Source organism: Lissotriton helveticus, chromosome 5_1 (genome assembly GCF_964261635.1).
Source record: "Lissotriton helveticus chromosome 5_1, aLisHel1.1, whole genome shotgun sequence".
NCBI classification, from domain to species: Eukaryota; Metazoa; Chordata; class Amphibia; order Caudata; family Salamandridae; genus Lissotriton; species Lissotriton helveticus.
The window spans coordinates 1,586,391,654-1,586,535,832 of record NC_136065.1 but is presented as its reverse complement, the minus strand read 5'-3'; the positions used below and the strand labels follow the sequence as shown (position 1 = coordinate 1,586,535,832).

The 144,179-nt window shown below is 45.1% G+C and overlaps 1 protein-coding gene across 1 annotated transcript; it reads right to left on the bottom strand.

The window, feature by feature from the left end:
• Positions 1-30,022: 30,022 nt before the first annotated feature.
• SYPL2 (synaptophysin like 2) lies at positions 30,023-121,455 on the bottom strand. Its single transcript, XM_078644758.1, has 6 exons — positions 121,211-121,455; positions 120,389-120,460; positions 67,310-67,434; positions 57,549-57,747; positions 47,864-48,055; positions 30,023-32,677 (listed from the first exon to the last, which is right to left on the bottom strand). Exons 1-6 carry the CDS (start codon positions 121,277-121,279, stop codon positions 32,546-32,548), a joined length of 789 nt encoding a protein of 262 aa, XP_078500884.1. The 5' UTR covers positions 121,280-121,455; the 3' UTR covers positions 30,023-32,545.
• Positions 121,456-144,179: the final 22,724 nt, after the last annotated feature.

Genomic DNA, 144,179 nt, shown 5'->3' with positions numbered 1-144,179 from the left:
GCTGGATTAGTATTGGATAACACACTCATTGTTATGGTTCCGCATGCAGTGGATACTTTGTTAAATAGAACCAGAACACAGCATCTTACGAGTGCTCGTTTGTCTGGATACGAGCTGACACTTTTGGCGAGCCATGTGCACATCAAAAGATGTAACACGTTAAATCCAGCTACACTGTTGCCATTACCAGATGAGAAAGATGTTCAGGAGAAACATGATTGTTTTCTTTGAACGGAAGAAGAAACGAAGGGTAGAATTGATTTGAAGGACACTCCGCTCAAGGACCCGGATGGGATCCTATGGGTAGACGGTTCCTGTTTGAAGCTTCAAATGGGGAGACTACTTCTGCCTATGCTGTTACCACCTTATGTACAATTGTTGAGGCGGCACGTATTCGATATAATTCAGCCCAAGCAGCTGAGTTAATAGCCTTGACTAGAGCGTGTGTGTTGTCAAAAGGAAAGAGAGTGAATGTGTACACCGACAGCCAGTATGCTTTTGGCGTTGCACATAGTTTTGGTAGGTTATGGAGGGAGAGAGAATTCTTTACCTCTCACGGGACAAAGATCCAGCATGGTCAGTTAGTGACTGATCTTCTCGAGTCACTTACCTTACCTGCACAGATAGCAATCATAAAGTGCAGCGCACATAAGAAAGTCACAGATGATGTGGGTCATGGAAATGCGTTTGCAGACGAAATAGCAAAAACTACAGCCAGAAATACAGCTAGTCGAATGTACGTGGCAGGTCCTGCAAATTGGGTTAGGGAAATTGGAATGTGTGAAGATACGATTGAGAGTGTGAAAACGATTCAGGGAGAAGTGACTGAGAAGGAATTAAGAACGTGGAAAGAAAGTACAGGAATGTTAGACTCGACGGGTTGTTGGGCGGAATTGTCGGAACATCAGCGATGGTTATTACCGGACGCTTACGTATTGCCGGTTGTAACTATGGCTCATGGTCCAGCCCACATTAGTGCAAAAGGCATTTGTAAGCTCTTGGCTCCTGTGTGGCAGAATGAAGGAATTTCAAAATGTGCAGAGAACGTGGTTAAGCATTGTATTGTTTGTCTAATGCATAACCCAGGAAAAGGTACCCCAACTCTGGCAGGTCATTTTTCTCCCCCGTCATATCCTTTTGAAGTGCTGCAGATCGATTACATTCATATGGATCGATGCAACAACCTTAAGTATGTTCTGGTGGTGGTATGTGCCTTTTCCCGTTGGATAGAGGCCTACCCCTTGAAAGATAACACTGCTTTGTCAACTGCTAAAGTTTTACTTAAAGAGTTCTTCCCCAGATTTGGTTTGCCGCGAATTGTCTGGAGTGACAATGGGAGTGAATTCGTGGGTCAAATTACGCAGAAAGTATGTTCTGGTCTTGGGATCAGACAAAAATTCCATGCAGCAAACCATCCACAGTCAGCAGATTTGGTTGAGTGTTATAATGATACGCTCAAACTTAAACTAGTTAAGATTCAAGCCAGTACGGGTCTTGCCTGGCCAGATGCCTTGCCCCTAGCTCTTTTGTCAACCAGAACTACTGTACATTCTCGTATGGGACTTAGCCCATATGAAGTGGTATTTGGACGCCAGGCTAATGTTTGGGGTGTCCCTCGCCCCAAGAGATATTCTGATATACCATATCCTTTGTTAATTGACTATTTGCCTGATTTGACTACTAAATTAAGTGTTATTCGTCAACAGGTACAAAGTGCTTTGCCAGAGGCCTCCACGGACCCAAGTCACACCATTTTGCCTGGTGACTGGGTCTGCATCAAAAATGTTCAACGGACAAAGAATCTGGAGCCTCGTTGGTCTACGCATACGCAAGTTTTGCTCGTCACCCGCACGGCTGTGAAAGTGGTTGGCAAACGAAACTGGGTGCATGGCGTGCACTGTAAAAAAGTGCCATTGCCATTACCCTTTGACCAGTGGATTCGCAGTGGTGTAAAAGAATCGGATACTGCAGCGGTTCCTTGTTTTGTGCCCTTCAGTGATGCCCACATTTATGGAACTCAGTCTGAGAAAGCAGATGACGATATTCCTCAAGCCGCTGTGCCTGCGCATCTTCGAATAGACACTACAAATCCAAAAGCTCTATTTCAAGACCAGACCGTGCCGAGCAAAACACGCTATAACTTGAGGTCGAGAGTTGACCAGAAGAACTGAACACTTTGAACATTTTTTTCCTTCTTTCTCATACCATTTAAAGACACTTTTTGGTTGCTTTGTCCTTTTGTTGTCCTTTTTGTTTTTGTGTGGTATTAGTATTAGAAGTGCCATCCCTCTCCGTCGCAGGGTCATGGTAGGAGGCTCAGACTGTAACCTGATTTCCTGTTCTTTTAGTAAGCGGCTAGCGCCTCAGGATATACAGAAGTATATAGCTGAGTGATCAAAGAAGATTGCCGTGAGCGACATTTTTTTTAGATAAAGATGGATGGTACAATAAATGTAGGTAGGGATAGTAGGAAGCAAGAAATGAGATTGAAATATTGTAAATTATTGCGTAGTCGATTTGGCGTGACTTTGTGTATTCTCATGTTTTTGTGTATTTTATTAGCATGCATTGGTTGGATTGTCCATGTTCTACATCTGAGAAGTGTTGCTAATTCCACAACTTCTTTGCCCTCTCGTCTTTCTTTCTTTTCGCATAAAATGCATACTCTACCCCCTCATGAACAGATAAGGAGAGCTGAATATATGAATAATACGTTTATCCAGTTATTGCACCAACACCAGTTGGCCATTATTATGACTGACTGTTGGGTGTGCGGTCTTATGCCACACAATGCACAAAAGGGGATCCCGTATCTGGTTCTCTCTTTTTCATATGAAGGTTCAGCTTGGGCCTACTTGACTATGTTTTCGGCCGCATACCACAACAGACTTAGAAATCCTGTAAAGACTTCTGGGACTGGATTGGATTTCAGTCGCAGCTCTTTGATCAAAGGTATAGTAGTGATGGCTAAGATTGTAGAAAGGGGAAAAATTCCATTGGAAGAGAAGAAAGCTTATGAAGGATGGAATGTTACCCACTATGTTTCTAGTCTTGGTGACAAAAATAAAAGGGGTGAGTCTTCTCCAGTATGGACTGTACCCCATCAAGGTAATTTTTGTCTCCAAGTCAACAGTAAGAAAACTGACAATAAACAGGGTTGTTTACACACCTACATTTTCTCGTCCCCTGATTTCCCCCCATTGGTTCCGTCACAGGGAACTTATTTTGTTTGTAAAGATAGAGCTTACACCTGGTTCCCTTCCAACTTTTCTGGAACCTGTTATATAGCTTTCCTTCTTCCCTCTACATATTCGGCTCCATCAGACCACCACAGAACTAGATATAGCTGAGGTATATTTGAAGCCAAGGACACGGCAGAACAAGAGGGAGGAGATTTCCTTAAAGGATTCCTTCGCTTTTGGGGCCCGATGGCCAACAGCAGAAATATCAGACAATTGGTTTGTGTGGTTGAGACCACTATTAATGTTACTGCAGGTGCGATAGGTAACATTACAGCCGAGCTACAGGCTGATCGTCTTATGACGTTGCAAAATCGAATTGCGTTAGATGTGTTCCTAGCAGACCGAGTAGGTGTCTATAGATTGATCGGATCTAGCTGTTGCATTTATATTCCAGACGATGCTCCGGCAGTATATCAAGCCATTTCCAAATTGCATACCATCTCCTAGTCGATCCATCAGGACGAAGGGGATTGGTCTTTTATGGGATGGTTTTGGAGGATATTGTCAACCTGGGGATGGAAGATCCTAACATTCCTAGGAGCAATTTTGGCCATCATATTCTCTTGTTGTTTGTGCGTTCAATGTGGTTCCGCAGTGTGTGGCCTGTTGGCTACTTTATGCGTTCAACGTTCTGAAAATCCGAGGACAGAGAATATTAGGATGATGGTGCAACAGCAGCTCGAGGACTTTATGAACATCGATGCTGAGTCCGACTCAGATTAACATGAGTTGGTTTGTCTTTGCCTGAGTAATGGCAAAAGGAGGGTCTGAGGTTCTGTAAATTACGAATTCGTTTGTGCTCAGCCTCCATTTTGTATGTTATCGCCATTTTGTGTTGCCCTCACTCAGGCAGCGCGGCGAACGCGATGTTTTTGTCGATTCTGCATTCACGTGTCAGGTGGCTTCTTTGCTTATGTTTACTAACGAGTGTCAGGGCCTGGCCGAGTACACTAATTCCTGTCTGAGCTGATTAATCCCTGTCCGGACTATTTGTTGGCTCACACCATTCTTTCCTCCAGGTTATCTTATCTGCTGTCCTTCGCTATATGTCTCATGTATTCTCCTGTTTCACGATTGTCCTTCTACAACATGCAGCTGTGTTTTCTCTACTTGTAAATCGAATTGTGTGGATTCACTCGTAATTTACTTAAGGGGGTCGAATAACAAACAGAGCGAGAAACGAGTTGCTTTTAGACTTAAAGTATTGTCTATAAACGTTTGCCTATGTCGCATGCTCTTGTGTAATTGTATTTTGCATTGTATTGTATCGTATATAAAGTTAAGTGGCAGTCTATTTTGAACCTCGTTATACTGACGACTTCTAAGACCACTGTACTAGCTGCAGCTAATAAATACCATCTTCTACGCCAGACGAAGAGTCCGTGTCTCTGTATTTGACAAGGCAGGTGAATCCCGGGGATTTCAGGCGTACCCTGCGCCACCGGGCCTTAAGGCTACAGTTCTCCAGGAGGGCGAAATTGCAGCTGGAGGAAGGGCGCCCGACTGGCAGCCCACCACAGGTGAGTATGGCAGGGCCGCACATAGCGGGCGTGAGGTATCAGGAAAGGACGGCAAGTGCTGCAAGCGGACTCACCAGCGCAGGTGGGTGCAGGGTTCTTCAGCAGCAATGCGACTGGGCCACTCAGTATTCTTGTCTTCAGCTGCTCGAGAGGACCGGCAGGAGCCACACGGGCAGGGGCACCCCGGCCCTCTGTCAGGCTCTCCAGCCACACGGCACGAACGAGCTCCCCAGGCCACAGCAAAGTACCGGCTCCGCTCGTGCAGCCTCCGCCGACCGCCCTCTGTGTTGGATCGTCAGGGCAGGCAGGCGCAAGGGCAGAGCGCCGTTCGCGGGTGTCTCCTCAGGCGATGCGTGCCAGTGTCTCCCAGGGGAAACATCCTTTACATCGCAACTTTTACAACGCAAACCATTACAACGCATTGCGCTGGCGGGTGCTCTAGGATAGGGAATAGATTTAATTTACTATCCAACACCTTCCCTACTATCCACGGGGACTGGAGTTGGAATAGTAAATTAAACTATTCACTATCCAGCACCCCAAAGCGGTATGTGTTGTAATGGCATGCGTTGTAAAAACTGCGTTGTATAGGCATGCGTGGTAAAAGAATGCGTTGTAATGTCATACATCCGTCTCCCAGGCCCCTGGGGGAGAACGGCCGTGCATTCGGCTGCATAGGCTGGTGCGGGACTGCCAGGCATCTGACCCACAGGCAGGTTGCTCACTTCCTCCAGGCTGAAAGAGGCTCCGGGGCAAGCTGCTGTTAGCTGCGGCGCAGTGATGAGGGAGGAGGTGGCGGGCAGCGCCGCGCCGGCAGTTCAGGAGGCCACAATCCCCACGACCGCCATTTTAAACCAGCTGGGCCAGGGAGCGAAAGAGTCGACCTGCACGGCCTGTGGTGGGATTTGCGGTGATATTCTCCCAGAAGCAGGTGGTAGACAGTGTGCACTACTCCCTCATTGGTTTTGCGGGCGTGCAGGGCAAGAAATGAGGAGGATGTCTGATGGATTGTATCCCGAGCTGCAGAAGCCTCACGTAATGCGGCCATCTTGCTTGGCGCCCTTTAGCGCCCCCCAGGTACTTAAAGTTAAGTCAAATAAGTCAATCATTCAAACACTAATCCATAGCCACAAATACATAGGAAGCACTTGCACTTTGGCACTGATCAGCAAAGTGCCCAACGCATAAACCATCTAGACCAGCAAAAACGGAATCCAGCACACAGCAAAAATTACAGGAGTCATGGGCAAAAATACAAGGGAAACCATGCCAAGGATGCCAGATCTAACAGTGCATATTTACTATCACTCTATCCACCTACAAGATACTTTGTTTATAATGCACGTTTGAAACTTTGATGAAATATGCATTAGACCATCCATAGGTCACATTTACACAGCATACAAAACAAACATTCCATAGCTATTGTTATTAGGAAATGTCAATTTGAACGTAAGGTGTGAAATGACATTTGTTGTAGCCAGGTTATAGAGTCCTTTACGCACTATGTTTTAAGGTGACAAGACATTAGACAGACTATTCCAGAAAAGTGATGCAGTGAGGCTCCACTATTTGACAGATAATCACAATCTCTGTATATCGAGATAATGAAAGATAAATGATCTTCTCGCATATTTTCCCCTCTCACCCCTCCTTACTTCAAGCCCTCAGCAATTCATTGTGCAATAATCTTGTATTGAGACCTAAACCTTTTCCCCACAAAGCACAAGTTTGAACTAATGACTAAACTATCCAGAAACCATGAGGATTGTGGCTATTGACTTGCAGGAAGTAGTCATCATCAGTCAGGGACAACAGGAATTGAAGGTGAATGTGTGATCTAGCTATGACAAGACCATGGCCACTGGAATTATACACTTGTGCAGCCACTGCGATTTTTGCATAATTGTAGATTTGCCACAATTATGACATAATCCATTGTCTGTGGCATAATCTGCAGCTTTTAACAAAACATTTTTTGCTTCTAGCTCAAATGGTTCAAAAGTTAGTAAATTGCTGCGATGTGTTGCCATGCAGTGAAAGGTCCTTTGCAAAGGTTGAATGGGCACCTTTTTGTAGCTTATTGCTATATTTGGGTATTAAACTGGTACTAATGAGGTGCAACTAATGCCTAGACAGTGTTAACAAGTTTAAAAATGACAGAGTAATGAAGTAATACTATCAAAAAAATGTGCTGCATAATTTGTCTTTTTCTTGCTGCATAACTAACTCAACCCTGCCGCATAATTTGATCCTTCCCTGCTGCATAATTCCAGTGGCCCTGAACAAGACTTGCCCTGGTCAAAACGCATCGGAACCATTACTAAACCTAAGGGATGGATAGATTATAGTTGTCTTGCACATTGACCCCACCTTTTCCTTCATTAGATTTTTGTGCACTGATGTTTGTAGGAAGGTTTAACATATGTGTTGTATCTTTCCACCTGCCCATTGCCCTGAGGTTCATACAAAGCCGTGGTAACATGCTGAACATTACAAAATCTGAGAAAGTCAGTCATTTCATGAGACTTTATTTGCTCACCATTATCGGAAATGATAGCCTGGGTAGCCTTCCTGGGCAGAGACTTCTTTGAGGAATAAAATGCCACTCTCAGAGGTGGTGTGAGGAAACAGTTTTACCTCGGACCAGCTATGTCCAGACCCACTTATTGCCAAGGGAAATCTGACCATTAAACGGGAATAAGAGAAGCAGGATCACATTTAAGCATTTACTCACTGCTGACACACTCAGAACATTCTTTCACGACCCTGTCAACATACCTGTCCAAACCAGGCCACCAGAAAACAGACCTGATCCACCTTTTCACAGAAGACATACCCAAATGGCTCTCATGACCCACAAATAAAATGTAACTACGAAGAGACGAGGGTGGGATGCACTTTCCTTGTCTGAAAATTAGATCACCTTCAATAACCAGTTCATCGGAGATTTTCCAAAAAGGAAAAAGTTTGACTGAAACTTCATTTTTAGAGGGCCATCCTATCCTGGTGTAATTAACAACTTCACACAAAAGGTCATCCTCACTCATGGCTTTTTTCCACATCTCTTCAGAAATTAAACTAAATTTCCCGGATATGATCTTAGTAATGTCAGCAACAAATTCTTCATCTTCACGCATATCACTGGTATTCCAGGGAAGTCTGGATAAACAATCTGCAGTGACATTGATTTTACCTGGAACGTATTCAACTGCAAAACTGTACTCTTGCAAACGGGACATCAGCCTGGCTATGTGGGCAGTAGCATTAAGACCCCCTCCAGGAGATAGAATGGAAACGAAGGGTTTATGGTCTGTCCTTTAAACAAACAGTGCACCCCTAATGTAATTGCGAAAAAGTTCCACTGCCCAGAAACAGGTCAACAATTCTCTCTCAGTTAGAGCGTAATGCCTCTCAGTGAGGTTAAGTATGCGGGAGGCAAACGCAATGTTCCACTCTTCTTTCCCCGCATATTGGGACAAAACGCACATCAGAGCATACAGGCTAGCGTCAACAGTGAGTACACATGTTATGTTCATAGAATATGGTGTCAGTGTGGTAGCAGTTATCATTTCTGCTTTTATGCTGTCAAAAGCTTCCTGTTGCCTTTCTCCCCATACAAATTCTGCATTCTTTCTTGTTAGTTCTCTTAAGGGTTCTATTTTGGATGCAAAGTTCATGATCAATTTGCTGTAGTATTTGCAGGGACCTGAAAAGGAAAGAAGTTTATCCTTACAGTCGGGAGCAGGTGCTTTCAAAATAGCTTCAACAAGAGATTTTTTTTAACTAATCCCTCTTTGGACAGCTTTTGTCCTAGATATTCAACAGATTATTGGTATAGCTTACACTTTTTCTTCTTAAGAGTCAGCCCATACTCTTTGAGCATACTGCATACATTCCTGTTATGTTGTGAAATACAAGTATGTTCCTTTAACCATGTTCATTCCACATTCTACTTAGAGTGTTCCTATGAGTTGTATTCTAATGTCTTCAGTTACTCCTGACTGCTAACCTGTCTGGCTGTGTACCTGCTCTGCTATTGCATTAAATCCACTTTCTACTTAATTGATGTGTCCTTCATCAATTCAACAACTGGCGACGAGGATGGGATGATTTTTTGAAACCTGTGTACCGCTTTCATTTGAAATTCGGACTTTCTTTGTGGTCGAGACGACGAATAGAGCAGAGACGACGTTACAATATTTATACAACGCACTGAAGACACTAATCGCTTTTGCGCAACAAGCCTGGTGAGCGACGCTTAATTCTTACTAAGACTTTACTTTTATTCTTACTTTGGATATTTTCTATGCGCCTTGTCATCTGCGCTCGAGCGCTCACCGTTGCTCTTCAAAACGCGCATCGAATGCGCGTGTCATCCAGCTTAGAGATTCTCTCTACGACTCGCGTTGCTTGCCTGTAACGTCATACGTTCGCTAAGAACGTGACGCATCACACGGTGCGTGGCAGCCATCTTGGATTGGGCAGGCCTACTCGTTACAAAAAAAAACAAAAAAAAACGGAAGACGTTTTTTTTATTTAATTGCCAATTTCGACACCCACAAGTCGGATTTTCATCGCGGTCACAGGTAATCTTTGTTTAACGCTTCAAGCTGCTGCTTATCTTAGTTTTGACATTTTCAAGAATTTCAAGAATTTCCAACCTATTGGTGGTGAAGTTGGGACAGTGTAAAGAAGGAACGTGTGTTTTCATTCACTGAACAATTCCACCATAAACAACCATATACCTTACAAATAATTTACTTCGACTATCATCAATTATTTTATTAACTCATTTTTTTATTTCACTTCAACATGAGTCAACAAACATTTTCTTTGAGTAACCCTCAGGAATTCTGGTGCAAAGGCTCTGAACCAACATTAAAATGGCTGGAGTGGAAAGACTATTTTCTCAATTACATTGACACTGTGGATTCCGATGGTAAAATGTCTGCTGATCAAAAGAAACGTATTCTTTTACACTCATTGGGTCCAAAAGGACTGAAATGTTATAATCAAATGAACAAGCCCATTGTAGGGGGAGGGGATAGTAATGTTTTCACAGTAGCTTTATCGAATTTAGACAAATATTTCTCCCCGAAGGTATGTATGGGCATTACGCGTTACAAATTTTACCAAAGAAAACAATCTAAAAATGAATCTGTAGATGACTATGTTGGTGAGTTGAGAAAAATGGGTGATGATTGCGCCTTTGGTGGCTTACTGGAAGACTTAATTCGCGACCAGGTTGTAATGCACGCTAATAATCCTGCAATTCAAGAACGTCTTTGGATGAATGGTGATGCTTGTTTAGAAGACATCCTAGCTTTAGTTCGTAAAGCTGAGTCATCTAGTAGATGTGCGAGTGCTCTAAAATCTGAAACTGTCAGCAAAGATGTTGTGGCTAAAATAGATACAAATTCAAAAAGAAGCGGTAATTTTAAACAAAAAAGTGAAACATGGGCAAAGCCTAAGTACAGTAATGAACCTCCCAAATGTTATAGGTGTGGTAGTTTAGAACATTTGGCGTTTGCCAAGTCTTGTCCTGCAAAAAAGAGTAAATGCGGTGCTTGTGGACTCTATGGTCACTACACCAAAGCATGTAGAAGAAGGACAAAGACTGTCAAGTGTATTCAGGAGGACCCTGCTTCTGATGAAAACACTTCTAGTGATGAGGACCAAGCTTCAGACTGTGCAGTAGTCTTGAAAAAGAAATTACTCCTCAACATTAGAGATGGCTGTTTGCTTGTGGATAACAAACCTGAATGTTGGATACATATTGGAGGGGTGCGCATTAAGGTCTATGCTGATTCTGGTTCGCCTTATACGATCATAAACGAAGATATATGGCGTAACACATTTGTCGACAAAGTTGGTTCAAAATTGTCTCCTCCTGACATTGACCCTGAAGGTTATGATGGTGGCAAGATTGATATTGTTGGTTTTCGTTGGCTGAAATTTGAGTTCAAGAACCGTAGATCATATGGCAAGTTGTATGTATCAAAAAAAGGTCCATCTGTTTTAGGGTGGAAAGACCAAGGGGATTTACACATTATTCTTGACCCCAACTCTGTGGAAAAAGTTTTAGTTATGGATGAGGGCACCAAAACTGGTGAGGATCTGTTAAAAAGATTTCCTGCAGTCTTTTCAAAGAAAATTGGCAAGTTGAAAGACTTTGATCACAAAATAATTTTGAAGGATTCTGCCATACCTAAGATCCATAAAGTTAGAAATGTGCCAATCGCCTTGAGAAAAGACGTAGCTACGGAACTTGAGAGATTGGTCTCATCTAACATAATTGAACCAATTGAAGCGTCTGCTTGGGTTTCCCCTTTGGTGGTCGTTAAACGATCCAATGGTAAAATAAGATTATGTGTGGACCTTCGCCACTTAAACGATAATATTGTGGTTGACCAATTCCCTCTGCCAAAGATCAATGAGATGTTAGCCTTGCTTGATGGGGCTAAATGTTTCACTACAATCGACTTATCATCTGCGTACCATCAGATCCCTCTGTTTAGAGACAGCAGAAAATACACTGCTTTCATAACCCCACAGGGTTGTTATCAATTTAAAAGGATGCCCTTTGGTTTGGCTTCGGCCGCAGCTGTTTTCCAGCGTTTAATGCACAGGTTGTTTTCCACAGTTAAGAACACAAAGTTTTTTCAAGATGACATTCTCATTTTTGGAAAGGAAAAAAACAGATCATGACAACACTTTAAATGAAGTTTTAAGCATCCTTAATGACAAAGGTTTAACTGTTGAATACACCAAATGCATTTTTGCCAGCGATCATGTTACTTACCTAGGGCATGTTATAGATTGTGATGGGATTAAACCAAAACCCAACTTAGTTGATGCTATCAGAGGTGCTCCTTCCCCCAAGGGAAAAGATGATGTCAGATCCTTTATTGGCTTAGCCGAATTTTGTTCAAAATACATTCCAAACTTTGCGACCAGAACATATAATATAAGACAGCTGTTAAAGAACAAGACAAAGTTTGCCTGGTCAGTTGAATGTGAACGAGATTTTGAAGACATCAAAAGTTGTATAGCCAATATTGCTTCTTTAAAAAGTTTTAATCCTGATGCCCAATCTATTATCACCACAGATGCCAGCATTAAAGGTTTGGGTTCGGTTTTATCCCAAGTAGGTGTGAATGGTAACGAACAAATAGTTGCTTATGCTTCCAGGTCACTCTCGCCTACAGAAGAAAAATACTCCACTATCGAAAAAGAAACCTTAGCATGTGTATGGGCTGTTAATCACTTTAGAGCTTTTGTTTGGGGCACTAAGTTTATTTTGCGCTGTGATCACAAGCCATTACTCAGAGTCCTGACTACTGAAGGTACCGTTAACACTTCAGCGAGAGTTGCCAGACTTGCTATTAAATTGCAAGATTATTGTTATAATGTGGAATTTGTACCTGGCAAAGAAAATTGTATAGCCGATTTTCTTTCTAGAATGCCTAAGCAACTCGACGAATGTGAGGATGAATTGTGGAATTCCTTTCAGATAGCTTATGTACAGGACATGGAAGGTGCAGGCATTTTAAAGCAACAGTGGCTTGATGAGTATATGAAAGATGAAGAGTTATCCTTAGTTAAATCCCATCTAGCTGGATCCTGGCCGAGGAAAGTTGATAGTAAGCATCCTTTGAAGCCCTTTTGGGAAGTTAGATCAGATTTAAGTGTTCAAGATGGCAGCATCTGGTTTGGTGAGAGAGTCATACCTCCGAAGACTTTACGGTCGTCCATCATGGCCTTATGCCATGAGGGGCATTTTGGCATAGTTCGTTCTAAACGCACTGTTAAAACCTCTTTTTGGTGGCCAAGAATGGACGCAGAAATCGACAAGTTTGTAAGGAACTGTAAGTTGTGTCAAACAGCTGACAAATCACTTGTTGTCTGTAAGCCTCCTATGGGCAACATGACTGCCCCTAGTTCTCCTTGGGAACATGTAGCCATTGATATCATGGGTCCAGTGAGCAGTGAGCAAAAATACATCTTGGTCTTAATGGACTTATTTTCTAGGTGGCCTTTTGTAAAAGTAGTGAGCAAAGCTGATACTGCGACTGTTTTAAAATTCTTAGATACATCCTTCACGTTGGAAGGTATTCCCTCAGTTTTACTTAGTGACAATGGTGTCCAATTTACCTCTAATAAGGCAAAAGAGTATTTTGACACCTTAGGTATCAAGCACGAGACCACTGCTCTATACAATCCAAACAGTAATGGAATAGTTGAGCGCTTTAACCGTGTCATTAAAAGTACAATTCAAATGTCTAGTAAGAGTAAGGAGTGGGAAGTTCAAGTTTCAAAGATGGTTTGGTCTTACAGAACCTCAATTTGTGAAGCTACAGGTTTTCCTCCTTTTGTACTTATGCGTGGCAGGAATCCACGTACCAAGTTTACTCCAGGATGGTTGTTTAAGTCTAAAGTGGTCAATTGGTCTGAAGATGTTGTTAAAGAAAGGAACCAAGCTTCGCACCTTAAAAGCAAAATGTTGTATGACACAAAGCATAAGGTGAAAGATGTTAGCTTAGTTGTTGGTCAATGGGTAAGGGTCAAGAAACCTGGCAAGCCTTCCAAAGAGGAAAGTAGTTTTTATGAACCTTTGCAAATTGTTGAAGTTTTAAACAATTCTGTTCGTCTTTCTGATGGACGGGTTTGGAACCTCAAAAGGATTGCCAGATGTCCTCCTCCTCAGGTTGTTCCTTCTGGTCAAATTTCTTCTCAAGGGTCTTCTGATTTGTTTGACCTAGAGGACTTGTTTTGTCCCAAGTCTTCTGATGCTTTCCAGACGTCTCACACCCCCTGTTGTCCTGTTTCAGACATTTCTGGCCAGATTTCGTCTGATTTGAGTACTTCTTCTGCTTCCACTTCTGCATGTGATGGTGAAGTACTAGGCGTGAGAAAAAGCCTCCAGTGTGGTTAGCAGATTACATTTCTGAAAATTTTCCTTTATAATTTTTTTTCTTTCTCTGTTATTTGTTAAGATGGGGGGTGGTGTTGGGCACAAGTTATTACCTTATTATATTTATTATTCAAAGGGGGATGTGTTATGTTGTGAAATACAAGTATGTTCCTTTAACCATGTTCATTCCACATTCTACTTAGAGTGTTCCTATGAGTTGTATTCTAATGTCTTCAGTTACTCCTGACTGCTAACCTGTCTGGCTGTGTACCTGCTCTGCTATTGCATTAAATCCACTTTCTACTTAATTGATGTGTCCTTCATCAATTCAACAATTCCTGAGATGTTCTGTGTATATTTTCTTATCTGGAGAGAAAATAAGAATGTCATCCTGAAAACACTTCACGAAAGACTGCATGTCCCTAAAAAGATGGCACAAGGACCTCTGGAACACATCCTTTTGAATTGATCCAGACCTTGGGGGGTGATAAACACTATCACATGGCATGACTCCTTGGCCAGTACAATTTGATGGTATTCAGACCTAAGGGCAAGAGTGGAGAAAATCGTGGACCCTCCCAGCATGCTTGCTACCTTGTTGATATTAGTCAATGGGTGACAATCAACCAGGATATTGGCATTTAGAGCTCCAAGGTCAATGCATAATTTAATTGATGTGTCGGGTTTGCGTGCCAATACAATCAGAGAAACCCATTCCGAAGATTCCACCTCTTCCATAACGCCCCCATCTAACAGCTCCTTCAAGGCTTTCCCCAATTTTTCTCTGACATTAATGGGAACATTACTAAGTTTTTGCTTAACAGGTAATGCTCCTTGTTTGTGCTTGATTAAATGAGTAAAACCTTTAAGTTTGCCTAAAGCTTCAGAAAAGACTTCAGGAAATCCTTTCTCTATATTAACATCAACACTGTCCTCTACCACCATGACTGGTTCTTGGCTATGGGGATTGAGAATGATCCCTAGTCTCCATTGGTCTCTCCAACCCAAGACATTAACACCCTTCTTGCCAACATACAATTTAATAAAAGCAGATCTTCCCTTAAACTTGACGTCAGAGGCAACTTAACCCATAAGATCAATAGTAGAGCCATCAAAACCTTGAGCAATGATATCAGAAGGGTATAGAGGTCCAGTAGATATGGTATCACCAAATTTATCATTGAAATAATTTTCGTGACAATAGATCAGGGTGATCCCAAATCTGCCATAAGTTCTAGATTGTCGTTCAACAACACACTTAGGAGAACTAAAAGTCTCTCCTTCGATAGTAAAAACGTTTACTAATGAAACAATGATACCCCTTTCACCCAAGGGGTCATCATTTAAGGGCTGGGTACATCTTACACAGGAGATATCACTATTTGTATTGGGAAAACCTCTAACTTTATCAATGGTTCTCATCCTGTCATCTCGACAGGCCCTGGCAAAGTGTCCAAGTCTACCACACTTGATACATTCATTTCATATAGCTGGACAAAACTTGAAAGAAGCAACATGGTTGGTACTACCACACCTATAATATATTACACTCCTGTCACCACTTTTTCCTATCTGAGGAATCTTGGTAGAGTTGTTCAAAGCACAAACTTCATCACTACTTTTGTTACTTTTGTCATACTCAATGGTCTTCATCCATTTTTCGGATTGTTCAAATGCTTTGGGAGTTGCTATGGTGTTGAGTAAGTTTGGATTTCATAAAACCCGCAATTGCTCTTTTGTCTTTTTATTTTTAACATTCACAATGATCTGATATCTAATCATCTCATCTGGTATGGTGCCAAAATTACAAGAAATCACCAGGGTTCTAAGGGCTGTTAGAACATCTTCAAAAGATTCAGAATCTCTGTGATCTGGTATAAAATGTATACCTATTTAGCGCTATGCTAGTGGTGGGCTTAAATCTTGTTTCCATGCGTAAGAGAGCTTCATCAAAAGTAGTGAGCTCCCCTTCGACCACAGGAAGGGTTCTGAATACAGCTTGACCCTCAGATCCTAAACAATGAAGGATATTCTTTTTCCTTTAATTTCCCATTCTATCCTCATCAAAGTCAAAAGTTCCTCCTTCCACCTGGAACAAGGAATAGGAGGATCACCTTTGGATTGTAGGAACTTGGCAGGAGCTTCAAACTGCATGATAGAATATAAACACTAGCAATAAAGTTATGGAGGATAACAGTATAATAAAAGTAGCAGAGTACAGTTACAGACAACGGCGGACACTGTGACCGCACTACTCTGCTGTGTTCCCTTTGTGTTCGGTTCAATAATGAGTCCGGCTGGGTGTGCACAAGCTACTCCAGCACTTGCCATTGTTGGGTGCCAGCTGCGAAGCAGAAACAGGATGAGCCCAAGAGACGAAGTGGTGCACCACCCGTTAAGTGAAGATAGTTTTTTCAATAAAGCATAAAGTCTTGATTAGGTTGTCTCAATAGACCCTCTATTTTCATCAGAATCCAAATACAGAGAATTGCCAGCCAACGCGTTTCATTTATAAACTTCTTCAGGGCTGTAAATTTCAATATGAAAATACATAAATATATGTGTAAAACATAAAAAAGAAGAAGAAAAACACATTCATTTTGGCATGACACTGGACTAGGATGACTACGAAGTGGATATTGAGAAGGGGGGAGCAGTGGGTGGTGATACAGTAGAAAACAGGGATGCCAGACGGCATGGTCGGAGGGTGAGGGGAGAGGTGGGGGGAAGGAGGGTGAAAAGATGAGGTAAGTGTGTTAGGTTCAGGCAGGAACCCCAAAAATGGCATAGTACATTTGATAGGAAATAACAAACAACAATCAGAATAAAAAAGGGAAAATAACTGGGCGTTATGTAATTACCAAGTGAAATGGTGACAAATAACATTTGTGTGAAATACATTTATGTGAGGTGCTAGTCATTGCTCACTATACCTCCATGGCTTCTGTCTATACATTAGATACATTCAGGACATGTACTACCCCTGTTGTGGTTGCATGGATTTGGTACCACAATGAGTGCTGCCCCAACTGTGGTATATTGAATATGGCACCACGTGGATGTAGTTTTAAGAGAAACAAGGGACCCTAATGGGTAAATAAGGACCCTGGGTGCAAACTTTGTATTTGTAACAGTGGTCCTTAAAAAATTAACATGAGAAAATGATAAATATAGGCCAAGATTAGTGCTATATTCTAAGGTGTCCAGCCGGACACTCGATTTTAATAAATCAAATGAATGTATTCAACAAAATGACAAGCAACCAACAATAGAGTGGGACGCAGTCCTGCATCCAGTACACAATAACAAAAAACACACATACAAATGTAAGATACAGAATGTCAGGCAAAAGAGAAAGGATGAAATTGAATGTGGGTTGCTAGCACACCTGGGTTTGAATGATCTTCAAACTAATCAAAATATAATAAAAAAGTGAAGAGTGGGTGGTCTATCTATCGCGTGCTTCTCAGTATCATAGGACTGCCTATCCCTAGAGTATCAATATGACTTGTAGTGGGTACCAAATAGACACTGTTGGGACCTGACTGAGAGCACAGCATGTGTTGATGTATTCAAACTAATGATTGTTTGTTGGTGTTTCACACGGAATAAACTACTATTTCTAAATTAAACATTTAGAAATAGTAGTTTATTAGAACTAAGCACTAATCTTGGCCTATATTTATCATTTTCTCATGTTAATTTTTTTAAGGACCACTGTTACAAATACAAACCACGTGGATGTAGAGCACAAAAAACAGAGACCTAATATCCTAGTGGTCTGATTACATCAACAACTGGTTCCACGGGGATACCTGTTTGGGAAAAATTCACTTTGGATATGTGACGTTTAGGGTATGAGGCCAGAAACCCGTACTTCCCCCTATCATGACACAGTGGTAATTAGGAGAAAAGGGGAGCAGGGGCTGTGGGGTGGACTAAAATGACGTTTTGAGCAAAGAGTAGAAACGGAAGGGGATCTGTACATACCGAAAAATGATGTGGTCTACTTGGATAGAGTATAGCATATACAGTGTGGCTGCGTGGGCCTGCTTGATAAGGGCCGGCATATGACGAATCTGATATGGAGAAAGCATGGGTCCACCACATCGCAAATGAACAGGATAAAGGAGCACAGCAAGCGGGTTAGTGGGAGGAGAGGAGGGAGAAGCGTGCAAAGTGCGTTAGAAACCCCCACGCTTCCATGTTCCCCCCATTGGCCAAGTAGCAACAGGTTTTAGGGATATAAAAAAAGTACAGAAGGAGTCTGCCCAGGCTGTGGCCTGTCGGGTGACCGCCTGTGCTAAAGAATGTGTACGGGCACATGGTGGTGGGAAACCCCAGCGGTGAAGTTATGTATTTATTTATTTATTTATGACATTTATAGAGCGCGAACAAATGCCGAGGGCGTCTTGGCGCTAAAAATTCGAGTAATGACTCTCCTGATATTGGGTCCCGGCATAGTTATTGGTTAAAGAACCAGGTCTTTAGACTCTTCCTGAAGGACAGAAGAGTATGACTCATCCTGATTGACAGAGGAAGAGAGTTCCATAGTCTGGTTGCGGCAACTGTAAACCGTCTGTCTCCCCAAGAAACTGTTCTGGTACGAGGAACATTTAGATGGTGCAGAGTGACTGATCGCAGTTGTCTTGGCGGACGGTACGGGGTTATCTGGTTCCTAAGAAATTGCGGGCCTAAATTATGCAATGATGTAAAAACAAGGCACAGTGCCTTAAATTTTATTCGGTTTTTAATTGTCAACCAATGAAGATTCCGAATAGCTTGGGCAAATGGTTTGAATTTAGGAATTTTAATTAGCAGTCTTGCCGCCGCATTCTGTACTGATTGCATTTTATTAACAACTCTGGTTTGTGCGTTGGCAAACACTCCATTGCAATAATCAAGTGAGAGATAGTACAAGTGTACTTACCAGGATTTTACCTGCGGTGTCGGGTAGAAACGGAATGATTTTTTTTATGAGTTTCAACTTATAAAAAGCTGTAGCCGCAATTTGGTTGGCATGAGCAGAAAAATTAAGATTTTCGTCAAATACCACTCCTAAATTCCTGACCTTTGGGACAGGGGTTGGCAAAGTTCCAAAAGCTGAAGGCCACCAAACAGGAGACCAGCAGGGAGAGAGTTTCCCAAAAATTACAACCTCAGTCTTTTGAGAGTTTAGTTTAAGGGAACTGGCGGACATCCAATCCCCAATCGCCAGCATACCCTCCTGAAAACGTTCCGCCACATCTTCTCCGTCATTATTAATGGCTAGAATTAACTGGGTGTCATCTGCGTAGGAAGTAAGGCCCATCCCATATTGCTTGATGACTTTAGCTAGGTCCGAAACATAGATATTAAAAAGTGTCGGACTTAGGGATGAGCCTTGAGGCACCCCACAAGGTAGAGAAAGCTCACTTGATTTGAAAGGGCACAAGGTAACTGTCTGGGTCCTTTCCGATTGAAAAGAAGTGAGAAGGTTCTTTGCTCCCTGTTGAATTCCCATCTTTCCGACACGGTCGATCAGGATGGAATGATCGACCGTGTCGAAAGCGGCAGATAGGTCCAGCAGTACAAGCACTGCCGTTCCTCCCTGATCTTTGATGGTTCTGATGTCATCAGCGGCTTTGATTGAAGCCGTTTCTGTGCCGTGATATTTGCGGAACCCAAACTCTGTATTATCCAGCAGGGCATGTTCTTCAATATACTCCGACAGCTGGTAATTCATAGCTTTCTCTACCACCTTAGCCAAAAATTGAAGACTGGCTATAAGGCAATAATTTTTTTAATCATCTTTCGCCAGCCAAATGTGTTTTTTTAGGAGAGGTTTTAGAAGCGTATTTTTCAGAGTGTTGGGTAAGATTGCTGATTTAAAAATTACGTTACATATTTGGGTGACAACAGGAGTTAATAGATCCAAGATCGGTGGAAAATGTTTTGAAGGACATGGATCTAAAGCAGATCCTGATTTTATGGTGTTGATAATGTCCAAAATTTGTTGCTCTGTCATTTCTTTAAAATGAGTTAGGGAGCATTTAGTGGATGTCGTACAGGTTGGAAAGGAAACATCTCTGTGCCAGGAGGAGAAGGCCAAGTAGATATCATTGACCTTTGTGTAGAAAAAGTTGGCCAGTGCATCGCAGAAAGATTGCGAGGGAGGAGGAGCCAGATCTGGAGTTTTCCCTATTAATTCCTTCACTACTTCGTAAAGCTGTTTGCTAGAATTCTTGGCCTTTTCTATTTGATCACTAAAGAACTGCTTTTTGGCAGTAATAATCATTTTTTTATAGTTAGCAAGCGTTTCCTTATAACGGACTTTACTTTCTTGGTCATAATTTTTTCGCCAGAGTCTCTCGACATTCCTACAGGTCTGTTTTTGTTTCCTGAGGTCTTCCGAGAACCACGGCGCAGAGGGGGCTGTCCTATTCCTAGATATAGTTTAATGGGGTACCAGAGCATTAACCGCCTCACCCAACCACTCTGCATATTGATTCATGGCTATGTTTGGGTCTGATGAAATCACCGGGCAAGTGCTGTTAAGTAATGCTCTGAAATCTACAGTGTTGAGGTCCTTCCATGCTTTAAAAGGTGTGCAACAAGCATTAAGTGGTCTGTCTAATGGAGCATCATTAATAAGGTGGAGCAAAAAATGGCATAATGATCAGACCAGGGAAGCGGGAGGACGTCTTGTACAGATATCCCATTATAGTTGGAAAAAATGCCCTCCAGAGTATGACCGGCCTCATGAGTAGGAGAAGCAACTAACTGGGAAAGTCCTAGTGTTTCCATATATGACAATAGTGCAAAAGTTTCATTATTGTCATGTTTATCTAGGTGAAAATTGAAAAAAAATCACCTAAAACTGTGTAGGAACCCTCAATTGCCAATGATTCAAGCATTGTATTCAGGTCTGTGAGAAAGTCGGTGCGTGTTCCAGGTGGTCTGAACAAAAGCACTCCTTTGAAATTATGCGAAGGCGTAAGTAAAATGGTGAAAAGAATTGATTCACAGGTTGGTGACAGGATGGGAGACATAGTCACTATAAAGTTGTTACGGACTATTATTGCCAGACCACCACCTTTCTTTCTCTCTCTATCCTGCCGATAGACTTTATATCCTGTAGGAATTGCAACCACTAAGTCAGGATCTGAGGCACTATCCAACCAAGTCTCTGTGACAAACAGTATGTCTAGGTTCCTATCCTTAATAAGGTCTGCTATTTCCTGTCGGTGTCTTACTAGTGATCGCGCATTAATGAGAGTCATTGAGATAGTAATGTTTCTTTTGGCACTCTTTTTATTGAGCAGAACGTTGTTAGTGATAAAAGGAAGGGTAGATTTGCAGTGAGGGCAAATTATATTAGGCAATGAAGGGATAGAGTCTGGATCGTGCAACGAACAGTGGCCATTTGAGGGGGGTCTTAGTTGTAGTAACTCTACCTTAGAGAGGGAGTAACCGACCTGTAATCCTCCAGGGGTCATGGCCCTAGGCCCGGTCCCGGCGCGGACGGGCGCAGACGGGCGCAGACGGGCTTGCCTTTGGCGCGCCACCGGTGCGCCCGCTGCGCCCGCCCGCTGCGCGGACGGGATGGCATTGTTCTTATATCCGGTCGTGAGGAGGGTGGGAGGCGTCCAACAGCTGGACAGCAACCCTTTCCTCCGCTAAAGATGGCGGCTGTTACCCTATCTCCGGGGGCGTCCACACCTAGTCGTGTGCGCCGAGGATCGGGTTCGAGCGTGACAGGGCAGGTCACCGAGTGCAGGTATTAAATTAAAAACATCAATTCACGGCGCAAATGAGGAAATAAACTGTTTTTAAAAACACAATATGAGCAGGCTAATCCCCCGGCTTCCGCCTCAGGGGAAAACATGAATTAAATCAGCACGCTGCGCTTTCCGGCTGTTTTTGTATCCTGGGAGGGCGGGAGGCATCCAACAGCTGGACCGCAACCCTTTCCTCCGCTAAAGATGGCAGCTGTTACCCTATCTCCGGAGGCGTCCACACCTAGTCGTGTGCGCCGAGGATCGGGTTCGAGCGTGACAGGGCAGGTCACCGAGTGCAGGTATTAAATTAAAAGCATCAATTCACGACGCAAATGAGGAAATAAACAGTTTTTAAAAACACAATATGAGCAGGCTAATCCCCCGGCTTCTGCCTCAGGGGGAAAACATGAATTAAATCAGCGCGCTGCGCTTTCCGGCTGTTTTTGTATCCTGGGAGGGCGGGAGGCGTCCAACCGCTGGACCGCAACCCTTTCCTCCGCTAAAGATGGCGGCTGTTACCCTATCTCCGGGGGCGTCCACACCTAGTCGTGTGCGCCAAGGATCGGGTTCGAGCGTGACAGGGCAGGTCACCGAGTGCAGGTATTAAATTAAAAGCATCAATTCACGGCGCAAATGAGGAAATAAACAGTTTTTAAAAACACAATATGAGCAGGCTAATCCCACGGCTTCCGCCTCAGGGGAAAAACATGAATTAAATCAGCGCGCTGCGCTTTCCGGCTGTTTTTGTATCCTGGGAGGGCGGGAGGCGTCCAACAGCTGGACCGCAACCCTTTCCTCCGCTAAAGATGGCGGCTGTTACCCTATCTCCGGGGGCGTCCACACCTAGTCGTGTGCGCCGAGGATCGGGTTCGAGCGTGACAGGGCAGGTCACCGAGTGCAGGTATTAAATTAAAAGCATCAATTCACGGCGCAAATGAGGAAATAAACAGTTTTTAAAAACACAATATGAGCAGGCTAATCCCCCGGCTTCCGCCTCAGGGGAAAACATGAATTAAATCAGCGTGCTGCGCTTTGCTGGCTGTTTTTGTATCCTGAGAGGGCGGGAGGCGTCCAACAGCTGGACCGCAACCCTTTCCTTCGCTAAAGATGGCGGCTGTTACCCTATCTCAGGGGCGTCCACACCTAGTCGTGTGCGCCGAGGATCGGGTTCGAGCGTGACAGGGCAGGTCACCGAGTGCAGGTATTAAATTAAAAGCATCAATTCACGGCGCAAATGAGGAAATAAACAGTTTTTAAAAACACAATATGAGCAGGCTAATCCCCCGGCTTCTGCCTCAGGGGAAAAACATGAATTAAATCATTTTAAGTTAAGTTAGATCAAGGTGTGCAGTTAAAAAACTCACAGACTGGTGTGTTTAGTAGGATACAATAATGTGCGCATCGGAGGAGTGAGTTGATGACGTAATCAGACCGCTAGGACATTAGATCTCTGTTCTTTGTGCTCTACATCCACGTGGTGCCATATTCAATATACCACAGTTGGGGCCGCACTCATTGTGGCACCAAATCCATTCTACCACAACAGGCGTAGTACATGTGCTGAATGTATCTAATGTATGAACAGAAGCTATGGAGGTAGAGTAAGCTATGACTAGAACCTCACATAAATGTATTTCACACAAATGTCACATGTCATCATATAACTTGGTAATTATATAACCTCCAGTTACTTTTCCTTTTTTTATACTGATTGTTGTTTGTTATTTCCTATCAAATGTACTATGCCTTTTTTGTGTTCCTGCCTGAACCCAACACACCTCATCTTTTCGCCCTACTCCCCCCCCCCACTTCTCCCCTCACCCTCTGACCATGCCGTCTGGCATACCAGTTTTCTACTGTATCACCACCCACTGCCCCCTCTTTCTCAATATCCACTTCTGTGTCACCCTAGTCCAGTGTCATGCCAAAATGAATGTGTTTTTCTTCTTTTTTATGTTTTACACATATATTTATGTATTTCATTTGAAATTTATAGTCCTGAAGAAGTTCATTGTATATGAACGAAACGCGTTGGCTGGCAATTCTCTGTATTTGGATTCTGATGAAAATAAAGGGTCTTATTGAGACAACCTAATCAAGACTTTATACCTTATTGAAAAAACTATCTTCACTTAACGGGTGGTGAACTACTCCATATCTTGGGCTCAGTATAATAAAAGTACTAGATGATCATGTATAAAAGCGTCAATAACTGTTAAGTGAAAATGTGGTAGCTGTGCACATCAGCATGATGTGCAGGGATAGTCAATAACTCAAACTTGCACATGGTAGTATAAAAATATTCATCAGTACCTGTTTTTTTTAAAGCCGTGCGCATTGGCGCGATGAAAAGATATCACAACAAGTACTATCGCATGTGTGGATTTTCTTATTGCCGTATGATAAACATTTTTTTCTCAATGCACAGTCGTGCGCTTCGACGTTGACGGAAACTTCTTGAATGTATTTTGCGCAGTCGTGACCATCGACGATGAGTAAGGGAATCCAAAATGGCAACTGGCAGCACGATGACGTAAACACGCCACACTAGGTGATGATGTCGTTGTGCGATGAGGAAGTGCGTTGAAGATGGCAGGAGCGTCTTACCGGTGCATCTCTCCTTGGCAACTGGAGGTGGATCAAGCGCATTGTGTCCTTCCTAGGCAACGAATAGCCAGAGAATCCTCGAGGGCACTTTCCAGTTTCCTTGACAACCAGGTAATCAGCAACCCGATGGGTATGGCGCTCTGCTCGCGTGGGTAGTGATGTAGGTGTAGCAATGGTGGTCCACTTGAAAGATGCAGAAGGGTAAGGGAAACTCCAAAGATGTTAAAAATAAGCTTCTTGGCAATAGAAATGTCTGTAAAGATGTAGAAACAACAGTAATGGATAATAAAACGATCCTATCCACATAGAGTGGGAAAAAAGAAATTCCAAGGTCTTGCTCCAGAATTCAAATTCAGTTTACAATCCCAAAAATTAGTTGTACCACTCCTGTGCCCTTAGAAGTAGCAAGTACACTGTAACTCGTCGCCAGTGTCGAATTTCCTTGAAAAGAAGAGGCATAAAATCCAATAGAAGGATGGTGATGTTTATTGAGTAAGGCACAGTACTGCTCAATCAAAGTGCAGGAGCAGAATTAAGTGGGATTCCAATTCTGAGTGGAATCACAACTAACTGCATGGCAGGTGCCAGGGTTAAAAGTATTCAGGGAACATAAAGGGAAAGAAACAATAAAGGAACAAGCTATACAGGCAGTGTAATATGGATACGCGCCTCTCTATAGGTTCTCAGGCATGAACCATTAACCCAATGTTGACATGATATGTAAATATATATCAAATTGTAGAAATGAGGTTTCATTTTTAACCATTAACATTTCTTATATAATTATTGGTTCCAGTTCACATTTACACAGCTATGTTCTCAAACCAGTGTGTAATACTAGAATATTACTAGAATACTTTCACGTTCCTATTCCATGTTTCTCCTTGAGCGGGTCTTGTGTTCCAAAGCAGTTACATTCTGTATCGTGCTTGGAAGAGTCCGCTCTTGCCTATCTCCTGTCTTGATTAAAAGGACTTCAGCTTTACCTCTACGTTTGGACTCAGTCATTTACTACATTTTGGTGACGCTTCAAGTATCGATCCCAGCGTGCCCACTCTTCTCTGCATTTATTCGTTTTGAGGATTTTCTGCTTAAGCTACCTGAACGTAACGGAGCAGTACCTGTTTCATACAGAGTGCAGCATCGAAGTCTTGGCGAGAGCTGTCAGCAGTGTGAGCCATCGGAAAGGTATTCTTCTGCGTGACTGGGTGAGTTTTCAAAGATTTTCACCTAATTGGACTGATGGTGACGTTTCACTGACCTGTCATATTACGTCACCTAGTTAAACCATTGCAGCACGTCATGCTTAGCCATGGTATCCAGGCAAGCTTCCAGCACGCAGGGCCCAGTCATCTTTACCTTCGTCATCCATGTCATTAGGCTGCGTGTCAATGCAATCATGCCGGCGGACATCTTAAGTTCACTTCTTCTAGTGCATCCATTGCAACCAGTGCGTCTTCCCGACGCTGATCGGAGATGCACGGAGCAGAGTTTTCTCCAGCATGTGTCCGTGTTGCATGAGGGCATTTGCTTTTCAAGGTACTGTTTGAATTCTCTATTGTGCAACGTATCCTCAGCTATATACGCGCTAAGTACATCCACAGTGATGTACACGCTAGGAGTATATCTTCATGTGTCTTCATTTACATAGTGACTCACATGCTAGCAATATGGTGTTGTGTTCTAGTCTAGGTTTTTAAAAAAAAATGATTTTGTAAGTCATTTCCATGCTTTATTTAGCCTGCTAGTCTTGCTGTTTTCTGGGAAATTTACGTCTGTCATCACTGTATTGAACCATGAATCCATCCCAGGTTTCTGTGTTATTGCCTCCAACATTCCTAGCACAGCCAGGCCAGCCTAGCATTTCTTGGGAGGATGGGATCCTCTAGTTTGGAAATTATTTAGACGCTCTAGATGGTCAGGAATTTTCAGCCAAAAGAAAGAAAGCTCTTCTCTTAAGCACTTTAGGTAAGGAAGGTCAACGTGTTTTTCGCTTTCTTCCACAAGCTCTCCAAGCTAACGGTCAACCCATGCCGGATGAATACAAAGAGGCTGTTTGGAGAATAGAGGTGAGGTATGCTAAAGAAGAAAACTCTACACACAACACCAAAAATTAGGCGAGTCCATCGATGAATTTGTCTCAAGACTAAGAGAAATGTCAACAAAGCGTAACTTTGAAGTGATGACAGATTAACTGATATGGGATCAGCTCATCGTACAGTGCAATAATAAAAAAATTCAGGAGCGTCTTTGGGCAGCAAAAGACCCCAACCTCAAGATTGCTATTGATTTAGCCAAAGTAGTTGAGCAATCCGAGAGTTACGTGAAGGAACTAGAGAAAAGAAACACCAATTCTGAGGCTAATGAAATTTCGTCACTAGAACATAACGACCCATGTCATGATGAGGATGAATCTAGTAATATTGCAGCTATCAGGAACAAGACTAAGTTTGTGAAGAAAGCCTATGTCTCCAAGTCCACTGGAGTCGGACAAAAACTATTCAATACTAGAATGTGTAACCGGTGTGGCAGTAATGCACACACTGCAGACTCAATATTTTGTTTTACTTCCAAACAGTAATGTCTCAAATGCAGCCGAATTGGTCATTATGCCCATGTATGTAGAAGTAAGTCTAATTCCAGTGTTGCCACTGTTCATGTTGATGATTCTGAAATTGAGGGTAACACAATTCTAGTGGTTGAGTCTCATTGTGTTCAAATTGATGATGACAAGAGGAGGAACAAACCCAAAGCAATTTTCTCTGTAGATGGTCGTGATGTGTCTCTCAAGGTTGATACTGGGCCAAAATTTACTATCATACTCAAAGATCTCTTTAGAGAGAAGTGGAGTGAAAAAACACTCCTTCCTAAAGACATCTGTCCTGGTGGATATCAGGGTGAGTCATTTGACATTCTTGGGTTTTTTGAGGCTCATATCTCCTTTTCCCACAGGCACATTCAAGGTAAGGTGTATGTTTCTGATCACGGTCCTGCCATTTTGGGGTGGGTACATCAATATGATTTACACATCATAGTAAACCCTAGGGCGCTCATGCAAGTCATGGTGGTTGAGGATGCGAGTTATGATAGCATCCTCAAGAAGCTCATTATGTATTCAGAGAGGAGCTTGGACAGCTCAAGGGTTATTCTCCTTGCATTCTACTTAAAGAAAATTCAGTGCCAGTTCAACATAAAGTCAGGCGTATCTCCATTGTCGTCAAAGGTGAGGTCAAAAATCTCATCAAAGACATGCTTGATACTGGTGTTATTGAGCCTGTAGAGGCTTCTCCGTGGATTTCTCCGGTCGTTATCACTAAGAAGGCAGATGGAAAATTGAGGTTCTGTGTTGACTTGCACTCCTTAAACCAATGTGTAGTCACTGATACTTTTCCACTCCCCAATATCACAGAACTGGTCTCTACTGTCAAGGGTGCCAAGGTCTTTTCCAAACTTGATCTCAAAAGCGCATATCACCAGATCAGTCTTCATAGTGACTCCAAATACCTCACTGCCTTCATCATGCAAGAGGGCACTTTTCAATTCACACGGTTACCCTTTGGTTTGATATCGGCTGCCAGTGTCTTTCCGCGCATGGTATCTGATATCTTCAAGGGGGTGGAAAATACTAGATACTTTCAGGATGACATACTCATTTATGGTCAATCAGTTGAGGAACACAACACCATTCTTAGGGTTGTTCTAGATAAATTGAATAAGTCAGGTCTAACACTCCGCAAGGAGAAATGTAAGTTTTTGGTTGATCAGATTGACTATTTAGGCTACACTATTAGCTCTGCTGGAGTCCAACCAAAAGAAAACTTGTGTAATGCCGTAAGTTCAGCTCCTTCTCCAATTGAAAAAGACCAACTTTGTTCATTCATGGGTCTTATAGAGTATTACTCTAAATTTGTAAAAAAGAATTCAGACAAAATGGTCTGTTTGCGTTCACTTTTCAAGAAAGGAGTATGTTTTGTTTGGTCTTTTCAGCATCAAGAATGTTTTGACCAAATCAAAAAAGAATTTTGTAAGGCTAATGTTCTCTCCCCATTTGATGTCATCGCAAATCCAGTTTGACTGTAGAGGCCAGCTCAACAGGTTTGAGAGCAACTTAATCTCAAATGGTTTCTGGTTTTGAGAAAACTGTAGCATTTGCCTCAAGGACTTTAACCTCTGCGGAAAAAAATGTATTCTGTCATCGAAAGGGAGGCACTTGCTGCAGCCTGGGCTGTTGAATATTTTAGAACTTATCTGTGGGGCACCAAATTTGTTCTTCAAACTGATCACAAACCTTTAATTAAAATGTCATCTCCTAGTGGTTCCAGGAAAGGTTCTGCAAGACTGGTCTAACTAGCAGCCAAACTTCAATGTTGCCAATATCAAGTGGAACACATTCAAGGGTGGAGGAACATGCAGGCCGATTGTCTCTCCAGACTGTCTGTTGATTGGCGCTCTGTGTCTAACCCTGTTGGTGCTCAGTTTAATGAAGACATTGCAGTGGCTACCATTGATGATGCAGTTTTTGTCGGTGAGGGTGTGTTTGATGCAAGTGATTGGAAGCGTGAGATGTTAAGTGATCACACCTTACAAGAGGTAATTACTTTGTTAAAATCCAACCCTAGGAGGGAGAGTTGTCTCTCTGTGTCTGCACGACCGTATTTCAAATTTTTGGATGAGCTGTCCTTATGTAGTGACTACAATATTGTCAAGGGTGAAAAGTTCATTCCCCAGTTTGGCATTAGGAGATAATTGTTGACCTTAAGGCATGAAGGACATCTGGGTAAAGTCTTACTCAACGACATCTCAAAGATCATTTTTGGAGGCCTGATCTAGATGCACAAGTTGTGGATTGGGTGGTGATTTGTCCTGTATGCAAAGAAGGGGAAAAGAGACTTAAAGTGGGTTATAAATCTGATGATGCTCATATTACCAATCCAGGCTTATCCTGGCACACTATTTGTTTAGATTTCATCGGTCTTATGGGTGAATTACATGAGTCTGATAGGTTTGGTATTGTTGTGGTGGATCTTTGCTCTAAATGGCTTGTGGTTCATTTTTCCAATGACATCATCACTGAGACTACCATAAAGTTTTTCAGCAAATTGTTCAGAGACAAGGGTATACCCTCTGTTCTCATTACAGACAATGGCACACAGTTAGTCTCTAATGACATGCAAACTTTCTTAAAAAAGTGTAGAATCTCTCATCATCGCACTTCTCTCTACAACCCCCAAGGAAATGGTTTGTGTGAGAGAGCCAACAAAGTTGTTAAAGGAATTATTCAAATGGCCTCAGTCAATGGGTGTATTGTACGGAAATTGGTTGATGATATGCGGGAAATCTCCCTTTGAGTTGATGAGGGGCAGGTCCCCAGGAACAAAATTGTTTCTTTTTTGGATGAAACAGTTAGTTTCTCTAGATGATGTTAAATTTGCACCACCCAAACCCATTATTAGTACAGAAGTGGGGACATGCATGTTTGTGTGCTTCTAAACGCAGCACTGCATGTTCCCTTCACAAAATATTGTAGACATTGTCACGTTATGAAATGGTGTTCCTTTACATTCATGAAAGAAACATTAATTGTTTCTGAATACTATTTGCTAAATGTGTATTGATGCCTCTCTTAAGAAGCATCTCTGAAGCACCAGTATGCATTTTATATCAATGGGTTATGTATTTAAATGCCGTGCAAGCAAGATATAAAATTATACAGGCTGTACCGCACAATATGCCCTTAATTGTACAGCCTGTTGAAGTTTTTTTCTTTTACTTGCTGCATAATTCTGTCACCGCTGCCTCATACTGTTTAGATGCATTACCACACAATTCCAGTGAATCAGTAGCTATTGAAGGAGCAAACAGAGGAGGGATAGTCCATCGCACGCACTGTCCGTAGTGCTCAAAGTGGAACCTTTGGCCTAACATCTGGGTGTTCTGCATTGAATAAGACAGCCGCAAAAATAAAGCACAAACATGTTTCATTTTTTTTAATTTTATTAATATTTTATAATGTATATTTGTTGTTTGAAAACTAAAAATTGAATCAACATACGTGTTGCTGAGGATGCCATTTGTTTGATCCCTTCAGCCCCTTTTTACACGGTCAGGACATGCCCCCATCGCCCAGCATCCTCACACACACCTTCCTCATACTTCGCTCTTCGATCCTGAGAAGTGAGAACCCACAACAATGTGGTCACTCTGCACTATGGGACAAAGTGTAAAATATTATGTCCTGACCAAAACACTTATAGGAGAGAGGTGCGGGATGTCTGATTTCAGATGGGAAAACATGCCTTAGTACTGGAAACAGCCATGAAGGAGTTCTGTGCACACTGGCCACCTTAATAATGGAGGGCATGCTGTAATGGAGGGAAGTCTACACTGCCTCTTTTAGTATATACCTCTGTCACAGGAAGGAAAGGGATATATACTGTAAGTGCATTAAAATACACAGGAGGGTGAGAACAGTACACCTTGCCCTCTTTATTACATAGCTGTGATTTGTATACCACCCTCACCTTGGTGTGGTTATGCCAGTGTGCACTGCATTTTCCCATGGACTCCCAGGGAACCCAGGAGGTGTTTGGAGTGATCAGATGCTCTGCAGATTCAAGGCCATCCACACCTGTAAACTCACGGTTTGGACATCAAGTATTCTTTTAGCATAAAGGCCTAATTTGTTGTTAGGTTCAATTTCCTTCATTCAACTCTGGATTTGGCTTTTCCTCCAGAAATGAGCAGATTTTCCATTACCGCCCAACTCTAAATCAAGCCTGTACAGCCATCGAGCTTAGAAGCTCCGAAGTGTATAGTGTGGTGAAGTGCTGGAGTCTGCCTGCCCCTTGATTCCTCATAACCTGAGAGAGGGAGGCTGGAGGTTGAGGAAACCGAGAAGGGATCAGGCTTTAGTTCCCACCTGTTCAGCACACGGACCCCAATCTGTCCTTGAAGAAGGTGATTCTGAACCTACCGGTTATATAGAACATCCCCCTGCCAAGGAGCTGCCATGCCATCCCTCTGTTCACTCATGGCAAGGAGAGTGTGACTTGCTGTTATGGTACAAATTCACGAGCATGAGATGTCATACCATAGGACCAACCCCAGGAACCAATATGAAAGTCTACAGATATTCACGATGAAAAGAACAGCTTTTTTATATTAAACCATGTAAATCAGACTGACGACAGTCCATCAACTGGAAACAATGACACAATCTGATAGCTGTTGGTTGTGTTCACTGTTATGGTACATGGGTGTGATGAGCGACAAGATGTACTCCTTCTTGAAAACAATTGAAATATTTAAATCATAGCAAAAATACATTTTGTTCTTTTAAAACACTTTGAGGCAAGCATTGCTCTCCTTAATAACAGTGCTCCCCCCACCCACATCTGGGACAGGGCTCCAAATAAGGGCTTGCACTGGCGCTAACAATAGGGAGTAACATGGGTTGTGATTGATTATAAAAAATTAAAATTAAGACTAGCTTATTTTTGTTGTGATGCACATTTTGCGGCTTTTCATGTGAATGCATTTAACAAAGGTCTTTATTACTTAAAATTCTCTGTTACGTTAATGTGACTAAGTTCTGCCTTCTGGTGTAGTCGGGGCGGTCTTGATGCTGATATGAGGGAAATCAACAAAAAATACATAATTGTTATTCACTATCTTAGTTTAGCGATGAAGATATGAGTGTATAGGCCAAATTCCAGGAGTAAATCAGGGCGATGCAGCCCTTATCTGGAGATCTGACTCTACAGGTAATTACATCTTCTTCTGTCCTGCCAGTCCATCTCTGTCCTCACATTGTCACTCTTCGTATTACCTCCCGGGCCAGTCATACTGTGATGACAGCATAAGAAATTCTGATCGCTGGGCATTGGCCATGCTATTGAGAGCTCCAGCATTGGACAACTTCGACTGGACACTAGGTGTAGTTTGGGAGAGTCATCTCAATGTGGGGCAGGTGCTTCGGAACAGGGGCAAGTGCCCCGGGGTGCTGACAGGAGCCACGGAAGAGGAACACGTATTTCAGTATGGACGCTAACCCCAGTATGGAACAGTACCCCTGGTATAGTTCATCAACCCTAGTGTGGAGCAGGAGCCACGTGCAGGACAGCAGCCTCTGTATGGGTCAGGCAACATTAGCAATTGAAGCATCAAGGCAGAGAACAAAGGTGTGGAGAATGAAACACAATGCAGTTTTAGTAGCAGTAAACCCGGTATTTGAATGATCCATGATGAGGAAATGGGTGTGCCAAACATTTCCATCCCATGATACTCGAGCAGGTCATGGTGGCAACAAGGCCTGGTTGTTTATCATATATGGACAATGGATATTAGACCAGGGCTTGGAACTCTCTAGTAGTCAGTCTTAACGTGGCATGCCACAATGCTGATGCTTCTCTCCTGGGATGTACTTGAGGGTGTAGTGGGTGCTCAGGGATGGGCAGGGAAAGGAGAAGGTGCAGTCCAGTCTAGGGTAACATACAATTCTCATTGCCTCTCCTCCTCTTCTCCACGCTCCAACGCATTCTCAGCATTTGGGGGCTGCTTGTGCCAAGCAGTCTCTTTGTAGATGAACCATAGGTTTCCAGCCCAGAGTAGGAAATTCAGGAACCCAAATAACTGTAAAAAAAACAAAGAGTGACTCTAGACAGCAATCTACAGTAAACAGGTTTCTGAGCATAAGCAGTATTTGTAGTAAGAGCCAGGAGTCAAACTTCTCAGGAGTTCTTTTATTTGTAATTGTCTTTGTTCGACCAAGAAACCTAGAATAGTGTCAGTTAATAATTAATTCCAGGCTGTGGTTGTGTGGATGACAGTCAGGCTGAGAAAGAAAAAACAACCAAAAAAGTCAGTGATGGCTATAGTCCATCACACTGGTTGGTAGTTATTTCAAAGTTCACAACTGTGGTGCTCTTACTCCTGAGGTCCCACCACCTACGAACCTCATACAAACCCACAGCTACATATAAGAAGCTCATTCAATAGTTAATCAAAGGCACAACTCAATTAATAACATCCATGTAGATACTACTGTAGTCAGAGCCCAAAAGCTAGTCCTTTCATGTAGTCCATTGATTCAAGGAGACTGATATATGGTGCGGAAATGTAAGAGTGTCACATAAAAGGCATACTATATTACAGGTGAAAGACTACTACCAAAATGTAAATTAGGTGAGCCCCTAACAAGATTTTTTCCTCAAGCCGATAAAGTCAATTATATTTAAACATCGGTTTTATTGAATTTAACCAAAGTTTTATCCCTGCTTTTAAACATTTGACTAGAGCCAAGAGAAACCTGTTTCTGAAGGAATGCATGTTCAAATGGAGTGATGAATATTAGTGAGGGTTGATAATATAACAGGTAACCTTAAAATGCTGCAAAACTGATAGTGCTCAGTGCCTGTTATGTGTTTTTTTTATCTTAGGGAGGGCATCAATTGTAGATATTTATTTATGAAACAGACAATCCTAAATATATGTTAAGACATATTGGCGGGCATTTTCCATCAGGGTAAAAATAAACGGATCCCTCTTCCTCACCCTACAGAGGTCTGGCTTGGCCATACCAATTATAAAAAAGGTAGTTGCCCAACTAACACGAGTACAATTTTGCACTGAATATGTCGCAGCCAAAGAGTATTATTTGGTGGACTGGTTGTCCAGGGTGATGATGGTGCCAGATGATGAAGAGTTGAAATAAAAGCTTGAGAATGATAGGAAATGTATGGAGATAAAATGTATCTGATAAGATTTGCGGGAAGTGGCGAGACAAGATGGCCGCTCATTAGCATTCCTCTGGAGGCACAGAGGAACCTTTTGCCTGGAGGAATGCTTATTTAGAGTATGTAAATGTAAATTGTAAATTGATACTTGTATAGCGCGCTACTCACCCACAAGGGTCTCAAGGCGCTTGTACGAATACCGCTGTGGAACCCATCCTGGCTTTCCCTGTGAGATGTCCACTCCTGGGCGCCCCCAAGGTGGAGGCCAGGCATCCTTAGCGTTGTGGGGGCCGTTGTGGAGATTAAGCATGCTATTGCCCAGAGTTGCAGAGTGGGACTCCATGATTGGAATAGGCACCGAGACGAGAATTATCAGGTCCGTGGAATTTTTGAGCCCAAGACCCGCCGAGGCGGGTAATTGAACCCTGGTCCCGGGCTAGACCTCTGCATCAGGGTCTGCCGCTCTAACCATTGAGCCACACTTCTCCAACTCAGACATGCTGGATTGAGTTGGAAGCTCCTGGGAGCTGCGGGGTAAGTTTTTACACCCTTAAACGGTCTGTTTGTTATTTTGAAGTTCGTTCTCCGCCGCTCCCGTAACACTCCAGAGTATGGATGTTATTTTACAAGCTTTTGGCTCGTTTTTCCCTAAGGAATCAACACGTCTACATTCTGACCTGCCTTCATGGGTCCATATGTGGCATGTCACTCTTCTAAACTGAAGAAATCTTCATTGAGTTTAATTTCCCTCTAATATAACATGCTCATTATTCAGTGGGCAGGCTTGGTCTGTCATGGAGATTTTATAAAGGCACATTGGTTGATATTTGATTATCTGCATATTCCTAGCCATTCCTGTGACTCTACATAAGATTTTTAAATTACATTTTTTTATATAGTGGGCCATTTATTCCAACTGCACACCTTGGCTTTTACTTCTTTTGTGTTGTCTTCATGGTTGTTAGGAAGGCTACATAAGCCATTTCAATTCAACTCCAAATATGGAGTTTGCACATTCATCTAAATCACAGGCTTATATCACCTCTAACACTAATGGTCACAAAGAGTCTGGTGGTAACGTTAATAAAAGGGTTAAAAAGATCCTTCTTCTCTGAACAAATCACCATTGCCTTTGACACTGGAAGATATTATGGATGAAATGAGAAATATGAGACCATTTATGGCAGATACCAATGCAGCGCTTCAGAGACTTGAGAAAACATGGTCTTGTCTTGACTCTAGACTTATAGAGGTTGAACAGAGAGTTACTGATGCTCACGATGTGGTAGCTAAAGGTGATATATTATCTAAAGAGGTAATTTAGTTAAAGAACTTAACGGAGGACCTTGAAAACCGTAACAGGTGCAATAATTTACGAGTATATGGCATACCAGGTTCTGAAGGCCCGACATGATCAATTTTTTTAAGCTTCATATTCCTAAAATGGTCGGCTTACAAAAATCTGTTGATCTCAATATTCAGAAGGCACGTAAGATTGTTCCTTCTCAAGCCTCGACCTCGAATAGACCATGAGGGATCATTGCTTTTTTACTTCACTACTCTGATCAAATGATGGTTGTTAAAGCGGCTAAACAACGTAAACAAATGCTTTGGTCCTGTCAAAAGATTTTCTCAAGTCAGGATGTCTCCAGGGCTACTGCTAATAATCAGAAGGAATTTCTGGATCTCAGAGCAATGCTTCGATCCATGAATGCTCGTTATGGCCTTAATCATCCTTGTTTCTTCAAGGTTACATACAAAGACAAGTCAACAACTTTTGAAAACCCTGTGGAGCTTAAGGAAATCATACACACTCATATTCCAAAGAAACTGGAAGGGGTAATTTTCCTAATCTTAGGCTGTACTCTTCTTCTTTCACACTGAAACACATTTGGACTTCCTTTCAGTGAATTCACATGAAATGTTGACAATTTGGGGTCAATTGGAACAGGCTCAATTCACACTATTTTCCTCTTTGGGTGTAGTTCACATTTCCCAACCCCCAAAGGTTTTTTCTCTCCTAAACTTGTTAATTATACAGCCATTGTTAGATCTTTAATTACTTCTTCTAATTCCCATTTTGAAATTATATCACAAACTCCCATTTGGAACAATAAGCACATACAACTAAATAATAGAGTTCTCTCAAGGAAAGAGTGGATTATTAAAGGAATTATAACCACAGGTCATATACTCTATTAGATTTTTCTAAAATTGAGCAACAATATAGCAAATCCACTTATAATGCCAGCCATTATCGACACCTCAAGACAACTCTACTTCTATTTCATTCCCAAAACCCTACTTCTGTTTCACATAGACACACCTTCCCTCTTTTACATTGAATTTCTCCTCACAAATGAAAGCTTCTGGCATATATAAGATTTTGATTGGTTCTTCTGATTTAAGAAGAAAACCAAACATTCAGCTAATGTTGGAAACGAATCTCCATCAAGAGTTTTCTTTCTAAACCTGGAATTCCATGTGCGATAAGATCCACACTTCTTCTCATTCAGCAAGCATAGCTCAAACACTATATTATTTCTATAATAGATTATTTTAACCCCTATGAGCCTCCACAAATTCGAGGTCTCTAACAATGCTAAGTATTGGTCTTTTCCTTATGTTAAAAGTGACTTCCTACATATGTTTTTTGAATGTCCAAAGTCTCTAACAATGCTAAGTATTGGTCTTGTCCTTATGATAAAAGTGACTTCCTACATATGTTTTTTGAATGTCCTTTGGTAAAAAAAGCTTTGGTTACTGATATGGGATAACTTGAACAAACTTTTGTCCACGAACATTCCTTTTGATATTCTGCATATTTTTTTAGGAGGTTCCTCTCCCTTATGGTGTTCTCAATGTATGGTTGCTAAGTTTATTAATTTGGTAATTGCTATTGCTTTACACATAATCACAACAAATTGGAAAGATTTTTTCTTCTCTTCCCCTCTTTTCCTTTCCCCCTTCTTCTCTTCTCCTGCTGCTCTTTTCTTTCTTCCTTTCTCAAAATGGTTAAAATAATATGGATTGGGGGGGCGTGGCTAGCAGCCAACATGGCGACAGCTTAGTTTGAGAGCTCCTTCGGGCACTGCGAAATAATCATTAATCCGGCACATAAATCCGGGTCAGCAACCACCTGAAGCGGCGGCGGTCGGGTCCGGGGTCGGAGCGGATCCACCAGGTGAAATTCTGGAGGCCGCCGAGGTCCGGAACCCGCCGGACCAAATCCTGACGTGAGAGACCTGTTGCCGGAGGAGAAGCACCGGCCTTGCGTGCCCCACGAGCCCCGGCGGAAGTGGGACCGGACCGGCTTGAGGACGGGGACGCTGCCCGGAGACCCGCTGGGGACTCGCACTCAGCGAAAACTGCCACCGGAGCAGCGGAGGTGCCATCTGCCCAGTACCGGGGTACAGTAAACCCCACTCCGCCTGCTGGTGTTGGCGTGGGGCGGCGGCGGGGAAAAGAAATCCACGGGGGTGAAGGAGAGCCGAGAGGGCCACGAGACACGGAGAGGCGGTGAGCCCCCCCCCCCCCCTCCGGCCACATTGTGCGGGACGTCTGCGGGACCCGGCAGGAGAGCCTCACCTGACTTAGCCTCCCGTGCATCTGCTTGTGCGGGCGGGCGGTGAGCCGACAGCAAAGGAGTCTGGTGCCCCCGGGGGACGGCTCATAAACCCATTGTACCGCGTATGACAGCGGTGCATACAAACAGCGCCCAACGACCCTGGCACACTGGCAGATGGACTGGCGGTCCTGACCCGCTCCTGATACTGCGGCCTCACAGTGGGGGGCACCCTGCTGGGCCCTTGCCCTCCTTTCTAACCGCGACGCTCTATTCGCGCGTTGAGGAGCCTGAGTGTATCTAGTGTGGTGCTCGGCCTGGCTGCGTGCGGCCTGGGCCCTTGCCGGCTCTACCAACGTGCCACCCACTGTGGTGTTTGCGATTACCACCCTCCTGTACACGGCACGACCTCTGCCTGCCAGCAACGCGGTATTCTGCCCACCGGACATAGTGGATGAGGACAGCAAAGCCTTTCAGACAGCAAGAACACTCGGACGCACGGATGCCCGCCGGTGATATCCTGCACTAAAGTGCTTGCGCTGAGGGGACTGGAATATATTGTCGGACTGCACCCCCGCCGGCGGCCCCCTGACGTACATATCGGGAGGAGAGACGCTACCCTTCAGTGATCCGCAGCGGGCGAGGAGGAGGACCCGAAATCCTCGAGTCTCAACGCCATGGCGGGCAAGGGCACCAGGAGTGGGTCTACTACGCAGGTCAGACTGGAAAAATTTGCTTACAGCCAACACGGGCAGGCTCAGCACGGTGGGCGCAACTCCACGGGGGCCACCCCGGCGACGGAAGGGTCCGCGAAAATAACGTTGGAGGACATTATGAACACCCTTACGGAGGTCAAGGCAACTGTGGGCTCCATTTCCTCTGAAGTCACGCTCCTACGTGCAGACTTTCACAAAATGGCTGAAAGAGTGTCCCAGGTGGAGGTAGTCACGAAATCACTGATAGAAGACACGTCCGAACTTCAGATTGCCATGGAACGCATGGACAAAGTCACCAAACTCCTGCAAGACAAGTTGGACGACCAAGAAGGGCGTTCACGAAGAAATAACGTGCGTATCCTTGGTCTTCCGGAATCAGAAGGGAAGGGGGCCATGGACCTCTACGTCGAAGACCTCATCAAGAACAAGCTGAAACCTAAAGGACTATCCCACTTTTTTTCGGTGGAAAGAGCACACAGGGTTCCGGGCGGGCCCCCTAAGCAGGGGGCGACGCCGAGGCCTGTGTTGGCGAGACTCTTCAATTTTAGAGACAGGGATGCGGTCCTGCAAGCAGCGAGGGTCTCCCCGCCTGTTAAGATTCAGAATGCGACATTATCCTTCTTTCCGGACTACACGGCGGAGGTGGCCAGACGCCGCAAATCGTTCACGGAGGTGAAGAAAGCACTGCGGGACAGAGAATTGCCGTATTCCATGCTGTTCCCCGCCAAGCTACGGGTAGTGGCTGATGGAAAGACGTGGTTCTTCGATAAGCCGGAGACTGCTCACGACTGGCTGGAGGGCTGGCGACAGGTGGGACAGCGTCATCGTCCACGCAAAGATCGGACTAATCGTCGGAGCGTCACGCCATTGGAAGACAAGACCGACCCCCCGCCTCACCGCGAGGACACGGCAGCAACGGAGTCCGACTCGACACAAGATCCGCTGACCCAGGGCGACCAACACTGATCTGGAGATTGTCTGTGCAGGAGATGGCCTGGGGATGCCGCGTAGGGCCTTGGACTTACTGCCGCTGAGTAAGGTGGACACACTTAGTGCCTGAGGGGGCCTCACCAACCCCACGAGCAAGTAAGATAGTTGGGGAAGGACTAAAGCACTCTGCGAAGTTGGGGATACGGGCGGGTTTCGGTCCGTGGAGCAGGGGAGCAGGGAGGGGGGATGGGGTTAATGTTTTACTGTTTACATTTTTGATATTGTTCATCACTCACCTCGCACATTCTGATACCACCCTAGGCCATGGCATGCTCCTCGTTCTCATCACGCTGGTCACCGACACATTGCTAACAACAATCTCGCAACGATCTCATGGCTAACTTACTTCAGACTCCACCCGCTGGGAATGCCACGGTAACGGTGGGAGTGCCCCCTCTGCGCATGCTCACATGGAGCGTCAGGGGGTTGGGTGACAAAATAAAGAGGGGCCTGGTACTGCAGGCTATTAAGCGGCGGAGCCCAGATGTGGTTCTGCTCCAGGAAACGCACCTAACGGGGGCGACATGCAAAGCGCTTGATCGGCGCGGATACAAGATGGCGACACATGCAGATTTTACTTCAGGATCCAGGGGAACGGGGATACTACTGAAAAAGTAATCACCCTTTATACTCACACACCATGCGACAGACGACCGGGGATGCTTCGCAGCGATACATGGCCAATGGGAGGGTAGACCGCTTAATGTGGTATCAGTATACATTCCCCCGGCACTACACTCCGTGACATTGCCTGCACTGGGTAAATTCCTGCTGGACCTCCCTGAGGGTGACACGATCATTGGGGGGGATCTGAATGCCGTCGTAGACCCTGCGTTAGACGCCTTTCCCACTAGGACCCGCTCAAGGGGACTTTCACCTCTTCCTGAGTTTTTAGATGCATTGGGCATTGTGGATGTATGGCGACATTTACACCCCACAGCGACTCAGTACACCTTTTACTCCGCAGTCCACAATAGCCTATCTCGCATTGACTACTTCCTGTTCCTGGGGGGGGGGTTGGGCACGGTTGACACGATCGAAATTTTACCCAGGGGCGTATCTGACCACTCACCAGTCACGCTCACCCTTACTACTGGAGAACAGAAATGCGCAAGGCTCTACCCCATTTATCCGAATTATCTGAAGGTCCCTAAATTGAGACGGAAATTGAAATTAGCGACGACACAATACTTTGCGGAGAATAGTGGCTCGGTGACCTCCCCGTCGATTCTATGGGAGGCCTACAAGGCCGTCCTGCGAGGGGCAGCGATAGCAGCCATTACGGGACACAAGCGTGATTCCCGGAAGGAGCTCCCAGAGCTGGAATTGGCACTCCACGTTGCCAACACGGCGCACATGGCGAACCCTTCCCCGGAGGCGACACACGCGTTAAAGTTGCGGCAACAGCAGTACCAGACCCACCTGAGAACGACCGAACAGGGCTACTTAGCGAACACTAAACATAGAATTTATGAAGTAGGCGACAAGGCAGGGAAGATGCTGGCATGGTTAGATAGGAGGGAGGGAGGCGCGAGAGGTATTCAGAGACTCATTAATACTGACGGCCAGGTACTAACACACCCAGAGGACATAGTGCAGGCTTTGGCACGTCACTTTCACACCATATACACACCAGAGCATGTTGTCACTGCTCAAATGGCGGCGGCGGCGCTGGTGGACATTCCCCTCCCCGGCATACCGCCAGAGGCTGCACAGGAGTTAAAGGCAGACCCTTCAGAAGAGGAAATCCAATTGGCGATACATTCACTACAATCAGGCAAGGCACTGGGTCCTAACGGGCTTCCGGTGGAATGGTATAAATCGATGGCCTCAGAACTTAGTGGTCCCCTGCTGGCCATGTATCTGGACAGTAGGGAACGGGCCGAACTGCCACTGGATCAACGCACGGCCACGATCGTAGCTATACCTAAACCAGGTAAACCCCCGGAAGACTGTGCCTCATATCGCCCGATCTCATTATTAAATGTGGAAGCCAAAATACTGGCTAAACTTCTGGCCACCCGCCTGATGCCACACCTGAGTGCCCTGATCCATCCCGACCAATCAGGCTTTCTACCCCATAGGAGCACGGCACTGAACCTCAGGAGAGTTCATGGGGTAATGGCGAGATCACACCTTCTCACTGAGAGGGCAGTGATCCTTTCCCTAGATGCGAAAATGGCTTTTGACCTAGTGGAATGGGAGTACCTCTTCGAGGTGCTCGCACGTATGGGCTTTGGGTCAAAATTTATCGCCTGGATACGTCTACTTTATACTACCCCAGTGGCGCAAGTGGTGTCTAATGGTCACGTCTCGCCGGCGTTCCCGTTGAGCAGAGGTACCAGGCAGGGGTGCCCTTTGTCACCCCTGCTTTTCGCATTGGTACTCGAGCCTTTAGCTCTCCTGCTCAGACACACACCCTTGTTTCGAGGCATTCAATGGGAGGAGGGGTGGGAAGACAAGGTCTCCCTATATGCCGACGATATGCTCATTTACATGGTCGACCCTGATAACGGCATCCCAGCCCTTCTGGACATTTGCAACACACATGGGGCGACTTCGGGCTATACCCTTAATTGGTCGAAATCAGTGATCTACCTCTTGAAGGGACCGGCGCCGAGACTGCCGGTCGATTGCCCTTTAGCAGAACCGGCGACCTCCTTCAGGTACCTGGGCATTGTCATTGTACATTCTGAAACAGATTTCTTCGCTAGCAACCTAAAACCGCCTCTGGACCGCCTGCGAGCTGATGTTAAGCACTGGGCAACCCTGCCCCTCACCCTCTTGGGACGCGCAGCCTTATTCAAGATGATGGCACTCCCCAGATTTCTGTATGTACTGGAAAACACCCCGCATCTTGTCCCTCCGCGATACTTCACACAGATCGCGGCATTGGTCTCCGCTCTCCTCTGGAGCAATGGTACGGCGCGAATAGCCTACGACAAATTGGTAAAAAGTTGGTATGAGGGGGGAATCGCACTTCCCAACATTCAGGTGTATTACTGGGCGGCTCAGCTTAAAATAATTAACCAGTGGGTTCACGCCCCGAGAAACGACCCAGCGTACAGGGCTGATTGGGCACAATTAGGAGCAGACTCCATGTTGTCGGTACTGTATAATAAACCAAGGCTTAAACATCTGCACGGCCCGACACGACACACAGCAGCCCTCTGGCATACAGCACAGGCACGACTGGGCTGGACAGGCAGAATTACCAAAATGACGCCACTGTGGGACACGAAGTCATTGGGGAACCTTAGAACATGCAAGGGATTCACACAGTGGGACCTCATAGGTATCTCCACGGTGGGGGACCTTTGGGACAATGACACAGTGATACCATTCTCGCAACTTCAACAGCAATATGATCTCAGACCCACTGAAACGTTTCGCTATGTCCAAATTAGACACGCACTGCTACAAGCGGTCCCGCAGGGCACTGCACTGCCAGACTCCTCGCCACTTGAGGACAGGCTATTAACAGAATATATGCAGCAGAGCGCCACGTCCCTCACCTACAAAAAGCTAATCAACAACTTAAAAGACCCCACGACAAAACTTAAGGAACGCTGGGAGGGTGAGATAGGTATGATGGATGAATCGGAGTGGAATGAGGCCTTGGCTTCTCCAAGGGAAATAGGCATTTCGGCCAAATTTAGACTGGTGCAACTAAAAATCTTGCATCGCATCTACTACACCAGGACACTACTCCACAAAATACACAGAGCGCCCACTCCCTTTTGCTTGAGGGGTTGCGGGGAGGAGGGAACACTGTTCCACACACTCTGGGACTGCCCGAAAATACGGGGATACTGGACACGGGTAATGCGCACCATATCCCAGACACTTCGGGTTTCCACTGTGCCAGACCCGCGTAAGTGCCTTCTAAACATTTGGGACCCCAATGACCTGAACAGATATGGCATCATCTGGGCCACACTTGCCATGACAGTAGCGAAACGTGATATTGCACAGAAGTGGGGGGCTCCGGACGTGCCCACAGTGGAAGGTTGGGCTGAACACATGGACGTCCTAATGGTCACGGAAAGAGCTGTGTATGTCCTTCGAGCAGCCCCCAGGAAATGGAACAAGGTGTGGACAGACTGGAATGTTTACAGGGGGGAAATCTGTGAGCCCTTGCCGGAGGATGATGACCTAGATTCTGAGGAGGAGGGGGAGTGATAGATGAGACTAGAGATTTATGCTTTTCAGTACTAATTGTACCGGCGTGATGGGAGGATGGCACTGAGTTCAGACACAAGGGCAAAGAAGCGTGATTGGCTGAGGAGAAGTATGCGACCTAATTAGAAGTGATGAAACTAAGTTGGGATATGGGGGGGGATATGTTTCTTGAAAGTTACTAGACAATTTCATAGGTTGGGCATCGTGACACTGCTACGTGACAAGTTAAGCACTATTGGTAATATATATTGATGTACGGAACTCCATCGGCGAGGATTGGGCAGACAGATTAAGATTGTGTTGTAACGAGATTGCTACCGCCAATGGTTCCAGGTTGATGTTATGCAAACGTAAATGTGACAAATGTATGCATCATTCTCACTGATTGCACCACCTTTATGTTAATAAAAGATTTATAAAAAAAAAATAATATGGATTAGTAGTGAGTTTATATCTTTTAATTCAAGTTTTTGGTTCCTAGTTCACTAGATTTGCTTTACTTATTTTGGCTGTTTTTTTTATTTTTATTTTATAGAAATGTGAAGTTTTTTCATACTACGTTATTTAATATGTATGCTTGGATTAATTTGATTGTGTACTTTAATCTTCTGTAATTACTTTTCGGATCGTCCGTAATAAAGCATTTCTAAACTTTAAAAAAATATATATGATTGAAACCAGGCTGTGTATGTGGTATGTTGGTATGTTAACATGTAGTCAAGGACGAGCCGTGCATGGGCTATTTGGGGCTTAATGAATGGTGACAAAGTGGCACAACCCCACTTTACAGAGGCCAACTTTGCTTGATGTTGCCCATGAGGGGCACAAGGGTTTTAATATTACAAAAATGAACTGAGAGGTTTGTCCTGGTGGGTGAAGTGAGACTCAGGCTTCGAGGTTAAAATGGAAGAGAGTATTTTATGTGGAAGGATTGAGAAAGTGAAAAAGACATTCGCTCAGTCTTTAGACAAACTCAGATGTGAGCTGAATCATGGACATAATGGGTCCTATTCAGATCTGTAGGGGTTGACCTTATAAGTTAAGTGGTCATTAATTCCGTTCTAGGTGCCCAGGCATTAAATATGCTGGACAAGTGACCAATGTGATTACAATTGTATAGAGGGTAATTAGAAGGGGGGTGTTCCTGCAGAGACTGTGATGTACAATGTGGTTTGAGTACCATCGGCAGTGATTAGAGGTCTTCTGAGTCCACTCTTATCCCAGTACAATAAGACTCCGGTAGTTTCTTTGAGACCTTTGATGCCACTACACTGTGCCAAATTTCTCTATCAAAGGAACCAGGTGTCTAGAGAATCCAAATACCCAATTTTCTATTACAGCCTTTACATTGTCATTTTTAAGCACCCATTGAGCACAAGGGGGTAACCTGGCTCCTCAATGATGAGACGATGCGCTGTTGCAGGAATGAATCTCTTTATTTGTAATACCCTCCACCTTCTACACATGGCATGAGTGAGGAGCTGCCCCCCCCACTGTTTTGCCTCATTCTCAACACCCCTCGTTCCGCCCCTGCCTCCCCTTTCCTGTCACTCTACGAAGTTCCTGTTGGTCAGCAGCTAGACTGCTGGCCTGAATTGTGTTCGGCTCATTATGGCCGACACTACACCAATAAATACTTGCAAACAGGGCCGGACTGGCCATAGCGGGCACCGGGCATTTCCCCGGTGGGCCGCTAGGGTTGAGGGACGGTTTTGGGCCCCTGGGAGCCGATTTTGTTACAGGGCAGTTTTTGCAGCATAGCTGCAATATCAGCAGTGTAACAAAATCGTCAGAAACCGACCCTGGTAAACAGCTCAGCCGCACCCCCAAACCCCTGGGGGACTGGGCAAGCACTTTGCCAGGGCCGGTTTTGGGTCCCAGTCTGGCCCTGCCTGCAAATCACAGGATGATGCCCCTATCTGTTCTCCAACTGAGGATTTTGTTCATTCCCAGGAAGATCTGCTGAATGGTCTACAACAGTGTTTCCCAAACTGTGGTCCGCGGACCCCCAGGGGTCCGTGACACATTCCCAGGGGGTCCGTAGGCAACAGTTTTAAAAGCACAGAAATATTTCTTGTATAATTAGCAGCTTTCCAGCAACAATAAAAGTGTCAAGAGAATGCCAGTGATTAATGTACCTGCTGGAGAGCGAGGAGAGTTTTGTTCAGTGGCAGCTTTTATTTACCTAATGTAGCAAAGAGGGTTAATGTGCCTACTGCAAAGAACATGTAACATGCATCTTAAAAAGCAGCATTTTATGTGCCTAGGTTCGTGGTTACTGCTTTTGTCACAGAGATTCTTTTGTTACTGTGCACTTCATAAGTGACAATCGTAATCTAGCAGAGGGACCTATAAACTGTCATCAAAGAGCTGCTTGCAAACTGCATGGTACCAGTTAGTAACTTATATTTTGTCCCAGTTATTCATCATCCTGATGCTGCTAAAAATATATATTTGGGTGGAAATACATTTTTAATGTTAAAGTCAATGCTAGCCACTGTGTTATGCTCTGAATCCTGAGTTTGTGCTTTTCCAGACCAAGCACTCTTTAAACATTTTATATACACCCTGATTTACATGTATGATTCAATGTCTCTATATGTGTGTGATGTAAAGTGCTCTGACATCCTACAATGGTATGAGAGATGCTACAAAACAAATGAAATACATGTGACAGAGGGGCTATTACTTCAATATAAAATACTAAGGGCCAGAGGTATGATCTGTTTTTATGTGCGCGAACGGGTCCGCGAACCCGTCCGCGCATGCAAAAACGTATTGGGCCATGTACATAGCCTATTTCGCGAGTCGCAATTTGTTTGCGACTCTCTAAATAGGTTTTCCAACTTGCTATTTGGAATGGGCATTCCCTTCCAAATAGCGAGTATCAAAACCATGTACAAATGTTTTGCGGTCGCAAAACAGTCACAATTACCACCTACTTTAAGTAGATGGTAATGTTATGTTATGTTATGTTATGTTAAGCTGTTTTATAGCGCGCACAATTACTGCCGGAGTATCCTGGCGCGGAAGAAGGAAAAAGGGAAGTATAGCAGCAGAGCCCTGAAGTAACATAACAATTTACACAACTAATCTAAACAAATGGGTTTCTAGTGCTTTCTTAAAAGCCGTGAAGTCCACCGTACTGCGCAAAGAGACTGGGAGCGCATTCCATGCTCGCGCAGCTCTCACTGTCACAGAGTGCCCTCCCAGCCGGATGCGCCGAAAACGCGGTACTTGCAAGAGGTGTTGAGATGCTGAACGCAGATCTCGGTTGGGAGTGTACCGCAGGAATCGTTTCATCAAATAGGCGGGACCGCGCCCATTGATGGCTTTGTGGGTCAAAGTCAAGATTTTGAAGGTAATTCGATGCTGCACCGGAAGCCAATGCAAGCTCTCCAGGTAACTCCTAACGCTGATCCGCATTCGCAAATGGGAAGGGGACCCCAGGGGACCCCTTCCCCTTTGCAAATGCATGCAAAATTATTTTTTACGGTCAGGCAGTGGTCCCAGGGACCTCTGCCTGCCCTTAGAAAATGAAACGAAAACGTTTCATTTTTTTTTTTTTTAAATGCATGGTAAACAGGCTGCATTTTTTTTAAAAACTGCTTTATTTAAAAGCAGTCCGAGACATGGTGGCCTGCAGAGCCCAGCAGGCCACCATGACTGGGAGGGCTGGCTTCCCAATGGGCTTGCAAATTGCGAGAGGCTCATTAATATTAATGAACCTATTTCACGAGTTGCAATTTGTTTGCGACTCTCTAAATAGGTTTTGCAACTTGCTATTTGGAAGGGGCATTCCCTTCCAAATAGCGAGTCTCAAAACCATGTACAAATGTTTTGCGGTCGCAAAACAGTCACAATTACCACCTACTTTAAGTAGATGGTAATGCATTCGCAAATGGGAAGGGGACCCCAGGGGACCCCTTCACCTTTGCAAATGCATGCAAAATTATTTTTTAAGGTCAGGCAGTGGTCCCAGGGACCTCTGCCTGCCCTTAGAAAATGAAACGAAAACGTTTCATTTTTTTTTTTTTTTTTAAATGCATGGTAAACAGGCTGCATTTTTTTTAAACTGCTTTATTTAAAAGCAGTCCGAGACATGGAGGCCTGCAGAGCCCAGCAGGCCACCATCACTGGGAGGGCTGGCATTCCCAATGAGCTTGCAAATTGCGAGAGGCTCATTAATATTAATGAACCTCGCAATTTGCGACCCCATTGGGAATCCCAAACAGTGTTAAACACACTTTTGTACATTTAATTTAGCGCCTCGCAATTTGCCACTCGCAATGTGTCGCCAATTGCGAGGCGCTAAATTAAATGGTCGTACATCTGGCCCCAAAATCCTTAGTACTTTGAGAGTTTATTTTGTGTGCACACGTGTGTATTTTTTTTCGAATTACTGTTTTAATGTTTGAAATTTAACTCATACAAATTGCGTGGGGGTCCCCGGCTTCCAGTGGTGACTCAATGGGGGTCCTCAGGAGTCAAAAGTTTGGGAACCACTGGTCTACAATATCTATGTTGAGGCCCCTTAGTGCGCCTTGCATGAATGATCTCTCTCCTAAGTTATGTGTATCTTCTGCCTTTTCATTCACCCTCTGCCCTCCTCCAATGAGGGAGTTCTTACCACTGAGATGTTCGCAAGGCCCATCGAGGGAACTGTGCCCGCAGTGCACAGGGCTCCCTTGATCTGGCACGGCTGCAGAGCACCAATGAGCGTGGCTGGACGTGTGGCTGTTTTCACATCCATCAAACCTTTTCCCCAGGCAGATGCGGCCACAAGCCACAGAAAGGCAAAACCACCTGTAATAAAAAAGTCCTGAAGAGAAAAAGACACAGAAAACACAATGATCATTATGCACAGTTTCACTGAGATGTCACAGACATTTTTCTACAGACTGGATTTAAAATAAGATAAAGCCATCACTTAGAATTCTTGCCATTAAGCAGCGTTGAAATACACTTATGTTCCTGATTCACGGAACAGATGTGAATGGCGACATGCCTAGCTGCATCAAATCATGTTCATAATTTACCATGTGAGACTTCTCAAGTTTCCATCACACCCATAGGAAATTACACATCTTTTAATCTGGTTGCGTACCAACACAGTACTCAGAAATATAGGTGATTCACACTAGTTTCCCAGCTATAGATATTAAGTGTATGTATTTGAATGAATTGCACACTTCTATAGTTTGTATGGTGGGGAATAGGATTCAATCCTGTATCCCTATCTTGGAAGCATTGAGGTAAAGGCAACTCCTTCCAGTAGCCAAGCTGTCTCACACGATAGCAACTCTAGGCTACTAAAGCATGACTCTGGTAGAGTATGGCTATAGCACCCAAAGGAAAAGCCCAGGGCATAATATGCTCCCATTAAATGCAGTCACAGTGGTTTGTGTGGGTGATATTGCCAAGTGTCAACTCTGTTAGTACCAATCTACATTTTGAAAGAAAGGCAGTGGGAATGAATTTTGAACTTGAAGAGGCTTGGGCAATAAGACAAATGTGTTCCATGTCGGCGTGCAAGCCCAGGACGGCTCCATACACTTGTTTTGCTGAAGCCCATGCTAGGAAATACAGAACGGTGGTTGCCTCTTCTTGTTTCTGATGTGTATAACATGTACACTAATTTATAGCTTTTCAGAATGAATATATGCAATGTAGACAATGCAGTTTCAGCAAAGCTTGTGCATGGACCTTTTCTGAGACTGTGCGTGGGCGCTGAATATGTTTGTGATATCCCCAAATCTTTCTGGAAACAGGATTTGACTACTACAGGCATGTTTTTCTGACCATCGTGATGTAACACTAAACAGAGAAGTGTTCAGTGCAGCATTTGAATGGGTGGGGGGGGGGGCATGATTCTGGAGTCATCCCGACTTTATTGCCACAATCCTGATACCTGAGCTTTCAGAAAGCAGAGATCTTTCCCACACTAAGTGAAGGAGAATAACATCATAGTGATGCCACTTATCCTGCTCAGAGTTCAACTGCAAACCTGTGGAACATGAAGAGAACAGTAAGCCGAATCCAAACATGGCGAGCCTAGCTCCCAAAATGGGAGAAGAAGTTCGTCCTTGGGTTTCAGGGACAATGTGGGTGGTTCAATAGAGCATATGACATACAATGCAATATAATATAATGCAATACAATGGCATTTGTAGATTGCACGACTACTCCTGAGGACGTGTCCCGGTGCTAACAGCTGGTCTGCCCTAGCGAACAAATAGAAACTAAGCAGCAAGCCCGAGTCTAGGCACTAAACATGTGGGTCTTTAAGCCTTTTCTGAAGATTCTTCCTGAGGGAGCAAGTCATAAGATGGATGGAAGCAAATTCCATAGTTTCCAGGCAAAGAGGTGAAGGATCTCCAACCGCGCCTCGCCCAAAGGATTCTTGGGATGTGTAGGAACCTCTGTGAGTTAGACCTGAGGGATCTTTTCTGGTGAGAGGTCCTGAGTCTGCATCTCAGGTTCAGTGGTTTCTTGTTCCCCAAGGCTCTAAAGGGGAAGACTACAGCGTTGAATCTGATGTGTCTGGCTACAGGGAGCCTGTGTAGCTAGCGGAGGTGAGAAGACACTGAGTGACACATTGGGACCTTAAGAATAAGGGAAAAGGCAGCAATTTGGATTATCTGTAGCAGTTGCAGAAGGTAAGCTGGCAATCCCAGATAAAGACTGTTGGAAAAGTCCAATTTGGCTGTAACAAGGGCATGGACAATAATCTTACGGGAGGCACAGGCACCAAAAGTAGCATCCTTCTCAAAGACTTCAATTTGGCAAAGCAGCTGGCCAAGACTACCTTGACTTTGGGTTCAAATGACAGATCGGAGTCAAATTTGATGACCACGTTTCTGACACAGGATGATGGGGAGAGGGTGGCTTGCCACCAGCCAAAGGGATCAGGGATCGTACTTGTGCCAAAAAAGAGAATTTATTTTTTATCGAAATTAAGCTTTAGGCTGGTTTTGCCCATGCAGTCACCCACAGCTTTGAGGCAATCCTTAAAGGACTTATTGGCATCAAGAGGCTCATCCTGAAAAGAGAGCAGGAGCTGTGTGTCATCAGCATATGATACTACATTCAAACCCCAGGATTCCACCAGATTAGCCTGGCGTTCGAGATAGAAATTTAAAGTTTAGGGCCCCGTACTTAAGAGGTTTTGAATCTGAAACAAAGGGAGCCAGAAACACTGCCTGAGATCTATCCTCCAGATACGTACTGAACATGGCCAGTGCATTCCCTTGAATTCCAGTCCTCCCTAGTCGAGTCAGAAGGATGGGCTGCAAGACCGTGTCAAAAGCTGATGTCAGGTCTAAAAGAACAATCATTGCTGATGCACCCCTAACACGGTTGAGCTTGATAAGTTCCTAATTCCAGTAAGAAGGTCTTAGTGCTGCAACATGGCCAATATCCAGACTGATCATTATGCAGGAGGGTGCTAGATTCCAAAACCAGACAGATCTGTTTGTTGACCACCTTTTCCAGCATCTTAACTGCCGCAGGAGGGAGGAAGATTGATCTGAAAATGCGGAGACGTTTAGGGTTTGCATTAGGCTTTTTTAGCAGTGGAAGAAGGAGGGCCTGTTTCCACAACGTTGGGACAGTAGTGGACTCTAGGGAGGCGTTCAATAATGTATTAAGGATCAGATTGGCAATACGCGAGAGACACTTCAAGATGCAAGGGGGCAGCAGTCCTCTGGTGAGACGGATTTGCAGTTAGCCAAAACCAAACTATCTCTCCCAGTGAGATAGGCTTGAAATCCCTCTTTCTCCAGCTTGGTCTTTGCTCTCACACAGTGCTCGCTTTCCTTTGTCTCTCCAAGACCATTTGTGTAAGTTCACATACTGTTTGTTACCTAGAAAGTGAAAACTTCAATTCAGCTGATGATTTAAGAAGTGGACTAGACCTAGGATTGTGGCTGTTGATGACCGACGCGCTTAGGCCTGAAATGCGAAGAAAAAGAAGCACTTGCAAAGTTAATACGTCTAGCCTTGAAATAGGCAATGTTTTTGCAAGCATGTGAAACGGAAATGAAAAATAAAAACTGACAAAAAAATATATAAAAAGACAAATTGGCCCAAAGACCCTGGCACTGAAGTGCACTACTTTTTAAGTGGACGTGCACATTTGATGCATATGTGATTAAGATAAATGCTGTCACTCGCAGTGCAAGAGGAGAACCAATAGCTAAGGTTGGCTGACAAATTGCACCATGTTGAAGGCAGTGGAGGGCAGAAGCAAAATATGAGTGACAATTTAACAGAACAATGCAAACTCCATTAACTCATAGCCCCTATATGTAAACATATGTGTATTAATTTCTATTCATAAATGTGATTACATGAGGTTGTTAAGACACTAAAGCTGCCTCTGGGCCAGAACCTAAAATGAATTTAGAGCCAGGGTGTATCACAGAATGATACAGATATCATTGAACTGCAGCAGAACAAGAAGAATTTGATTTTCCACTACCAAACGAAAAAAAAAACCAATACTTTACATTTCATAAACTTTGCATGCAGAAATAGCTACAGCCTGCAAACCTGTTACCGAAGCTGCAAACTAGGACTCAAACAAACTGCAAACCTATGGCCCCCTATTTATTGAAAAATCATGCAAGCACTCACATAATGCAACACGTCAACCTGCAAATGCATGTGCAACTTTAGTAAATGTGGGCCAACGTTTATTTATTTCTAAGCATTTTAGAACTGACATGTAAAATAGTCTGGGGAAACCTGGTAAATGTAGAAATCATACAGTGACCTCTAATCAGGTACATTAGAGGAGAAGTAATTGCAAAGAATCTCCACCGCCTGTGCATAGATCTCCGTATATATAATATATATTTTAGTGGTAAATGTGAGTAGAACCTAGGGGAGTAACTGTAAAAATGCAGTATACTTACTCCTAAATGGGAGGGATTTAGGGAAGATTAAGAAGAGGTTTGGGGAAAGATAAGGAAAGATATCGGGAGAGACACACTGCAACCCACAATAAAGCAAGCCCATTGCTAGTCACAAACTGCACTTCGAAAGTTACAAGGGAGAAAAATGTCCCCAAATAGCCATAAATGTACTCCAGCTCACCCTTGGAGTAAGGGCAACACCACACATGGCCACTCACAAGTACTGCAACACAATCCCATAGAAAACAATGGTGGAAGGAACTTAAAATAAAAGCCCATAGGAAACAATGTTCATTAATACAATTATTTCAGATGTTTTATTACATGATATATTTAATATATATTTGCTTAATCTTAAACTTTTTATGTAAGTAATACATAATTATTACATTAATTTAAAATGTTTTGATTAACCTTTTTCTATTTAAAATAACATTAACTTTTCAACTTTGGTTAAAAAAATCTTTCTGTTTATAATTGGAAATATACATGAAATAATTAGTAAATTTCTTTTTGACATGTGGGATTTAAAAAAATGTATATTATATATATTTTTTTTATATATTTACTAAATATATTTAGATACATTGATTATTTAGTAAAAGCATATGTCAGTGGTTCTTAACCTGTGGTCCAGGGACCCCTGTGGGCATGTAAAGCCCACTGCTTGGAAAACTAAATAATATTAATAGCTTGATAGAGTGCATCTAAATAAAGAAGCAAAATGTACAAGTGAACATTTTTAAACGTTCTGTAAATATGAAGAAATTTGAAATTGGAGGCTAAAAATGAAATTAGCATCCTCAGATTGATTCATTGAAGCAGTCCAAGTGCATTATAACAGAACATAGTATGGATGATGAGTGGCCTCAATTGAATTTAGAAAAGCTCCAACCTTCAGATGAAAATAAAAATGTCATTTTTTTTTATATTTGCTTGCAAATAAAATAAAATGTTTCATCATTTGCCTATTTGTTTGATGAATGTTTGTTTCTGTATGTTTTATGTATTGGTTTGCGGTTTCGCCTGTGTCCCAGGCACCCAATAATGGCTCACTGTGGGTCTCAGGATCCCAATAATGATTCAGTGGGGGGTCCCCTGGTTTCAGTAATGATTAAATGCAAGTCCACAGAAGTCAAGAGGATAAGAATCACTGGTGTATGTTATTGAGTGTAATACTTTTTCCCATTAGTTCTAGATTTAAAATAAAAACGTTAAATTATTTTATATCAAAATAATATTTTTTTATGTTGAATAAACCTTTTACATTTCCCATGTTCTTTTCTACGGATATAGCTCTTTCTGATGGATGAGGACTTCGGCTAGATGTGAAAAGTTACCAGTAGTGACTTTTTATTCCTAAATCATGCTGTAGGAGACTTTCCCTCCAGAATTCAAGGGATTGAGACATTTAAGTGTACACTTTGGAGTAACTTCACACACTGAAATGGTGAAGAGCAAAAAAGTGTACTTCAAGTGTAGTAGTTGATTTGCACGAGTACATTTACACGTAGAAATGTACCTTTGTGACTAGGGCCCAGAATGTGTTCTCAAATGTGTTACTACAGTAGTAGTCCAAAGGACTTGCATCTGCAGACTGCCAATGAAAATCAAGTGCAATTTCAGGGTATGAGGCAATGGAATTCACACCATGAATCACGTGGGGGACACAAACAGAGTTTCTCTATTATACTCCTCAGCAAGTTCCTTTCTTTTTGGATATGAAAAGCAACCATTGACTATACACTGTGGGGATGGAATGATTACGTTCTACCCTTATAGTTGGTCCTCCACTTTAAAAATGATGGTGGTTTCATTCAATTATTTAAATATTTACAAATGGACTATTTTGTCCATAACCCATTCTTTACAGGGTAAATATTAAGTTACCAAAAACTTGTAAGTTCAGTAAGTAGATGTAATGTCCTCTGCACATAATTCTGCAAAACGTTTGACTGTACTCCTAATAAAAAACATGCACTATTTAAATGGGTTTACTATTTAAGAGCAAGTCAGACAGAGGTCCCCATTTTACAAGTTAGGACATGCCCAAAATGTACATTTTGTTAGAAGTGAAAAGAAAACAGAATATGGCACTCCAAAAGGAAAGAAAATAGGTCACTTTAACCATTTTTACTGGGTCAAGTCACGCAACACAACCACATAATAGAATTAGTATAAAAATAATATTAAAACAAAAAATATTAAACCAGGCCTTCATGAGAATGGGAAATATGATTAACTAGTGCTAATGGTGTCTAGTGTTACTTCAAGCTGAGCAAGGTGTCCGCATTTGAGATAGGCTATACATTTACAGAACCGTGGACCACAATGTACAGGGTGCACTTGATCATATGGATATTAAGAACACTCATGTACAAAGGGCCTTCAACTGTATTTACTTGGATGTATGACCGAAACATATATAATGGTAAAACTTCTGATTTGGAATATCATATTCTGCATGAATCATGCTAACGTAAACAAAGGTACTCTGTTCTGGTCTGTCTTTCAAAAAAATATATTGCCTGGTTCATTTAAAATTCAGTTAATGTTATTGGGAAAGTATCGTTAAGTTGTTGTATTAGGTGAGCTATCACCGGATAACTCATTTTTTTAAGCCCTTGCCCTTGGATATATTTGATCTACGTGATGATTTCACTGTACAGTTGATTATACTATGACGTTTTCTGATATGTTGTCACCTAAGTGCCTGAAATAAGATACAGCTGAAAGCAAGCCACACTAGATAGACATTCAACATCACCATTCCCTCTCTTATGCTGATTGTGGTCACTGTTGACCGAGGCCAGGTGGAAATATGATAGTTTAAGATGTAACTGGGCTTCTAGACTATAGCACAAATGGTGTCTATTAGTATGAAACCTCAGTACTTCAGCCAGAAGAAGGTTACAATCTAGCCATCAGAATAAGGCATTGTGGATAAATGTTACAAATTAGCTATTTTAAAATTTGCACTGACAGTTGAAGATCCTGTCAAGGTGTACTTTCTGAGACTGACTGTGGTTTGGTGGGCATCAGTATTAGCATCAGTCTTCACATTTACAAATACTTAAAGTCTGTGGAGAATTAAGAACATGCTTGATTGATAAAGACAAGCACCACAAAGGACAGTACATGCAACCATAATTCACAAAATGAGAAGATGGTCAGGTGAATTAGCAATACTGTTTGCATGAGGGTCTTTCATGCACAGGAGCTAAAGAGAGCATAATAATGGACTGTCTTTTTAGCTTAGCATTTTAGAAAATAAACACATTTAGCACATTTAGAATTTCTAGAAAGAAAGATTCCGAGAGTTAGATGTTTAAGTTTGTCAAAATGTCTCATAGGTCTTACTAAAGCAATCTCCAATATCCAGAAGATAGCCAATAGCTACAATCCCCCAATCAGATTGGTTAAAAACCAAGGAAATGCCCAAAGAATTTCAGTAAAGTGCCAATGCGAAGCAAACTCCAGATCATTTTTATTATTACACATAACCATGAAATTATGAATTTGTGGTAACATATATAAGGTAAGGTCTTAGACTCAATGGAGAGTATCCTTTGTGAACAAAGTCTTTGCTGTGCTCTCATTTATTGGGACATAGTTAGTACACATATATTCACAGAACACAAAATGTAGGACCACCCAGTCTTCAAAATCACAGCAGACTAGTGTGTCCTTACCCTATGTACCATCTGTTACTCAAAAACAGCATATTTAATTATTTCTTTCATAGGAAGTGTCATGTTACATACGTTTCCACCTTTGTTCAGTCCCCCTTACTCCTCCTTGGCCAACCCATTCGCAATGAATGCCTTGGATTTAGACATGTTTCTAGAAAGCCTCCATGGGGCTCAGAACATCACCAAAGCCTACAGCCGCAAGAGCACAGCCGCATGCAGTGAAAAGTCGTATTGCTGATACCAATACACTTGGGAAATTGACCTGTAGTCTATGTGCGCTTTGGGTAAACAACCTGTTGAATCCTCGACTGTTCCAAGATCATAGAACACAATCCAGAGGTTGGTCACTACGTGCTGGGCATCCGCCCCTCACCCCTGCTGTCAGTACCACTCTCTTGCTGTCAACAAATTCCACTTCAGTCATCGCACCTGATCTCGACACCTCCCTCAGCCTGCAAATATCTCTGCATCCGGTCTGTATCTCACAATGCTGTTGTCTACTCTTCCTGGTGTTCACTGCGCCCTCGCTAGGGCAGACACCATTTAGGAATGTTTTGCTGCGAGTCTCCTGTTAGTTCTAAGTCTGTTAGTTATGCCGGATTTCCTGCTTGATTGTGGTTGTAGCCTCTGGACTAAGAAATAAAATGAGTTATCCTGCACTCACTGTGTGATCTGTTATATATTTGGGGGATAAATCCCTATAGGGAGTAAGGGAGGTCCCCACTCAAGTTTATCCTCCAACAAATGTACAACACAAGTAAGAGACTTGAGGGTATTAGGTTTATTTGGCTTCTCCTTGTTGTGGGTCATCAAAACATTTTTCACACTGGGTTAGGAGCAATGCCAACCTTGCAGACTCGCCCGAGGGAAGCTAAACTAGCCCTGGGAGTTCTTATAAATCTAGGTTCAGGACAGTTCAGGCGGTCCTGTTTTTTATATATGTAGGATGAGTGTAAAATATACCTGGAGGTATACACAAAGCATTATTTTCTTCAGCGAGTACCTCTGGTATGTTTAAAAATACTTTAAAAAGTAACAAAGTGTGATCATCTAGCGAAATACATTGAATCACTTGACCTAAGAAATATTTATTACCAACATGTTTCGACCTCTAAATAAGCCCAAGAAGGTCTAGGTCTTTTTCAGGGTAAATGCTGATCAGGCAATGGTGTACATTCAGACCATGCAAGTAGGTGGTAATACCCTACCAGTCCCTTCCTTAATTCATTCAATATCCCAGTCACATTAAAATATAGGCTCCATGGCTAGGTGTACGGGGCACCTCCTTCATTGTCACACATTCGTCAGAAGGTAGGCAAGGGGGGAAATTACCTAGCGGGACCATATTACTTGTGTTGTATATATTTGAGCGATTACTATACACCCCCTTTGAGTGGGAGGACCAATCACACTGCCCCTCGCAGTGGGGTGATCTTTGAGAGTTTGGTTTATCCTTATTTCTATCCTTAGAGATCAGCAGCTGGTGAACAATGACTTCGATCCGATCTTAAAGTTGGGGCAACTACACCTGGAATGTATCCTTTGCACCAGAGTGCCCCTCTGCCTGGTGTATCCCTTCAGGCCTAGGCTACATTATCAAACCTCACACATTTCCTCCACCCTCACATGGCCTGCAAAACCAAACTGGGAGCTGAAACCTACCCTGAGCTGTCTCTCCCCCTCCGCTCCCACGTGCAGTACTCACCACCAGGGCAGCCTTCCTGTTCTCAGTGTAGAAGCCGTGGAAGCGCAGGTACAGCACCAGGGCGGCCATGCTGTAGAGAAACGCGAACACCCCCATGGTGACAAAGAACTCAGCCGAGGAGGAGAAGTCTCCCATGAGGTGCCCAATCCGCTTCTCGCCCGCCGCCTCGCACGGCATGTCGTAGCGCTGCTGGTACAACCTGCACAAGATGGAGGGCCATCAGTCAGTGTGAGTGCTGGGGGAGGGGAGGGGTCATTGGAGACAGAGAAATGAATATAGAGGTGAGGGAGAAGAGATAGATGAAGGGAGAGAGGGAGATGGGAGCACAGATTTGGACAGAGGAAAGGGGGGCAAAGGAGATAGTCGGGTGATGGTGGGAGAGAAGAGAAGGGTAAGTGGTAAAGAGAGAGTCATCAAAGAGGGAATGGGAAAGGCTATTGAAGAATAATAAGAAAAGAGATGGGAAATGTATGTTAAAAAGGACTGAGCCCCATGAGAAGAGACATGAAGGAGAAATGTATAGCCAAATAGACAGGTGAGGAGAAAGACGATCGAGGCAGGAGACCAGTAGAGGTGGGGAGGCAGATGAGGCATTAGCCTAAAGTTGAGCTCCTGAGGCGGAAGCCGGGAGCGAGCAGCCACATTTTTTAAACTATTGTAACAGATTTACTTGTGCTTTTAAAATTTATGTCACAGATTACTTGTGCTTTAAAAACCACTTACTCTTGGGAAATTAGTTGCCTGCCGCAGCGGATCCAGCGCTGACGCAGCACGCTCATTGCAATCTCTCCCTCGCGCCTCGCGCCACGAGCAGAGGCCACGCCCCTTTGTAGGCCACGCCCCCAAGCCGACTCCTACTAAAGACGCCGATTCAGGGCGCCAGTTAATAGCCTAAAGTTGAGCTCCTGAGGCGGAAGCCGGGAGCGAGCAGCCACATTTTTTAAACTATTGTAACAGATTTACTTGTGCTTTTAAAATTTATGTCACAGATTACTTGTGCTTTAAAAACCACTTACTCTTGGGAAATTAGTTGCCTGCCGCAGCGGATCCAGCGCTGACGCAGCACGCTCATTGCAATCTCTCCCTCGCGCCACGAGCAGAGGCCACGCCCCTTTTTAGGCCACGCCCCCCCAGTCCACAACCCCGGAGTGGTATAAATTATGTGCATATTCCGGTCGCGCAGCGGGCGAGCGCAGCGGGCGCGACGTTTGCGCACCGAAGGCGCGCCTAAGGCAAGCCCGTCTGCGCCCGTCCGCGACCGACCGGGGCCAGGGGCCACCCCCCCTTTTCAACCATCACCATACCATCACCTATAACTCGCAGTCCATTCGCCAACTAAACCAGACAGCTGGGTCATCCTGTCTATACATATGGGACCCCTCTACCCAACATTCCGCTTGTAATCAGTGCGGCTTTCACCTCTCTCATGACGTAAAGAAATCCACATCATTCTCTGCCGTTCGCTTCCTAAACACTCCACGGAAATTTCTCTAATGTTGGAGGAGATAAGCCCAGACGTCTTTTTCGCCACAGAGACATGGTTACAGGAACACTCCGAACCCGACCTAGTGCAGACACTTCCTCCTGGCTATCAAATACTCCGCCAGGACCGCAAAAAAGGCACTGGCGGTGGTCTAGCTATAATCTACAAATCAGACTACGTTGTCACCAGTACCTCTGTAAACTTCCCAGACTGTGAATGTCTTCCTTTTTTTATAAAGTTTAGCGCCACACACACCTTTTCGGGTATGCTTATATACCGTCCACCTGGACCACAAAGACAGTTTCTCTCAGACCTTGCCTCGATAGCGGCAAATCTTGCAGTCTGCGCTGCCAATTTCACAATCCTAGGTGATCTCAACATCCACCTAGATGACCCAAACAACTTTATAGCAAGAGAACTTTCCTCAAGCTTAAGTGCTCTCGAACTGCACCAACGTGTCACTGGGCCCACCCACCTAAAAGGACACCTCTTAGACCCCATCTTTAGCAACTGTAAAAACCTTCACATTGCAAATCCTTCTCCCCTTCCCTGGTCTGATCACTTCCTTATCCCCTTCACCTGGACCCTGCCCCCTCACCTCCCCCCCAAACCCCCGATGACTCAACGATCACGCAATTGGTCTAAACTCCACCTATCTGAGTGGGAGGATCTCCTACAAGGTACCAAACCCACTAACACATCTACCCCCACTCAAGATAATGATAACTACAACATGTGGATCACCAGTTCCCTAGACACAATATTACCACTAAATAACTCCCGTCCCAAGCGGGGCAATCCAACAGCCCCGTGGTACACAAATGAACTGCGAAAGGCCAAACGTGTATGTAAACGATTGGAGAGGAAATGGCGCCTCAGCTACCTCCCATCAGACAAATCTAGCTATAGAACAGCAATTAAAAAGTACAAAGCAGACATTCATTTAGCTCAGGCGAATTATTTCGAACACAAGATTGAGAACGCAGCTTCCAAACCCAAGGAGATCTATTGAATAGCCAAAACCCTTCTGCAACTTCCAGAGGCACCAAAGCATCATAACAATACCCAGTCTCACTGTGAGGAAATAGCTGAGTTTTTCTATCAAAAAATAGAAACCATCAACTCCTCTTTCCCCCACCCTGTCACTTTGCCCACAGATTCTTTTAATACAAGCTGCTCGACAGTTCCTCCTTACGTTCTCAATAATTTTCCTCCTTTAGAACTTACTAAACTTGAAAAACTTATGGGACAGGTCAAATCTGGATCACCTACTGACCCAGCTCCTCCCAGTACTCTTACCCAGATCACCCATCAGATCTTGCCCACTATTCTAGACCTGCTCAACTCCTCACTTCATACTGGTATTGTCCCTTCTCTATGGAAAAGAGCCATGGTCAAAGCTCTACTAAAAAAAACCAGTCTCGACCAATCTAACCCTGCCAACTACCGACCCATCTCCCTCCTACCATGGCTCAGTAAACTTCTCGAGAAGTATGTCAACTCCGTTCTCACTGACGTCCTGGAAGTCAACAACATACTAGATCTCTCCCAGACTGGCTTCAGACCCCGTCACGGAACGGAGACTGCACTGATTGCGGTGACGGAGGAGGCAAGAAGGATCCTGGACGATGGCGGGTCCACAGCCATCGTCCTACTCGACCTGAGTGCCGCCTTCGACACTGTGAATCATAATATCTTACTCCATCGTCTAGGAGGAATAGGACTGTCGGTGACTGCACTCAGTTGGATGAGATCTTTTTTGACAGACAGGTGCTTCAGGGTCTTTGAGAAGGATTTCACTTCTGCCAGTAGACCTCTTAATTGTGGAGTTCCTCAGGGCTCCTCCCTGAGCCCTACCCTTTTTAATGTCTATCTTCGCCCCCTAGCTGATGTCGTCCGCCCATTTGGTGTGAAGATCGTTACCTATGCGGACGACACGCAGCTAGTGGCAGCACTGGACCTCCCCCTCAACTCTCTTCACAGTTTGCATAAGTGCCTGGAAGCAGTTGCTATCTGGATGTCTGGCTCTTGTCTTAAACTTAACGGGGACAAAACAGAGATAATGCTCCTTGGAAACAACATCGCCAAAACCATCGACCCTATCTGGCCTCTCTGTTTAGGGAGTCCCCCGCAACCCAAGGAGCAAATCAAGAGCCTAGGCATCTGGCTTGACCACACGCTTTCTTTCAACTATCAGGCCACCAAGCTCGCTGCCACTTGTTTTGGGCTGATGAGACTGCTTCGTAAAATCCTCCCTCTCCTTCCATTCCACTCGAGACAAATTATGGTTCAAGGATTGATCCTCTCCCACCTTGACTGTGGAAATGCCCTATATCTTGGGGCACCTCAATCCACACTCGACAAACTCCAGATTATTCAAAACTGTGCAGCAAGAATTCTCCTGGATATCCCTCGCCGAACCTCAGTAAGAGCCAGACTGAAAGATCTTCACTGGCTCCCGGTGAGATCTAGAATCGAATTTAAGAGCATGTGCATCGCACATCGCTCTTACTGGGGAACGGGCACCTCCATCAATTCCCTCCTTCTGAAATCCTACCAGCCCACTCGTTCCCTCAGATCCGCGACCTTCCACCTCGCCTCAGTACCACGCATTAGGAAAGCCAGATGTGGAGGCCGCTCGCTCTCCTACAACCTAGCCTCCATATCAGATCCGAACCTAACCTCCTCACCTTCAGGAAGATTCTTAAAACCTGGCTATTCAGCAAAACTTCAGTCTAAAACCTCACTCAGCCTCACCCACTCCAGCCTCTCCGGCTCAGCTCAAGCTATTTCAGCGCTGGGACGCCCCTGGGTAGCCAACGCGCTTTACAAATCCTCATTTCATTCCATTCCATTCCATGAACAAGAATGTAGGGAGGCCAGTCAGAGAGATCTGCAGAGAGTAGGGCTATTGGAGACAGGTGAGCGGACAAGGGACCGCCAAGGTCAGAGACACATGGAGAAGAAACAGGTAAAAGGAAGAAAGATGATAAAGAGAAGAGCATCGGAGACAAGCAGTGGATAGACTGTCAAGGGTGGGTATGAGTGCTAATATAGAGACAGGTAACAGGAAAGAGATGAGCCAATGGAGAAAGGCACAATAAGAGGCAGGGTAACAAGGAAAAGGCAAAGAGAAGAGACCGGTCAGGTGAGGAACGAGCAGGAGAGAGGTAGGAGGAAAAGACAAGAGAGGGCAGGGACAGATAAGATGGGAGAGAGACCAGTCACGGATGCATGTACACATGCATGTATCCAGGATTACACCTAGCGTGAGAGCAGTGGATTGCTGGTGAACCTGGTAACAGAGGATGCGAGGTCACATAAAGTACTTGTGCTAAGCATGGGGGACTCTTATCTGAGTTTAGACTGGGTGGGTGGGCAGAGCTGGGCAGACCACGCTGATGTGTGGTGGATTGTTCTGTACAAAGATGCAGCTTCGTCGCTATTCTCAAGTGAAGGAGCACAGCGGATCTGTGCCGGAATGTTAAACCGTAAACCAGACGTGTAACTCGTGAAGGCTTCCCTTTGCGTCTTTTTATTGTTTTTTGCACTTTTTCACTTCCAGTTTGCCGATGTCCTAATGCCTTGTGCTGTTCTGGTAAATAACAGTTTTTCTTCCAGTTATGGGAGTGCACACTCCTTCCCTGATGGGGGCCGGCCAAGAGATGGACTCCTGTCGGGAAGGATGGGGCCGCCGTGACGTGCAGGTCATGCAGGGTGCTCTCCTTGGTGCTGGACTGGACCCAGAGAGCGGGGCGTTGACGTTGTTCGTGTGAGACACGACCAGCACTCCAGTGCTCTTTCTGAAGTCAGCTTTGTTGTGAAATATTTGACATTTGTAGAACCGAGAGCTGATGTGAGCTGTCTGTCTATTGCTTAGCAATATGGGCCAAAAAGACGAGCTCTGTATTGTTTGGTTTGGGTTTCAGGCAGGCAATAGCTGGTTGTATGGCGATTCTTGGGGCGCTTGATGGTGTTAACTTCAGAAAGTTTCAGGCGTAACTAGTTGTCATCAGTGGGGTAACGACATTTAAAGAGGCCTCTCTTCAAGCTGCAGGGAGGGGTCCCCGCTCCGGATTTTATCAGGAGCTCTCAGACGAGAGTACTGTGCTAAGGGGGCCCCCTGCAGCTCGGGGACCCCCTGCACCGCGGGAGCCTGTGTTACGCCCCTGGTTGTCATCTGCTTAACACTGAATGCTGATGTTGTGGTTGCAACAAAGATTCGGAGAACTTCCATGGACAGGGGAGATGAGTGGTGAAAAAACAGGGGAGGTGAGTGGTGAGTGGTGAAAGGACAGGGGAGGTGAGTGGTGAAAGGACAGGGGAGGTGAGTGGTGAAAGGGCAGGGGAGGTGAGTGGTGAAAGGACAGTGGAGGTGAGTGGTGAAAGGGCAGGGGCGGTGAGTGGTGAAAGGACCGGGGAGGTGAGTGGTGAAAGGACAGGGGAGGTGAGTGGTGAAAGGACAGGGGAGATGACTGGTGAAAGGGCAGGGGAGGTGAGTGGTGAAGGTGCAGGGGAGGTGAGTGGTGAAAGGGCAGGGGAGGTGAGTGGTGAAAAGACAGGGGAGGTGAGTGGTGAAAGGACAGGGGAGGTGAGTGGTGAAAGGGCAGGGGAGGTGAGTGGTGAAAGGACAGGGGAGGTGAGTGGTGAAAGGGCAGGGGAGGGGAGTGGTGAAAGGACAGGGGAGGTGAGTGGTGAAAGGACAGGGGAGGTGAGTGGTGAAAGGACAGGGGAGATGACTGGTGAAAGGGCAGGGGAGGTGAGTGGTGAAGGTGCAGGGGAGGTGAGTGGTGAAAGGGCAGGGGAGGTGAGTGGTGAAAAGACAGGGGAGGTGAGTGGTGAAAGGACAGGGGAGGTGAGTGGTGAAAGGACAGGGGGGTGACTGGTGAAAGGGCAGGGGAGGTGACTGGTGAAAGAGGAGGTGAGTGGTGAAAGGACAGGGGAGGTGAGTGGTGAAAGGACAGGGGAGGTGAGTGGTGAAGGGGAGGTGAGTGGTGAAAGGACAGGGGGGTGAGTGGTGAAAGGACAGGGGAGGTGACTGGTGAAGGGGCAGGGGAGGTGAGTGGTGAAAGTGCAGGGGAGATGAGTGGTGAAAGGACAGGGGAGGTGAGTGATGAAAGGACAGGGGAGGTGACTGGTGAAAGGGAAGGGGGGTGAGTGGTGAAAGGGCAGGGGAGGTGAGTGGTAAAAGGGCTGGGGAGGTGAGTGGTGAAAAGACAGGGGAGGTGAGTGGTGAAAGGACGGGGGAGGTGAGTGGTGAGTTATGAAAGGACAGGGGGGTGAGTGGTGAAAGGACAGGGGAGGTGAGTGGTGAAAGGACAGGAGAGGTGAGTGGTGAAAGGGTAGGGGAGGTGAGTGGTAAGTGGTGGAAGGACAGGGGGGGTGAGTGGTGAAAGGACAGGGGAGGTGAGTGGTGAAAGGGCAGGGGAGGTGAGTGGTGAAAGGACAGTGGAGGTGAGTGGTGAAAGGGCAGGGGCGGTGAGTGGTGAAAGGACAGGGGAGGTGAGTGGTGAAAGGACAGGGGAGGTGAGTGGTGAAAGGGCAGGGGAGGGGAGTGGTGAAAGGACAGGGGAGGTGAGTGGTGAAAGGACAGGGGAGGTGAGTGGTGAAAGGACAGGGGAGATGACTGGTGAAAGGGCAGGGGAGGTGAGTGGTGAAGGTGCAGGGGAGGTGAGTGGTGAAAGGGCAGGGGAGGTGAGTGGTGAAAAGACAGGGGAGGTGAGTGGTGAAAGGACAGGGGAGGTGAGTGGTGAAAGGACAGGGGGTGACTGGTGAAAGGGCAGGGGAGGTGACTGGTGAAAGGGGAGGTGAGTGGTGAAAGGACAGGAGATGTGAGTGGTGAAAGGACAGGGGAGGTGAGTGGTGAAGGGGGAGGTGAGTGGTGAAAGGACAGGGCAGGTGAGAGGTGAAAGGACAGGGGAGGTGAGTGGTTGAGGTGCTGGGGAGGTGAGTTGTGAAAGGACATGGGAGTTGAGTGGTGAGTGGTGAAAGGACAGGGGAGGTGAGCGGTGAAAGGACAGGGGAGGTGAGTGGTGAAAGGGCAGGGGAGGTGAGTGGTGAAAGAGCAGGGGAGGTGAGTGGTGAAAGGGCAGGGGAGGTGAGTGGTGAAAGAGCAGGGGAGGTGAGTGGTGAGTGGTGGAAGGACAGGGCAGGTGAGTGGTGAGAGGACAAGGGAGGTTAGTGGTGAGTGGTGAAAAGACAGGGTGGTGAGTGATGAAAGGACAGGGGAGGTGAGGGGTGAAAGGACAGGGGAGGTGAGTGGTGAAAGGGCACTGGAGGTGAGTGGTGAAAGGGCAGGGGAGGTGAGTGGTTTAAGGAGAGGTGATTGGTGAAAGGACAGGGCAGATGGGTGGTGAAAAGACAGGGGAGGTGAGTGGTGAAAGGACAGGGAAGGTGAGTGGTGAAAGGAAAGTACAGTGGAGGTAAGTGGTGAAAGGACAGGGGAGGTGAGTGGTGAAAGGGCAGGGGAGGTGAGTGGTGAAAGGGCAGGGGAGGTGAGTGGTGAAAGAGCAGGGGAGGTGAGTGGTGAGTGGTGGAAGGACAGGGGAGGTGAGTGGTGAGAGGACAAGGGAGGTTAGTAGTGAGTGGTGAAAAGACAGGGTGGTGAGTGGTGAAAGGACAGGGGAGGTGAGAGGTGAAAGGACAGGGGAGGTGAGTGGGGAAAGGGCACTGGAGGTGAGTGGTGAAAGGGCAGGGGAGGTGAGTGGTTTAAAGAGAGGTGATTGGTGAAAGGACAGGGCAGATGAGTGGTGAAAAGACAGGGGAGGTGAGTGGTGAAAGGACAGGGAAGGTGAGTGGTGAAAGGAAAGGACAGGGGAGGTGAGTGGTGAAAGGGCAGGGGAGGTGAGTGGTGAAAGGACAGGGGAGGTGAGTGGTGAAAGTGCAGGGGAGGTGAGTGGTGAAAGGGCAGGGGAGGTGAGTGGTGAAAAGACAGGGGAGGTGAGTGGTGAAAGGACAGGGGAGGTGAGTGGAGAAAGGACAGGGCAGGTGAGTGGTGAAAGGTCAGGGGAGGTGAGTGGTGAAAGGGGAGGTGAGTGGTGAGTGGTGAAGGGACTGGGGAGGTGAGTTGTGAAAGGACAGGGGTGGTGAGTGGTGAATGGTGAAAGGACAAGGGAGGTGAGTGGTGAAAGGACAGGGGAGGTAAGTGGTGAAAGGGCAGGGGAGGTGAGTGGTGAAAGGGCAGAGGAGGTGAGTGGTGAAAGGACAGGGGAGGTGAGTGGTGAAAGGGCGGGGGAGGTGAGTGGTGTAAGTGAAAGGGCAGGAGAGGTGAGTGGTGAAAGGATAACAGCACCGCTCTCACCGGTGGCTGCTGGGAACGGGCTGAGCCCGTCTGAATGACTCCAGGAATCTAGTGACTTGGAAGAAGAACCAAAGAACTACTGCAAGGGGAAATCCAGGCTCTTTGAGAAGATATTTGGCTTATAAGGATTTGATAATCAGTGGGGACAAAGGCTGCTGACACATCAAGTAGCACAGGGAGGATGGAGGTCACATTGGGCTGCGACATAGGAAGCATCATACACAACTTGAATTGTGGCCGTCTCTTTGAGACGTTGGGGTCTAAAGCTTACTTGATAGTCTTGTAGGTTCATGGCAATATTCACATGTTTTCAAATGACAGCTACTTTTTGAGTTTTCTGTTTTTTTGATGAATGGGAGGTGGATGATAGGAGAGTATCTGGCTCATTATCTTCCTTAAGAAGTGGGGAATGTGTCCTGTTTTGAGAATGTCAAGGAAGGTGTGTTGTGAGTGTGAGGTATTGATTGTGTTGGGTAGCTGAGAGAGGGGTTAGCTGGTGATTTATTTCAAGATGAATGAGTGAAGCTTGTACCTATTATTGAGATAGCCATCAAGGCAGTGGTGATGCAAGGGAGTAATTAATTAGGATAATCCCCAAAACAGACCAGTCTGCCTAGTGCTGAGTGTGGTTTCAGGCTTAAAACCCCCAGGGTGTTTAGTGCCAGATATCTGTCTCTGAAACTAATACATTAGAGAAGAGATAGGCTTCAGGATATGTAGCCCCAACTTTAGGGGAGTGGAGACATCTGGCTATCTAGATTAGAGAGTACAGACATCTCGCTGTGAAGCGCCGGGGTTAGGGCAGAGACAGTCTTTGGCAATGAAGGCCAAGGAGATTCAGGCCACAGGTTCTATATACCTCATGTGGAGAGATAGCTGCCTTCATTGGAGGGTAGAGACAGTAGCCTTCATTGGTAGGTAGAGACAGCCGCCTTCATTTGCAGGTAGAGACAGACTCCTCCCTGACTGCAGTCTTACCTGAATGGATATCCAAATTGGACAGAAATAGGAATTGAGTCTTTAGCCTCTGCCGAACATTTCACGTTCACTGATGTTTCTCCACTGTACGACCCACAGCTTCCAAAGGCAAAGATGGCAAAGAGCTGGTGAAGAGGAAACAGGGATATCATGAGAGGAGTACCGTACACCCGTGCCATCCTACAAAAAATATATGATATCTTTCACATCTGGCATACATTAAATCAAATATAGTCACTGGGTATCAACAAAATACGGCATACATCTGGTTCTCTGGACCTATTGCTTAAAAGTACATCAAAACACACTATGGGGGTCATTAGGATTGTGGGCGGACTTTGCCCGCCCGCCATCCTGACGGGGATTGGGACCGCCCGCCATAAGGGCGGGGGTCCCGTGGGGGGCATTAGGATGTGCCCGCCACAGAAGCGGGCACATCCTGCATTTCTAGCATTGTGGCAGGCGGTGCTCTCAGCACCGTCCGCCACAATGCTAGAAATGCATTTCAGCATTTGCCGGTGCCTGCCGCTTTGTTTATGCAATGTGGGGGGGGTACCACAGGTACCCCCCCCCGTGTGCAGCCCCCACCCCTCCTTCACTCTGGGGGCCTGCAGGGGGCCCCCAGAGTGAAGACCGCATGCCTTTCCGTGGCGGCATTGCCGCCACGGAAAGGCTTTGTAAAATGCCCATTGTAAATATGCACCGCCACCATATTATTCCTTTTCCGCCCCGGCTGCAAGGCGACCGGGCGGAAAAGCGGCGGACCGTCTTTCCGTCCGCCGAGGTCACCCCCGCCATACTAATATAGCGGGGGGGAAATGAGTGAGGATGTCGGGGGGATTGCCCCCGCCAGGCTGGCGGTGGCTATCCGCCCGACATCCTAATGGGCCCCAAAGTATCCCAAGCAGCCACGGCCGGTGGTAGGTGTAACTGCAGGGCGGTGACGTAGGGAGGGGGAGGGGCAGGGTGGGGGGTTGTAATGTATGGATTACGGACTTTAACAGGTAAGTAAACATATAAATAAATACAACAAATTTCGTTGTGTGCACTGCATTACCAAATGCGATGCAGTGCGCGCAACGAAATTCGTTTTAACTATTCCCACTCCAGACTGTACAACCATAGGAAAGAATTGGACTTTGGTGAGTTTAAATTTACTCTTCCCATTTCAGTCTGTGCAACAGTAAGAAAAGCGCTGGACTCTAGGGGGGTTAAATTGCCTATTTCAACTCCAGTCTGTGCAACATTAGTGATAGGGTTGGATACGAAGGAGTTACATTTACTATTCAAACCTCCAGTCTGTTCAACAAAAGGGGAATGGGGTGGACTTTCGGCAGGGTAAAATCTACTATTACCAGTAAGAAAAGTGTTGGACTTCAAAGGGGTTAATTTCACTATTCTAAAAATACACAAATTCCCAATTTATCACAAGAGATAGACTACTAAATGTGGCCCAGACCACATACTGTAGAATTCACTAAATCACAACACAAGATTTCTCTTTGTAACAAGTCACAATGACCATGATAAGCAGAAAGAGAAACAATGATATAATTGGTAAATGGTGGTAAACAACAAGAATGTCACAAATTATTTTGTCTTTGTCTCGTGAGCTCAGAAAGGGCACGATATACCGTTGCCCATTGATAAATCGTTTTTCTTTTAGATTGTTATTAAGAAAAAATATCCAGATAGGAGGAATCTTCCCCTTACATATATGGCCACCAAATCAAGCAGGATTGATACTGCACCGGAGGCATTATAAAACTTATTATCATTGCCTTTCCCTTCACCCTTTTTAGGTGAGTTGACTGCGAGAATTTTTATTTTTCATTTCCGTTAGGCCAACAGACATAGTGTCACATTAAACTGAGACTCTTTTTAATTGTTTCTCTAGCTTCAAGGGCAAAAAACCTGAACTAACGATCGGTGGCTCCTTTGATCATCCGTGTACCCCCCTATCGGATTTTAAGGTAAATAGGTTGAGACAACAAAAGTGTGGAGCAACCATTAAATATAGACATAGAAAAGATATTGCTACTAAGCCTCCAAATGTATCTTTTTTATTGAAGGTAAATTATCAGTACCTAACAGGACCCATATACCTACATATGATCTATGGTACCGAGCAAGGAGAATAAGCATCTCCCTAATTGTGCTAAGCCAAAGGTATGATTGTAATATATATTTGGATACTGTGTAGCTATAGACGCTTTGTAAGATTGTGTATATTGTCTGTACATCCCGCACTAAGCAGGGGAACCTCTACAGCTTAGATATAAACACGAGATACTCGAAAAGAGAAGCACCATGTAATATCGTAGACAATATAAAAAAAAGATGCATGTATTGATAATGTGATTACATCGCAAAATTATGCTTTAAATGTATAGTTATAATAATGTATTGTAATAATAGAGCCAATGATATAACTGTGATAACAATGACTGTTCACTTTATTGTGTGGGAGAATAATTATGTGTTTTTATTAATTTAGAACTGTCCTGAAGAAGGTGTTTTTAACGTCAAATAAACCGAAATGCTGCGTCGACAACTGCTTCTTGTTTTAGCACATCATACAGTTTCTATACTGTTTTTTATTCCTGTTTTTATTTTGTGTTGATGCTTAATGCACATGAGAACTGTATTTATGGCAAATATATAAATATATGTAATAAATATGTATGAAATTTCCTTACAATAATTTGTGACAGTCTTGTTGTTTACCACCATTTACCACTTATATCATTGTTTCTCTTTCTTCTTATCATGGTCATTGTGACTTGTTACAAAGAGAAGTCTTGTGTTGTGATTTAGTGAATTCTAGAGTATGTGGTCTGGGCCACATTTAGTAGTCTATCTCTTGTGATAAATTGGGAATTTGTGTATTTTTATGATATTTGACTCCCCTTGTCCCGTATCGGATAAGTAAGGGGCCTCCCTTATTTGTTTTTTAATTTCACTATTCCCACTCCAGTCTGTGGTACAGTAGGTAAAGCATTCGACTTCAGAGGGGTAAAAATAACTATTCCAACTCCAGTCTTTGCAACAGTAAGGAAAGCACTGGACTACAGAGCGGTAAAATTTACTGTTTCCACTTCAGTCTGTGCAACAGTAGCAAAAGCTTTGGACTTCAGAGGGGTTAAATTCTTCTATTCCCATTCCAGTCTGTTCAACAGTAGGAAAAACTTTGGTCTTCAGAGAGGTAAAATGTACTATTCCAACCTCCAGTCTGAGCAATAGTAGGGAACAGGTTGGACTTCGGAGTGGTTAAATTTACTATTCCCAACCCAGTCTGTGCATCAGTAGGAAGCGTTGGACATCGGCGGGGATACATTTACTATTCCCATTTCGGTCTGTTCAACAGTAGGGAAAGTGTTGGACTTCAGAGAGGTAAAATGTACTATTCCAACTCAAGTCTGCACAACAGTAGGGAAAGTCATTCACTATAAACACATAACATATTTTAATAACCACTTGACCAGAAATATACAACTCTTAATTTAAATTTTATATATATACTTAAAAACACAATTGAACTCTTTACATGATTATTTTTTTTAAAGTATTATTAATTTTGAATTAGAAAAAAAAAGTGTATCAACGTATTATACAGTTATGTTTCCACACTATAATCCCACAGATCCAGCAGCCCACACTTAAAATATAGCTAAAGTAAAGAAGTATAACACAAGTATTGAATGATCAATTAAATATTTATTAATATAAGATTAATTAACCTTTAATTAATTATAGCCTAAAAAACTTCGCACCCTATCCCCCTACAAATACAACAGACCACACCAAACACGTAAAGTAAAAAATATATAATTATTTAACAATTTACATAATTAATATTAAATTAAATAATGAATAATAAATGAATAATTCATTGTTAATTAATTATTACTCAATCAACTTTTCACAGTATATACCCCGACAAACTCAACAACCCACACCTAAAAGAAAACTTAAAAAATATAATATTTACATAATTTACATAATTACCAATCAATTAAATAATTACTAATACATTAATTATTACGTATTAATCAATTATTACTTAATTACCTTCCCATCCTATACCCTTACAAATTCAACAACCCACACTTACAATATGACTTAAAAATATAATAATTACACAATTTACTTAATTAATTATTCATTAAAACTAAATTAAAAATGTGTTTTAATTAATTATACTTTATTAACTTCCCACCATGTACCCCTACAAACCTCACAACCCACCATGACAGTATAAATTACTATTACCAAATAAAAAATTATTATCACTTCAAATACAAACTATATTTAAAAATATTGTCATCAATTATACAAACAATATTCAACATATAAAATTCATATATATATATATATATATATATATCCAAGCTGCTTCCTTCTCGTTTTGTCAAAAAAGAGTCAGCACTCCCGGGAGGAGGATCAACGATTTTTATTTTTGTCCTCTGAGCACCAGACGCGTTTCGGCTACTGCCTTTGTCAGTGGTATAAATATAATTAAAAGGGATATTTTTAAACTCTAAAATATTGAAAATTAAATTACTTGCCGAAAAAAAGTGATATTCTTGTCAAAGATATTTCTGCATCACAATATTTATGTGTCACGGTATTAAAAACTCTTTTTTTTTTTTTTTTTTTTTATTGAACAAGCCGTAGGAAAAACACTGGTACATTAAATACTTCATAATTAGACAAAAATTTCCAGACAATATACAAGAGACAACACTAGACAAAAGAATACCACCAAAAATGTACACAAACTGCAATAGCGTACGATTAAGCGTTTTGCCTTTCTTAAAGTGCTAGTACAAAGACGTGCTCAGTTGAGAAATATAAAAACTACTGGTAAAAATAAACATCAAGATTACAATCCGGTTTATAAAGTGCTAGTGCTATGAGGTTTGAGAGCCGCTGATTTAAAACAGCGAGAGTATTATTGCAATTTTTTAAGTGCTAGTGCAGTAACGTGCAAAGTTGGCATATATAAAGTGACTAGTGCAGTAAAGTACAGAAACCGCCGATATATAACAGCAAAGATATTATTACATTTCTTTAAAGTGCAAATGCAGAATCGCGCCAAATTGGCTAATATATACGATAAAGTGCACAAACAGCTGATATGATATAACAGAGCAAATATATACTTCCAGTTCTTTAAAATGCAAAAGCAATACCATCTAAAAATTGACTTAAATAAAACAATCAACTTCCTTTTATCAATTCAAGCATCTCAAAATATTTCCAATTCCTTTCAAATCTTGCAATCGCACCCACTCTACCTGCATAAGCTCTCTCAAAATAACATGTTCTTCTCATTTTATTAATCCATTTTAAATGACATGGGGTTACCGTAGATTTCCAATTTTGTAGGATCAAAGACCGTGCTACAGCCGTAGAAATAAAAATAAACACTTCTTCTGATTTGTTGAACCTATTCCTTTCTTTGCAGATACCAAAAAGGGCCACCTCTGCCTCTGGTAGTAGAATTTTCCCAATTGCCATCTCCAAGTCTGCAAAAATCCCCTTCCAGAAGGATTCTAACTTTGGACAAGAGAAGAAGACATGATACCAGCCACCCTGGCCCCTAGTTTTACATCTGAAACATTTATTCTCACATTCAGGAAATATTCTCTGCAAGGCCTCAGGGGTATAGTATAACAGCCAGCGAGAAAAAAAGGACATTCGTTTATAATTAGCTGCTCGGAGTGCTTTGTTTCCTAAATGGCATATAACTTCCCAGTCTTTATCTGAAAAAACACACTGTAACGTGAGGCTTATTTTTTCTAAGTGACTAGTAATTATAGGAGATGATCCAGAAGGGAATAGCTTTTTATACCAAAATCCAATACCCGTATGTTTCTCCCCGTATAGAGCTGTTAACAAAACATTGGGTGTTGTGTCTAACTCTCCTATTTCTTTTCTTATGAAATTAATCAGTTGTAAATATTCCAAAAACCTAAGCCGTCTCGGATGTGCTCTATCTGTTAGCGTTTACCAGCCAATTGCCGTATTTTGGATAAGTAGGTGCCTTATTTCACAAAATCCAGCAGATTCCCATTCTAACAGGTGACTCAAAGACCCATCTTAGCACATTCTACCAATTTCAAATAAATAGATCCATCTGAGCCATATTTTTTAAATAAAAGCCGTAATCAAGTCAAGTCAAGTCAAAAAGGCTTTATTTCGATAAAATTTATCATAAAAGCTTTACAATAAAAACAACACGAAAGAACAAATATACAAAAAAGTTTGTGTCCAAATACTTTAAAAAATATTGCTATTCACTTAAAAAAAAAGCTTTCCATAAATCATTTAAAAAATAATTAAACAGTTGATTTAAGCCTTTTGGCTCTAATAGACCAGGCCCATGCTAAAAACTTGGCTAGAACACAAGCGTACAAGGTGCGGCTGTCAGACATTAATATGCGTAAGGCCTCCACATGACGTCTAGTGCCCAACTGGCGACACAAGTGTTTGAGCCATTTCTTCCTAGGCAGGGCATACTCTCCGCACTCAAACATGAAGTGCGCCACTGTCTCTGGTCTGTTTATACATACTGGGTAAAATTCAGTGGTTTGCGCAGGTGATTTCCACCGTGATGAAAAGGCATGCAGGGGGAGAGTTCCAGCTCTAAATTTAAAATAAAGGGCCCTATCAAAAGGTTTTTCAATAATGTCCAAGTACAGTTCCCGTTTCGGTAGGTCCTTGAATTTCAGAAAATCCTCGGTGAGTCTGCCCAGGGATTCATTGGAATTCCTTTGTGATGTAACCCAGTTCCAGTAAAGAGTTTTGAGGGTTGCTTTTGGGGGAGAGGATCTATCTGTCCAGGCTTCCTTCAGGCACAAATTAAATAACAAAGTCTTCATGTCTCTCAGCCATTTAATTTTGTGCCACCCTGGTAGAGACATGATTTCTGAGAGGCCCTCCGCATATTTACCAAGTTCCTGGACTCTCCAGAGGCGTGCCCATAACAAAAGTGGATGTAATTTTGCTAGGTCGTCAATGGGGCGAGAGCCTAGATCCAGCATTAATGGCACCATAGGAGTGCCTTGCGGGAGTGACATAATCGCCCTACAGAATTTCCTCTCAGACTTTGGCAATTCGTTGGTGATAGAAGAACCCCATAGCTCCGCCCCGTAGAGAGCAGAGCTCACCCCTTTAGCTGCGTAGATTTCAAGGACCGCAGCTATGGGTCTAATTACACAAGATCGTTGTTCTTTCAGCAGGGCTCCCGTTATTCTCTTGTGGTTCAGCAACATCTTGTCAAGGTGTGGGCCCCAATGCATTTTGTGAGACAAGCGAAAGCCCTAGTAGTCGAAAACTTCTAGCCTCCCCAGAGGTTCTGCATACAGGGTAGGCGGGTGTACTGTTTTCAAGGGTGGGTTCAACACAAGGTATTTAGTCTTGTCAGTGTTGATTACCAGGCCTCGCTTGGAACAGAAGGATTGGAAGTGGTTTAGTAGTCTTTGTAATCCTATTGGAGTTTTAGATATTAGCAGCGTATCACCCGCAAAGAGAAGGGTCGGTATACGCTCTCCAGCCAGGGATGGTTCGTCTGAGGGATGTTTCTGAAGGTGCTCGACCACCCCATTGATGTAAAGGGAAAAAAGGGTGGGAGCTAGAACACATCCCTGGCGGACCCCTCTCTCAACCGGGATACTGCTGGTTTTTTCGCCTTCTGGTCCCCACCTTATCTGAGCAAAACTTTTTTCATGTAGCCTAACAAGTAGTGAGAGAATATTGGATGGCATCCCCATGTCATCAAGGACTCTCCATAGAGTTTCCCTCGGTACTAGGTCAAAGGCAGTCTTTAGATCGATAAACGCGAGGTAAAGACTGCCCTTGCCTATGACCACAACCTTCCAATACACCATCATCAACCTAAAGGCTTGCTCAATTGTGCCTGTTCCCACTCTGAATCCTGCCTGGTAGTCCGAAAGGATTTTGTTTTCGTCTATCCAGTCTAAGATTCTAATCAGTAGAACCTTACCAACTACTTTTTGGCTAATGTCAAGTAGACTGATAGGTCTATAATTGGAAGGGTCTTCCCTGGCACCTTTTTTAAAAATGGGAACAACCTCCGCCCCCCTCCAAGATGAAGGAATCGGAGCTCCCCTGCAAATGGCGGTGAGTAAACAGTGTATAAGTTTGCCCCACCTCGGGATGTCTGATCTCAAAAGGTCCCCAGGAATGCCATCCGGGCCAGCAGCATTTTGGGGAATGATGGTACTTATGGCATACTCGACTTCCTTTAAAGTGAAGTCGAGTCTTTCAAATTGGGGCTCCCCTTCCAGTTGGCTCCTAATTGGAGCCCATTCCTTCCATTCAGCAGCGTGAGGGGCAAAAATGTCAGTGGGGTCAGCTTGACGAGTGTATAGTTTTGAAAAGTGGCTAACCCATGGATCTCTCCCCTGCCTTCCGCGGAAGCCATATTCTAGCCCTGACTTTTTAAAAATTACTTGTTTTGCACAGCGCTCGCTTGGCGCTTTTTAACTAAACTTACCCAGCACTCAGGGACCTCTCCCCCGCCTGAGACACTCCCGCGCAGCTGAGGCAGACGCTGCAGCGGCCCTAGGATCCCTCGCTCGCCGCCTTCGGCGAGCCGCTCCCCCGGCCACGCCCACTCTTTCTGGCCACGCCCACCTGGGCCTCAAATAGGAGCTGATTACAAGCTCAACCAGTCGGATCTCTCCCCTGCCTTCCGCGGGAGCAATATTCTAGCCCTGACTTTTTAAAAATTACTTGTTTTGCACAGCGCTCGCTTGGCGCTTTTTAACTAAACTTACCCAGCACTCAGGGACCTCTCCCCCGCCTGAGACACTCCCGCGCAGCTGAGGCAGACGCTGCAGCGGCCCTAGGATCCCTCGCTCACCGCCTTCGGCGAGCCGCTCCCCCGGCCACGCCCACTCTTTCTGGCCACGCCCTCAACGGCCCTACAAATTCATGTGCCTCCCCCGTACGCGCAGCGGACGGGCGCGTTTGCGCGCCGAAGGCGCGCCTAAGGCAAGCCCGTCTGCACCCGTCCGCGACCGGCCGGGCCCAGGGCCCCGAGATGCTGCCCTTTTTTTTACTTATTCCCCCGCCTCACTCAGAAACCTCCAGCGGCACCCCTGTGCTCTCTCATCCACAACATGGGACCGCTTGATGTCTCTCGGCATCGCGGCTGACTTGCCTTCCCCCAGACTCACTCGGGTACCCGTGCCTGCCCTGCCCAGCCTGAGACTCGCATCCGCATACTGTATCTCAACACACGGTCTCTTCCCCAACACCACGCTGACATCTTTCTCTTGTTAACGGCCGAGAACCCAGATATTCTGCTGCTCACTGAGACCTGGCTGTCTGATCTCTCCCTCCCTGACATCCTGGCTGCCCTACCCCCTAACTACTACATGCTTAACGCCAACCGGCCTCACGGCCGCCGCGGCGGTGGGGTTGCGGCAATCATTCGTAAAGACTTACCTTTCATCACGTCTTCGTCATTATGCCTTCCTGACGTCGAGAATCTCGTGATCAGCCTGCCAACCGAAGTCGGCGCCTTGACCCTCATTGTCCTATATCGCCCCCTCACTCCCATGCCCTTGTTCCCCGCCGCTCTTTGTGAGCAGCTCTCTGCCTTAATGACATCCTCAGCCTGTGTTGCCATGTTCGGTGATTTTAACTACTGGTTTAACCACGCTGATGACAGCCCCCACGCTATCGAATTGTTCGAGGCGCTTCTCAGCCTCAACCTGACGCAGCATGTTACCTCCCCTACTCACACCGGGGGTAACATTCTAGACCACATCTGGACACAGGGGGTGTCGCTTTCTGGCCCGACTATCTCCCCTTGCGTCTGGTCTGACCACTCACTGATTGAATCATCTATCCTTGTAAAGGGCCTGGTCAGGCCCCCTCCCCGGCACGGGGGGTCCGCTCGGAATTGGAAGTCCCTCGATCTATCCGCCTTCCTTTCCTCACTTGCCGAGACCCAGCCTCCAACCTCTGACACTTTAGACGTCAACACCATGGACGCCAACATCTCACATTGGCTTACGACGGCCAGCGACCTATTTGCACCTCTGTCCCGCTTCCCTCGAACACATTCTAATAAGTCTCACAAATGGTACAACCCTGCCTTGAAACAACAACACCTTGAGCTGCGCCAATTGGAGCGTAGATGGCGGCGTAATTATTGTAGCTCAGACAGGGAAGCGTATGTGTCCGCGCGAAAAACCTACAAAAATGCCATTATCTCTACCAAGTCTGCTTTTATTTCTGATAGGATCCTAACAGCCCCCAATAGATCTAAAGAGATCTTCAAGGTCCTTGGCGAACTAACATCGGACGCCAGGACATTCGCGAACCCGCCTCCCTCCTTAGAATCATGCAATGCTTTAAATTCTTTCTTTACCGACAAGATTATTACAATCAAAAACTCCATCCCCCATTCCCTCCCCCCAGCCATAGCAGTACCCTCCCCTGCCAATACCTTCACCCTCTCCCGGTTCCCTACACTCGACCCGGAATCTCTTGCTAAGCTGTCTATCCGCATGAAATCTGGATCCCCCAAGGACTGCTGCCCCCCTTTTGTGCTCCGCGATATCTGTCAGACCCTCCCACACTGTATTCTCCCTTTACTTAATTCCTCCCTCAACTCTGGTATAGTCCCCAGTTCATTTAAGGAGGCCGTACTGGTGCCCCTCTTAAAGAAACCTGCCGCCGACCCTGCGGTCCTCGCTAACTACCGCCCCATCTCCCTCTTGCCCTTCCTATCTAAAATCTTGGAGGCTCATGTCACGACTTGCCTCTCGCAATTTATCGAGGAGTCCAACTTTCTGGCGACCAACCAGGCCGGGTTCAGACCAGCCCACTCCACCGAGGCTGTGATCCTCGCCGTGTTGGACAACCTCAGAAGCAACGATGACAGAGGGCAACCCCAGGCATTAGTCCTACTCGACTTATCGGCTGCATTCGACACGGTGGACCATAACATCCTAATCCACCGTGTCGAGTCCGCTGGAGTCTGTGGGGCTGCTCTGTCCTGGATTAAATCCTTTTTAGAGGAGAGGTCTCAGGCAGTCAGCCTGGGCCCTTTTAGCGCCACCAGCGTTCCGTCACCTTGCGGGGTCCCTCAAGGATCTTCCCTGTCCCCCCTCCTTTTTTAGGTCTCGCCCTGGAACAGGGACAGAGACTCTATAGCTGTCTGATGCCGGGGAATGAGGGACAAAAAACTGGCACGATTTTTAGCAGTCGGATTTGGCTGCGCGAACGCGCACGTTCCGTCCTGCGCCGCCCTCCCAGCCTACTGCGCATGCGCCGCCCTCCCAGCCTACCGCGCATGCATGCATGCACACAGACACAGACACACACACACACACACACACACACGTCGCAGACAGACACTCGCTCACACACACACCCCCTCCCTCACAGTCACACACACGCACTCCAAGACACATACACACACGCACGCACACACATACACAGGCCGCCTCCCCCCCGCGCCTACATGCTCCTCTCCCTCCGCCCGCCCGCCGCTCAGCAACGCACTCACCGGCTTCCTCTCCTCAGCTGCAAGGCCCGGCAGCAGGACTCTTCTTCCCTCCTTCGGCACCGGGGCGCAGGGTAGGCTCCTGCCTGCTCCGGTGCTCCCTGCTCCCAACACGGCTCCAATCGCGGCTCTTCCGTGGGAGGCGGGGTAGGCTCCCGCCCTCCTACTTCCTGTTTCCGGGTGTCGCGCCGGCCTGCCTGACTTCCTGGTCGCAGGCCGGCAGAGTAACGAGGATGTTTTGCGGTATGTATTTATTTATTTAATTATGCATTTTTATATAGCGCAGACTTTACCCGAAGGCGGTATTTATTTTTTTATGTATTTATGCATTTTTATATAGCGCGGACTTTACCCGAAGGCGGTATTTCTAATCCAGATAGAAATTGCATTCACATTGTTTTCCCAGACTACGTTTTATGATAATTCTGTGTTTCATAGTCATGTTAGGATTAAAGGTTTGTATCTGGTATCAAGTGTCGACCAGTGAAATACTGTCTATATCTTTGAACATATACATGTATATGGCGCCAAGGTATATATTATGGTTGTTTTATCGATTTGTGGTGTTTCTAATCCTTCCATTCTTAGGGCTTACAACCATTTTGCGGGTAACCCAGGTGGATTTGTTGCCATGGTTTTGCTATTATTTAAATAAAGTACACCTTTTAACATACCTTTCGATCTTAAAGAGAACATAAATGAATCATCGGCTTGTTTAACTGGCTTTTGGAAATGATAGTACTAGAATGAAAATCACAGTGAATTCAAAGTTGAGTTGTGTGGCCATTTCTGTAGTTGAATGAGGCTAGGTGGTATTTTGAACGTGCTCTCTTCCTCATGCAGCCCTAATTCGATGTAATACTTCTCGGGTATCATTTCTTTAACTAACCTCTTCTCTGGATTGAGATCCAGCTGTGTGTTTTGCCTCCTGTCTCAATTTTCCTTCTCTTACAAATGTGTTCTTCTTTGGTTATTCATTTCACCTTGACTCCAGTGTGTGGCTGTAGCAAGCCAGTTTCTAATTTCCCGATCGGCTGTGTAGGGTCAGTGAATTGAGTCTGCTTGACCTGCTGTCTGGCTCAAGGCGATTGCTGCCTTTTCCTAAAGTCAGTGCTGTCAATGGAATAGCACAAGCGCTGAGCTTCTCTCAAAATTAGAAAGCTAATTTAATGTTGCTTTCTCCTCGATCGACTCAATTCATTGCAACTACCTCGCAAAATATCCCCAGTTCACATTGCTGAGGTTAACTTCCCTTTGCGGATCCTTTAAGTGCGGGGAGAGGTTGCCACACTGATCTTTACCAGGTTCAAATCAGGCAGCCAATAGCATAACTATCTAGAGTGCACAAATTAGAAGGGGTGTTAATATGCACCGCTGACCATCTTCACAAACCAAAAGAGAAAACGTAAACACATTTGTTTATGAGATTGGAACACATGCAAAATTGTTTTTGTGTACCAGTCTTCCATTGTTTGTAATCACTATATGCCTTACAGAATAGAGTAATCGCTTTGTAATCAGTTTTTATAAGGGCATGCACTTGTTATTGGGACCACAAAAGGAGTTTGTCAAGGTTTATGGCAGAAAAATGTTGTGGGTGCAATCATTTTGAATTTGCTGAGGTTTGTGATAGTCCTGGGGGAATTTCAATTATGCCAGAGTAATCAAAGTAAATGTGTTAATTCTGCATTACTCTTTGACACGGAATTACTGACAATAATGGAATTACTCCTGCTCATGTAATAAAGAGAATGTAGCGCTATTTCTTAGTTCAAAATGCATCCTCGCCTCCATTTTGGATGCAGGGGTGCATTTTGTGCTAATTAAATAGTGCTAGATGCCAGGAGTAAGTGAGCAGCTATTGGATTATCTCGCACACTTGAATGTTTGTTTTTTTAAAGTGCTACATGTATTATGTTTGAAACAATTAAAAACTATCAAATGTATTACCAGGGGTAAGTTGGGGGGAACCTCCTACCCCAGTAGTACATTTAACGAGCGTGGCCGCACTCACTACTCCTGTTCTGCGTGATTACACTACAAGGAATTACATGAGTTACACCCACTCCTAGTTTGACAGTAGGCGCCTTACCCCTCTGGGGAATGTAAGGCTGACCTCGTATTCTGTTTTTTAAACACACAGTTGTTCAGAATGTGGAGAAGGTATTGTTAGTCGTGGGACAGTGTTCCAAGAGGGAGAAACAGAATTTCCAGCACACTCTTGTTAACGAGGAGCGAAATTAAGTCATAAGTATGCTTTAATATGTAGATTCTGAGGTGCCTAGAAATGCTGTTTTTTAAAGCGAAAAACATGACTTTTCAACGAAAAAGACAAGCTATCTCTACATTTATGTTACACTCTCTGTGTCGTCCTGACCAGGCCCGAAGATAACCTGTGGTTAAGACCCATTCAGCACAACACCAGTGGTTCACTTGGTTCCTCATCCGCACCACAGTGTTCTTGAGTGCTGCAAAGAGGCAATGCATTGACTTGCACAAAACAAACACATTAATAAATCCTTTTTAGGTCTCGCCCTGGAACAGGGACAGAGACTCTATAGCTGTCTGATGCCGGGGAATGAGGGACAAAAAACTGGCACGATTTTTAGCAGTCGGATTTGGCTGCGCGAACGCGCACGTTCCGTCCTGCGCCGCCCTCCCAGCCTACTGCGCATGCGCCGCCCTCCCAGCCTACCGCGCATGCATGCATGCACACAGACACAGACACACACACACACACACACACGTCGCAGACAGACACTCGCTCACACACACACCCCCTCCCTCACAGTCACACACACGCACTCCAAGACACATACACACACGCACGCACACACATACACACACATACACAGGCCGCCTCCCCCCCGCGCCTACATGCTCCTCTCCCTCCGCCCGCCCGCCGCTCAGCAACGCACTCACCGGCTTCCTCTCCTCAGCTGCAAGGCCCGGCAGCAGGACTCTTCTTCCCTCCTTCGGCACCGGGGCGCAGGGTAGGCTCCTGCCTGCTCCGGTGCTCCCTGCTCCCAACACGGCTCCAATCGCGGCTCTTCCGTGGGAGGCGGGGTAGGCTCCCGCCCTCCTACTTCCTGTTTCCGGGTGTCGCGCCGGCCTGCCTGACTTCCTGGTCGCAGGCCGGCAGAGTAACGAGGATGTTTTGCGGTATGTATTTATTTATTTAATTATGCATTTTTATATAGCGCAGACTTTACCCGAAGGCGGTATTTATTTTTTTATGTATTTATGCATTTTTATATAGCGCGGACTTTACCCGAAGGCGGTATTTCTTTATTCATGTATTTATGCATTTTTATATAGCGCGGACTTTACCCGAAGGCGGTAATGCTTGCCTTTAAATACTGCATAAATAATTTTAACAACAAATACTTTATATGTAGCTTTTTATGTACATAAGAAAACTATAGCATAAAGCAAAAAACATTGCCATTTACAATAATAATAGCTCAAACTTAAATAATGCGAGACCTATTGCATTGCAAATGCTTGTAATTTGTATCTCCAACCCCTCCTGCACTCTCTAGGTAAGTGGGACGTCACCGTGTTTAATTACGCGGATGATTTACAAATTATTTTCCCCCTCACCTCCCCTGATGCTGTTACCAACTTCCAGACGGCCATGACACACATCCAGCACTGGATGAATCAAAATCAACTAAAGCTCAATCCAGGCAAGACTGAGCTCCTCCTCCCTGGGAGAAGTGCCCCTCACTGGGGTCCTCAGTACTGGCCCATCGAGCTCGGGACATCTCCCTCTCCTGCTGGCTGTGTAAAGAGCCTTGGGGTCCTCATTGACTCTGGGCTCACTCTCAAGGCCCAAGTGAGCGCAGTAACATCCTCCTGTATGTTCCAGCTATACAGGATACGGAAAGTCGCCCACCTCCTGACTCCCGAAGCCTTGTTACAAGTCTTAATAGCCCTGGTGATGTCCCGGCTGGACTTTTCTAACTCAATATACCATGGCCTCCCTAAATCTCAGTTGTCCAGGCTACAGATCGTCCAAAACCAGGCCGCTAGGCTTGCTTTCAAAATCCCCAGATGGCAGTCGGCCCAACCCTTACTACGTCATCTTCCCTGGCTACCAGTCAGTGAAAGGATTGCTTTTAAGGTCCACTGCCTGGTCTTCAAGGCTCTCACTGGCCCCTCTCCTGCCTTTCTCAAGTCCCTAATCACTCCTTACCGCCCCTCTCGCACTCTGAGGTCTACCCACCTCCAGCTCTTAGTTGTCCCCCGCTTTAAACTCTCTAGATCGGGTGGCCGTAGCTTCTCTTGTTTGGCCCCCAAGCTGTGGAACTCCCTCCCACTTTCACTCAAGTCCTCCTGTTCCCTTCTTTCTTTCAGGAAATCCCTAAAAACATTACTTTTCTCTCACCCTCACTAAAACCCTTCTGTCAATCTTTAAGATCCGACTAGCGCCAGGAAACTCATGGTGACAGTGCGCTCAAGAAATGCCTCATAACATAACATAACATAACATGCCTGACTTGGGATGCTACAAATTATAAGATTGCTGTCTGGTCTATTTCTGGTTCTGATTGTGTCCCAGAAACACTTTGGATCTTTTTTAGAGCTGGCCTCTTTAAGTACACGCCAGTACTCTTCTTCCCATTCTCTTTTTGCAAGTGTCAATATTCTCTTATGATCTTTTCTAGCCGCCTTGATCAGGGATTGAGATTTACTTTTAACAGCCTCTATTAAGAGAGACTTTGCCCTCCTACATGATGACGTGTACCAGTCGTGCTTTCCCCTGGGTTTATGATTGGGCAGGTTCCTCCCTGCGGAGCCTTTTACCAAGAATACCTCCCCAATAGATTTTACGACCGCCTCAAAAATGGGTGTAGCTTTTTCAGCTAACAAATCCAAGTTGGTAGTATCTAGTTCTATTTGTGAGGCCTTTAATAAATCGTTTATGATAGAGAGTTTAAGCGCATCAGCAGAGATTTTACACCACTTTAGGCGTCTACCGCAGGAGGAAACCATTGTGCTATGTGCACATTTGGCTGGGGCCACAGTTGTTTTGGTTAACCAGGGATTAGATAAAGTTAAGGATAGCGAGTTATGGTCGCTTTCGACTGTAGGTATAACTATCATGTCTTGCAGCAGTCCCCACAGTTTTAGATCCAATAGGATATAGTCAATCCTAGAGGTTTGGTTAACTCGGTTGAATGTGGGAGCACCCAAGCGGTCGGACAAAGTGCGGCCATTGGTAGCTCTTAGGCCGAACTCTAAAGTTATCGCATTTAACTGAATAGCATTTCGGGACCATCTTTTTATCGGAGGGATGGTTAGTGGTGGAATACCCCATTTACTGTCATCCTCATCTAGGTCTGGAATATCAACCATAGGGAGAGGCTCATAGGTACAGTTAAAATCGCCCGCTACTAGGATATGGTCACTTTCAACATGGTCTCTAAGTTGTGCCTCAAGGTTAGTTATTACCAATGATGGGGCCCCATTTTTAGTGCCTCTAGCATAGACATTATACAGGATAAAGGTTAAACCCCTACTGGGGTTTCTCAATGTAATTCCAAGTATATCTGGGCTATTGACCTGCTTGGAAGATATGCAGCAGTTGAGAGAAGTGCTTACCCAGATAAGGAGGCCCCCCGGCGGTCTACCCCTCCCCCGTATTGCTTTCTCAGCGGGTATAAAGTAAGTTACAAAACCTACCCTATGGAGTGGTTCGACACTCCAAGTCTCCTGGAACAGGCAAATTTTGTGCGCATCGATCAAGTCATTCCATTCTGGCAGACCCAGTTTCCTATGGATCCCTGCAAGGTTCCAGCTAAGGATTTTTAAAGGGTCCTTATCAAAGTTACGATTATTTTTAATATTAGTATTAGGGTGAGGTCTTAGTCCGTTACTTTTGTGATTGTAGGAAATTGGCTGGGTATTACTGGGAGCTATGATAGTTATAGGATTAGAGCACTTGGACTATAAACTATCTATCGTGGATGTCACCTCCCCCCTTTTCGGGTCCAAGGATGGAGTGTTGGTTGCTACAGGAGTGAGTCAGTCTACATCTTCAAGAGCACAAAACCTATTCCAGTGTGCAAACTGGGATAAGAAGGGGTCGGCTACAGGAGGGCCCTGCCAAGGTAATTGCCATTGGTGGAAACTATGGTGTGGAGCTTGTAAATATGCTCTATTAATTGGTAGATCTGTCCTCGGAATATGTTGTCTAGGAGCCAATGGATAGAAAAAGAAGAGGGGGAGTGGGTGAATTTTGGTGCTATCTCCATTGTTATGTGCACTGCAGATATAGTTCACTACTGCTGGGTTCTTGAAATTAATAGTTATAACATCCCCTGCTATTGTTTTTATGTTCCTGCCTATCCACTCTCCTCTTCTGACTGCTAGTATTTCTCCAGTCATATGTGGGGGTAGAGGTCGGTTTATCTGTAACCATTGAGCGCATTTATTTCTTAGCTCAACAAAGGATTCCCTTCTTCCTTCCTTCAGCGGTGGTACACCCGTCAATACCACCACAAAGGGTGCTGCTTCTGATGGTAGATTGAGTGTCCTGAAGCGAGTTGGTTTAGACGTTGCCTCTTTGTTTGTAGTAGGTATGGGGACTGGTGTTGTGTATTTCCTAGTACTTTGTTCGTCCTTGCCTCCTTGTTTGGAAGATTTGCTTATGCTAGAAGCCTGCTGGGGCTGCGGGATAGAAGAAGTAGTAGAATTTGAGACAGCATTCGAAGCTTTCTTCCCAGTGTAGATCGGATGTTGCGTAGTTGACGCTAAATTGGCTGGGGCTAGTTTGGGTTTAGAAGGAGCATCCTTTGTTGGTTTGCTGGGAGGTCCCCCCGATGTCCCCACTTTGGTGCCCACTTGGGATGTTGTGCCCGTGTTTCCACTTTGCTTATTTGACCCAAACCCTTTACTATTGACTAATGATGTCAGTCTGTCAATTTTTGACATAAGGGGCTTGATGTGTGCTATAATCGTATCCTCAAGATCGGCTTTCAGGTCAGCTACCATGTTTGCCACCCAGCAAGGTATGCCTGGTGAGGAATTGAAAGTTGGAGTCTATAAATTGTGATTGCGTACATTAGCTTTAGATTTTTTCTTGCTCTTGTGGGCGCTACTTGGGATGCCTGTGCTCTCTTTTCCTGCAGTTGGATTATTTGGCATTTCAATGTCCCTTGTGGGAGTATCAGGGAGAGTGTTTTCAGTAGGCCCTGAGAACTCGGTAGAAGGTTGACCGCAAGGGAGCTCAGCAAAAGAGGCAGTGACTCCAAGGCTTAAGTCCAGATCATCAGTAGCATCTAGAGATAAAGCCGTGGTGTCAACTGCTGCCTCCTGAGAGTCGTGCACGAGTATTATTGGGGGCAAAGATAGCCTCCTTTCTGTGCTGGCTATAGCAGAAGATACTGCCCCTATAGTCTGTTGTAACATAATGTCAATTGCAGTAAGGGTAGGGACCGATTGAGGGTTGGACTCCTTTTGTTTGGTTTTTGATCGGAGAACAGGCATTCTTCCAGGTTTCAAACCCCTCCTCATACTGACCGATTTAAGAAGGGTGGCCCGGCCCGGCCTCTTCTGGCCTCTGAGGGCCACAGAGGGCCCGCTCCGGGCGTCCCGCTCGCGTCTCGCAGAGCGGTCTGTGCTCCTTCTTAAGTAACCCGGAAGGCGGGCGGGGGGCGGGTCTAGCAGGGGGCGCTGGCCGGATGTTGGTAGGCTACGCAGGGACTCCTGGTAGAGCGAGTCCCTGCCGCGCTCCACCCCTGCCGATGACTCACCGCCTCACTGCCCCCAAGTCCGCCAGGCGCACTCTCCCAACGAGAGAGACACGCAGCGGCACCCGCGCAGCGGGTGCGGCAAGGAGCAGCGTCCGTGGCAGCCTGATGAGGAAGACAGGCACAGGGCTTCAGCGACGAAGGATTCAGCAATGTAGATTTGGTAGGCACTCCTGTGCTAAGGTAGCGTGTTCCCGCTTTGTCCCCGGGTGGAAATCTGTTTTATCCACTCACTCTGCCGGGCGGGGGCGGGGCTAGCAGGGGGCGCTGGCCGGATGTTGGTAGGCCACGCAGGGACTCCTGGTAGAGCGAGTCCCTGCCGCGCTTCACCCCTGCCGATGACTCACCGCCTCACTGCCCCCAAGTCCGCCAGGCGCACTCTCCCAACGAAAGAGACATGCAGCGGCACCCGCGCAGCGGCACCCGCGCAGCGGCACCCGCGCAGCGGGTGCGGCAAGGAGCAGCGTCCGTGGCAGCCTGATAAGGAAGACAGGCTCAGGGCTTCAGCGACGAAGGATTCAGCAATGTAGATTTGGTAGGCACTCCTGTGCAAAGGTAGCGTGTTCCCGCTTTGTCCCCGGGTGGAAATCTGTTTTATCCACTCACTCTGCCGGGCGGGGGCGGGGCTAGCAGGGGGCGCTGGCCGGATGTTGGTAGGCCATGCAGGGACTCCTGGTAGAGCGAGTCCCTGCCGCGCTTCACCCCTGCCGATGACTCACCGCCTCACTGCCCCCAAGTCCACCAGGCGCACTCTCCCAACGAGAGAGACACGCAGCGGCACCCGCGCAGCGGCACCCGCGCAGCGGGTGCGGCAAGGAGCAGCGTCCGTGGCAGCCTGATAAGGAAGACAGGCTCAGGGCTTCAGCGACGAAGGATTCAGCAATATAGATTTGGTAGGCACTCCTGTGCTAAGGTAGCGTGTTCCCGCTTTGTCCCCGGATGGAAATCTGTTTTATCCACTCACTCTGCCGGGCGGGGGGCGGGGCTAGCAGGGGGCGCTGGCCGGATGTTGGTAGGCCACGCAGGGACTCCTGGTAGAGTGAGTCACTGCCGCGCTTCACCCCTGCCGATGACTCACCGCCTCACTGCCCCCAAGTCCGCCAGGCGCACTCTCCCAACGAGAGAGACACACAGCGGCACCCGCGCAGTGGGTGCGGCAAGGAGCAGCGTCCGTGGCAGCCTGATAAGGAAGACAGGCTCAGGGCTTCAGCGACGAAGGATTCAGCAATGTAGATTTGGTAGGCACTCCTGTGCTAAGGTAGCGTGTTCCTAAGCCGTAATCTTGATGAATACGCTATCAGTGTCTTATATCTAGTTTTCTTAGGAAGCTTTGCAGTTTTTAAAAAGAAAAAAATTTGAGAGCCTGATTCCTCAAGCATTTTATCCCAAAAAAAATTGTCTCTTGTCTGTCTAGTCCTTAATAATCCTGCCACTATGTCAAAAAAAGCTGCTTCATAATATGTTTTAAAATGGGGAAGAGCGAGCCCACCTTGGTTTACAGAGAGTTGAACCACCGAGAGCTTAGCTCTTGAGGCCTTTTTATTCCAAATAAATCTTCTCATCATGAATTCAAGTTCATTAAAAAAGGCCATATTGACTTTAATTGGAATATTACTAAACAAGAATAAAAGCAAAGGCAATACGTTCATCTTTATCAAAGCCACTCTGCCAATCAAAGACAAGGGCAGCAGGTCCCATTGTTCAAGCAAGCTCTTGATTTTGTTCTTCATTTTTAAATAATTCAATCGAAAAAGTTCTTGATACTCCCTGGTCACATAGATCCCTAGGTATCTTATTGGATCCCGTTTTTCTGCTTGAGATTGAAGTTCTAACGAAAGAAAATCTAAATTTGAATTTAAAACAAGAACTTCCGTTTTTTTCTCATTGATCTTATAGCCCCCAATCTTTTCATATTCCTTAAGATCTTTCATAAGATGTAAAATATTTTCTTTATCGGGAGCCATATATAAGATAATATCGTCCGCGAACAATTTTAACTTTGACATTCCAGCGATTGGGGGAAATATTGCTACGCTATTCATTATTTTTATTACTAGAGGTTCGATAAAAAAGGTAAAAAGCAGGGGAGATAAGGGGCAACCCTGCCTAGTGCCGCAATTTATTTTTATCTTCCCTGCTTGCCTAGCATTGATTATCACCTGGGCTGATGCCCCTTTGTAAATATTCTGTAGCATGTTAATAATTGGGGCAGGGAACCCAAAATAACCAAGGGAAGTATATAACACTGACCAGTTGACTAAATCAAATGCTTTTTCTGCATCAATCATTAAGATGCATGCAGAGATTGAATTAATATTAAAATAATCTAGCGCCTGTATCAAATATTCTGTGTTACCTGCCATATATTGGCCAGCTATGAACCCCGTCTGGTCTTGATGTATTACCTCCTGGGCTGCGAACGCAAATCTTTGAGCCCAGATTTTCATAAAAACCTTATAGTCCGAGTTCAATAGACTAATTGGTCTAAAGGAATTCACATCCTCCGGATTCTTATCTTTCTTTACGAAACTAATAATTGTGGACTCTTTGAACTTAGAAGGAACCTTACCGCCTATTCTAATATAGTTAAATAAATTTTTCAAGGGATCTTCTAATTCCTTCAAGAACACATTATAGAATTCGATCGGGAACCCATCCATACCTGAAGCTTTCGCTCCCGCTGTTTCTTTTATACTATTTTGAATTTCCAGGGAACTTATTTCGCCGCTTATTTGATAACGCCTAGAGTCAGAGATTTTGGGTATATCCAGATTATCAAAATATTCCCTGATCAGTATTTCTTCCACTTGAATATCTGTAGAGTAAATTCTCTTGTAATGATCAAGGAATATTTTCGTGATCCCCTCGCTCTGAGTATCTATACCACCGAGGGGATCCTGAATTTTCAAAATAATAGAAGACTCTTGTTTTTTTCGAATTGAGTTAGCCAGAAGCTTCCCCATCAGTTGGCTATCTTCGTACAGCTTTTGCTGGAAGGCCTTTGAGCTGTTTATCTCTTCCAGGGTAAAGAAGTCCCTGAGCGATGCTTTGGCTTGTTCCCATTTATTAGGCATATGATGCATACTCTTTCTCAGCAGTATACTGAAGGGCAGATATTTTTCCTTTTCGGACATTTGCCTTGTTACTGGAAAATGCTATAATCTGCCCCCGGGCTGCTGCTTTAAATGCACCCCATACCGCAAAAGGCTCTGCTGAATCCTTATTTACTACAAAAAAATCTTTTATCCACTCTTTGAAACCCTCTACCCATAATGTATTCTGTAAAAGGGTGCGATCCAGCTGCCACCTAGAACGTACCCCCTCTATACCCTCCAGAATCAATTCAATTCCAACCCTCCCATGATCTGAAAAAGGATTACAACCTATCAATGCGCTGGAGATTTGAAGAGATCTGAAGGATAAAAAAAATCTATTCTGGAGGCTGTATGAAATCTATTAGAATAGCATGTGTAGGACTCAGTATGGGATTCAGGGAGCGCCAAGAGCCCCGCAGTTGGTATTCTGACATAAAGGCCTCCAGCACCCCTTTCGTCTTTGGTTTTAGTTGTTTCTTGTTCTTGTTAGAGGTATCCCTCTTTAAATCCTGAATGTAATTAAAATCACCTCCTATTATAATTTGTCCCAGAGTACCCCTCCCTATTTCACTAATTTCAGTCAGGGCTGAGGTGTCATCAAAAATTGGGCCATAGTAATTTACGAAGTTGAATATCTTTCCCAGCAATTTTACTACAACCCAAAGCCATCTACCTTTAGAGTCTCTTTGCAACTGCACAATTTCCCAAGGTAGATTTCTTGAGAAATAGATGTGCAACCCCAGCTGAGGAAAAAAACCCGTGGGAGAAATATCTTGGCAGGAACAACTTTGGAGAATTTGTTTTCAGGTGTGTCTCCTGGAGGAAGACCACCTGGGGCTTAAGGGCTATAGCCCATTTCAGAAGGGCATCGTACTTCTGTTTGTTGAGCAGCCCATTCGCATTAATGGACAGGATATTGCATGGATCAAATCTCATCTATAAAATTAAAAAAATCTTAAACATATTCTGTACCAACTAATTTCAAGAATATCAAACCTACTGTGCTTGTGTTTTTTTACTGCGTTTACCCCCCCCCCGCCCTGAACCCCCCCAGGAATGTGGGAGTCCCCTCCCCGTCCATGCAGCCCACATCCCTTCCTCCATTTGCTTCTTCGGGTGTCTTCTTGTTACACCCTGATGTGACCCATTAACCCAGGCACCCGCCTTTGATTATTTCCCTTTTTTTTTTTTTTTTTTTTGCTAGCAAAAAACTCATATTCCTTATATTTAATCACCTTTAAGCTTTTAAGCCTAGGCCTTTGTGGATATCTCATTGAGAAGAGTCTGAGCCTCCTCAATATCGGTAAACAGAAAGAATTTTCCCTTTACAAGGACCTTCAGCTTTGATTGCTGCGCAATCGAAGCCTGGGCACCATTGGCTTTAAACAGCTGCAGCAATTTTACAAATTCTTTCCTTCTTTTGGCCGCAGCCGCTGTCATGTCCGAAAATATCCTGCATTTAGTAGTTTCAGAAATGGCGAACTGACGTTGTTGATAGGCTTTCGAGAGAATCCGCTCCTTAATCCTAAAATCCGCAAAATTCAATAAGATAGTTCTTGGAAATGGGGAATTCACGAAACGCTGAGCCGGTACTCTATGGGCCTTTGTTATCGTTAAGTCCCCCTCGAAGTCTGGTAGAACTACTTTCTGGATGAAGGAGTTGACCCATTGTACTGTGTCGGAGCCTTCTGTTCCTTCCGGAACCCCCACAATCCTCAGGTTTGATCTACGAGAATGGTTCTCCAACTCCTCGAGTTTATTTTCCATAGAGATCCTCTTCTTTATAGCCTCTTAAGTTGCTCCTGAGACCATATTCATTTGGTCTTCCAAGCTTGTTATCCTCGACTCGGCTTCCTGAACCCTAACAGGGAGTGCCAATGTTAATTCCTCCAACTTATCTATTCTGGCGTGGATGGCAGCTAGCTCTGTTCGCTGATTGTTTTTAATTTCGCGGATCTCGTCCAGGATTAAATTGAGCATCTCACGAATGTCTAGCTGGAATTTCTCTTCAGATCTCCCTTCAGAGTCCTGTATACTTGAGTCGAGCCCTGTTGCTCCTTCATTCCCGGGAGTTGTAGCTTGCATAATTTCCCCATCACTTGTTTCCTCATTTGCTGTTGGAAGCTGGGTTTGAGGTGCAGATACTGTCTTGTTGGGGCCTTTAAAAAAGGCACTAGGAGCTGGTGTATCCACAGTGATAGAGACCAAAGGAGGCTGTAAAGAAAGAGGGAGGATCGATTTTGGAGTTGTTTTTTCGCGAAAAGTGGAAAGTCTTTCACTTCCTTCCCTCCAGTACCACTCTTTCCCTTCTCTTCTTCTGTCTGAGCTGCTGGCAAGGCCAAATTTGGGGGAGGATTAGGAGTTTGAGGATGAACTTCCACCTCTAATTGAGGAGATGAATCTACTGTATGAACATTAATATCGACCATGTTGCCCTCCTCTGTTACTTTTCGCTGTTCTTCGTGCTGCTGGGGGGTGGAGGAGAGGGGCGGTTCATCATCTGAAGACTCGGGTGTTGTATCTTCAGCTGCAGGGCTTTCCTCTCTGTTGCCATCCTTATTTTTATCCTTGGCAGCCTTGCGTGCCGCTTTTCTGGCCAAAGCGAGACGAGTTTTAGCCTTCTGTCGGGCAGCCGCTTCCACTTTGCTAAGTTTGACTGCATCGTCACCCTCCTTTAGTGGTTTGCCCATTCTTAGAGGTGCACCCCCTCCCTTTTTTTTACTTTTGTTTTTTTTTTACGAAGAACTTTTTGAAGACTTTAACTGTAAAAATCCGTTACGGGTTTTGTGTGACCACCAAGAGTTTTTCACTATTTACTTCTCGCAAATCCTTGCAGGGTCTAGATGCACAGTTACTTTTCTATTGCACCAGACTCTTCATAAATCTCCTATCACCTGGTAACAAGCCGATTTTCACAATTTGACTCTGTTAGGCGTTATGTTCAGCCTCCGGTATAATTTTTTTTTCCCTCTTCACTTTTGCCGAGCTAGCCCCAATCCACGAGCTTTGAAGCCAACCCATCTGACCCAGTAGAGCTGTTTTGAAGTGTGCTCACCTCGGGCAGCCCGGGAACGTATCGATGCAAAAAGTCAAACCGGACCCGCTGGACAAAGCTTTAGACGGCTCCTCCATTTTAATCTGCAGAGATTTTCAGCCGCGGTCGCTTCATTCACCCGCATTTCCTCGCTTCGCGGCTCCTAGCTCCAAGGCAATCTGTGGCAAACAGCTAGCATCCCGGTAACGCGAACGCCATTCCGGAGGCGGGGTCGTGGGTCACGAGTCACAGGAGACTACGCAGAGGCGTGGAACTCTGCAGCCTCCATCCGGTTTCCTCCGTCCTCCAAAAAAAACTCAATATTTGTGTATCTTGATATTTATAATTTGATATGTTGTCCAAATACCCACAAAACCATGAGCAACATGAGAAGGCTCGAAAACTACTAAGAAACACCTGCCACACCACTACCAATGCAGAACAGGCCTTCCCTCTGCTACAATTACAAATGCACAACTGATACCATCAACCCAGTTCCATCTCCCAGTGCATCCAATGCATGGATAAAACCACTTGAAGGACTACGCCGATGCAGAGAACCTCCAGGAAGACTCATGTTCATATAAAGGAAGATCTGCCTAGCTTGCATACTCATATGAAAACCCAGGCAAGGGAGAACACTTCGGTTCTACAATGACCAAGAATGCGTGTAAGATTCCAACTCAAAAAAGCAAATGTTAACCCCTTCGACGCTGATGACGAGCTGGGCTCGTCATGGCGTAGCCTCCTCGCACGCTGATGACGAGCCCAGCTCGTCACGTAACATGCGAATTAGTAAATCTCAGCGTACGGGCGGAATTCCGCCCGCACGCATGCGGTTAAGGACTTCTATATTTCACCATGCCTCACTTAACACCATAACACCAAAGATAATCATGCCGCGTGCCATGGCTGGCTACTGTATCGACTGTAGTGCTGTCCCACTGGTCACTTCAGGGAATTCTCAGAGGCACCTCTGAAATGTCACAACCATCTGTATGCAGGCTGTGTGGCAAGACATCAATGCACTCTGTTGCATCCTTGGGCATGGTCGATGTGCCCTTGCTTCATCTCACATGCTTCTGGGGTTGCAGCAAAGATTGATCCTTCACTCATGCTCAACTTACATGGGGGGAAATGAGAATGACTGATACAGTTCTGGGCAGCCGTGGTTCACGTGTTTGTCGAGAAGGGTTAGGGCTAATCAGAGCAATGTGTATGAATGTGGGTTAAGCATTCGGTGATATCAGGCTGCAGTAGAAATTCAATTTCCGTATTGACGATTTATACTAACAAAGGAACAGCGCCACTAACAGAAATATTAGACAGCCCTTGTTTAACCAGTGATAGCCAGACGCCTTCCACTTCTACGGGATTTACTCATTACCTCTTGTGTATCCTAAGTTTAGATCACACCAAAACCAAAAATAAAACAAAAATAAACTTCATAGCAACTGCCTATGTGGTCATCATATCCTCAACACCAATCTCACCAAAGAACACAAGGCCAGAGGAAAAAACAATTACTTGCTGAAGCCTTCAAAATATTACACCTGAAAACTTTGTAAACGTCTTTTTCATAAAGGTGTATTTACAGATGATAAGAAAGAAAAAAGATGAAAGGCATGCGACCAAATACATTGAACTTAGAAACCCACTTTAATTATTCTTCCAACCCTTCAAACAAATCGCAGTAAAAACTAAAACAAATAAGGTATGCAGTCGCACCATTGTTGATAAGCCCCTATGAGCAAGTATATTATACATTTAATTTTATTAAAATCAAAAGGTCTTGGCTAACAACAGACTTAATAGGCCAATGAATGAAGAGGGCTGGCCGAAAATCCCTGTAAGTATTCTATACATATAATTTTATTAAAATCAAGAATTCTTGACTAAAGCAAGATTAAAAAGTTTTGGGAATAAGTCTCGGTTTATGCATTGTGGGTACATCAGTCCTTGATGTGTCTTACTCCCTACTCCTTGTGCAGTGTTCAACACTCCCCCCCCCCTCCCCTTCTGCCTTAGAAGACGAGTATTCTGAGTTTAGGAGAGATCAAGCTTTGATGGGTGTTTAACCATTGTGAGGCGAGCGCCCCCCAGCGACCACCAGTTTAAAAGCCGGCTAGGAAAGCTGATTTAAGGGCACGGCTTTTATACAGAAGGGTATCTCAGCTACAATGTAATGCGCCAGTTCATAGACAGCCATTGAGCTGGTAAACCCGCAGTTATAGTGGGTGTTCTTTAGCTCTAGCTTTTAATCAATTATAATATGCAGTTGCTTGTCTCTTCTCCTCAGACTTTAAGTGATGTGGTGTTTACTTTCTTTTAACCCCTTGCATGCTTGTGACAGAACCGTTCCGTCACAAGCCTCGGGTGTGCTGTGCTTGTGACGGAACGGTTCCGTAACTGCCCGCTCGCCGCGCCTGCGCGGCGCGAATTCCGCACCTGCGCTGAGCGTTCTATTGGGTGGGCGGGGCCGTGACGGAACCGTTCCGTCACAAGCACGGCGCGCCCGAGGCTCGTGACGGAGCGGTTCCGTCACGAGCACGGGAGCGCCGTGCGGCCGCCCCGCCCCCGTAGCACTGCGGCAGAATAGCCGCCGCAGTGAAGGGGTTAAAGAGGAGCTGTGCGTCCCCGGCCTAGGTACATGGCAGTATTCCAAATCAGGGGTCAAAGTGTGTGTGTGTGTGGGGGAGAAACGGGGGGGGTGGAGTAGGGGAACAGTGGGCAGAGAATAAGACAGTGGGAATATCCCGAGGATTGGGTCAGTGGACGGAGTCAGAGGTGTAGCCAGAAAGAGCAAACCATTCTATTTTTTTGTATTTGGCATTTCACTACCCAATTGCAACTTAGTACGTTATTTACTTCAACCAATGGATACACGTGTTTATTTAAGGTTTAGTATGAGTTATTGACATTAAAATGCATTCACATAGTGGAATATGTTTCCAATCACAGAATAGCCCGAATACTCTTAAAAATGGAAACACAAGACATTTGTCTCCGAGCCATGGATTTTCTGTGATCAGCACTTGTCCTCCCATTTTCCACAAGAGCAGTTCAAATATGAATGGGAAAATATCCTAGTTTGCAAATGTTTCTATATAATTATGTCTCTGCAATATTTGCCACATAATGCACCATTTGCTGCGTACGTTGACGGTTTTAACTATTAAATTGTTTGTAGCTCAAAGGGATCAAAAGTTTTTAAAAAAATGTGACTTGTGTTTCTGGGAAGTGGACAACCCTTTTCAGAGGTTAACTGATCACTTTTCTCAGTGCTGCATTTGTATGTTACACTGGTACTAATAAGGCAAAATCTTTGCAGATACTGTTAGCATGTGTAAAAATGTAAAAATAATAATGTATCAGGAAATATACCGCATTATACTTCAGCCTTTTTTTTGCTGCATAATTCAGTCAACACTGCAACATCGTTTTGTCCTCCATTGCTGCATAATTCCAGTGCCCCAAAGCCAGCAGCACGTGTTAAAAGTGCGTGTGCATGAAGTAGAGATACCGTGAGGTTTGTGAACTTAGTTTGGTGTGCGTGCCAATCCTGCAATGCCGATACCTGGTGAGCTACAGCTACTACTGTTGAAACAAGGTCAAGGGAGGTACCGATGGGTGATGCGAAATGGCCTTAAGTGCAGGGCCTTCTTTAGTGCTGATGGAGCTCTGTGCGACAATGTTTGTTGGTGCCCCCCAATGACTCCCTCCACCACGGATTCCCGAACTCCCACCCTTTAACAGTGCCCCTCAAGTCTCCATAACCACACTCTCGCTCAGATGCATTTAATTAGATTTACAGCGCCACTGATACCAGTGTAGGGTGTCAGAGCACTTTACATCACACACATTACACAGAAACAATCAATAATACATGTGTAAATCACTGTATAGGAAATGTTACACAAGACAAAGGACTACAAGGTCGAGGTGTCACATGACAACTAGACTAGTAGGTAGTATAGCTTAATTGTGATTAGTCTGGAGAAACACAAACTCTGAATTTAGGACATAATGCCATGGATGGGGGTCCTCTTCAATAACCAGAATTGATTTCTATCCAAATGAACCCTTTTTGCAACATTAGGATAACCAAAGACTGGGGGGAAGAGGGGGTAACATAACGCTTTACTTTATACCCTGCAGTTTGTATACAACTCTTAGATGTCAGTTAATGACTCACTGTTCTATGTTAGAATTTTGACTTATAAATTGCAGGTAACAAAAGGATCTCACTGACAAAAGCAGTAACCCACTGACCTACTTACATTATGTACACTTTGTGATCTGCACGGTACATTTTCCTGGCAGCAGGCACATTAACCCTCTGTGCTACCTTTCCATGAGTCAAAACTTTCACTTGACAAAACTCCATCTCTCTATAGGAAGAACATTGATCACCTGAGTCATCATTACATTTTTATAGTTGCTGAAAATTGCTGGCGGCCAGGGAGGAGGCAACAAATGCTTTTAGAAACATAATATACTTGCAAATATGACACTCCCACCCGAAGTCAGCTCCTGGCGCGATAACACAGGTCGCACCACCCTACTCTAAGGTCCTGTGACCTCAGTGACAGAGTCAATGTTGATCTAGGGTGTGCTGCGTCATAGGCCTGGTCGCAAAACTCGAGGTGAACTTTAGCCTGGATTGTGGTGGACAGGCCTTCAAGGTTAAACCACACTTGCCACCACTAGGGTCCACCTGCCGGTGCTAAGACACCAGGGATTATATGGTCTTGTGGATCCTTCTAAGGTCTAGCACAGGAATGTGCTCCCTCAGAAGAGTGGTCTGGTCGCCTGCCATGAAGGCTGAACCTGGTCTCCCCATTCCAAATTCAACAGCTCTGACCATAGTGCCACATCGTCTCCCCCACTGGACACCATACTGCCCCACTGGGAGAAACTTGCACTGCCTTCAACTACAACCAAATTGTGCCCCGCTATAAACACCTGGATGCGACTCAATTCAAATTACACACTAGACAAGAGTAATATGCTGCCTAAAAAAAGAAAAGTACCAACATGCTTGAAAAAGCAAACACTCAAGGGAATGCAGGATTAATTGAAGTAGGCAGGAATAACATGGCTACCTTAACACTTTTATACTTATTATTCAAAAAGCAATGAGTATTTGTGCCTGAAAAGTTAAGGACAGTATTACAGAAGGAACCCGTTTCAATGTCTATTGCTTATATCCTTACAACACGTAACCAGTATGGTTTTAAATGACCACATCCCTGAACACAGAGCCGCAGTACACAATTTATTTTCCAATCCACCCATCAAGCATGTATTGCACAGTACCTCCAGGAATGGTGCACTTCCCCACCCAGGGAAAACAATGATGTTAAAAAATAAAACGAGAAAACAAAATTAGCGCTTCACTGGCAAACTCTGTAAAGTGGCACTAATGTGTTTGGGTGTGAATAAAATCAAGCAGCCACTTCCTCTTGCTTTATTAAGTTGTCACATTTTGATCCTTGTATCTCTCTCTGTCCCAAGGCTGCACTTTGGAATAGAAAAATGTCCGGAAAAGGATACATTTCCAGCAAAGGTGTTTTTCTTTTTTGGATCCATTTCACAATCACAGATGAACAAATACAATAAAGGAAAGGAAAGAGGGAGTAATAACTGTCTCTTGAAGTCACAGTTTTCACTAAGTGAGGAGGAGCGAAACAGAAAGAAAGGGAGTAAAGGTAAAAAAGGGGGGGGTCAGTTGCCAGCGGCAGCGCAGGAGAAGTGAACGCTGTCCTTGTCTTTTCCGAACGGCTGAGCCTTAGGCCTTAGCTATTTCTGCTGTCCTGGGATGTTGCTTTAAAATAAGAAAGTAGAGGATCGCAATCTACTACATTAAAGAATTAGGGGCACACCGGGCCCTACCGACCCTGCCCACTTCGACCACTGTTCCAAATAAATAAACAAGCGATCGGTAAGCCAGGTTGAAAAATGTCACAGCAAAAATAGCATTTGCGTTGGTTATATTCCAGGTTTGCACTTGGTTTATATATTGCTGGAAAATATGGGAAAGATATGGCAAAAAAGCGCGCGCACACACATCATTTGTGGTGATTTTGCAAACATTATCCCCTCATTGCTCTGATTTGTCCCTATCAGTCACCCCCATGCAGTGGCTTCTAATAGCTGTAAGAGTGGACACGAGCGGGTAGACTGGGAGCAAATCACATTTAGCTGGCAGCACAATCACCAGAGTTTTGTTTACCACACCCGAGGCATCAGGGCCTGAAGGCAGGAGTTTAATAATAGTGTCGATAGGTGCTGACCCTTTAAAACACATTGTGCAGAGCATTTAAATATGGGAATCCGTCCAGGCCCAACTGAGAATTGTGTGGCGCGGTATTCCATTCCACACAATTATAAGAGGTCCAGCATTCCTGCAACTGTATTTACTGAGTGTGGGAACAACAAGCCTGACAAATCCAGCAGGTAAATTCACTCTGGAAAAAGGCTGCTCCTTGATCCTGCCTTGCAGCAGCCCTATGCACACCTTTACCATCTGCTCAAGCAGGTGGCAAATGTGTGTGCGAAATCCCACACAAAAGGAAATACCATGAGAAATACCGCCTGGTAAACCCAGGTCCGCTCAGTAATTCCCCAGTTCATGGAGTTTACCTCACAATTGCACTGGTGAGTTTTTACCACAGACTACTGGTAATTACTGTATGGCATCTGCACTCCAGTAGACCTGTGCAACTGGTAATCAGTGCCATGGTGGGCTACTTAAACTACCTGGGGATAGATCAACAAGGATGAAAGGTCCAACTGTCTCATCCCACCAAATACAGAGTATGGGTACTTCACAATGCTTTATCTTCAACAAATGACAGAGAATGCAAGATTCCATCATAATAATCTAACAGAGAGAGGCAGTGACATTATGTTGTATTGATATTTGTATAGTACTTTCCTCGCACTTGAGAGGCCTAAAACACATATCTGGCAGAAACATTGCTTTGTTTCATGTTTCTAATACTTAGAACCCCTTGATACTATCAGGTAATATTTAAACAGAAACTAAAAAAAATGATATATTCTGCCATCAGGTGTTAGCAACAATTCTAATGAATGCCCCTGTCCTCCAAAGCCTGTCAGCTTTCAGGATCTCAGGTAACTGTTACTGTAAGCAAAGAGCATTGTGGGTGCTGTAAGCTCTATTACACTGCGAAGTTCATATGGCTTTTTCCTTCCACAGAGGCGGATTTGGGGTTGATTGGATGCACTCTAGGGGTTCATATCTGCCTGAATCCCACAGTTTGCACCTCCCCATAGTCGCGTCTGTCATTTCTGTGCACATTCTTAGCATCGTATTATTTTGTTCGAACTGTATGTAGACAGATCACAGTAGAGATGGCAGGTACTGGCTTGTGTGGCCACACCAACCCTCACAGTCCATTCTCACACGCTTGTGCAAGTGCAGCTACATGCTTGTTTATGGCAGTTTCAACCTCATCCAGGCGCCAAAACACTTCAACCATAGGCCAAGCTGCACTCAAACACTTTTTGTCCATCAGTTGAAATTGAATGCTTTAAAAACCTATCTTTCACTCGTTTCCACTACTAATTCATGCAGAAGAATAGCAACAAAGTTAATTAAATGCATAAATCCGGTCCTGATGACAGCAACAAATTCTGCTTATAGGCCACAAAAAAAATGCATTGTACCATCTATGCAACTCCCTGGAGTGTCATGCTATCCCTCAGCAAAAGCACTCTGGTGCTTCTACAACAATATGAAGCATTGCATAAATTCAACCGCGAAACAATACAAAACACTCAAACCATACAGCACGACAAGGCCACGATAGTGGCAATACAGAGCTGATAACCTATGTCTACCTTCTACAAACATACAGACTTTGCTTAGTTCCTGATTCAAAATTGTGATTTAAATTTGGAACCATGCCCAAATGAATGTTTTACACAGATTGGCATTGTGAGCTCCTCTTAATCTACCACATGTCGCTATTTTCTCTTGACAAAGTCTAAGGAATTCATTTTCTTTTGACAATGCCTAAGGAAATCTATCAGGGTAAAAAGTGAAGAGATAAATGCAAAACGTGAAGTAATCAGTGTGGGAAACGCTGTTTGAAATTTGATAGGCTTCATTCTGAGGTGAAGAATACAGGGTAAGTTAATTATGTTACCCAATCAATACCCCACACCAGGGGAGCAGCAGCTACCTTGTGCACTAACTAGCACCCAAATTGAACATAGCTGGGAACCATGGCTTAATCTCTAAATCTGTCTTTGCGCCTCTATCAGTAAGATATCCATACTGGTACATAGATTACAGTATATTAGTTTCAATGTGGGTCACCAAGCCCTCCTACGTTGCCCCTTTTCTACCTGCTAAAACTTCAGGGCCCTTAATAGCCCAGGTGATGTATGTCTAAAAGTTGTATTTGTGGTTCCTACATCTTCTTTTATTTTCATTCTTATTACCTTTTTTATCTAGTACTTTCACTAGTGGGCAGAAGAAAGGGATTGTCAAACTCCTTTTGAAGAAATCAGACTTGGACCACAAGGCAGAAGCTAATGGTAATAGTCTCATCTTTCTTTAGCCAGCAATCACTAAAACTGGTGAGATGTTCTGGCTCACCAGCTGTCTAAACATCCTGAAGAGCACCAGTTACTAGCTGCTAGCCGGATAAATGTCTGGTTAAGGCACTGACACTACACCTGTTGCTGTATTGAATGACGTCAGACAAGATTACATTGATGGCATTTACACCAGCCTTATCATGTTGTACGAGGATCTTGGAGAAAAACCTTTTTATGCCATTTGAAAGCTTTTAATGATAATGATACCATCATTTCTAGACTGGGCTATGTCAATGCTTGCTACGTTGGGCTTCCTGAATCAGCTGGTTACAAGCTTCTAGGCTTACAGAATACGGCGGCTTGACTTGTCATTAAGTTTAGGAAATCCACAGGTTCCTCACTGAGGTTTGCCATAAGGTGACCAAAGTGCCTGTTTCTAGAATGATCCAATATACGATGTTCTGATGTGCCCACAGAGCCTGTTACAAAACTGGCTCTATGTTGTTTATGTGTTTGCTTCCATGTCTAAAAGGTCCCTTCATTTTGTCTTTGCCCTCCTACTGTGAGTCCCCTGATTTGTTCAATCACTCGCTTGTGGAGGGAGGGGTCAGGGGCATATTCCCTCTCTTTTTTTGTTTCTTCTATTTGGAATGTACGCTGTCTTGGCGTGTGCAAAATAAGGATCATTGTATGCTTAGAAAGGCTCTTCAAATTAATCTATTTAATTGATTATTTTCATATATTTTCTGTTGTTGTTAGTCAGTTGAGTGTCAAGATGCCTTATGGTGTTGGTTCCACTTTGTAAGTAACACCTCAACTCACATATTGCACTTACATTTTTAAAATATGTTTATTGGATTCCCACAGGCACCGAGTGTTGGGTCAGTGGCAATTTTAGAAGAAATCAAGCAGAAAAATGGGTTGTGACTCTTGCCTTTTGTTGATGGAGCGTTGGCACCGCAGGTGTATGATGACTACCCATGCGTAGACTGAGAGATAACTCGGCTATGTGAAGCCTGAACATATAATTTATGCCTAACCAGCGGCATGCCTGTTCTACTTTAAGCAAACATCTCTATGATTAGTTTCTCAGTGCATTATAAGGCAATTAAGAACTTACTTAACATATCCCTTGTGTGTTTTTTCTCCAGAATGGTGTCAATACAGAGGCAGTTCTCCTGCACTCCCCTTGTGTTGCATCGCTGTGTCCTATCTCTTCAAACTAGTGAAGTTAGCTAGCAAAATGCTTGTGAAACCTTAATCTGGAGCCAAGCTAAGCCTAAATCCATCAAAAGCAGCATACATGTGATATTTTGTTTAATGAGTTACTAATATAAAAGCACTGCACAACGGACACACTTCTTTGTGCTCTACCTGTTGCTGTGTTACAAAGACAAACTTTTAACCATTTTTCTGCTTGGTGTCTCTCTTGTGCCCTTTTAAATGTTGTCCCTTTTTCTACACGTGCGCGGCCTCAAACAAGCATATGTCATAATGTCTTGATGAGCAGACTGAAAATAACCCTTTGGTCAGCAGTCAAAAACGAGCATCTTTCTGAAGATTGAAGTGAAAATATTTCATGAGTTCATTGTCATTTCATGGAAGGAATGTTTGGAGAATTATCAAAAGCGTCATCATCTGAAAGTACATTTCCAAAGACTGGTTTCAAAAAGCGATTTGTATTAAAATGGGCAGAAGCTGCTTTTTTCAGTACCAACTTCCTCATTATCTTTTTGAAAGATCTCTGTCAGTAGCCTTTAAACTTTGTCAAATCCACTAAAATATGTTTGTTCCAGTTGTATTGGATTAGCCCTCCATGTTCTCGTATTGGCTCTAAGGCTGTCTAACCCATTGCTTGAAGTGTTAGCCCCTCTTATTTTGGTCGACTTGTTAGCCTCCCCAACCCCTAAAGTTCAGATCTAGTGGCGCCTCTGGCACTTGACTCAGTACCAATAAGGGGGGCTGTAGTAAACTACTACGTGCGACTGTATCGAAAACCGTGACAGTAAGTCGGATGAACGTCTAACAGTCTTACGTCTGAAATCATCCACCCCCACTATCAGCAGTGAATGTCTGCTTCGGGTTGGGTGGAATCTTGCTTGTGATGTATCCAACATTTGATGACATCAGCACATGTCTGTAGGTCCATGGTTACTGCTCGATGACTGTGGCAGGGAATGCTAAGTCTGACACTGGCCCATAGTTTCCCTGATTGTTGTGGTCTAGTCAAGGCTTCTTAAGCAGCAGGGTCAGCCACACCTGTTTGGATATTTTTGGAAGGATTGCAGTAGCGCAGGAGCTATTTCAAGTCCTTCGGCCAGCGGTCGGCTCCCTGCCAGTTGCTTGTGTGCTTGAGCTAGGAAAGGGCCCAGGGTGGAACCTGATAGGTTACACACGTCCCTGAACGGCTCTGGAATGAGTGGAGTAAGTTTCCTGAGGCGTGCATTCCCCTCTTCTGTCTTCGGCCAGTTCTGATTTCTCTCCAACTAGGCTTGGAATAGATGCGTCCACGTTGTCTGGAGTTTCATCCAGGACCCGAGGTTTGCCATGAACCCTTGGAAGCAGGGCCGGCGCTAGGCATGGGCAGCATGGGCAGCTGCCCAGGGCCTCGCACTCAGCCAACCAGCATGGGGCCACGCACTGGTGATGTGTCCTGTTGTTTCCCTGGCGATCTATTTCAAAGAAATGTGTTGCCTTGCAATTAAAGCCCTTCGGAGGGCCCCCCCCTCCCCGGGCCTCTCAGGGATGGTGTCTTTAGGCATAGGGGAGGGAGAAGCTCCCTTCAATTGCAAGGAGACCCACTCACAGACACTGTGGGAGGCCCATTATCCAGCATTTTTTGCGCCCCCACAGTTTTAACTTTTAGCCCACAAGCAATTCTCACACCTATCAACTGAAGGTGTGAGAAATGCTTGTGGGCTGAAAGTTAAAACTGTGGGGGGGGTGGGTGGAGAGGGGCGCCAAAATGCTGGACAATGGGCCACCCACAGTGTCTGTGAATGGTCTCCTTGCAAGGGGCCACTTATCTACATTAGGGGGGCTTCGCACATTCCATTTTAGCCCAGTGCCTCGCAAATCCTAGAACCGGCCCTGGGGGAAGTCTAAGAGATGAAACTGTTCTCGTTATTGGTCCAGGATCGCGGATCCTTCTGCCTGCAGAGGTTAACCAAGGCCCCTTCTCTCTCATCTCTAAAGCAGCTCTCAAACTTTCTATCTCAAACGGATTCAATCAAATGTTATCAAGAATGCTGCATGTGGAATGCAAAGCAGCTCCTTGCGCTATAAAAGTAGTCTGGCCAGCACTTGCCTCTTGATTGATGGACTCCGGCCCTGAAGAACCCAGAATGTCACTAAATGTTTTACTTCATATTTGACTTGAAACCAAGGCGGGATGCAGAAAGGCCTTGATTGACAGCAGCAGCTAAAGCCTACATATGTAAGGGCTTAGACCACACGGAAAAAATTATTAATTATTTGTCAAATTACTTTTATTTTTTTTACATGGCAGCATTCTCAGGCCAACAATTATTTCAAGAATGCACTAAGAATGGAGATGAGTTGCCTATGTTTCTATCTCTCCTTTTTAGTATGTTTTACAGTTCTATGTGAGTCTCGCATGTAATGCATATGCAATAATGCTCTTCTGTGGGGCTGTTTCTTCATGAGAAGGGGTGCTTGCAGAACGCACACATTGTGATCAGAAAATGAAGCTGGCACTGACCTCCCAGCATCACAAAATAAATTGATGGATGGAGTGTTGAAACTTTTCAAACACTCACCCCCAGTCAAAAATCTGGGTTTAATCCATTGTTATTTTGATCCCCTTGTCATCCCAGTTTGGACCCGGCCATATACAAATCAGTCTTGACCCTGTTCATCATGGCAACAGTCCAGCCTGAACTGCCAAGTCAGGTCCTCCCTGGACCGGAAACAAGTATCCTGGGATGAATTTTGTATATCACCCCTCATCATCCAGGGTAGCTTGAATCCAGTGGCGCAGTGAGCAAGGGACCCACTTCTAGGCATGCCCATAGCCAGTTAGGGCGCACATACCATCATCACAAATAAAATGATGGATGGAGTGTTTAAACTGTTCAAATACTCACCCCAGTCATAGATCTGGGTTTATAAAAGTGACTGGTAGGTAGTAGTGCTCCCTGCAAACGGAGACAACCGCACATCAATATGAGCAACGTATATATAATTGACAATAGTATGTGTGAATAATTCTATTACTATAGTTAGGGCGGGGTGCTAGGGTAGCTTGATACACCTACTACCTAGAGATGCTATTAGCACATTAGATTCTAATATGCATATAGGGATACTGAAAAAGAAGCTGATGAAGCACACCCTTTAATAGCTGTAACAGTCAAAGTGTATTACTAAACAAGTACTAGACACAGTCTGAAATCACATGCATTCCTAGACATATGTTGATGCGGACAATCCAATGAGACAAATAATACGTGGAACATGTAAATAATCCAAAAAATGTCATCAGGCGATGATTTTTTTCACTTTTTATTTGTTTCCAAAAATTCCCAGCACACAATTTTGCTAACACGTGTTTCGTCTTGTACTAAGACTTTTTGAAGACAATATGAGAATGTTGATAAGGTGCTGTCCAGTGTAGAAAATCCCACGTTCAACGTCCAAGGTCGTACTTGATGGCCAAAATTTCATGTATTCAAACCAAGGAAATATAACAAAACAACTACTGTAAATGAGCAGAAGTAACACTGCTGCATCGGGTTCCAAATTATAGAAAAACGGCTGTTGAGTACTTGACCCGTATAAAAATCCTCTGTCACTCAGAAAATTAAGTGTTGTTGAATGGAGCATGCGTCTTGTCCATTTAGATGACCAACATCATAATGCTCAATAGTAAAGGTGCGGGACAAAACCCTGGTCAGTTTTCCTGCCTCAGAACGACTGTATCCCCCCTCAAAGAGGCTTTTAACTGTTTTCGATCTCGTAGTAAAAGGTCCAGGGTTTTATCCTGCACCTTTACTATTGAGCATTATGATGTTGTTCACCTAAATGGACACGACGCATGGTCCATTCAACAACACTTACTTTTCTGAGTGACACTGGCTTTTTATAAGGGTCAGGTACTCAACTGCCGTTTTTCTATAATTTGGAACCCGATGCAACAGTGTTACTTGTGCTCATCTACAGTTGTTGTTTTGTTATATTGCCTTGGTTTGAATACATTCAATTTTGGCCATCAAGTATGACCTTGGATGTTGGACTTGGGATTTTCTACACTGGGCCGCACCTTATCAACATTCTCACATTGCCTTGAAAAAGTCTTAGTACAAGACAAAACACATGTTGGCAAAATCGTGTGCTGGGAATTTTTGGAAAACTAATAAAAAGTGAAAGAATCATCGCCTGATTACATTTTCTGGATTATTTACATGTTCCACGTATTCTTTGTCTCATTTGATTGTCCGCATCAGCTTATGTCTAGGAATGCATGTGATTTCAGACTGTGTCTAGTACTTGTTTAGTAATACACTGTGACTGTTACAGATATTAAAGGGTGTGCTTCATCAGCTTCTTTTTAGAATACATCTGGGTTTAATCCAATTTTATTTTTCTCACCACGTCTTCCCAGATTGGACCCAGCCATATGAAAATCAGTGTTGGTCCTCCTCCCCATGGGAAAAGTCCAGCCCAAACTGCCAAGCCAAGACCTTACTGGACTGGAAACAAGCATCTTGGGACCGATTTTGGGGTATCACCACCCTCATCAGCCATGGTAGCTTAAATCTAGTGGCGCAGCAAGCAAGGGACCCACATCTGGGCATACCTATAGCCAATTAGGGTGCACATAGCATCATCACAAACTAAAATGATGGATGGATTGTTAAAACTTTTCAAACACTCACCCCAGTTATAGATCTGGGTTTAATCCATCACTATTTTGCTCACCATGTCAACCCAATTTGGACCCAAACATTTGCAAATCAGTCTTGACCCTGCTCCCAACGGGACCAGCCCAGCCCGAGCTGCCAAGCCAGGTCCTCCCTGGACTGGAACTGGAAAAAAGCATCCTGGTACCAGTTTCATGGTATCACCCCTCATCAGCCAGGGTAACTTGAATCCAGTGGCACAGTAAGCAAAGGACCCATGTCTGTGCATAACCTTAGCCAGTTAGGGTGCAAATAGCAACATCACAAAATAAAATGATGCATGAAGTGTTGAAACTTTTCACACACTCAACACCAGTCACACATCTGGATTTAATCCATTGTTATTTTGCTCGCCATGTCATCCCAGTTTGGACCCAGCTATATGCAAATCAGTCTTGACCCTGCTCTCAATGAGAATAGTCCAGCCCGAAATGCCAATCCAGGTCCTCCCTGAACTGGAAACATGCATCCTGGGACAGGTTTTGGAGTATCATCCCTCATCAGCCACGGTAGTTTGAATCCTGTGGCACAGCGAGCAAGGGACCCACATCTGGACATACCCTTAGCCACTTATGGTGCACATAGCATTATCACAAAATAAAATGATGGATGGAGTGTTGAAACTTTTCATATACTCACCACTGTCACAGATCTGGGTGTACTCCATTATTATTTTCAGCATTCCATCCGTCATTTGTTTGTGCTGTATTTTTTGCCCTAAGTGGGATGGGCATTCCCAGATGTGGGTCTCTTGCTTGCTTTCCCACTGGATTTAAGCTAGACTGGCTGATGAGGGGTGATACCACGGAAACAGTCCAGGATGCTTGTTTCGGGTCCAGGGAGGACCTGGATTGGCAGTTCGGGCTGGACGGTTCCCATGAGTAGCAGGGTCAATTCTGATTTCCATAATACTGGGTCCAAGCTGGAGTGGCATGGTAGGCAAATGAACAATGGATTTAACCCTTATCTCTTGACTGGGGGTATGTATTGTATGTATTGCGACTTATATAGCGCACGTATCACCCGAAGGCATCAAGGCGCTTGCCTTGGGAACCCGTCCTGGCTTTTCCCTGTGAGATAACCCCTACTGGGTATCCCCAGGGTGAAAGCCAGGCATCCCGCAGCGGGTGGGCTGCCGTAGTGGAGATTAAGCAACTATTGCCCAGAGTTGCAGCGTGGGACCCCATGATTAGAATAGGCACCGAGGCGAGAATTATCGAGTCCGTGGACATTTTGGGCTCAGGACCCTGCCGCGTCGGGAATTGAACTCTTGTCCCGGGCCAGACCTCTGCATCAGGGTCTGCCGCTCTAATCAGTGAGCCATACTCCTCCACGGGGTGAATGTTTGATTTGCTCAGCATTCCGTACATCATTTGTGTGTGCAGCACTGACCTCCAGCACACAGTTGTAGAGCCACGGCTGGCATCAGCAATATAACAAGGCACCTACTTTATAAGAAGTGTGTGCACATAGGCCTGCCCTTTACCAAATGCTATATTGTAAATGTTATACACAACCCATTTTACTCTGCAAGGTACCCGGAAGTGATGTTGCTATGTTTTCATACAAGACAAAACCATTCATTGCTGGTGAATAAAATTTCAAATAGTGTCTGCTAAATATGTAAGCATGTTCTCTTAAGAATTCTCTAGGTTTTTGTGTTAAGTGATGTTGCTATGTTTTCATACAAGACAAAACCATTCATTGTTGGTGAATAAAATTTCTAATTGTGTCCGCTAATTATGAAAACATTTTCTCTTAAGAATTTGCTATATTTTCTGAAGCAGAGAGAAAACAATTTTCCAGTACCCATGTGACTTAATCTGTCACAACAGATAGATAATACCGCCTTATAATGTGCTGCATATTTTGCATTTAATTAAGTAAATTCTTGCTGGATAATTCAACTAAGACGACTGCATATTTTGTCCCTGCTTTACCATATATTTCAGTGGCCATGGCTTTTACACATAAGTCATTTTTTTATGATGAGCAATGTTAGGTCACAATTAGGCAGCACTAATAAATTATGAAAGTACGCCTAACAAGAACCTAGCACTATAATTCACTTGGGGCCAGATGTAGGAGGCCAAATACGGGCCGGTAACGGCCGAACTCGGCCGTTACCGACCGGTATTTGGAGTTACAGATGTAGGGGGCCTAAAATTTACCGATTCGGTATATTCACAGATTCGGTACATTTACCGAATCTGTAAATTACGGAATCGGTAAATTTACCGAATCGCAATTTTGTCATGTAGGTGGCACTGAAAACAGTGCCACCGGCCCTTAACCCCTTAATTGCTGCCGTCGGCCAACGGTCGTCACGGCCACTACCTCCCCAGTGCTGCGCACGACCGTTGGACGTCCATTCAGCACTAGTTCCAATGGACAGCGCAGCACTGGGGAGGTCTATTTACAACGCTTTAAAGGGGTTAAGAATTCGTTATTTACCATGACATACTATGTCATGGTAAATAACGAATTCCTGTGTACATGCACATCTGTGCATGTACACCTGTGCCATGTGGCGCACATACATGCCCTAAGGGCCCATGTTCCCACTGGAGTCTGCGTCGTCTGAACATGAAGATTTGCAATTTTAATAATAAACCTCACCAAAATCTGAACCTTTCGCAGAAGCCAAAATGCGTGTGATGGTTGTGGCTGTTTGACTCCAAGCTGACCTGGTCTATATGTTTCGCGTGAAATCTGATGCCATTTGTTGTCTGGAGGTGCATGTTGCAGCATCTCTATGTGATTGTCACCATATTTGTGCCTGTGATCTTTCCTTCCCCTAAGGGCATGTATGTGTGCCACATGGCACACAAGCCAGAATCAGGGGTGCAACAGGGTGTCAAAGTGACACCCTGTCCCCCTTGCAAATTCGGTAATTTTACTGAAACGGTATTTACCGATTCGGTATTTAACATTGATTCCTATGGGCCTTAAGGCCCATAGAAATCAATGGCAATTACCGACTCGGTAAATACCGATTCGGTAATTACCGAATCATACAGATTCGGTAAAAATTACGAATTTTTTTCCTACATCTGATTTACCGAATCTAGAATACCGAATCTGTAAAATTCAGTTTTCTAGAGTGTGTAAATCAGATTTACCTACATCGGGCCCTTGGTTACTACTAGGGATAAATGGGGAGCAGGACTGCCCCAGGTGCACAGAGGGCTGGCTGAGATTGGCAGCATGAGTCGCTAAACGTAATATAGCAAGAGCATGGGGGCCATGGCCCCGCCTGGAGAGATCGAGTGGGAGGCTGACCTAGACTGGTGCCAGAGGGCGGAACAAATGGTGTGTAGGGCGAGAGGTTGCCCCAAGAAATGGGAGAAAGTTTGAGGGACATGGAGTGAGTATAGAGGGCACAGACGACTAGATGCAAAGGGAGGAACTCCAGGATGTGAAGGATTATGAGGGCAATACATGTAGGCAGTACCTGATTGGCTATAAAAGCGCCATTCCTTAAAAATTGGGCACTACAGATTGGCCTTCTGAATAATCAAAGCTCACTCTGTGTGTATTGCAGATTACCCCTATTGTTATCACACAATGTGATAAGCCTTTGTTTTTGTTTTCAATAAAAAGATTTTTTTTAAAAGAACCTAGCTCTAATGGTTTCAAAGTCATCACCGAAATATATTGTACATAGACTACTGCAGCCTGAAACACAATGATGGCTGTCTCTTTGATTGGGCTTATGCCCTAACCTGAGGGAAGGCTTTGTGATCGCCTGGTACTTGGGCCTATCCCTGTGAGGCATCCACGCTTTCAAAAATAACTTCTGCTGTTTCGCAAACACCTAGGTAGGCAGGTTGTGCTGCAAAACTCCATGTCCTGCGGTGCCAAGCACACCTGGCACAGTAGACCTTTGAGGTCCAGTCGACATTCTCAAGACTGTTCAGTGACTTTTGCTGCTGCATAGGGGCTTTTGATAGAAAAGGGTGCAGTACAGCCCAGAGCAACTGAAATAAAACTTAGGGGTATATTTACAAGGGGAATCTAACACCAGAATGTCATTTTTAGCACTATGCCCTTCTTCATAGTTACAAAGCAGCTATAAGCCACTTTGAGTAAATATGGTCCCTATACACGCATCACTTTGTGCGAAAGGGGCGTGCAATGGGTGTTGCCATGGGTGTTCCACCACAACACCCATTGCCTTTTGACGCTGCCCCAGATTTACAAGGATGTGTAATTCTGAGGCAGGGCCAAAAATGAGCGTCATAGAATAGCGAGCGTTAGAATGCCGCAACAAGGAGAAATATTTTTATTTCTCCTTGTTTTTGCTTTTTCTATGTGTGCAGCATTCTCAGCACAAAAAGAAAGAGCAAAACGCCATTAATGATTGCTTACGTGCAGGAAGGTGTCCAATGGACACAAAGTACAATTCCCTACAAACTTGCCTCAGCGCAGTTTAATGAATTGTTGCTGGGCTTTTATCCCAAAAACGTCAAAAGAACAAAACACGCTGAGCTCCTTCATCTTCTACCAGACAGTTGTTTAAGACTTGACTCCATCTAAAGATACTTTGCAGTCCCTAACTAATAGACCAGAAGTAAGCACTGTGGCAACCCTGGACACCCAAGCCTTTCTCATAGCTCCTGAAGATGACCGTGTAGGATAATACGGTCTTCTATGAAGCACAGACGGTAACCACCATGTTGACTATGTTTTATGATAATATGTAAAACTGGAGTCGTATCTCAGAAACTGTTAGTGTTGTCCTGTCTGGTTTTCAGCATTTTGTTGCAATGTAACTGGTATGTTAATGCCTAGAGAAGATGAAATTGTCCCCTCATGGTAGTGGCGCTTACTAATTCCGATAATTAGTTATATGTGATGTACCAATCTATAGGTGCTCAAGGGAAGAAGGGTCATCCACCCTTCAGCATAAGTGACCCAAGAAGATCACATTCATAATGTACCACAGGACCGAGCACATATATATTATCATTTACATTAATGTAGATTAATCTCAACCACCACAATAGTATACAACATATGTCTTTAATGTTCTTTCATCTGTTGGTCCAGCCAACACGTGTTTCGTCGCCCAGGAGTTACCCACAACTTCCTCAGGGCTGATAGACCTTTTGTTTGTGTGGTAGGCCTTTGAGCCGGTTATACTTCCGTCCCAGCCAAGAGGGCAAGGAAAATGGTATTGGTATCGTGCACTTCTAATCTTCGTCCTTTTAGTGAATGCTAAATCTGTACAAGTGGACGGTAAATATAAGTAGGAAATGTTCTTCCCCGAGTTCAGGATCACAAGTTAGTACTTTTGTATGATACAGCGGGGGTGCCGATGAACAGACGCAGATATACGTCTGAGTACGAAAGTACTAACTTGTGATCCTGAACTCGGGATAGAACATTTCCTACTTATATTTACCGTCCACTCGTACGGATTTAGCATTTACTAAAAGGACGAAGATTAGAAGTGCGCAATACCATTTTCCTTGCCCTCTTGGCCGGAGCCGAAGTATAACGATTAGAAGAGAGACCACTGATATTTTCAATTTATTTTTTCTTTTTACTTTACTTTTATCATTATTTTTTATTTTGAATTTTGTTCACAGTGAAGTTCACATAAACGCTTCTTTTTCATAAATCACAAGCATGGTCCACAGTGATCTTTTAACAACCCAGGTTTTTATATGTTACTCCATGGACCATATACTAACAATTTTTCCCACCTATGTTACGACACCGGGTGATCTGGTGGTGGTTGCATCACAACACACTGAGTCCTTCATCTCCTCAATACACGACTTTGTGTATTTCAGCTTGATGGAGAATATCAATTTCTATGAGCCCTGATGAAGTCCAGTTTTACTGTTAACGGACGAAACACGTGTTGGCATGACCTAAGGTGTTGTCAAACAAATGAAGAAATTTATGTACAGATGATAATTTTGAACTGGTTAAAAATGAGGAATATGTCTGAATAAAAAGACATTGGGCAATAACGACTGTACTCAAAAAACAGTGTTTATACCATGTATTAGCCCATCTGCCATTCACTGCAAAACAGAGTTTGTCTGAGGCAATACAGGAACATACGTGTTTGCTTAAAATATTTAAATCCTACGTTCTAAATAGGTACGTAGTATACATGTGCGTCTATATATACACATATAAAGAAATATACACCGCAGCCATACAAAGTCAGATTTAAACATTCTATATATGTGCGCACACTCTTTACAATTGACCATTGTAGTGCCTCCATCCCCCTAAAAACCACTTTGGAGACGCCACTGACAGTTGGTGGTGGGAATGTCAATAGAACTGCATGGTGGGAAAGACTTTTAAGTGAGTGTTTTGCGTATTCTTGGCAGGAGGCAGGGCCTCTGCTGTGGCTGTGGCTGTGAGGAGCCACGTTCCCGCGGCAGGAGGTGTGTGAGGCTTCCGCGGCTGAGAGCGCCCACGTTAGCCAGTCCCTCCCTGTCAGAGGGCTCGTAACGGGGCAGCTGCTGCCGCGGAGCCATCTGCCACCGCCCCCTGCTGCCTCAGCATTTCTATAAAAACAGAAGATGCCGCACGAGCACTTCCTGCCTGCGCCTTGGACAGTGTCCCGTCCCCGTACCCAGGTCACGCCTACCCCTGACCTCGTCCTAATACCACCCGTTAACTTCTACCATCAGACCCACACAGTCAGTCAGTCAGTCAGTCAATTATCTTTATTCGATTATTAAAAATCATAAAAGAACGAGCATTAATACATGACAACATTTCATCAGAACACAAATTAGTACAGGTCAATATTTTGTTTAAAACTCTAAAATCACGATATACAAAATAAGTTATACATAAATATTAAAAATATTAAGAACAGTGAGATATAAAAAAGTAATCATTAATCAGAAACAAGATGCCTAGTTCTTGTGCGATGCTTGTTTATGCGTGCACCTGCAACCAAAAAACTAGCGACATGAAATGCTACTTTTACATTAGGAAGGAGTTGCAGGAACATCAAAGCTGGTTTTACCTGCGTAAAGCCCAAATTGCACAATATAGGAAGCAGACATTTTTTCCTAATCTCAATATAGTGGCCGCAGAACAAGATAAAATGAGTCGTATCCTGGATAGAAAAGTGATCACAATCACATGGTTCAGCATTATCGGGTCTATTCCATGTTTTAAAATTACCCAGAATGAAGGGAATCAAATCAAGACGAAATCTTGTTAAAAGGAAACGATGGTATGGTTTAGATACCAGGAAAAGATATGGTTCCATTCCTGGGGCAGTTGTCAGCATACAATGTTTCCTGACTGTGGGTTTATTTAACTCTGTGGCTTCCCTCTCCAAAACATAGAAATTTGTCAGGATATTTTTAACTGTTTTTATATCTTCCTGGTTTATCAAATGTGGAGAAGAAAAAAGTTCAGGTCGGCCAGCTAAAATTAGCTGCGTCTGAACGTATTTTACCCACGGAATGTTATGAGCTCTGTCCAGGGCTAAACAATCTTTTAAGATAATATGATTTAATGTAAGCTCCTGGTTGAGCCAAATTTTCAACCATCCAATGACTGGGGCTAGTTTTAAAATGTCGGTTATGTAGCCCAATCCAAGCTCTGTATGTATTATAGACCCACACCTCAACACCTCCCTCAACCCCCCTGTGGCACAATCCCCGTGCAGTCAGGTCGTAGTCTCCAGACCAGCCACACCCCAAACAACTTCTGGGCCACAGCTCGCTGCCTACACACGTACCCAGCCTTCTAGCACACCCACACAGGGCCACACCTCAGCATCCCTGCAGCGTGGCTACGTCACAGCCGGCACCCCGACGACTGACCTTTGGACACGCCCTACACTCACCTAGCACTTAATATCGCACCTCCAGCAGAGCTGATACAGCCTCCACCACCCTACACACCTCATCTGCACCCACACTCACAGATACACGCGCGTCGCACGCCAAAACATATCCCAGCACACCCCCTTCCTCTCAGCACCTACATATCACACCTTATCCTCACACACACCCAACATCTCTGTACCGTCCACAGCCTTATCACAGTTCAACGCCCCTCTGCAAACGCTGTAGCGCACACCCCCATAGCCCAGCACCCGCCGAATAGGCATGTTATAATTACATGTACATCACACCCATCATCCGTGTTGCGTACCACCCATTAGACACCTAAACACCCTATGATGTGCATCAAACCTTTACACTCCAGCACCCCATAAATCACACTATATACCACCCACCACACACAACCCCCGCTGTATCACACCCACGCACGCCGCACCTCCCAGCACACACACTCAAGGCCCAATGACCCCATAAGCCCTAGTCTGACCCTACCGCACTAAAGGCTCGCACCAACACCTCTCTACTGCCCATGACGCCCATCACCACTTTACCACACTGGCACGACGTCACCGGGACACCGATATCATACCCACAGCCAATCAGAGCCCCCGGCCAGTAAACAACCACAGCGCGCCCACAGCGCCCTTTCACGCTAATATTAGACCTAAAGCCAATCCCGTGCGCCCCGTCCCTGCCCACGGAGGGGGTTACTTACAAGCCCCTTGCGCCGCCGGTGCGCCACTTTTAACATGGAAAAAAAGTGGCGCGCACCGGCGATGTTAAGAGTGGCGCAAGGGGCTTGTAAATGAGCTCCAGAGTGCGTAACCTGGACCATGAGTGAGGTGAGAACTGACGGGCAGGGCGAATTGAGCAGTAAGCGAGGATTGGGGAGGCGTTCTGGGGCTGTCGCCGTCATGTGCTCTGAGTGAGAGTCAGTGGTTTGGGAAAGAGCGAGTGAGGCCTCAGTTTCCCCCCAACATAAAAACTAACAAAAGAGGTAAACTTATTTTAGATGGTTTACTTAAAGCGGACTGCTTAATTGTAAACGGGAGGCTTCCGTCTGATATCCCGGCAGCTTTTACTCGTAAATCTAATAAGGGAAAATCTATTATTGATTTTATCATGATAGATTATGCCGGTTTCCACCTATTAAAGGATATGAAGGTCATTGAATCGAATCTGAGTGACCATAATGTATTGACGCTTTCTGTTTCCATTAGTCTTCAGAAAGTGGTTCCATGGAGGCTGGATATAGATTCTGTGAATTTTGATTCCAGCTCAGGGAAATGTTTTTGGAACCTCAGTTCTGTGGAAAACCTGGCGCCTCTTTTGTGTGTTACTGTCGAGAATCTTCCTCTCTGGGAGGGGAGAGAGCTGTCTTGTTTTATTAATTTTTTAGATTCTGTAACCGCTTGTGCAAAGGAGAAATCAGGTGTGAAACAGTCTTTTGTTGCCCCTTACCCTTTGCGGGCTATAAATAGAGAAATAAATAAAGTTGTAAGGGGGCAATTTTTATGTTTTACCCAAGAAGCTAAGTCTAAGTTGTCCATCCTGAAAAGAAGGAGAGTTAGGCTTAAGGCTCGTTTAAAACGCTCTAAGGAAGACGCCCTCTGGATTCAATTGAGGGAAGCCTCTTTTAACCACCAAACTAAGACCTTTTGGTCCTTAATTGGCAAAGGCTGCGGTACTAGAGCCAGTCCTACGCCCATTGCCATTGAGGAACAGGTGTGGGTTCACTATATTGAGAAGTTGTACAGTAATAATAATTCTCATGGTATTAATGTTGGATTCGATAATGCTGCTGTTACACTTGACTGTCCAACAGAAAAGGAAATTGAATGTGCCATTAAGAACATGCGTTCCTCTGGTGCGATGGGTCCTGATAAAATCCCAATTTTAGTATTAAAAAACCAGAGTGAACTTTGGAGTAAAATACTCTTTCCAGTGTTTAAATTCTGTTTTTTAAGTGGAATAGTCCCCCCCTCCTGGAAAGGAAGCATCATTGTCCCTTTGTATAAAAAAGGGGCAAGAGATCTACCACAAAATTATCGCCAAATTGCCTTGCTTGACGCCATTGGTAAAGTGTTTGCAAAGTGTGTGCTTTCTTTAATTAATGATTGGGTATCTGAACATAATATCCTTCCTCTGGAGCAAACAGGTTTCAGACAAAATCATGGAACCTTAGATAACCTGACCGCATTGCAAGTCATCAATGAAAAATATGTGAAAGTTCGGGGTGGTCAGGTATATGGCGCCTTTATTGACTTCTCCACCGCTTTTGACAAAGTAGATAGAAATTTGTTGTGGAGAAAGTTAGTTAACCTTGGTATGCCTGCTTCCCTTATTAAGTTAATTCGTGCCCTATATTCTGACACTTGGTGCAGAGTTTTACTTGGAGGTGATCGCGGCGTATCCAAATTAATCCCAACATCTAATGGGTTGAAGCAAGGTTGCCTTTTGGCTCCGTTGCTATTTTCATTATATATTGTTGATTTACCCATCACTCTTTCTGCCTGCGCCGGTATTGCCCCATCCTTGGGGGGTGTTCCAATTGCATGCCTTATGTATGCAGACGACATCCTAATTTTGGACCTCACCCCAAAGGGCTTAAACAATCGGTTGCATGCACTTTTTGAATACGCGGAAAGTCATTTTTTATCAATAAATACGGCAAAAAGCAAGGTGATTTGTTTTTCTGGTAGAAAGAAGCCTAAATGTTCTAACTTTTCATGGGTTGTGGGGGGGGAAAAACTAGAATGTGTGAAATCTTATACCTTTTTAGGTAAAATTGTCACTCACAATCTAAGTGACAAATCACACACAGATAATAATTCCCGGAAGGCTATTTCTCAGGGAAAGAGCTTAGTTTCCCTATATAAAGCAACAGGTAGAAGGCATTTTTCTATTCTCTTAGATGTTTTTAGAGCGAAAGTTCCAGCCTCCCTGTTATATGGAATTGAATTAGTTGATCTAAAAAAATGGAGTTTTCTAAACTCTGCAGAAGGAAAAATTCTTCGGAGTTTAATGTCTGTAGGCACTGCAAACTCAACTGCTTCCTTGCGACAAGAATTGGGTTTACGTAGCAGCAGGGTTCAAGGTCTTGCTAGTATTATACGCTGGGTAGTAGCTTTATCTAAAGGTGAACCCAATACCTTAAGAGACCTTATAAAAAATGAATTACTAGGATCGTTTAATGACTTCTCATCAATTGTAAAAAACTTTAGACTTGCTGTGTTACAATTGAAATTGGATGAGGAGACTTTATTTTTACTGTCCTCTCATCAATTAAAAACAGTTTTGAAGTCAGCCTCGTGGGAATTGGGGTTTTGCCTGGATAGAGACTTCTGTCTAGCGAAAAAAGGTTGTACGCCTGTTATTGAATCTTATACCCCGCGGAAAGCACAACCATATATGTACTGGAACATCGCCCATGGCGTGAGACGCCTGGTGTACTTATTAAGACATAATTTGCTTCCGCTAAAAGTTTTACAAGCCAGCTGGTTTGGTTGTTCGGCACGCTGTGATCTTTGTCAATTACATGATCAGGATCTAGATCACGTGATGTTCATCTGCCCTACACTGATGCCTTGCAGGCGTAGATGGTTAAGATCAATCTGCCTACAACTTAACATATTATCAGCATCTTCGTTTAAGGCAGCCTTGATTAACCCTCCTAATGAAATGTTTGTTTTTAAACTGTACAACTTTTTTAAATGTTTTTTGGACCTGTATTAAGATATCTCATGTGATTGTGATGAAAATATCTTCTTTTTCTTTTCTTTTTAAGTATTTGTGCTTTGTATGTATATGTTGTTTTATGTGGACCTCATAAAGAGTTCCTTATCATAATAAATAAACTTTGAAACTTTGAAACTTTGAGTGAGGCCTCAGACGGGGGGGGGGGTGTTCTTAGCGCGGCGGTGGCAGCTCGAAGACAGTGCCGGAGGGAGCAGGCCTCTGTAATCCGCTGCAAAGGTTCAACCCGACACTAAATTCCTGTTCTTGCAATGTTGAAACCCGATGAGTGTCCGCTGGACAGCATGCCCGCTCCCCAACCCCCCTCCCCCCTTAACTTTTAGGACCTCGGAGATTCGAGACGGGTGTACAAGCTCACTCCACTGCCAACCGTATGAGCATGGCAAAGGCCAAACCCCGTGCAAGCCGAGGCCTCCCTGGACCGGAAGGGCTCACTCGGCCTCAGGGGGACTCTCGCCCGTGATATTAGTACCCCAGAAGCCCGTGGGCGCTGCCTGCCCTGCAACCCTCGCTGCTAGGGCGTCTTCTGCCAGCGCGGCATTTCTCTTTCATAGTGTCACTCAGTGGAAGACAGAAATAGCTCGACTCATCCGTTCCAGCTCCTTATTGAGACCAATGATGTCTGCGCGGCTTCACGAAGGCCCAGGACTCCTCTGTCATCCTACTGAAGTCCAGAGCTTCGATGGCACCTGTGTGAGGCCCAGGGCTCCTCTGGCACCGCCCTACAGACTTCGGGCTTCTACAGCATCGCTTCAAGGCCTACAGGCTCCTCTGCCATCCTACTGTAGACCAGAGCTCACGTGGCACCTTTCTGCGGCCCATGACACTTTTGTGAGACCCAGGGATTCTCTACCACCTTACTGTGGCCTATGGCGCCTCCGCTATCTTACTAAGGCCCAGGGCTCCTCTGCCACCGCCCTAAAGCCCTCGGGCTTCTACACCATCACTATGTCTTACATGCTCCTTACCACCTTACGGATCCCACAACATCTTACTGAGGCCCACAACTCCTCCACCACCATACTAAGGTCCATGGGCTTCTCCACCACCTTACTGAGGCTCAGGCCTCTTTGGCCACGTCAATGAAGCCCATGGGCTCCTACGGCCCCTTACCAAGGCACGGGGCTTATCCACCACCTTACTGAGGTTCTCTGCCCCATCTAGCCCCTAGGGCTCCTCTCCCCACCAACCTCGAGCCCAAGAGCTCCTCCAGGGCCTCACTCAGACCCAGGGGCCAGGGCTAATCTAGTTCTTTGTGGTGGTCAATGCTCCCTACGGCATCCTAGGGGGTCCAAGGGCGCATCAGTACCCCACCGAGGCCCAAGATTTCTCCTAGCGGCTGGCTCAGAGAGGAGGGCTCGCCTAGCGCTTTACTGGCACCCAAAGGCTAGTCCTGTGCCATGCCAGCTCCGACACCTTCCCGAGTGCAGGGCTGTTTCAGCACCTTACAAACCATGCAAGACCATGAAGCCCGGAGGAGGGAGTGGGGCGGGGGGGGGGGGGGGGGGAGATGCTCCGATACCTCAAAGTTGCCCTCAGGTCTCACTCACCCATTCCAGCACCTTGATGAATCCCAGGGGCTCCTCCAGGCGGCGCCATCGCAGGTCCAGGATGGGGTTAGTCTAAGGAGGGAACAGAAGACAGTCAGAGGCGGAGAAGGGATGATCGAGAAGGGATGGGGGGGGGGGCAAAAACACAGAGGCAGAGAGAAGGGTGCACGTGTAAAATGGGAAGGCGCTGTAAATAAATGGAGGCGCATTGAACTAAGGACGCGCATCGCTCCAGAGCGAATAAGGTGCGTAAATATGAAGGAAGGGAGCGTAATGGCTAGGGAGGGGAGAAGATATGCAGGGCAGCGAAACTGAATTTCAAATGTGGGAAGAGGGCACGAGGGGCGTGCAACGACAGAGAAGAGGATGCAAAAGTGGGATCAAGTATCGTGAAGAGAAAATAAGGAGCAGGGATCGAGGATGAGAGAACGAGCATGAAGGGGTCACTCACGACCATGGCATAAGGCGAGGGGGGGGGGGGGTTAGTGCTTCGTGTATCGCTCTTTTGGCAAATGCTCTTTTTGAATAAGGCCTAGGTTGCCTGTTCCAACATGCTCTCTCCCGTATATTAAGGGGGGTCCGCGACACAAGGGCGATACCATTCCCCCCTCAATACCAAAGACCCTAGCGACGGTTTTTAGAATGTTGAAGCCCAATGACTTCTAGGCGCTGTCTGGAGAGATGGAAGGGGTTGCTGGGCGAGGAGTTGGCGGGGGAGGAAGATTTTGGATCAGAATGCCCACGGAGAGCTCGCGGGCAGTGCCCTCCCCTCCCCCACAAGGTGAGGGAGGGGGGAGTCCCGAGGTTGGTGTGCCCCGGTACCTTCTTGGCGTCTGCAGAGACGGTCTGCTTGGCGGAGGCGTGTGCCCTGCCACTGGTTCCGGAGGGCATGGTGGTGGTCTGTCTGTCCTTTGGTGCCCCCTCTGTCCCTTCGTCACCGGCTGTCCTGGCCCTCTTGCCCGCTCTCTCCGAATCCTTGCCCGCTCTCTGGACCACCCGCCTGCCCTCTCTGCCACCCCGCCTGCTCTCTCTGCGGCACCCACCACCCAAAAAAGAACTTCTCGACACTGCTGTCAAACTAGAGATGTGACGAGTCACGTGAGCTTCCGTCCCATACAGGGACAGTGGGGTGGGGGCCGGGTCCGGTTTCACCCTGTACGACACATGTTAGCCCTCCGTCCCCCCTCCATGCATGAAATGCCAGTCTCACAGTGCCCTCTAGACCGCCCTAAAACAGGTGGCACAGCCTCCAGCGGCCCTCCTCTATGGGGCCCGGAGTAGCGTGCTACTCGCCGAAAAAGCGCTTCGACGCCTCGTCAGGGCTAGTAAGCGCTATATAAATGCAATTACAATTACAATTACCCAACGAAAAAGTTCTCATGTTATTGTCCTCGGACCTCGTAAGAATGAAAGGTTGAAGGATTTGACCCTCTGAATTGCATGCTGTGCACGAACGACACTCATACACAACAGATGCATTAACCAACACGATCGTACAATCGTCTGTACAGATACAGAGAATTTGCTTGAGCTTTAAATTCTTACTACATAGTTTTTTGGGGGTGGGGGTATTTTTTTGGGGGGAGAGTTTATTATCAGGAAAAACATAGAGCTATCAATAAGTCAAATTAGTCTTAATGAAACCAAACAAAATACGGATTTGTTTTTTAAATGTTGGATAGTCGGGTGTTTAAAATTGCTCTTCCATGTTCCAAGTGAGAACACTTTGGTTGCTTTCCTACCTTGCATAAAAGAGGACTGAGGGTGAAAATACACGAAAAAGGGAAAGATTCCACAAAGGACTCAAAACGCCATCGAGCCTTCAAGATGGGACGAAGCACCGTTCCCTGTGCAGCAAGTCCATGATTCGCCTAAATGAGCCGCCATTTTACAAATTTTTCACCTGGTGGTATCCGAGTGAAGCCTGGCCCCATGATTCTCTATCTGACGGTGCCAGACCCGGGTGGGTGGCCAGGAAGGTACATGGGGTGGGCAAAACCAGACAAAATGTCCTGAGAGATCTGCAGTGTTAGACCCAGCCAAGTCATATCCGGTTTGAGCATGTCTAAGCGGTCCAAGATATATACTTTTTTGTAAGGTTGCTTCTAGTGCATACCACGGGCCTTATTTATGAAGGCCTTGCGCCGCCGGTGCGTCACTTTTAAAATGGGAAAAAGTGACGCACCGGTGGCGCAAGGCCTTCATAAATAAGACCCCACGTTTCCTCGGCAGCCAGCCCGCCCCACTCAACTTGTTGCTACAGAAGGGTACTGGGAAAACCGAATACTCCCCCCGAAGCCAATAACTTGTTCTTGGCCTGGACTTCAGGAGGCAACACCAGCAAACTGTGAAGTTTCCCAGGACACGGACAGGAATGTGTGTGCTGTCCAGTAATTCAGGCTAACAGTGTCATGGCCCTTGAGGAAGTCTACTTGCCCTGGACAGTAGCAACTGCACTGTCCTTTGTGGAGAGGCTTCTGACCAAATAGTCAGCAGAGCCTCTGCGAAGGTCTAGGAGATGCAGAGGGAATTACGGAACTGCAAGTGTGTGCTCTCGGTGTAACATTACTGACATCGACACAATATATACCTATAGTCTGAGAAATGTGTCAGAAGCACCATAAGGTGTGTCACTCCAACTAACCACAAGTGAAAGAATGAGAGGAAGAGGGGAGGGCAAGACATCCCTTAAGGATAAGATCCCTCACTCACCCGAAGGTGACATGCTTCATCATTGGGGTCCTCCTTACCAATGTTGAAACCTAGTCTACATTGGGAGCTGCTACTTCTGATGGATTTAAGGAAGGAGCTCAGAGATGTTTTCGATGATAAAGACTAGGATGGTAATCCCAATGAGAGCTGTGGGGTGTAGTGAGGTGTGCAGCGCTGTGAGAAAAATTATATACACTAAGTGGTGAAGTTAAAACTGCCTAGGTGCAATCACAAAGTAATGCTTTAATAGTGTGTTGTGCCTGACAGGATTAAAAGAAAGATAACAGCACAGTGGTATGGATTTAAAACCACTGTCACTCGGTGGTCGACCTGTTTCAGCCTCTAGATCACTGCCCGTGTATCAATGGCTTTCTTCAGGACCAGATTGCATTAGTGATGATGCTGCTGCACTGTTTAGTGTAAACCAGAAATAGAATAATAAAGAAAATTTATACAGAACCGGTATTCCTGCTTGTGACCTCCCGGGACTTGCTCTCGAAGGTGACGAGGTACCGACGGATAGAGCGGTTCGCCAGGTAGAGGTGAGGCAGGAATATCCTACTTGTGAGGATACCTGGGTATGACCTGACTGAAAAGACAAGCAGGAATACCATTCCATTGGCCTTTGCGTGTGGCTTTCATAATAAAAGCATGCAAAAGGCCAAAGACAGACGCATGTCCCACCTTTCCTCTAAACGTTCACTCCCATGGCCTTTGGGTCTCGGGAGCGAGCAGCGGCGTGCAGGCTGGCAGATGATCGTGGATCAGGTTACTAATTTATAGCGCAGTCGCTTTTACTTTCGCATCCATGCTTGAGTTGTGTTTGTTTTTACTTTCTGCCACCACTCGACGCAAAGCAGGTGAGGAAAAATGTGTTTTAATTTTACAGAGCTCCTTATAATTTATGCGTGGTAGTCGGGCAATGTTCCCATTGTGTATAATTAAAAATGGTGCATTGGACAGTGGCTCGATGTAGAAAATAATGTTTGAAATGATGTCAACCGAACATTTCCCCATAACTAGCAGAATTCATGTACAGGTCCTCTGACTCAAAAACAGTTTAATACTCCAGCTCTGAGATCTAGGAGTTTACAGTTTCCACATCCCAATCATCTGAATGTAACCCAGGTACTATTATATCACCCATAGAAACCCTAAACATATATAGGATCGAATATATCAATATATCCCAAACAAGTCCATCAGTTACTGGAATGACAGTTATGTTCACAAGGGACAAGTCTCTAGCTAACTTATGTGAAGAACAGTGGGGGACAGCACCCCATCAACCACTTCTGTAGCGGAGCATTCTGGAAGATAGTGGCTGTTAATCAGCAAGAAGAAAACAGTCACAAATCCAATCCACAGAAGTAAAAAAGCCAAGGTAAGTGTAAAACAAGCCTATATCCAAGGTGGGACCAGATAAGTGTGTTTCAGCCATGAAATTAAAACACAAATACTTAATGGAGGGGTATCAAAAGCAGGATAACGGTCAGAGGAAAAATCATCTTGATCCACATAATACACAGAAGCAGTTAGTTGAAAAACTGGTAGCTCCGGTACAGCAATGGGACTCAAAAAATCCAAAAGAGGTGGCTTCACTGATGTTGGATCTGCATAAACAACATCAGTTGCAGAAGACGCAGTAGCAGCCGCAGTACTCAATTCAGTCATTTTGCAGGTTGCAGATGCAAGGATTAATTGCAGTGCATTCTCAGCCCCCCAGCTGGGGAGAAGCAGCTGCAGTGTTGCTCACCAGCTCCAGAGGGATTTCCTGTATGGTAGCAAGAGGACTTAGGGAACTACTAACGACTTCTCGTGGTCTACTGTTTAGAAATGGGAACATAGTGTAATTTGACATGATTAATGGAGAAACAAAGGACTATCTTTAGAACAAGGAAGAGGAGGCAAGATAACCGTTCTTGTTCCTTGAATGCCAAGGACTGGCACCAGTGCTCAGTACGATAGGCAAAACTCCTTTTTCACCGCAACCTTCTCACAAACAAGATCCCTAATCTTTGAAATCCAACCTGAAGGTTCTGGTTTCTCCTCAAGTCTCGCAGAGGGAGATATCTTCAAATGTTCATCAGATTGGGTGTCACAGAATGTTTGTAGATCCTGTAAGACAGCACAATGATATTTTACGATAAAGGGCGTGGCAGCCACCACAATGTCTGGACCGTCAAGATCTGGAACACACATTTTGATACCAAAAAAGTACTTTGTATGGGGTCGGCCCACTAAGAGATCTTTTAGGGAGGTTATTAAGAGCTCTCTGAACTCCGTAAAGGTGATGGATCCAACTATGGCCAGCTCCGAACACTCTAACTGTTAAGGACTGCTTTAAGTCATGGTTCACTCTCTTCTGTTTAATACAGGGTCCCAATATAGGCTCAGGCAGCAACCAGACCTTTAACCTATATTTCCCCTGCCATTACACTACATAACGGTTCTTGGTACTGACCTTTTACCTAGTTACGCTAATGCCTAAATGACATGGGGTTTTCTCCAAAAACTAGCCTCATTCATTATGCATGAGGATTCTTGGAATCACAGCAGGACACCATCTCCTGCATATTAACTATGTATAAGGATCATTACTTCCGTCATCCTAGTCCAACATGACACAGCAAGGCATATCCCCTGGGGTACCATATTGAGTATATAAACACCATATCTCTGCTGAGGCGGTAGAGGAGAAAAGGACCTCCATATTGACACACTGACCCGAGACGCTGAAGTTACTGCATGCAGACACTCCAGCTAGCAGTGGTCTGACATCCCTTTCGGGGTGTCCATCTCGAGACCAAGATGGGGTGCCACAGTCTCTTACTTCAGGTAATGGGGTTGACTTTATCCTAGAGGGATTCTTGGCTTTTACACCCACATACATGCTAGGTATACTTAGGAACATCTAGGGCCAGATGTAGGTAGCCCAATACCGGTCGGTAACGGCCGAAAATCGGTATTTTCGGCCGTTCTCGACCGGTATTGAGCAATTGGGATGTAGGAAAGCGAAAATCGTCAGATTCGGGAAATTTACCGAATCGGTAAAGTTACCGAATCGGTAAAACACCGAATCGGAAAAATTACCGAATCGGTAAATTTACCGAATCGCAACGGTTTGCGATTCGGTAAATTTACCGAATCGGTAAAGTTACCGAATCGGTAAAATACCGATTCGGTAAATAAGAAGTGGTAAAAATGAATATTGAGATGTAGGGAAGCTCTTAAATACCGAATTTGCTTGAAATTCGGTATTTAAGAGTCGGTATTTACCATGGATTGAAATCAGGTGGTAACCAGGTGCAACCTATAAAAATGGACCCAAAATGCAATTCTACTTGCACAATGGCAGCATTTTATGTCATTGCAAGACGGCTACGGCTACAGGAGGAAGGAGAGAGGGAATGGCAGAGAGAGGAGCAGGTCTACAGACAGAGAATCACCCTGTTCATGCTCACAGAGGCAGAGATACTCCAGAGGTACAGGTTGGCCCCAGACACCATCACGGAACTCATCAGGGACCTCCACCCACTGTTGGCGCATACTACCCCAAGGGCACACGCTATTCCACCCCACGTGCAGGTGCTGTGCAGCCTACACCTGCTTGCGTCTGGGAGCTACCAGAGTGTGGTCGCTGCGGTAGGTGGGGTGACCCAGAGCAGCCTGTCAAGGTTTTTCCACAAATTCCTTGACGCCATGTTACAGAGGATGGAGCATTATATATCTTTTCCTGCAACCCATGCTGAACTGGTCCACACAAAATCTGACTTTTACCAGATGGCACGATTCCCCAATATAATTGGCTGCATTGATGGCACGCACATTCCCATTTGTCCCCCTGCTGCCACAGAATATATATACAGGAATAGGAAGTCAACGCACACCATCAATGTGCAGATGATTTGCAATGCAAAGTGCCCATCACTGACCTTGTGGCAAAATTCCCTGGGACCCACGACTCCTATATATTTCAAAACAGCGGCATCTATGCACGGCTGACTGCAGGGGAATTTGGAGAAGGATACCTCCTAGGTGAGACATAGTGGGCGACCCCCATGACACCTATTGCAGTAAGAAGTACAAGTATGCATGTGAGTAATGTATTCCCATTTCATTTTAGGAGACAGTGCATATGCCCTCCACTCCTTCATACTCACCCCCTACCTCAACCCCTCAACACCCAGCCAAAGGAGATATAACCGGGCCCACAAGAGCACAAGGAATGTCGTGGAGCGTACGTTTGGTATCTGGAAAAGCAGGCTCAGATGCTTGCACAAGAGCGGAGGTGCAAGGCAGTATACCCCCATCACCTGTTGTAAGATCATTGCTGCGTGTGCTATGTTGCACAACCTTGCTGTGAAGAAGGGTACTGAGTTGGAGTTGTCAGACTATGAGGATCATGACGATGACATTGCTGTGCCAGAAACATAACCTGCTGGAGTGTCAACACCAGGTGATGGCAGATACAGACGTGAGGAGATTACACACAACTATTTCTGAGTAAGTAATGAGACACAGACAGGTTGTGTATGAGAACAACGTAATTTAATGTTGCCACAACGTTCAAGCACTGAAGTACAACAAAATAAACATTATAAACTTGGGCACTGTATGTCCCGGGTTACTGCACCCATGACCGGCATTGTCACTTGCGCCCGCGCTTCCCTGAGCCACTGGGATGTTGGTCGCTGCTTTCAGCATGCCCTGCAGCCTCAGCTGGGCGCCTGCTACTCCTCCGTGGCTCCACTCCAGCGCTTGCCATGCTGCTGCGGCTACTACTGTCTTCTGCCTCTGCCACATCCAGGGCAGGATTCTGTGCAGTGTGTGAAATCAGCATAGCCTCTAGTGCACTTGTGATTCTGGCCATGCCCCTGGTTACCTCGGCCGTGTTCTGTGTCAGGCTCTCCTGCATATTAATGCCTCTACGGCATAGCTGGGATGTGGCAGTGGCCAGACGATTAATGGCCGTATTGTGGACACGGGCCTCCCTGCGCCTTGTGTGTTCCAGGCTGTCTAGTTTGGAGCAGAGCTGGGTAATGGAGTTGCTTATCTGCTGCATCCCTGCTGCAATGTCCGCATTTGTCTTTGCAACCTCCTTATTAGACTCAACGATATCTCTGATGCCCTTCCCCATGTCTCCTATTTGGTCATTCAGGACTCGGAATTGGCGATGGCAGGCTTGAATGGATTTTCCCTGCTTCCGTTGTATGCGCACCATGCTCCCCTCCAGCCCACGGAACACAGTGCCATCTCCACGTCCACCTGCACTGCTGTGTCTGCGTTGCCTTCTGCGTGAGGTGACTGGCTCATTGGTGGACTGCAGTGCAGCAGGACTCACATCTACAGTGACTTGAGCCTCACCCTCTGCTGCCTCCATTACTGGTAGTGGGGCCACGACACGCCTCCTGGCTGGTGGGGTTGCAGGAGCGGACAGGAACAGTGATGGGGAGGTTTCTGGTGAGAATACCAATGGAGGGGATTGTGAAAGGTGTGGGGAGTGCGGCAACTCTGGGGTCTGTACTGTGTCATCTTCATGGGCGCTGCCAGTGGTGTCACCCTCCTCCTGCGAGGCTTGTACTTGGCTTGGCCCTGCTTCATCACTCGCCTCCCTCGCTGGTGCAGTCCCTTCTGTGTCTGTGGGTTGACTGCCTGATTTTGCCCCTCGGTATAAATAAGCGTATATCAACTGAGTGATACTGTATCACAGACACTACAATAAATGCTTTACACATTTCACTTTCATTTATCTGCATTACTTTCAGTGACTTGCTGATGTCTGCGCAGTTACACATGGTCTTACATTTGCTGACTACATTTCCCATAATGCATTGCTCCTGTATAGTGCTGGCAGTACTGGATTCGGGTTGGCTTGTGCACAAAGGGTAAAGGGAAGCAGGTTGGTATGGGGTGTCATGCTGCGCTTGCGTCTTACCTTTTTTTGTTGCTCTGGCTGAGCTGTCGACATTTCAAGTCCCAGGACGCTGTCTGCCTCAATGGTTGAGGCCACCAACTCCTCCAGGTCTGTCAGGGGGGGCGCAGGGTTCCTTACTCCACCGGTGACACCAGCCTGCTTGTGTATTTCAGACATCTTCTTCTTGGTGAGGCTCCTGATGTCGTAAAATCTTTTTTTGAGATCCTCAATATTCCTGGGTGTGACTCCCACTGCATTGACTTTTACTGCTATTGCCAGCCACATTTTGCGTTTGGCAGACTCAGGAACAGTGAGGGAGTGCCTGCCAAAAAGTTTGTTGTGCACTCGCACTACCTCCTCCACTAGTACCTGCAGCTCCATGCTGCTGAACTTTATCTTCCTCTTTCTTTCTGCCTTCTGACTTTCACTGCTGCTTGGCATGTTTTCTGGTGTTAAATCTTCAAACACAACTCTCCCTGCAGCTCTGTGTCTCTGCTCAGCTCTGACTGCCTCTCCAGAACCTTCTAATTAGTTGCAGCTGCCTGGGTAGCCACTTCCTGGTAGGGAGGGGGAGGGTGGTAGCACCTGATTGGCTGTTTTCTTAAGTTTCACTTTTGCTTGCTTTCCGATTTTGGCCCATAGGGATGAATGGGTAATACCGATTCGGTAAATACTGATTAGGTAAATACCGATTCGGTAATTTCCGAAAGTCAGATACCGAATTTTACCGATTCGGTAAAAAATACAGATTCTTTTCCTACATCTCATTTAACGATTTTTGAATACCGAATCGGTAAAATTCGGTATTTAAGAATCGGTAAATTACATTTACCTACATCTGGCCCCTAGTCAGGATTGCATCGTAGGAGTACCCATTTTATTGTCATGTATTTTTATACTTGCTTGTATTCATGGTTTTAGCACTATGGTAGAAATCTACCATCCTTTTACTCTGTTGGTGCTTACGATCAATTATATCTGTTTCTGTCTTATGGTTGTTTCAGCACACCTATTTTACATTAGAATGATGCTGAGTCAATAAATACTTATTGAAAAACGTCCCCACCGTTTATTCTGTGTATCTCTCTGAGACAAAGTGAGCACGAGTGACTAAGCGAAAAGTATTGCACTGTTTCCCCGATCCTGAGGGATCAGGGTTGTCATATTCGATATTTGTCAAGAACTATTCTCTCCTTGGTAAGAGGGGTTTCTAATGGCACTGTGAGCTGATATTCATGCTAACATACCCAGTGGGGGTGTCTAGAATCAGTCTGGACACCAATCCTACAGTGTATGTTGTCTAAACCCACAGGTCCTGTATAGGTTTATAGGAACAACATGACATGGCACCACCAATGTTGGTTTGGTACTTATTTAACAGTCAAATCTGAGTAGTTCAGTCGTGCTTTTCTCAGAGACCCCTACTCACATTTTCCCAGACACGTCTGGAGGAAGGCAACTATCTGCCACAGCTGAGTAGGCATATCCTATGTTTTGGCTGTAGGTTTATCAAGCATGAAGGACAAACAGTTCCTGTTGTACATAAAACCTTTATCTCAGTTCCCTTGAAACGTTTTCAACAATGACTGAAGAAGGAGACGCTGCCCCAGCATTACGAACGGATGCAGGAGTTGAGGAAGAACTCGAAGAAGAAATTAACATTTCAGTAAATGTTAGAACTGCCCTTACTTAAAAACTAGCACACTATGGAGTCTCACCTGGGGTGGGACATTCACATTTGTGATTGAGGCACACAAATCATATAGAACAGAGGTATTCTATTCATGGGTTACATTCCCACCAGTAGATGCACTATCAAGACATTTCATTCTTACACTGAAGATGAAACACCAGATGAATACTGTCCATATGAGGACTTTGAAGTTTCACTCAACTACCAGGAGCACATAAACTGGTTTAAAGGCGCCCTCCCCCACACAAAAGACAAAGTAAGACCAGGTCTGCTCGGAAGAGACGGAGCCACTTGGCCAGTCTTTGCGACTTACACACCACATCCAGACATTGACTCAATACCAGTGGCAGACTTAAGTCCACTTCAAAAAGAAATAATAAAACTTTACAGAAACCTGACACAGCTCGTGATGAGAACACTCACACTTCAGCCAACAATAAACAAAAAATAACACCACAAACGCTACACGCAGTTATGGATAAAATGCCCACTAAATGTGAGCAAATGCCATTCTGGTAGCTCAAAAAATACCACAGCTAGAGACAGTATTTCCACACAGCAGCCCTCATGAAAAAGACAGAATGTTAACAATCTGCTAGCCAATAGGGATAGCTCCCCAAATGGAGGATTGTACCACTTGGGGTACCGTTTTCGCTGCAATTTATACCAGAACTCCTGGTATCCCGTTTACTGTTATAGCCTGAAGGATAGCTCAATTCTCCTCTGAGCGCCATGAGACTGTTGGTATACGAGCGCTTTACAAGTTCCATAAACATAAACATAAACATTAGCAGTAATACAGATGTAATAAGACAAATACAGAATGAGTATGGAGCAGAACCTGATCTGAATTTAGGGATGAAATTGTTAGGAAATTTTGTCCAGGTATCAGCCATCATTAAAGGGGATGCAGCAGCAGTGGCAATACGCCAACGCCTGAGGGATTTCACTCCTTTACAACAGGAACGTGAATTACCTAAAATTATTGAAGACACCTATGCCTAATTAGGTAGAGATAGTTTTGGAGCTAGAGCAAAAAAACCTCAATTCATGGGTGGTACTGGAAAGGATAACATCAAGCAAGCACCTGATTCTTCCAAGAAGAAATGGGATAATAACAATAAAAAACAGAAGTATAGAGAAAATAGATCTTAATCCAAGGGTTGGTCTCCTCAATAGGAGCCCTCCGAAAGGAGGTACAACCTTAGGAATAGAGATAATATTAAAAAATCTGACAGGAATACACATTCCTCTTGTTCCTTTCAGGGTTCACCAAGAAACTCCAAGAGGGAAAGACGGTCGGAACACAGACAAGAAGAGCGTACAAAGTCCAGAGACACACCACACAATTCAAATTATACTTCCAAAAAAGATGAGAAGCCAAAATCTAAACCTCAATTTAAAAAGAAGAAATTAGCAGGTTGTGGGAGCGCAGGCTTGATAAACAGGCGAGGAGGCTGAAATAAAGGTTTAGAAGTGGGTTTATTGATAGTAGGGGGAAAGCGGAAAAGGTTGGTAAGGTGGTGGTTCTTCTTCTTCTTCTGACGTTTCCTGGGATGAGCCGGAGGAACTTGAGGCTTGCAAAGGTGTTTTCTTGCCCCCTGGCTCTTCTGGACCGGGATGGTCTTTCCGGAGGCTCATAGAAGGATGGAAAAAATAATAGGGGAACCGTCAGAATGGGGTTTGTTATGATTATTTTTTTGGGTTGTCCCTTCACCACACCGTTGTGACTTTTCAAGAGTATTCAACAAGATTCAGGGTGGAACCAAGTTTTCCTATTACTCAGTCAGGAATAGGGATGCAGGGATGGTGAACTTTAGGTGCCTAGGGAAGGGGGGAAACAGTGTGTATATACGTGTAGAGGTCAGCTACCAGTACGTTCTATTACTAAGAAACAGCGTTCAAAGTGCCCTGGTGCACACTACACATGCTCCTTCTCCACGTTGCAACCCGTTGTGCTCTGCCCTCCCGCTATGACTTTCTCCACCCCCTCCCTCTTTGTGACCCCGAGCCAGTTACACTCACCGGCCCCGCCGTAACTCTCCTCCGAGTTACGGCCGCCTTCCAGCCTCCTCCGGACACCACCAGTCCTTCGACCAGCTTTCCTCTCCGTCTTCCGGTCTTCTCGGGTCCCGCGTCTTCTTGGTCACCACCGGGTCCCGCGTCTTCCTGGTCACCACCGGGTCCCGCATCTTCCTGGTCACCACCGGGTCCCGCGTCTTCCTGGTCACCACCGGGTCCCGCGTCTTCGCTCTCTCCCTCCGCTGTATGCCGCCGTCCTGTTCCTCCTTCCGCGTCTTCTCTCTCTCTCATATTCTGACCCCGCGCGCATTTCATTGGTTCTCGCTTCTCTCTTCTGGGGTATGGGGGCAGGACTTCCGGTTCAAGCCGGCGGTCGACGTCCTCCTGTGGAAACACAGGAGATGAACATGGACGTTGTAGTCCATTGGAGCATGGCAGATACCATGGTCGTGCCTGCGCTATCCGGGTGAGTGCGGGGTCTTTCTCATATCCCCTTTCCCTTGCTGTCCTTCTTCTAGGGGAACTACTTTGAGGATACCTAGATAAGTAATCAGCGTTCCCTTGGTCTTTCCCTTTCCTATGTCTAGTAAGAAATCTGTACGGTTGTAAGGAAAGAAACCACCTCAGGACTCTCTCATTGTGACCCTTATTCCTTGCTAACCATTCTAGAGGGGCACGATCAGTAAAAATGATGAATTCTCTCCCTTCCAAATAGTACCATAGGGTTTCTATTGCCCATTTGATAGCAAGAGCCTCTTTTTCAATGGTAGCATAATTTTTTTCCCGGGGAAAGAGTTTGTGGCTTATGTACAAGATGGGCTTTTCTCCTTGTGGTGTTTCTTGGGATAAGACAGCTCCTAGACCTAGGTCTGAGGCATCTGTTTATAAAATAAAAGGACGGGAATAATCAGGGATGATCAGAACCGATTCAGAGGTTAGTGAGTTTTCTAAGGACTCAAAGGAGTGTACTACTTCAGCAGGAGGAGATTGTAATATCTCTTCCGTTCGTATGTTTTTCTGTAGAAGATCCGTTAGGGGGCTGCTGTTTGTGAAAACCCAGGGATAAACCTTCGATAATAACCCAATAATCCCAGGAAGGCTCTCAAATCTTTTTTTGTCCTGGGTAATGGTATTTGGGAAATGGCTGATAATTTGGATGTTTGGGGTCGTATGACTCCTTCACCTAAAAGGTACCCTAAGTACCTAACCGTTTGGGCAGCCAAATGATTCTTGGCGGGGTTGATTTTTAATCCATGAACTCCTAAGGTTTTTATTACCACTTGGAAGAGGTGAGTCAAATGCTGATCCCAGGTGTCACTGTATATTACTATATCGTCTATGTAGGCCCCAGCATAGGCCTCGTGGGGCTTGAGTATCATATTCATGGCTCGCTGGAATGTTGCAGGCGCTCCATGTAAGCCAAAGGGCAACATTTTAAACTGGTATAACCCATCCGGGGTTGAGAAAGCTGTCTTTTCTCTATCTTCTGTCTTTAAAGGAATTTGCCAGTATCCTTTGCATAAGTCTAGCGTGCTAATATACTTAGCTCTTCCTATCCTTTCCACCATTTCATCCACTCTTGAAAGAGGGTAGGTGTCAAACTCAGAGATTTTGTTTACTTCCCTAAAGTCAATACAAAATCTCACTGACCCATCCGGCTTTGGAACTACAACTATAGGCGAGTTCCATTCGCTTTTGGACGGTTCTATAACGTCCATCTGCAACATCTTCTGTACCTCTTACCGTATAACCTGCCGGCGGGATTCTGGTATACGGTATGGTCTTAATCTAACCCGTTTACCTGGAGGGGTTCTAATGGCGTGTTCAATGAGATTGGTTTTTCCAGGGGAAGTGGAAAAAACCGGAGACAGTGGTTGTAGAACCCTTGTCAGATCACGTGCCAATGTATCAGGCAATTCTGGATCAAAACACTGTTGAAACAGTGGTGTTTGGGGTTCTGCGCTATTCACGGACACAGGTACAGGTCCCTCCCATTTCTTCAGTAAATTCACATGATATATTTGTGATATCCTTTTCTGGGAATCTGTCTCTATCCTATAGGTCACTGGGGTTACCTGTTGAATGACTTTATAGGGACCCTGCCATTGGCCCAATAACTTGTGATCTGAGGTAGCCATCATAAGCAATACGAGGTCTCCTACCTGAAAGGTCCTAGGCTTAGTCCCTCTGTCGTATTGTTTCTTTTGGGCAATCTGGGCATTCTCCAGGTTATTCCTAACAATACTTCGAATTTGTCTCCAATGAGTTTTTAGGTTAGAAACATATTCAGGAAGTGGTCTGGTATCATCTTGTTCTGTTTCCCATTGCTCCTTGAGGGAAACATCCTTTACAACGCAACTTTTACCACGCAGTGCCTTTACGACGCAACTTTTACCACGCAAACCATTACAACGCATTGCGCTGGGGGGCGCTCTAGGATAGGGAATAAGTTTAATTTACTATCCAACACCTTCCCTAGTGTCCACGGGGACTGGAGTTGGAATAGTAAATTAAACTATTCACTATCCAGCACCCCAAAGCGCTATGCGTTGTAAAGGTTTGCGTTGTAAAAACCGCGCTGGAAAGGCATGCGTGGTAAAAGCATGCGTTGTAATGTCATACATCATTCCTTGGCCATGTCTAGTAAGGTATGCGGCTTATGTCCATACAGCAATTCAAAGGGGGAATACCCCATGCTTTTCTGTTCTTTGCATCTGATGGCGAAAAGAGCCAAGGGAAGAATGTCTTCCCACTTACGGGCTTCCAGGTCTAACAATTTTTTTAGGGTGGTCTTAATAGTAGCATTATATCTTTCAACCAACCCATCTGTTTGTGGGTGATAGGCTGCGGTTCGGATTTGCTTTACTCCTAGTTGAATACAAATGTCTTTCATCATTTTGGAGATAAAGGGGGTTCCCTGGTCAGTTAAAATTTCTTTTGGGAAACCCACCCTGGAAAAAACACTAACCATAGCCTTGGCAATATTGGTTGTGTCGGGTCTGCGTAGGGGTATGGCTTCTGGGAACCGAGTAGCATAGTCCACCAGAACCAGTACGTATCTGCACCCACTTCTAGACGGCAATAAGGGCCCAATAATATCCATGCCAACCCGACAGAAGGGTTCATCTATGATGGGAAGGGGAAGCAATGGTGCCCTTGGGGGTTGATAGCGGCTATGTTTTTGGCAAACCGGACATTCCCTACAATATTTTTTGACCTGATGATATATACCCGGCCAATAGAAATTTTCCAGGATGGTTTTTTCTGTCTTGTCTGTCCCAAAATGGCCCCCCAAAAGATGACTGTGAGCAAGATATAATACTTTCTCTCGGAATGGATTTGGGACTAATAACTGGGCTTTCTGATTTGGGTTGTTCTTTCTATATAATAGGCAATTTTTCACAAAAAAATAAGGACCTACATGTAGTGGATCTTCTTCATCAAGTGCCTTGTTCCATGCTTCTTGAAGGACAGGGTCCTTCCGCTGGGCAGCATGGAAGTTTCGGTCCGTCTCCCAGGGATTCTCTACGGTAATTACGGGCACCACCAGGGATTCTCTCCCTTTTTCAGCCCTCCTCTTTCTGCGGCTTTTCCGGGTTTTAGGTGCTGGCCATTCTTTTTCAGTCTCGGTAGAGAAAGGTGCGGAGGCTAGCCACTCGTCCGCAGCCAGAGAGGACTCCTGCAACAACTGGGGTAATTTGGCATCCTCATTCCCCAGGATAGCTTGTTCAAGCAACCGAGGTATTAGTCCCACTGTTAAGGAGGTCCCTGAGTCCTTGGGATGTTGTACCAACACCCGAGCAGTTGGATAGGGTTTGGTGTCACCATGTACACACTTGATGGCCACCATTCCTTCTATTGGACCAATGTGGCTACCAAGATCCTGGGGTCTAACTACGCTGTGCAAGCATCCGGTATCCGCTAGGGCAGTAACGGGTTGTCCATTCATGGAAACGGTACACTTATATGGGGGTAGTCTTTTGTCTTCTTGGGGTGAGCAGAAGTAATTACGGGCCATTCCTATTTCCATGGGTTCTTCTTTTTGTGGACAAAACCTTGCTATGTGCCCTATTCCCCCACACTGAAAACATTGGGGTCCTGTCACAGGGGGCCGTACAAACGGGATACTGGGCAATAGGCCACTGGGAACAAGCGCAAGAGGTTCTGGCTTTTTAGCAACTGGGGTCTAGGAGGCCGATTTTGTATATGACCACCTGTTTTCCCCTTGATTTCTTCCCTTCCTTTTTGGAAATCTTGCGCCCTATTATAGGCACTGGCTATCTCTACGGCTGTTTCCAGGGTGAGGTTGGCTTACTGTCTAACCCACCGTTGGATAGGAGGATGAAGGGATGTTAAGTACTGTTCTAAATAAATCTTAGCCATGATCCCATCCTTGTCAGTGGTAGCCGGTTTGAGCCAACGATCTGCCATGTCCTTTACTCTGAAGTATAAGGCGCGAGGAGTTTCTTGAGGACCTTCCTTCATTTGCCTTAGTTTTAGTCTATAAGTCTCATCATCTACTCCTAGTCTTTCCAGAATGCATTTTTTTATGTCCGCATAAGGGACAGCCTCTTGTAGGGTAGCTGCCTGGTAGGCTGCATGTAAATCACCAGACAACAGAGGACCTAAATACTCTCCCCATTTTTCGGCGGGCCATGAAGCTGCGTTCGCCATTCGCTCAAAGTTACTAAAGAAAAAATCAGGGTCTTCTCACGCCACATAACGCTGTAATACCACAGATGGCAGGGTAGTAGGGCCCCGTTGATGGCCCAGGGCTTCTGTAAGTTTGCCCATGGCGGCTTCGTGAGTCTGTCCCTGTCCAGTTATGGCCTGTTGTAACTTGCCCCGATCTTCCTCTACAACGGTCAGAAAATGTTCCATGACTTTGCTGAGGTGTTCCTGATTCTCGGCCATTCTTGTGAGGGCAGCCTCCATTTTGCCTTTCAATCCCACTTCTGACACCACTTGTGGGAGCGCGGGCTTGATAAACAGGCAAGGAGGCTGCAATAAAGGTTTAGAAGTGGGTTTATTGATAGTAGGGGGAAGCGGAAAAGGTTGGTAAGGTGGTGGTTCTTCTTCTTCTTCTGACGTTTCCTGGGATGAGCCGGAGGAAATTGAGGCTTGCAAAGGTGTTTTCTTGCCCTCTGGCTCTTCTGGACCGGGATGGTCTTTCCGGAGGCTCTTTGAAGGATGGAAAAAACAATAGGGGAACCGTCAGAATGGGGTTTGTTATGATTATTTTTTTTTGGTTGTACCTTCACCACACCGTTGTGACTTTTCAAGAGTATTCAACAAGATTCAGGTTGGAACCGAGTTTTCCTATTACTCAGTCAGGAATAGGGATGCAGGGATGGTGAACTTTAGGTGCCTAGGGAAGGGGGGGAAACGGTGTGTATATACGTGTAGAGGTCAGCTACCAGTACGTTCTATTACTAAGACACAGCGTTCAAAGTGCCCTGGTGCACACTACACATGCTCCTTCTCCACGTTGCAACCTGTTGTGCTCTGCCCTCCCGCTATGACTTTCTCCACCCCCCTCCCTCTGTGTGACCCCGAGCCAGTTACACTCACCGGCCCCGCCGTAACTCTCCTCCGAGTTACGGCCGCCTTCCAGCCTCCTTCGGACACCACCAGTTTTCCGACCAGCTTTCTTCTCTGTCTTCCGGGCTTCCTGACGTTCTGGAGTCCTCCAAGTCGGGTCCCGCGTCTTCTTGGTCACCACCGGGTCCCGCGTCTTCCTGGTCACCACCGGGTCCCGCTTCTTCCTGGTCACCACCGGGTCCCGCGTCTTCGCTCTCTCCCTCCGCTGTATGCCGTCGTCCTGTTCCTCCTTCCGCGTATGCTCTCTCTCTCATATTCTGACCCCGCGCGCCTTTCATTGGTTCGCGCTTCTCTCTTCCGGGGTATGGGGGCAGGACTTCCGGTTCAAGCCGGCGGTCGACGTCCTCCTGTGGAAACACGGGAGATGAATATGGACGTTGTAGTCCATTGGAGCGTGGCAGATACCATGGTCGTGCCTGCGCTATCCGGGTGAGTGCGGGGTCTTTCTCACACAGGTCTTAAGGTTAGACATGTCCAGAATTCTGAGGACTCAACTTCTGAACAAGGAATGGGGTCTGATGATGCTAGACAGCACAGCAGAAGTAACAATAGCGTGCCAGAACCTGATGGAAATTCTGGTGACAGGGGAGTTGAATGAGCACATTACGGTGGAAACACCTGATACGAGGGTAAGTGTCACGCATAGGCTACATGGAATAATGCTCTAAATGGAGGGGGGCAACCCAGAAAAGTTAAAGGTCTCTTTTGGGAGAACCCGACTTATGGCTATGACCTCCTTTTTACTGAAAAAGATTGGCCGCCTAAAATTGTTATGGATTGCCCAAAGAGAAACTGTTATTTTACCTGCTTTTTCCGACCTCGTTCCAATATACTTAAAACTCACATACCTACAGGAATGGGTGGTAGCCCTCGCTCCAGCACTTTATCACAAACATGTTGGGTGGGATGCAGAGTCAACTCGCCATATAATCCCAGTAAAAACTACTCCAACTCTACAGAGACAGTACCCAATAAAACAAGAAGCGAAAAAACTGGTCAGGGAGATCTAAGATCTACTTGAATACCAGGGTGTAAGAGAAACTTGCACCTCCTCAATGAATAATCCTTCATTTCCCATAATGAAACCTGATAATTCATATCGTCTAGTTTTAGACTACAGACATCTGAACACATGCACTAAAACATTTGCAGTACAGATTGCACACAGTACCGCATTAATGAATAACAATGTGTGGAAAAAACACCAAACAACACTAGATATCTCAAATGGATTTTCTGCCAAAATGTAGCGCCTGAACCAGATATTTGACAGCATTTTCAGAGCTTGGTTCTCAGGGTCAATTTTGTCAACTCCCCCAAGGTGTATGAGATTAGCCCTGGGTTGTTCTCCGCTAGAGTAACAGAGTTACTTCAGAATTTGGATGAAAGGGCAATGTCCTATGTAGATGATATTTATCTGACGGATGATGATTTGAAGGATCACTTGCCCACGGTGAGCAACATTATTTTGAGATTAGCTTCTGAGGGCTACAAATTCAACTTTAATAATTAAAAAATAGCCCACCTCAATGTCCTATTTTTGGGATATGAGCTATCAAGTAAAGGAAAAAGTCTGGCAGCTAACTTTTAAGAAAAGTGTACGCTGCTCTAACCTCCTAAATCACTGAAAAACTTACAATCCATATTGGGATTTTTCAATTTTGGCAGAACATACATTTTACATTACGCAGAAAAAGTAAAAACTTTCTAGACTGTGGCGTGGTGGAGAAGCAGACTAGGATAATGGAAGTGAGTTTTACGTTCTTTGCTTTATTAAAGGTTAACTTATAGAATTCTAATAGGTGTGGTTTGTTACAGTTCTTCTCTTCCTGTTAATTCCACCCTTGAAATGGCTTCGGGATTCTTCTGCTGGTACAGGACCTTGCAGGTGAGGTCGGGACTTGTGCAAGGTCGTAAGGGAAATGACCTGGGTTTAATATGCGTGTCACCGGAAGCAAGGGGGTGTACAGTGGGGGTTTTCTAACACCTTCCTTCACCAGTGCTCTCGTGTGGTCGTGCAGCAGGATGGTCCTATACGCCGCCTCTAACTTGAACTACTGGCTTTCCCCCTTTCTACCCCCTCCCTGCCCCTCCTCAGTTGAGCGACCCCAAGCAAGCTGTAAACGACCCCGTACCTTGTGCAGCCACGTCCCCCCTGGGCTGTGGCTGGAGTGCTCGCATTGCCAGGTAGTGTTTGGCTGCCCGTCTGTTCCTCCGGAAGCTTCTTCGGTGCTCCAGGGCTCCTCCGGTTTTCTCGAGTCCTTCGGGTCTTCTGTTCTGGTTCCTGTATGGTTCCACGGTGATACCAGGAATGTCCTCACCAGCGTCTCCTCTTCATTCGTGGTGTGTCTTGGTCCGAGTGAACGCCGCAATCCTCTCGTGTCTTCCGTAATGAGGCCGCCTTCCGGACCACGTGACTCCGTCACCTGGTACGCATCGTCCGGAAACTTAAAGGGCCAGTCCTCTCCCTGCCCAGTCTGCAAATACATAAGGGGAGACGGGGATAGAAAATGCGGAAACTGTCCCGAGGTTTTGTCCACAGACATCGCATCCTCACAACGACTTAATCAGACCTGATTTTTCAGTTAGGCTTTGGACAAGAGGAACACACATATATCCTTTGTTCCCTACAAGCTGATATTTTAGCTTCAAAACACTTGCAGACATGCGTAAACTTCAGAAACCTGGTTATCTGTGTTATAGCGGGTCAATCTGGGTACACTAACCTAACCTTCAATGAAGGAGAAACGGTACCTATAGCATACAAATCACACTTGTACACAAAAGCTGAAATGTGTTTTGTTTCTACAGCAAAAAAACCGACAGCAGTACAGACTGCTGTAGTGAGAGAAAGAGCACTGGCTCAGCGGAAACAAATAATTGTCATAATTTCGGTACCAGCCTTAGAGGTTGCTACAAAGGCAAGCGTTCCAAATGCTAAAGCCTTGCATTCAAGATGGATACAATGGGCTAATTCTCTCACTTCAACGGATGTAGAATACAGATATAACCACTGTTCCCAATAACCTGCGCGCCCGCGATCGCGCGCATTGAAGGCACCCCAAGCGCGCAGTGCTCATTATTTAGCGCGCACTTTCTAAGACTGTTCGCGCCGCCGCTTTTAACATGCGAGCGGCGCGAAAACCCGTAATTTTCTGTTCGCGTTCACGTGCAAATGGCCCTTGCACTTGCTCTATTCCTTTCCTGCCAGTGCACCGCTGCGGGGCTGATTGTGGGCCATTGAGTTAGTATTCATATTAATTGCAGCGCACACGTGCTGCAATTAATATGAATACTACCTCAATGGCCCTCAATCAGCCCCGCAGCGGTGCACTGTTAAGAAAAGAAAAACTGAGTTTCAAACTCGACGTGTGCTTTAGCACACGCGGTGTTTTGACACTGTGATTTTCTTTTCTTAACATTGCACATATGCGGGGCTGATTGTGGGCCATTGAGTTAGTATTCATATTAATTGCAGCCCGTGTGCGCTGCAATTAATATGAATACAGACGCTGAAGAGAAAGGGAGGAGAGGCGCCTGTCGGACAGAGGCTCGGAGAGGAAGAGGGCGTCGGATCCGAGCAGGGGAAGAGAGGCCGGAGCGGGAGGGGCATAGCTGCCAGTTTCATAATTTCAGTGCAATTATGAGTGCTATTTCAAGGACTATGAGTGACAATTTCTCGTGAGGAAAATCAAGCAATGAAGACAAGGGAAGCATTAAAATATTAGAAATTACAACGGAGAATGAGGCAGAGGCACGCACAGATAACAGTTAGGCTGTATTTCATTATGTAAAGACTAGTTTAGGAGCCTCAATTACAATAAAAATCATTACCCCGAGCTGGGTGGCCGACCCCAATCGGTGAGCGGTGCCCCTACCTGCCCAGCAGCAGGCACCAGATCACATCAGCTGCTGCAGTCCTCAACAGAATGGTGACATACCAAAAAATAGATCACTTTACACCATAAAGACCATGCAACTGAAAGAGACCAAGACAGCGATACAAACAGCCATTTATCAAGTTAGGCACAAAAGAACCTCATAAAGGATGGCAAATGTTACGGAAAAAGGAAACACAATAGTATAAAAAAGATCCATCCATATGTGCTGAGAGAAAGAACCCGGGCAAAAGTAGCAAGAGCAGCCAGATATATGGCAACTACCTACTCACGTCCAGCAGAGGCATTCTGCCCCAGAGCGAATGGAGAGAGAAAGATGTTGAAGGCAAGAAATCATCATGTGCCCTATTCCATGATGGTGCATTCATGCCATTATTAGACCAATTGCAGGCAGACTGTGATTTGTTAGTGGGACATTACTTGTTCCACAGTAGGATGTTGGTGGAACTGGGACGGCAATTGCGCATCACCAACACAGAGCCGGCACAACATATGTTAAGTACATACACTTCAAACCATGGGCGGCGGCTGCCAACTCATCACCGCAGGACCCCTTACTGCCGACCCTCTGGAGCTGGGAAAGAGACATAGGTCAATAGGCTGACTCATAAGGAATGGGAGAGGGGTCTCCAGTTTGCACGCACATTGTCACAAAATGCTAAATACCAATACATCCAAAATAACATTCTACACAAAGCTTATCTCATGCCGATGAGGCTACAGAGGGTGTTTGGATGAAGGCTCGTCTGGTGTACCCACTCCCTCCGCAAGATGGGCCTTTGCACAATACCCACCCAGGACTGTCCACAACAAGTCTCCCCCACCTTCCGATTCATACATGGGCCTGTGCCCCCTGCACCCATCAGAAGAGCATGTGTTAGAAGTAAAGTGTGGGGGCAGGACAGTCAAATAAAACGGAGTTGGGAGAGACACCAAGACAAGAGGCAGATGTTTCCAGAGCCCAGACTGCGTCATGTTTCCTCTCGTTGGGAATGTGTGAAGAAGCGTTGGGATTAATTGGGAAGGCTAACCCCTCCCACCTTAACTTATTGCAGTGTTTATACAGCGTTCTCAACAGTGTGCGTTGTGACAGGAGCCAAGGAGTTGTCTTCTTGCAACACAACAATACGTCGAATATAAGAGACATGCAAGCCACACTGCCTCAAATAATTATGCTAGCACAGACAGACACATAACACACTCTGAGGCATTCACACGGAGAAACATCACACATAAACAAAGATACAAATATGCATGCACATATGTAAACACTTGGGGGCGGATGTATCAACCGTTTTGCCACTCGCAAAGGCCGAAATTCGCAGAATTTCGTCCTTTGCGACTCGCAAATGGTTGTTTAGCTTTTTTTTTAATGTAACAAACAATCGCAAATTAAGAAATCGCAAAAATTTGCAATTCCTTAATTTGCCATAGCATTTAAGGAATCGCAAATTTTGTGATTCCTTAAATGCTATGTATGATGCATTTTTCTTTTGCGAATTTGTGTTAAGGAATCGCAAATTACCACCAACTTGTAGTTGATGGTAATTTGCGAAGTCCTCAACAAATGCACAAATTTATATTTTTTAAGGTGGCATGTGACGCACACATGTCCATTTCAGGGGTGCAGCAGGGTGTCTTTCAAACACCCATTGCACCCTTGAAATAATTCTCAAATTGTGATTAGCAAATTGCGAATTCGCAATTTGAGAATTAGTTCAAAATCATTCCTATGGGCCTCCTGGCCCATAGGAATGCATGGGGAATTATTCCTTATTTGCGAATTCGCAAAATGCGAATTCGCAAATAAGGAGGTGTAAGGAATCGCAAAAAATAGCGATTTTTTTAATACTTTCCATTTTGCGATTTCTAAATACCGATTCCTTAAAAATCGCTATTTAGGAATCGCAAAATTGAATCTTGATACATCTGCCCCTAAACTACATA

Coding starts and splice junctions, on each gene's coding strand:
- SYPL2 (XM_078644758.1), bottom strand. CDS start 121,279: ATGCCCTCCGGAACCAGTGGCAGGGCACACGCCTCCGCCAAGCAGACC. Junction 57,748..67,309: donor CAATTTGGATATCCATTCAG/GTAAGACTGCAG, acceptor CATCTTGTGCAG/GTTGTACCAGCAGCGCTACG. Junction 48,056..57,548: donor ACAGGAAGGCTGCCCTGGTG/GTGAGTACTGCA, acceptor TTTTCTCTTCAG/GACTTTTTTATTACAGGTGG.